General features: G+C 39.6%; 3 protein-coding genes across 15 annotated transcripts in view; all 3 read left to right on the top strand.

Moving 5' to 3' along the window:
• Positions 1-19,606, top strand: part of ABCA6 (ATP binding cassette subfamily A member 6) — an 80,174-nt gene extending 60,568 nt beyond the window's left edge. For 5 of the 7 annotated variants that reach the window (XM_064582445.1, XM_064582443.1, XM_064582444.1 and 2 more), the window contains exons 27-39: positions 776-853; positions 2,106-2,197; positions 2,909-3,029; positions 4,517-4,634; positions 5,747-5,838; positions 12,207-12,385; positions 13,042-13,117; positions 13,191-13,285; positions 14,760-14,879; positions 15,074-15,214; positions 16,921-17,000; positions 18,728-18,783; positions 19,125-19,606. In XM_064582445.1, coding sequence (XP_064438515.1) covers positions 776-853; positions 2,106-2,197; positions 2,909-3,029; positions 4,517-4,634; positions 5,747-5,838; positions 12,207-12,385; positions 13,042-13,117; positions 13,191-13,285; positions 14,760-14,879; positions 15,074-15,214; positions 16,921-17,000; positions 18,728-18,783; positions 19,125-19,226 — 1,350 coding nt within the window. In that variant the 3' untranslated portion in view covers positions 19,227-19,606. Of the gene's footprint in view, positions 1-775; positions 854-2,105; positions 2,198-2,908; positions 3,030-4,516; positions 4,635-5,746; positions 5,839-12,028; positions 12,122-12,206; positions 12,386-13,041; positions 13,118-13,190; positions 13,286-14,759; positions 14,880-15,073; positions 15,215-15,353; positions 15,586-16,920; positions 17,001-18,727; positions 18,784-19,124 lie in introns of those variants that run through there. The other 2 variants (XR_010408445.1, XM_064582446.1) reach the window with 2 other exon arrangements.
• A 10,612-nt stretch (positions 19,607-30,218) lies between these two features.
• On the top strand, positions 30,219-90,319 carry ABCA9 (ATP binding cassette subfamily A member 9). Of its 7 annotated transcripts, none has more exons than XR_006793215.3 (39): positions 30,224-31,292; positions 36,561-36,662; positions 38,619-38,826; positions 40,850-41,014; positions 41,616-41,719; positions 42,309-42,535; positions 50,693-50,834; positions 51,072-51,257; positions 52,118-52,265; positions 52,672-52,840; positions 53,619-53,680; positions 54,442-54,552; positions 55,187-55,362; positions 55,691-55,810; positions 56,027-56,165; positions 56,801-56,891; positions 59,200-59,339; positions 62,259-62,378; positions 63,541-63,739; positions 65,620-65,786; positions 66,450-66,583; positions 69,069-69,206; positions 70,981-71,088; positions 73,218-73,391; positions 73,579-73,692; positions 75,609-75,728; positions 78,264-78,332; positions 78,788-78,879; positions 80,068-80,188; positions 80,780-80,897; positions 81,615-81,706; positions 83,932-84,092; positions 84,867-84,942; positions 85,016-85,110; positions 85,817-85,936; positions 86,122-86,262; positions 87,126-87,205; positions 88,296-89,434; positions 89,564-89,657. XR_006793215.3 is itself a non-coding variant. In XM_045888569.3 (39 exons), the coding sequence occupies exons 2-39, from the start codon at positions 36,567-36,569 to the stop codon at positions 89,660-89,662; spliced, it is 4,878 nt and encodes a 1,625-aa protein (XP_045744525.1). In that variant the 5' UTR covers positions 30,249-31,292; positions 36,561-36,566; the 3' UTR covers positions 89,663-90,319. The 7 variants fall into 7 exon arrangements, 6 of the variants coding, with proteins under 6 accessions (XP_045744524.1, XP_054366701.1, XP_045744523.1 ...); XM_045888569.3 differs by having other exon boundaries at positions 30,249-31,292; positions 89,379-89,434; positions 89,564-90,319; XM_045888567.3 differs by having other exon boundaries at positions 88,296-90,319.
• Positions 90,320-108,907: 18,588 nt separating this feature from the next.
• Positions 108,908-139,173, top strand: LOC123853829 (ABC-type organic anion transporter ABCA8-like). Its single transcript, XM_064582447.1, is given in 19 exon segments — positions 108,908-109,009; positions 111,789-111,953; positions 122,925-122,984; positions 125,322-125,495; positions 125,674-125,787; positions 127,862-127,876; positions 128,631-128,696; positions 129,155-129,246; positions 130,452-130,572; positions 131,399-131,516; positions 132,163-132,254; positions 134,777-134,937; positions 135,565-135,640; positions 135,717-135,800; positions 135,802-135,812; positions 136,539-136,658; positions 136,903-137,043; positions 138,481-138,668; positions 138,798-139,173. Coding segments are annotated over 17 exon segments (1,524 nt in total). The 5' UTR covers positions 108,908-109,009; positions 111,789-111,947; the 3' UTR covers positions 138,554-138,668; positions 138,798-139,173.
• The last annotated feature ends 5,006 nt before the right edge of the window (positions 139,174-144,179 follow it).

Genomic DNA, 144,179 nt, shown 5'->3' with positions numbered 1-144,179 from the left:
GCATTAAAGAAGGTTGGATTCAAATGGAAAGACGTGTACGATGGGATGAGCCCAAGAGCTCAGCCAGGAACATACTCTTTAGAGCTCTGCATCATCCTGGATGATACTTCAAAGAAAGTAGAAAAAGCTGCCCTAATCATTTGTGTTCTTGGGAACCTGCGAAAGCCTTCTGTGTCTGCAAAAGCACTTTTCCATTAATTGAGCAACACTTAGAATTCTCAACTGGGAATTCATTCCTTTGCTTAAAGCATTTCTCTCCTAAGATATAAGCAGACCTACAAAGTGAACTACATTAACCTAGATCTGTCATACATTGTTTAGGAGAAATGAGCTACTTTCTGAATGCAATGATTGATGAAGAAAGAATAACATGATGGGACGAATTATTTTGGTGGGCAAGTCACCACCTGGGTAGGCAGGGGCCCTGAAGAGGCTCTTGAGGGGCATTTAGGACAAATATTGTCAACCCCTATTATTTGTCACAATGCAGGCTCCTCCCTCTGCTATGCTTTCAGTAGACTTGAGGCAAACCTTAACCAAAACATTAAAGAAAAAAATTGGAAAAGAAGAACAGACATAGGTTACCTGTTCACCAAGAGACAGCGTTGAGTGCGGGTCCCCTTTCTTTTCTGCAGGGAATTGCTTATCACCAGTGCACACAGGGGAATCACACTTAATGAAGGACATATGTAACATGTGGAATTCCATATTATCTAAATGCAAATCATAAAGCTGATGAACTTTCACTTAGCTGTTTTTCTTTTTGTCTTTGCAGAGAGCTTACGAGCACCACCTAAAATACTCAGAACACAGATATGACCCAAGCGGAGTTGATCTTCTAGTATGCCTAATAGTAAGAAGGCCTTTCTACCTCTCCACCTATTTTTTTTTTATAGTTAGCATTTATTATCATAACTATTTGGTTTGTCTGATGTGTGCCAACTTTGAAAGCACTTTTAATACAGTCTCAGAATAAGACAATTCAGACAGGATTCCAAATCACGAGTTACTTTTTACGAGCACGTGTGGACTGTGTAGGTCCGGAGTGTAACATAAAATTAATTTTTCACGTTTATTTATCCTGTTTATTGCCACCTCCAAATTTGAGAGAGCTTGTAAGAAATATAGGTGCAATATAACTGAAATCCTTTGAATTAAAGATAAAAAGGGCAAAGTTGAATAAATGAAAGGGAAAAATGATTATATTGGTATATTTAGGCTGAAGAAGGCTACTGGCTCTGAATACAATGTGTCTCTACTTTTCTAGGCATAGGAGCAAATATGGACAGAAGTGCCTGCCCCTGTGGCATTTATATTGTGGTGGAAGGAGACCCATAATAAACTAAATAAATAATATATATTGTGTGAGATGGGCAGCCAGGAAAAGCCTGATTGAGAAGTAAAGATCTGAGGGAGGCAAGGAGGCAAGCTACAGGGATAGCTTGGGGAAGAACATTCTAGGAGGAGGGGCACAGGTGATGCTGGCTTGTTCCAGGGTCAGCCAGGAGGCCAGTGGGGTGGTGGCCGAGGGACCAAGGGGAGAGCGGTACAAGAGGAGGTCATGGAAGTCACAGGGTCAAGTGCAGGGTGGACGGAGGGGGCTACACAGAGCAGTCTCGGCCACTATAAGGAGTTTAACTTTTCTTTGAGTAACCGAGGAGTCATTGGGGGGTTTTAAGCAAAGCAATATGATCAGACTTATTTTTTAAAAGAGTACTTCTAGTGACTGTATTGAGAATAGGTGTTTGGGGCACAGGGAGGAGAGGAAGGAGACCAGGTAACAAAGTGTTGCAATATTATAATGGGAAATTATGATGGCCTGGACCTGGGCAGGAGCAGCACAGGCAGGGACGAGAAGTTGGGTTCTGGGTAATTTTGAAGGTAGAGCAGATAGAATTTGTTGACAGATAGGATGTGGATTGTGAGAAGAAAGGAGAGAGGTGCCACTAAGATGGATTGTCGTTGTACAGCTGGATTTCTCCCCTGATTTGTAAAAATGTTTCCCATGTATTTTACTCGAAGACAAAGACCACCAATTTAATTCAGATGTTTAAGTAATATTTGTGAACTTATGCCTATATATAACTGTTTTTCTTTGCTCCTAGCCTTACTTGCAGGCTTTGATATTTGTTTTTATCCTAAGATGCATGGAAGCAAAATGTGGAAAGAAAATAATGCGAAAGGATCCTGTTTTCAGGTTGGGATAAAGCTTAATTTCGAACTTAATATCATATTGTAACATTCCTCCCTAGTGGGCTGCACTGCTGACCTGTTCATGTGGGTTGATATTTACGACGTAAGCAGCATGCTGATTTTCATGATGGTCCATGGATTGCTGCTGGCTGACTGCCTGGAAATAGAATAGAATTTATGTGAGATTTGTTCTACCACGAACCCGTGGAGAGAGGTTTTCAGTTCCACAGAAATTTAATGAATACCCAAATATGCCATTTTCCCACCTAAGATGCTCACACATCCTTGAACAGAGGAGATGGGTTGGAAGTGGTTGAGCAACGTACCATAGTTCAGAGTGTTCCATAAAGTGGACATTATACAGGGGCTGCCGGAGGGGCGAACAGTAAAAGATGCTGAGGGCAAATGTCTGTGTGATTAAGATGGGCTCAGAGTCAAGAGACAAAATGTAGGTGGCTTGATTTTTAAAGAAGCAGCAGTAGTTGCCAGGACATTTGTAAGGGTCAAAGAGTCTAACTGGAAGAATGACAATAATGAGCAGGGGATCCTGGCGACGGGGATGGGAATTCTTGGTAAAAGCAGAAGCAGTGTTCACAGGGCCATTATCATCACCAGCATATGGAGAGAAAGGATGGTAAAACCACAGAGAAGCTGATTTGGGGGACATCCTGACTAACGAAAAAACCCTATGTCCTACATTTCATTTTCTCCACAGAATTTCCCCCCAAAGCAGAGGTGCTCGACCTAATCCCGAAGACCCTGTTGATGAGGATGAAGATGTTAAAGCAGAAAGGCAAAGAGTAGCAGCCTCCCTGACCACTTCACACACAGACGAGGTAGGAAAGCAAGTGACAGGGGTACCGGGGGGCTCAGTCTGTTGGGCGTCTGCCTTCAGCTCAGGTCATGACCCTGGAGTCCTGGGGTCAAGCCCTGCGTCGGGCCCACTGCTCGGCGGAGAGCCTGCTTCTCCCTCTCCTGCTCCGCCTGCTTGTGCTCTCTCTCTCTTTCTCTCTCTCTCACTCACTCTCTCTCAAATGAATAAAAATACAAAAAGAAAGAAAAGCAAGTGACAAAGTGGATGTTAATGGACCTATATTCAAGAACTATCAAGAAGAGAGGTCGATACGCTGGTTTTCATTTCGAAAGTTTGGAGCTTGGTGTATTTTCATAATTCTTAAATATGGAGGCACTTCCGTGAAGTATCCCGGAAGCTCAAAGGAACACACTGAACTTAATGGTTTCATTGTTCTTTAGAGGAAAATGGGCTTTGATAAGTAGAGCTGTAATTTCAAAACCAAAAATTTCATGAGTTGGAGAATTTATGTGAGATTTGTTATAAAATGCTGAACAGGGATTAAGATTTGAAGGGTTATTCTTTTGTCTGACTTAGATGTTGTGATGTGCCCATGAGCCTAGACCCTTCTGGGAAGGCAAAGAGCTAGTTTCCATGAAGCTGCATTGTTTTATTTTTCTTTTTTAAAATTTTATATATTTATTTGCAAGAGAAAGAGAGAGTGAGTGAGCACAAGCAGGGAGTAGGGACAGAGGCAGAGGAGAAGCAGACTCCCCACTGAGCAGAGAGCCCGATGTCGGGCTCCATCCCAGGACCCCGGGATCATGACCTGAGCCGAAGGCAGATGCTTAACCGACTGAGCCACCAGGCTCCCCTATACTGTTTAATTTAATTTAATTAATTTATTTATTTGACAGACAGAGAGAGAGCACAAGGAGGCAGAGCAGCAGGCAGAGGGAGAGGGAGAAGTAGGTTCTCCACTGAGCAGGGAGCCTGATGCAGGGCTTGATCCCATGATCCTGGGATCAAGACCTGAACCGAAGGCAGCCACTTAACTGACTGAACCACGCAGGCGCCCCATACTGTTTTATTTTAGAAGATAGATTTAAGAGATTTAGAGATATTGTTGACATCAATGAATGCAGGTTACATTTGAAACAAGCAATATAGATTACTGTCAGTTTAACATATACTTCATTTGGGAGCACCTGGGTGGCTCAGTCCATTAAGCGTCTGACTCTTGATTTTGGCTCAGGTCATGATCTCAGGGTGGTGGGATCAAGCCCCGTGTTGGGCTCTAAGCTCAGCAGGGAGTCTACTTCAGATTCTCCCTCTCCCTCTGCCCCTCCCAGCGTGCTCTCTCTCTCTCTGTCTCAAAATAAATGAATAAATCTTCTCTAAAAATTTAAAAAATGAAAATAAAATATACTTCATTTTATGATACAGAGTAAGAAAATTTCCAGTAATGAGAACATAGGAACATAAAGTCCCTGAAGGTTAAGAGGAAAATCACACTGTCCTCTATTCCAGAAACCTGTCATAATCGCTAGCTGTCTACACAAGGAGTATGCAGGTCAGAAAAAAAGTTGCTTCTCAAAGAGGAAGAAGAAAATAGCAGCAAGAAATATCTCCTTCTGTGTTAAAAAAGGTTTGGAAGAATCACTTAATTTTATTCACCATTATTTCGGAAATACCCACTGAACATCTCTGAAACAGGCACCATTGTACTTGCTGAAGCATGCATGCATGGGACTGCTTTGTGTTCTGGAATATAATTCCATTGAGCATGCCAGGGACTGCTTTGTGTTCTGGAATATAATCATGAAAGAAATAGAAAAGTCCCTGTCCTCATGGATTTTACATCCTAAGGGTCAAAAACCAAAAATAACTTATCAAGAAAAGTGTCAGGTGTCACAGAAGCAAGTTCTGTGTGGGGCATTCAAATGTGTGGAATGACATGAGTGACTTGGGGCTGCATTCACTTAGGGTTTGGGAAAACCTTTCTGGAGCAGTAACATTTAAGACAAGACCCGAGTGATGAGAAAGATGTCCATCTGTGTGAGCACGCGGAGATAAGGACACCCAGAGAGAGAGAAGGAGGGCAGGAACTCAGAGCTGGGGCTGCCTTTGGAATGATCGATGCGTGAAGAAGCAGTGGATGCATCTACAGGTGGAAGGGAGGAAGTCCCAAGAGGGGAGCAGGGCCAGATTGGGTCCCACTTTGTGAAATACAGCAAAGGGCTTAGATTTTTATACCAAATTAGTGGAATGCCACCAGAGGGTTTTTAGCTAGCTTTTTGTTACCATTTAAGTTTTGAATAAATTGACACATTGGCTATTGTTTGTAAATTTGGGTGGCAGACAAGAGGCTAAGTTTATATCAGTTCAGATGAAAGATGATGGTGGCTTGGATGCAGGTGGGGGAATTTAGGATGGAGAAAATGTCCCTGACTTCCCAAGTCTAGGAATCACTTAAACATGTACTCAGCACATCAGCCACCTGCTACCAAAAAGAATCTGGCTCATTTTTAACTGAAAAAGTAATCTGGAAAACAAAGGATTTATTGACATCAAATCCATAAGCTTTTCACTAATATTTCATATAATTACGGGAGTTAGAGAACATGGTTTGGTGAAATGGATTACATATATGTTAAAAATTTCAAAATAGTACTGAGGGGTGTACATATCTCAAAAGGTTTGAAGAAACAGGTTTTGGTAATTCACTTCCCAGATTGATAATCAGTGATTCTCTTTCAGGTGAAATTTTGGGATTGCTAGGACCCAACGGTGCTGGTAAAAGCTCATCTATTAGAATGATTTCTGGGATCACGAAGCCAACAGCTGGAGAGGTAGTAAGAAATGACACAATGATTTTCATTCCCAAAATAGACATTTCATGATAAATATAGGTTATATCTTTGTAAGACTCTACTTTTAGTAATTTAAATAGTTTTCTTTTTTACTATTTATTTTTTTTAAATTTTATTATGTTATGTTAGTCACCATACAATACATCATTAGTTTTTGACACAATACATTGTTTTCATATAACACCCAGTGCTCCACGTAGTACGTGCCCTCCTTAATACCCATCACCAGGCTAACCAGTCTCCCCTCCCCCCTCCCCTGTAAAACCCTGCTTGTTTCTCAGAGTCCATAGTCTCTCATGGTTCATCTCTCCCTCCAATCCCCCCCACTCATTTTTCCCTTCCTTCTCCTAGTGTCCTCCATGCTATTCCTTATGTTCCACAAATAAGTGGAACCATATGATAATTGACTTTCTCTGCTTGACTTATTTCACTTAGCATAATCTCCTCCAGTCCCATCCATGTTGATGTAAAAGTTGGGTATTCATCCTTTCTGATGGCTGAGTAATATCCCCATTGTATATATGGACCACATCTTCTTTATCCATTCATCTGTTGAAGGGCATCTCAGCTCTTTCCAGTTTGGCTATTGCAGACATTGCTGCTATGAACATTGGGGTGCATATGGCCCTTCTTTTCACTACATCTGTGTCTTTGGGGTAAATACCCAGTAGTGCAATTGCTGGGTCATAGGGTAGCTCGATTTTTGTATTTTTGAGGAACCTCCACACTGTTTTCCAAAATGGCTGTACCAACTTGCATTCGCACCAACAGTGTAAGAGGGTTCCCCTTTCTCCACAACCTCTCCAACATTTGTTGTTTCTTTCCCTGTCCGTTTTTGCCATTCTAACTGGTGTAAGGTGGTATCTCAATGTGGTTTTGATTTGAATTTCCCTGATGGCTAATGATGATGAACATTTTTTCATGTGTCTGTTAGCCATTTGTATGTCTTCTTCAGAGAAGTGTCTTTTCAGATCTTCTGCCCACTTTTGACTTGATTATTTGTTTTTTGGGTGTTGAGTTTGAGAAGTTCTTTATAGATCTTGGATACCAGCCCTTTATCTGTAGTGTCATTTGCAAATATCTTCTCCCATTCTGTGGGTTGCCTCTTTGTTTTGTTGACAGTTTCCTTTGCTGTGCAGAAGCTTTTTATCTTGATGAAGTCCCAAAAGTTCATTTTTGCTTTTGTTTCACTAGTCTTTGGAGATGTATCTTGAAAGAAGTTGCTGTGGGTGATGTCAAAGAGGTTCCTGCCTATGTTCTCCTCTAGGATTTTGATGGATTCCTGACTCACATTGAGGTCTTTCATCCACTTTGAGTTTATCTTTGTGAATGGTGTTAGAGAATGGTCGAGTTTCAATCTTCTGCATGTGGCTGTCCAATTTTCCCAGCACCATTTATTTAAGAGACTGTCTTTTTTCCATTGCATGTTTTTTCCTGCTTTGTGAAAGATTATTTGACCATAGAGTTGAGGGTCCATATCTGGGTTCTCTATTCTGTTCCATTGGTCTATATGTCTGTTTTTGTGCCAGTACCATGCTGTCTTGGTGATCACAGCCTTGTAATATAGCTTGAAATTGGGCAACGTGATGCCCCCAGCTTTGTTTTTCTTTTTCAACATTTCCTTGGCGATTCGGGGTCTTTTCTGATTCCATACAAATTTTAGGATTGTTTGTTCCAGCACTTTGAAAAATGTCATTGGAATTTTGATTGGGATGGCGTTGAAGGTATAGATTGCTCTGGGTAGCATAGACATTTTAACAATGTTTATTCTTCCAATCCATGAGCATGGAATATTTTTCCATCTTTCTGTGTCTTCTTCAATTTCTTTCATGAGTGTTTTGTAGTTCCTAGAGTATAGATCCTTTACCTCTTTGGTTAGGCTTATTCCGAGGTACCTTATGGTTTTTGGTGCTATTGTAAATTGAATCGTTTCTCTAATTTCTCTTTCTATAGTTGCGTTGTTAGTGTATAAGAAAGCAACTGATTTCTGTGCATTGATTATGTATCCTGCCACATTACTGAATTGCTGTATGAGTTCTAGTAATTTGGGGGTGGAGTCTTTGGGTTTTCCACATAAAGTATCATGTCGTCTGTGAAAAGAGTTTGACTTCTTTGCCAATTTGAATACCTTTTATTTCTTTTTGTTGTCTAATTGCTGTGGCTAGGACTTCTAGTACTATGTTGAACAATAGTGGTAAGAGTGGGCATCCTTGACGTGTTCCTGATCTTAAGGGAAAGGCTCTCAGCTTTTCCCCATTGAGGATGATATTCGCTGTAGGTTTTTCATAGATAGATTTTATGAACTTGAGGAATGTTCCCTCTATACCTATACTCTGAAGAGTTTTAATCAGGAAAGGATGTTGTATTTTGTCAAATGCTTTTTCTGCAACAATTGAGAGGACCATATGGTTCTTCTCCTTCCTCTTATTAATGTGTTCTATCACATTGATTGATTTGCGAATGTTGAACCACCCTTGCATCCCAGGGATAAATCCCACTTGGTCGTGGTGGATGATCCTTTTAATGTATTGTTGGATCCTATTAGCTAGGATTTTGTTGAGGATTTTGGAATCCATATTCATCAGGGATATCGGTCTGAAATTCTCCTTTTTGACGGGATTTTTGCCTGGTTTGGGGATTAAGGTAATGCTGGCCTCATAGAATGAGTTTGGAAGTTTTCCTTCTGTTTCTGTTTTTTGAAACAGCTTCAGTAGAATAGGTATTATTTCTTCTTTGAATGTTTGGTAGAATTCCCCAGGGAATCCATCAGGCCCTGGATTCTTGTTTTTTGGGAGGTTTTTGATCACTGCTTCAATCTCGTTACTGGTTATTGGCCTATTCAGGTTGTCAATTTCTTCCTGTTTCAGTCTTGGCAGTTTATAGGTTTCCAGGAAGGCTTCCATTTCATCCAGATTGCTCAGTTTATTGGCATATAGTTGTTGATGATAATTTCTAATAATTGTTTCTATTTCCTTGGTGTTAGTCGTGATCTCTCCCCTTTCATTCATAATTTTATTAATTTGGGTCCTTTCTCTTTTCTTTGGATAAGTCTGGCCAGTGGTTTATCGATCTTATTAATTCTTTCAAGAACCAACTTCTAGTTTCGTTGATCTGATCTACTGTGTTTCTGGTTTCTAATTCATTGATCTCTGCTTTAATTTTAATTATTTCTCTTCTAATGCGTGGCTTAGGCACCGTTTGTTGCTTTTTCTCTAGTTCTTTAAGGTGTAGAGTTAGTTGGTGAATTCGGGATTTTTCTATTTTTTTGAGTGAGGCTTGGATGGCTATGTATTTCCCCCCTAGGACTGCCTTTGCAGTATCCCACAGGTTTTGGACCGATGTGTTTTCATTTTCATTGATTTCCATGAATTGTTTAAGTTCTTCTTTGATTTCCTGGTTGACCCAAACATTCTTGAGCAGAGTGGTCTTTAGCTTCCAAGTGTTTGAATTTCTGCTAAATTTTTTCTTGTGATTGAGTTCCAGTTTTAAAGCATTGTGGTCTGAGAATATGCAGGGAATAATCTCAGTCTTTTGGTATCGGTTGAGACCTGATTTGTGACCCAGTATGTGGTCTATTCTGGAGAAAGTTCCATGTGCGCTCGAGAAGAATGAGTATTCTGTTGTTTTAGGGTGGAATGTTCTGTAAATATCTATGAGGTCCATCTGGTCCAATGTATCATTCAAAGCTCTTGTTTCCTTGTTGGTTTTCTGCTTAGATGATCTGTCCATTGCTGAGAGTGGAGTATTGAGGTCTCCTACAATTAACGTATTGTTATCAATATGACTCTTTATTTTGGTTAACAGTTGGCTTATGTAGATGGCTGCTCCCATGTTGGGGGCATAGATATTTACAATTGTTAGATCTTCTTGTTGGATAGACCCTTTAAGAATGATATAGTATCCTTCTGTGTCTCTAATTACAGACCTTAGTTTAAAATCTAATTTGTCTGATATAAGAATTGCTACCCCAGCTTTCTTTTGAGGTCCACTGGCATGGAAGATGGATCTCCATCCCTTCACTTTCAGTCTGGATGTATCTTTAGGTTCAAAATGAGTCTCTTGTAGGCAGCATATGGATGGGTCCTGTCTTTTTATCCAATCTGCAACCCTGTGCCGTTTTATGGGAGCATTTAGGCCATTCATTTTGAGAGTGATTATTGAAAGATATGAATTAATTGTCATCATGTTGCCTGTGAAGGCGTTGTTTTTATAGATTGTCCCTGTAAATTTCTGTTGTATATCACTCTTGGGGTCTTTCTCCTTTTATAGAACCCCCGTAATATTTCTTGCAGGGCCGGCTTAGTGCTCACATATTCTTTCAGTTTCTGCCAGTCGTGGAAGCTCTGCATCTCTCCATGCATTCTAAATGAAAACCTTGCCGGATAAAGTATTCTTGGCTGCATGTTCTTCTCATTTAGTACCCTGAATATGTCTTGCCAAGCCTTTCTGGCTTGCCAGGTCTCTGTGGATAGGTCTGACGTTATTCTGATGTTCCTCCCTCTGTACGTAAGGAATCTCTTCCCCCTAACTGCCCTTAAGATGGTTTCCTTGGTTCTAAGATTTGCAAGTTTTACTATTACATGCCGGGGTGTTGGCCTGTTTTCCTTGATCTTAGGAGGGGTCCTCTCTGCCTCTAGGATGCCAATGTTTGTTTCATTCCCCAGATTAGGGAAGTTCTCAGCTACGATTTGCTCAAATACATCTTCTAGTCCTCTCTCTCTCTCTACTCCCTCCAGGATTCCAATTATTCTGACATTGGAACGCTTCATGGTGTCACTTATTTCTCTGATTCTATTTTCATGGATTCTGAGTTGTTTTTCCCTGGCCTTCTCTTTTCCCTTTTTATCTATTATATTGTCTTCCAGGTCACTTATTCGTTCTTCTGCCTCAGTTACCCTAGCTGTTAGATTATCTAAATTGGATTGGATCTCATTGATAGCATTTTTAAGTTCTGCCAATTCAGCTTTCATTTCTGCCCTTAGAGACTCTATGTTGCCATTAATTGATTTCTCCATTCTAGCCATTGTCTTCACAATTGCTAGCCTGAATTCCATCTCCGACATCTTGGTTATATCTGCATCCATTTGTAAATCTGCAGGATAAGTCATAATCTCTGAGTCTTTTCTATTTTGGGGGCTCCTCCTCCTAGTCATTCTGTTGATGGGTATTTGAGGGAATGTATGAGTCCAAATTATTGACCAGAACCCAAGCAAGATGCACCTGTTTTCTTGGGACCTTAGAGTTGCTGGCCTCTTGTTTTCCCAGCCTGTCTTCTGCGGGAGGGGCCTGCCATGCTGTTACTCAGGCAACCCTGTTTGGGCGGAGTTGCCCTGCCCCCCTGTGGCAGGGGATGGGCTCAGTGGGAATCAGTTTTTGGGGTTTTTGTTCTCTGGTGGCTTTCCCTGGCGGCTTTCCACGTCTCTTTCCGCGAGTCAGAGCAGAAGAGACTGTTTCCAACCCTCTGCCTCAGAGCAGAGAGACGGCAGTCTGTTCTTCAGTGAGCTCTCCAGGCCACACTGTCTCCGTTTCTGTCCGTACTGCTCTAAACTGCAGCATCCTGGGTTGTGCGCCCCTCCACAGGGCTCCCAGTCCTGCCTCCAGGTTGGAGCACGTCTCTGCCCTTTGTGCTTCTAAAACCGCCAGCTGCCCCCAGATTGCAGGCGCGACCCCGCCGCTCCAGGTTTCTGCCCCTGGGGCTGCCCTAAAGTTCTTTCCCCGCCGCTACTGTTCTGCGAGTCTGTGCCCCGTCCCCAGGCACCCTCCCGCTGTCGTTTATCCTCCGATATCTGCCCCCGGAATCACGGCTTCCCGCTTCGTACCTTGAAATCAACCGCCTGCGATATTCTGTTTGTAGAGATCCAGATCTTCTTACATCTCAGGCTGGTTTCGTGGGTGCTCAGAGTGGTCTGGTAGATATCCAGCTCAATTCCGGGGACCAGTTGAAATAGGGTCCCCTACTCCTCCGCCATCTTTCCTTCCCCCTTAAATAGTTTTCTATAATAAATATGAATTTCTATAATACTTACTGTTTTAGCTTTTTAATTTTTGTGTATTTATTTATCTTTTTAATTAAAAATTTTTATTGAAGTACAATTAATATACAGTGTTATATTACTTTCAGGTGTACAATATAATGATTTCAATATTTCTATCACTTGCAACAACGTAGATTATAAAGGGTATAATGCTAAGTGAAAGAAGTCAGAGCAAGACAAATACCGTAAGACTTCACTCATATTTCTGTGATGCTCAGAAAATTTAGGTATTTATTAGCTACATGTCAGTTTCTTGAGTGTGAGATTGGAGAAAAGGCTACATGTGTTTCTAAAACTGGTTTACTTTCTTAGGTAGAACTGAAAGGATGTGGTTCAGTTTGGGATGATCAGGCAGACAACACGGTCAACTTCCTGGGATATTGTCCTCAGGAGAACGTGCTCTGGCCCAACCTGACAGTGAGGGAACATCTGGAGGTCTTCGCCGCCATCAAAGGGCTGAGGAAAGGGGACGCCACCACTGCCATTGCACGGTAAAGAGAGGTCATGTGATTCCTTTTTGTCCAGAGACAGGGAGGCTATTCCACTGATGATAATTTCCCTGATAAAGAATGGAGAGCAGAGGGGCACCTGGGTGGCTCAGTCGTTAAGCGTCTGCCTTCGGCTCAGGTCATGATCCCAGGGTCCTGGGACCGGGTCCCGCATCGGGCTCCCTGCTCGGCGGGAGGCCTGCTTCTCCCTCTCCCACTCCTCCTGCTTGTGTTCCCTCTCTCGCTGTGTCTCTGTCACATAAATAAAATCTTAGAAAAAAATGGAGAGTAGAAATGATGTCTGCACCTTTTCAGAGAGTGTCCACGGTAGAGCAGGGATGGAGGGGCGGGCCCTGTTTCCTGCATCCTTGATTGAGGAATCTTTAAAAAAAATAATTGTATAAAATAATTGACAATGTTAAATGAGTGAATAATCATGAATAATCATCCATTTCAGTTCAAAATTCAAAATTCTAGTTATTCTTTAGAACTTTTTATGAGGTGGAAAATCTTTCCTGTTCTGAAACAAACTTTTTCTCTTTGATCATGAGTTTCAGAATAATAGTGCCCAGCTTCCCTCCAATGCTATTACTCTTCTGTGGGATTACAGTTCCAAAGATCCTCTTTGGAACTGACATTCTCCTCCTGTTTTCCATCAGATTGGTGGATACTTTCAAACTGCATGAACAGCTAAATGTTCCAGTGCAGAAATTACCGGCAGGAGCCACCAGAAAGGTATGTGGGATGTTTGATGTTATTCTGAGGGCTGACGTGGTGGCAGGGAATAAGGTGCTTCTCTGTCTTTCAGTTGTGTTTTGTGCTGAGCGTCCTGGGAAATTCGCCGATCCTGCTTCTGGATGAGCCATCGACAGGCATGGACCCAGCAGGGCAGAGGCAATTGTGGTGAGCATAACCCTCAGAGCTACGAGTATAAACCTCATGTCAAAGTTGTGTTTTTAAACTGATCTTAGATGGGGCATCTAGCTGACTCAGTCAATAGAGCATGCAATTCTTAATCTCAGGGTTGTGAGTTCAAGCCCCATGTTGGGTGTTTAGCTTACTTAAAAAAAAAATTCTTTTAATTAAAAAAAAACCTGATCTTGGAAAATCAAATCCACTCATTTCTAATTTAGTGGAGATAATCCATATCATTAGGAAAATAAATATTTCACAAATAGATTCTCTCATGTTGTATCATAATCATGTGGTATTAATGTTAAAAAAAAAACTCTTAAGCATTTTGTTGGAATTTTAGGTCTTGCAATTTGGAGTTCAATTTTTTTAATTATTGAGGTATATGTATTGAGGTGGTTTTTTTTTTAAGTCTATTAACTTACGTTCTTTGTCCATTTCCTTTTCTTCCCCCCTTTACCAAATCTGTCAAATTTGCTTATCCAGTTTTTCTTAGTTTTTAAATTGTTTTTGCTTTCCTTTCTAGGATGTACCATTTGAATTAATAAAATCATCCAATCTAATTTCATATTTGTGACTGTCCAATAGTTTCCCTACTTCTTTAAAGAACTTCACTGTGGAAATTTTGTACAAATGTAAAGAGAATCATTTATGAACCCAGTATACCCCTGACCTATTTCAACAGTTACCCATATAAGTCTCACCTTTTTTCATTTTACCTCCACCCATTCCCTTTTCTCCACTCCTATCAGTTTCAAGCACGTACTAGGCAGCCTATCCTTTATTTTAAATATTTCAATTAGTTCCTTCAAAGGATAGGAAGTTTTCTTTTTTAAAAACTTTAGCAGAATACCATTAGCATACCTAAAAATATTAAACACTTTTCTTTATATTATCAAAAAACCTAATCAGTATTCACATTTCTGGTTTTTAAAATTAGAAATATGACTTATAAATATGGTTCATAAACCATATTTTATCTACACAATTTTCCCTCCATTTCTCTTTTTTTCTACCCCTTTTTTTTTTTAAGATTTTATTTATTTATTTGAGAGAGAGAGAGCACATGAGAGGGGGGAAGGTCAGAAGAAGCAGACTCCCCGCCAAGCAGGGAGCCTGATGCGGGACTCGATCCCGGGACTCCAGGATCATGACCTGAGCCGAAGGCAGTCGCTTAACCAACTGAGCCACCCAGGCGCCCTACCCTTGTTTTTTTTTTTTTTTTTTTTTTTAAAGATTTTATTTATTTATTTGACAGAGAGAGAATGAGAGAGAGAACACATGAGAGGGGATAGGGTCAGAGGACAAAGCAGACTCCCCGCCGAGCAGGGAGTCCAACGCGGGACTCAATCCGAGGACTCCGGGATCATGACCTGAGCCGAAGGCAGTCGCTTAACCAACTGAGCCACCCAGGCGCCCCCGCCCTACCCTTTTTTTAACAGTGATTTTTTGGGGCTCATTTCAGGCAGATGATCCAGACAGCCATTAAAAACACAGAAAAAGTGGCACTCCTGAGCACCCATTACCTGGCCGAAGCCGAGGCCATATGTGACCGCATCGCTATCATGGTGTCTGGAAGGCTGAGGTGGGTGTCTTCCTGGAGGCTCTGCTTGACCCTCAAAATGAAATTCCCTGTGGAAAGAGCAGAATCACTGTGAGCACCTGGAGTTCTTCCCGTCAGCTTGCTCAGTGATGCCCTTTCCCTTACATTTGAAACTTAAGAATGTAAAAAACTTAAGGGGCAGTATATTTTCCAACATGTTTCCCTTCTTCCCATAGGTGCATCGGTTCCATTCAACACCTGAAAAACAAACTTGGCAAGGATTACGTTCTAGAACTGAGAGTGAAGGAAGCTGCCCAAGTGACTTGGGTCCACGCCGAGATTCTGAAGCTTTTCCAACAGGCTACACAGCAGGAAAGGTGAAGGAGCTTCTGATGATGGAGAAACTTGTTGGCTTTACCCACTCAGTGGTTTCTTTTCTGCTCTGTGAGGACTTCAGGGTGATTTGACTTCCTAATAAATTAGGGACCTCAAAAACTGATTTACTGATTCTTCCAGATTATAAGAGATTTGGGAGCCACCCAGGAAGCTGTGTCTCCCCCCACCCAGGAAGGCTTGGGGACACCTTACATGGGCCTCCTCAGCCACCCATGGCTGGGCTTAGAGCAGGACTTGGAAAAATTGGGGGAAAGGAACTTCTCATGCCTGGAACCCACATGGGACTACAGTTGGACCCATGGCGCCCTCCACAGACCTGCCTGAAAATATCTGAAAGATGTAACTATTTAAGGTGAATTCCCCTCTTGGAAACAAACAGCAATCGTGATAATCAAATAGTCTCCCTCTAATGAGTTTTAATGCCTCAAATAGAGAATAGAAAGGGGTGTGTGTGTGTGTGTGTGTGTGTGTACCTATATGTGTGTGTGTGTTTGTGTATGTCTGTGTGTCGGGGGAGAGGGGGCCAAGGAGGTGGAGCAAGAACTGAATTTGGAATTCCTTGGAGAGATAAGCACGCCAAAGAAGCAAGTGCTATTTCCATTTTAGCACAGTATAAATGTAATGGAATTATCGAAGTCTACGCAAGGGCAAGTAACTCAGTCCTGTTCCCAGACTCTTGGTGTAACTATGTAGTGGGAAGATCATGAGTGGCAAGGCTGAAGAAGCAGGGGCTGGGCTGGAGAGGGCCAGGCCTGAAGGTCTGGGGGCATCACACTGCTATCTGGGAATGAGCTGAGAATGGGCATGAGGTCATCCAGCTGGAAATGGCACATGGAAGCAAGACGCCACAGATCCCCTCTGGCTCTTCCTCTCTTCAGAGGTCAGGGAAGTTTATAGTTAAAGCCTTTTGAACCCTCCCCATCAGGTCCCTCTCTCTTAACCTCACATCTCCCTTTCCTTAGCTTTCTGGTGAGAAGGATGAAATATTAAATGAATTAATTAATTGCAACCTAATTTAAGCTAAGCAAAGGGATTAGTTCAGATGTCTGTGTTCAACAACAACAAAAGGTTTGCATACACTGAGCATAAATGCAATTATTCTGGATTCTTTCTAGAAGAATTATCTCCAACAGCCAGCCACGAAAGACATTTTAAGAATTTTCCATCAGTCATTTTACTTACTTTTTTTAAAAACTTTTTATTGTTATGTTAGTCACCATACATTACATCGTTAGTTTTTGATGTAGTGTTCCATGATTCATTGTTTGCATATAACACCCAGTGCTCCATGCAGAACGTGCCCTCTTTAATACCAATCACCAGGCTAACCTATCCTTCCCCCCCACTCCTCTCTAGAACCCTCAGTTTGTTTTTCAGAGTCCGTCGTCTCTCATGGTTCATCTCCCGCTCTGATTTCCCCCCCTTCATTCTTCCCCTCCTGCTATCTTCTTCTTTTTTTTTAAAAAAACATATATTATATTATTTGTTTCAGAGGTGCAGGTCTGTGATTCAACAGTCTGTGAATTGTGTAAGACTGTTACTTACTTACTTTTTATGTAAGCCATACATTTATTTGTATTACTTTTATTTTCATCAAAGGAAATTGATGTTAATATCAGTATTTATTTTGATGGTCATTTTCTCCCCTTGAAACTTAGGGTCAAATATGACATTTTCATATTCCCAGGTATTCCTCCTTCTTGGTCTATAAACTGCCTTTGGTGGATGTTTACCCTCTGTCTCAGACCTTTCGCAAATTGGAGGCAGGTAAGAGTTACCACTGTAAAATAAAACTTTTGAGGAATCAGTTCAGCATCAGGTAATAATTTCGTGGTAGGTAATTGTGTAATCCATTTTAAAAATATGCAAATTCTTAATGGTTTTAAGAATTCTAATGGTAGGTAGTGGTGGGATTTAACCCCAAAAGTGGTTAATCCAGTTGTCTGGAAAGAGGTTTATCTTCAGGGCAGGGACTGGAGCTACAGAAAACACACAGCTGAGCTTGGCTGGTTCTACCGTGAATTCATAACATTAACCTCACAAATTCACAACATTAACCTAGTGGGGGCTGCATTGCCTGTGTGCACAACCCATTTACACCAAGTGTCCTAAATTACTGCTTCACTCCTCTTTCCTTCCCTCCTGCTTTTCTCCCTCAGTTGATGCCCTTGCTTTATATTTCACTAATAAAATAAAAGCCACAGAAAACCTTCCACCCATGTACCCGCCTCCCTGCGTCTGGGTCGTGTGTTCTGCCTTCCTGTCACAGTGAACAAACTGTCTGTGTCTCCTGCTAAGTCTGTCCCCTCCATCGTGCGGACTCCTCTTGCCATTCAACACATTGTCTACTTTTTCCCTTCATCCTCATTTTTCTGCTTTCAGCTGGGTCAGTCCCAGCAGCAGACCGTCATGGAGTAATTCCTCACACAGGCTCCAAGTTCAGTGTCAGCTGGGAGACACTGGGTAAAGTTACTGAATCCCTGCATGTCTAGGTGATCTGTCTCTAAATGAGGGGTAATATCAGTGCCCACTTGGGCTGGGTCATTAGGAAGATTAAATGAATTCATTTGTGAAGTGTTTAGACTTGTACCAGGCTCATTGTGTTTGAGAGAATATGAATCCCCAGTTTACTCCCTCCACTCTGGACACCCTGACTTCCTAGCTCTTCCTAAATGCTACCAGACATGCATACTCCTGCCCCAGGACTTTGCACTCGCTGATCCTTCTTCCTGAAATTCTACTACTTCCAAATATCCAGCTTGTTTTCTCACTTCTTTCAAGTTTCTGCTCAATTCTTACCTTGTAACTATGGCCAACACCAACCATCCTGTTAAAAAAGAGTGCCTGACACTTCCTGTTTCCTCTACCTGATTTATTTTCCCTCAGTAGTAGCAATCAGCATTTCCTTTATCATATATTTAAGTCCTCATTTATTTAATGCCCATATTCCTGCCACTAGAATGCAGTTTTATACACAAAGGCAGTGTTTTGTTTTCATCACTACTCTGTCCCTGGTACCCAAGCGTGGCACACACACAGAAGAGTCTCAGTGTGTGAGTGGTGAGCTGTGAATATGTGAATATGTAAATGTGGTTTCCTGGCAGGGACGCCCAGCATCAAGCTGGGCACAGCAGATAAACTGGCTGAAGCCAGTTACACGGAAGCATTGGGTCCTTTCGAAGGGAAAGGAATGGATTGAAATCCTCCTTGTGTGTAAGGATGTGAACTTATGTTTCCCAGGACACATATACTATGTAATAAAATGTATCAAAATGTAATATGAGAAAATTCTCATATCAAGATTAATTTAATTTGTATTTATATTAACTCTATGACTTTTCATGATTCCCTTCTTTCACCAAGCATTTGCTTATTCAGCTGTATATTCTATTTATGTTAATAGTGTGTATTTTTATTTTGTATGACTTTGAAAAAATTCTTGGTAATAATTTGTAAGCATCTACTAGCAATCTTTTTTTTTTTTTTTTTCCCAGTGAAACATAACTTTAACCTGGAAGAGTACAGCCTCTCTCAGTGCACATTGGAAAAGGTGGGTCAGCTTTTATGGTTTGTATCATTCCTGTAAATTTCATGTGAAAGTAATTATACATATTTCCTATTTTTTTTTAAAGATTTTATTTATTTATTTGAGACAGAGAGAATGAGAGAGACAGAGAGCACATGAGAGGGGGAGGGTCAGAGGGAGAAGCAGGCTCCCTGCCGAGCAGGGAGCCGGATGTGGGACTCGATCCCGGGACTCCAGGATCATGACCTGAGCTGAAGGCAGTCGCTTAACCAACTGAGCCACCCAGGCGCCCCAATTTCCTATTTATTTTGAAGACAATAAACAACTTGATAATTCCTTTTCCTTCTGCATTGTCTCCTATTTAGGTATTTTTAGAGCTTTCTAAGGAGCAGGATCTAGAAAATTTCGAAGAAGAAATTGATACAACCATGAGATGGGAACTCCTCTCTCCTTCAGACGACTTTTAAAAGTTCAAACCTATTAATTCTTGTGTCATATAAGCCTCGGTTCTATGTAATAATTGGCAGTATGTATAATTTTAAAAATCATTAACATCAGTATCAGGGTATATTTTGTATATTTGGTCAACAAATGAATACATGTCAAAATTGTTCTTCCCCTTAAATTTAGGAATGATAGAAAATCTGTGATAAAGGCAATATAAAGTATTAATAAAGTTACCTGAAGACCAGATACCAGGTATTGTGGAAATCAAACCACAAGCTTGGAATTTTTTCTGAAGTATAACTTTAAACATGGTGTATCACTTTGAAATATGACATTTACTAAGAAATTCGTAGCGGAATTATGAAGGATCTCTTCAACAGCCAGAAGCTGCAGGATGGCTGCACGCGTTTGGGAGGCCTCAGGTTTATGAGTTTGCTTTAAAACACAAGTAAAACCCAAGAGTCTTCCTCTGAAACCTTTTCAGAAACTGTTTTGAAATTCACAGAGTGAGGAGTCCATTGGACTCACCCGTGAACAAGCACGTGCATCGGAAGAGCTTTCAAACTTACCTTCTGAAAATAAAGGGAGTCACAACAGCATTTGATCAGATTTTTAAGATTTTAAATGTTACTTCATGATTGTGGGGGTGCTGATTTCTCTCATCAGTAGTTGTCTGTGTGCAGTTGACCCTTGCACAACACAGGGGTTAGGGGTGACAAACTCCCTGTGCAGTCAAAAATCTGCATATAACTTTTGACTCCCCCCAGAACTTAACCACTAATAGCCTACTGTTGACCGGAAGCCTTCCCCAAACATAAATAGTCAATTAACACAGTTTTGTGTTATATGTATTATACGCTGTATTCTTACAATAAGTCAGCTACAGAAAAGATAAAGTTACTAAGAAAATCATAAGGAAAAAAATACATGTACTGTACTATATGGTAAAAAATCCGTATATAAGTGAACCTGTGAAGCTAAAATCCGTGTGGTCCAAGGGTCAACTGTATTTTACTGCTATTTTTAAATCACTTCTTTCTTATGTATGTACATGGACATGTGTTTTTATGTCTGTACACACACAGGCATAAATCATTTGTATTACTAAATTTAAAAAAACGTGTGTGAGCTTTACATGTAATTTTATTTTTTTCCTTAAGTAATAGTTATTTCATTTTAAATATCACAAGGAAATTTTTTGAAGACCAAGCAGTATTGTTGATGCCTTTTTTTTTTTTTTTTGGTGATGTTATATAATTTAAAGCACATTGTTATGCTCATTGAAGGATTTTGTATAATGGAGAAAAACATAGAAATTGAATAAAAGAATCACCACACTTCCTCCATACCAAAAAAAAATCAGTTTCTTTTTTCTTTTACAAAAGAATGGAATCACTATAGTATATATAATTTCTTAACTATATGTGCATATTTGCTGATATAACATTGAAATTGTTTTAGTTTACTTTTAAACTTATGGTGACATTCCAGTTTTATATGTTTGTATTTTATTTTGTGTTATTTGTATTTTTTTGTTCATTTATTTTTGTGTTTTAATCTTTTTCTAATCCATTTTTCACATAATTAAATATTTTATCTGCATATATTACATATCATAATTATATCTAGAATATTATGTTTCCAAATCCATGATAAATAATCAGTGGCTTACTGTTTATTCAGGATGCTTTAGTGCCCTGTAAAAGCAAATTCATATCATAATGAGAGTTGGGTTTAAATTATTTCTAAAATTCAAGCAATGACTTCTCCTGTCTTGCTCAAATGTATAAGATCACAACATGTATAACCATTTCACGTAGTAATATGATGAAATCTTTGCTTATATTCATTATAAGTTATAAATTTTCTTAACTGTTGTAGAAATATGTTTACAAAGTACTGAATAATGAATATCAGATGTATAAATATTTTTAAAAGATTAAATTGGACATGGTTTGCTAAATCCATCATAATATGGGTGTTTTTGAAGACTTGGGTTTTTATTAGGAATATATTCAAGAGCTGTCTATGACCATACCACCCTGAACGCGCCCAATCTCGTCTGATCTCAGAAGCTAAGCAGGGTCAGGCCTGGTTAGTACTTGGATGGGAGGAATATATTCAAGAGCAGATAAATGGGTATGAAAAGGGAAGGTGATCAGAATAAAATGAAGGAAAGGATTTTTTCAAAAGGAAAAATAGTTGCATCATCTCTAACTGTGTTGTAGACAGGTCCTGTGCTGGTTTTGTTCGTTATTTTCCTACTATACCCCTTCCAAGGGAGACTGACTGCTGAGGACTGCATCACCAATTCCGCACTTTCATGGTTGGCCTCATGGTTGGCTTCCAGTTGGTTGTCCAATCCAACAGGAAAAAGCAACAATAGATGCGAAGGTAGAAGAGGGGAGAGGTCAGAGGATCTCTTCCCTCCTGCCCTTACTTTAGTTCCAGATCTCAAGTAGATGTATCCTTCGAGGCCTATAACCTTTGCCTTCCTCCAGTTACATGCATCTGCTTCTGGCCCCTCTTACACTAAAATTGACCCCAGGAATGTCCTACTCTTACCTCATCCTTCTCACTCAGCCTCCAGCAAATCATCAGAATTACCATTTAAGGTGTTTGTTCCTAGTTTATGGCTCTCCTGACTTCTGCTCCAGGTAAGCTGGTCTTGGCTGCAATTCTCTGTATTCATTTGTATAAAAAAAGAAATATATATATACTGATCTCTGCCCCCAGTTCCTTCTAATACTTGGTTTTGGACTCCAGTTCCTAACACAGAGCTCCTAAGACCCTGGGGGTCTCTTGAGTGATAGAAGTAACTTTTGTTCTAATGAGATGACTCGTGGGCTCCAGGATCAGCACTGGCCACCAGAAAGACCAAGCCATGATTAGAAGCTTGGTACTTTCAGCCCCATCCCGATTCTCCAGAGGTGGGAGAAGCATCGGAAATTGAGAGTCAATCATACCTATCTGATGAAGCCTCCATAAAAATTCCAAAAGTATTGGATTCAGAGAGCATCCAAGCTGGTGAACACATCTATGTGCTGAGAAGGTGGTAGGTGCATCCCAATTCCAGGGTGACTGAGGCTCCTATGCTTGGAACCCTTCCAGACCTTATCCTATGTATCTCTTCATCTGGCTATTCATCTGAATCCTTATCATATTGTTTATTATATAATAAACCAGTCAACATAAGTAAGAGTTCCCCTGAGGTCTGTAAGCTGTTCTAGTAAAGTGTCAAACCCAAGGATGGGGTCATGGGAACCCCATTTATAGCCGGAAGATCAGAAGTAGAGGAGATAACAGGGGACTTGGTGATTGGCACCTGAAGCGGGGTCAGTCTTGTGAGACAGGGCTAGTAACTGGTGGGATCTGATGCTAACTCCAGACAGACAGTGTCAGAACTAAACCAAATTGTAGGACACCCAGCAGGTTTTGGAGAATTGGTATGTGGGGGGGGGGGAACCCACACATTTGGTGGCCAGAAGTGAAGTATGAGAGCAAAGGAAAACACAAAGGAAAAAACAGTTTTTTCTAGACATTTGGTGTCAGTGAAGTGGAATTTGCTAGAACAGCTCTGGCTCATGGAAACACATGGTTTGGGAACAGGAAAAATGGAGAGCAGAGATGAGGAGTTCTTGGTCCCTGGATGGCTACCTAGTCACACATAGTATAAAACTGCAGCTGCTCTTTGATCAGTTACTAGAAGTACAAGTTACCAGTGGAATTAGAGATGAGAGTAGACCCAACTCCTGAGGAGTTGGCTCATTGGATATGTAAGGAAATGCAAAATAATAAGCATGCTAAATATATAATCTCTTGGTTATTGTTATCTGTAATGGCTAAAATAAGAGAGAGTTCTGAGTTGGACCTTGATGCTGGAACATGTTCAAATTTGGGTCAGTCTGAGCTTTGGCCACTAGATTCAAAGCTGCTCAGAAAGGGAAAAATTATGCCAGGAAGGTGCCTCTAATCACCCTCTGATCACCAAAGAGGTAGTCAGTGTGGTGGATGCCAAAACCAAAAGACTACTAAAACCAGGGGGTATGGCATGAAGGAGAGGTCTCATTTTGTGGATCAAATTATCAGCTTCCTGAGGAATCTCTACCAAAATGGACTATGAGAGTAACTAATTTGGGGTCTATGTCTTTGGTTTTGAATGTTTCAGAGTGGAAGAGCATGTTTGGGTTGCTACAGGATCTGCAGCCCTCTATTGAACAATCACAGATGGTTATATGTGATCCAGACACACAAAAAGTTATTCCTGAGGGATTCCTGGTAGACTGGATAAAAACCACCATAAGGTGTGCTTACCTGAGAAGGAGGACTGCCCAACTCCCCCTATAATTGCCAAGTGGAACTCATCAGATGAAGCAGCTGATACGCTTTGCAGGCAAGCCATGTGGGATTGACTTTACAGTGACTAGGACATTCACCCACTGAATATACCCGTTACCAGGTTATGGTAAATGCTGTGATTAAGGGGGCCCCCTGTTACGTGGGCACCCCATGTGACATTACTCTTGCAAAATCGAACAGTCTGGGAAACTTTATCAGAGTTGCTGTCTTATCTTCCCCATCTGGATCTTACTGATACCGAGGTCACCAAAGTAATTAAAAAGAAAATGGGAGAGACAGAAAGGAGAGTCAAGGAACTCCACCCAGCAGTGAGGACGTCTTTAGATGGTTATTGAGAAAGGGATGAATGTGGTGGACACAGATGGTGTTGAAACAAAGGTGTCGATTCAGCATTATTGAAGTTTGTATGGACCAGTGAGACTCCCCGTGGGTCCCCCAACACTAGAAGGCCCCAAACAAGTTCTCTCCATTTACTCCACTTTGGAGGAATTTAAAAAGCCAGAGGGCAAAGATTATATGAGATGCCATCCAGAATTGCATGAGGTATAGGGTAAGCAACTTAAAGTTAATATTGAAGCAGAGGCCAGGGTCTTCTGGCCCAGCCTGGTAGGGACCCAAGGCCATAGGCACGTGTGTGGATAAAATGGCCCTGTAGAGGAAGGAAAGGAGGAGAAACTTTTTTGGGGACTCCTTAACACAAGAATCAATGCACTGTGATTTGAAACCTGTTGGTGACATCTTAATGGTGGCTTAATTTAGATAAAGGAAGATACGGAGATTAAAAGGTTGATGGGATTAAGGTGAAAAGTTTAGATGAAAATTGGGATTTTTGAGCAAACTTTATGTGAGGTGGTTGGTTTTCCTTTACCTGACTGTATTATTTGGGTGGATATTATATCCAACTAGCAATTACTTTCCCTACATAATATTGTAAATAGAAGGCATGACAGTCCGCCCTCAGGCCAGTCTTAATTAGACATGCTCAGTGGGAACCACTAGGAGTTTACAAAAAGGCTGAGTATCTGAGCTTCTGCAAATCTATCTATAGCTTGTAATGATGTACTTATAATTGGTGATAATGTTCAAAAAGGCCCGGGCTTAACAGGCTTATGTAAAGTAAAAAGAAGGGAGACACTTGTATAGACCCAATGACTTTATAAATTCAAAATTGGTGAATATAAGTAAATTACCTTTTGTAAAAAGAATAGCAAAAATGTTACAAAATTCAATGATACATTTACTTTTGATATTGCTGTTTTTTTTCACCAAGCTGCTAGTGCTGATGCTTATGTCCTAAGTTTAAGTAGCTCATCTTGTTTGTTAACTATGCTATTTCTTTCTTGCTCATTTTAAGCATTCTCAAGTCTTTAAGTAATTCATGACTTATCAGTTTCAGTAGCCATTGATCCTTTTATTGATACAATGATTTTATTATTTTTTTAAAAGATTTTATTTATTCATTTGAGACACAGAGATACAGAGAGAGAGCATGAGCAGGGGGAGAGGCAGAGGAGAGGGAGAAGCAGGCTCCCCGCTGAGCCAGGAGCCCAATGTGAGGCTCGATCCCAGGACCCTGGGATCATGACCTGAGCCAAAGGCTGACGCTTAACGACTGAGCCACCCAGGCTCCCCTCCACCAATGATTTTAATCAGCGATAAACGACTTTTGAAAATATGTTATATAGAGCAAACTTCACAAATTTTCCTTCTGTTTTAAGGAGTCCTACCAACCTCTGCAGGGCTCTCAGCATGACTTGAGAGTTACTAACATGTCTAAGGAAAACTTCCATTCTTCTATTCCAAGGCTCCTAACACCATCCTCAGTTGCCAAGCACATCTGTTGGTCCGTTCTTAGAATTTGCTTTCCATTTCACAGAAGAAAAAAAAAATCTAAACCCTCATGGGGTGAATTCTTTGTATTTAAAAATTCACTCAGCCCTCTCTTTTGCCTCCTTTTTTCTTGTGACAAAGAAACTCTCTCTTCTCCTGTGGAAGACTCTCCTCTCATCTGGTTCTGACCCAGTCCATTCTTCTCCTCTTCCCACCAAGAAAAATCAATGCTCCATCTGTTACTTGATTTCTTCTGGATTTTTGGCATTTCCTTTCTTACTTTCCCTTCTAAACATCATCTTTTAACAAAAAACCTACCCTTGACCCACCCAACCGATGGCCTCTCTTTCATAATCAGGCTTCTAGAAAGAAAACATCATAGTTTTGTTTTTGCTTCCCTATCTCACATCAACACTATACATCTAAAGCTTTAAATACATGTATTGAGCAACTTTTAGGCCCTAGGCTCTGTGGTATGAACCATAGTGAAGATTCTATGGTACTCCTCAGATGCTTACAGTCTATGGTGGGAGAGATGAGAATGATTAAAGTATGGTGAAGTACATACTACCATAACAGTCCATGGTGCCATGGGAGCACCTGAGAGGGGCATCTAACTCACATGGTATGAGGCCCAGGAAGGCTCCTCCGGGAGGAGAAGTCAGACCCAAGACCTGAAGGACAAGTAGGAATTAGGAGGATAGTTATTAATTATTACTTACAACTACTAGGTCTTCCAATGATCATTTATAAGGTCATTATGGGAAGGCTAGTTCAGAGGAAGGGTTAATTCCAGGAGAGCAAACAGAGGTAAATGAGAATATGATGCATTGGTTTAAAAAAAATTAGGGGTACCTGGGTGGCGTGGTTCGTTAAGCGTCCAACTCTTGGTTTCAGTTCAGGTCCTGATCTCAGGGTTGTGAGATCGAGCCCCGCATCGGGCTCCATGCTGGGTATGGAGACTGATTAAGATTCTCTCTCCCTCTCCCTCTACTTCTCCCCTCCACTTGCAAACTCGTGCGCTCCCTCTCTCTCTCTCAAAATAAAATAAAGTAAAATAATTTCAAAAATTATGTCTAAGTATGTCTGGAGTTGGAGGAAGGGTTAAGGCAAAGGCAGGCTGGAGAGGAGTGGTGACCAGATGATAAAAGCCTTGTGTACTTTTGGAAAGAAGCCAGGACAAGGTGAAGGCAGCAATCAGAGTGACATAATAAAAATTGTACATTGGAGAGATTTATGTGGTGAGAAAATGGATTACTTTCCAGTTTTAAGACAGTAGATAGGAAAAAGGTAAAACAAAGACAATCAGTCTCAAATATCTAATAAATTTCCAGGAAAAAAGAATAGAAAGACTAAAAGGGAAGCAGTATTGGACCAAAACATTAGCTGAGAATTTCCCGGGACTTCAAAACAAAACAAAACAAAAAAACACAAGTTCTTTGATTTTTGGTTTTTTGTGGTTTTTTTGAGGGGAGGGGGTAGGAGGATGGGTTGGCCTGGTGATGGGTATTAAAGAGGGCACGTTCTGAATGGAGCACTGGGTGTTATACGCAAATAATGAACATGGAACACTACATCAAAAACTAATGATGTAATGTATGGTGATTAACATAGCATAATAATTAAAAAACACACACACAATGTGTTTTTTTTTTATTCTTCAAAGAACTTCAAACAAGTTCTTTGATTGCAAGTGGCCACAGACTGCCATGCAGGACCAAAAACCAAAACCAAAACCAAAACCAAAACCAAAACCTACACCTAAGCACATTTTCATGAAATTTAATGCATTTGCGACTAATGAGAAAATCCTAAAATAACCTAGCAAGAACAGCGAAATACCTTAAGTTAATGAGAATCAGAGTTAGATAAGCAGGCTTATTAGCAAAACCAGATGTAAAAATAACATTATTTTTAAATAAATAAAGATATTTTCAGTCGTGGTCAAAAACAAAAGCAATAACAAAAAATCCAAAATGATAGAGTAGACAGAAATATAGGTCGAGAAGAAAGGACAGATTTATTAGCCAATTTACAAATGGTCAGAAATTATATTAAAATACGCTTGACATCACAAGTAACCTAAGAAATGTATGTTAAGTCATATTTTTTTTATCAGATTAGTAATTTTTTAAAATACCTATAATTTCTAGGTGGGTGGGTCGGATGGGTGAAATAGACAAAGGGGATTAAGAGTACATTTACTGTGATGAGCGCTGAGTATGGATATAACCATTGAATCATTATAGTGTACACCTGAAACTGATATTATACTGAATGTTAATTATACTTTAATTAAAAAAAACCTATAATTTTCAGTTTTGCCAAGGCTGCGGAGAGTGTAATCGCTACCACAGTACCATGCTAAATACTTTACGTGTGCTGTTTCCTTTAATCCTACCCCCAAATTCTAAATTTTCAAATCCTAAAAGACCCTGTTGCATAGTACTGTATCCTCGGTATCTTACAGGTGAGGAAACTGAGGCTCCCAGGTGAGTCACTTGCCCAGCATTGCATCACTAGTAAGGAGTAGAGCTCAGGCTTCGAGGCCAAATATGCTGGCAGACTTGTCCCATATAGGATGGGATATGGACTCGGAAATAAGCAGGTCATAGGGGAAAGAGACTTAGGCTGATTTTTTTCCCTTGCCAGAGTAAGGCAGGTTCAAGTATGTTTGTCAACATGTGAGGGTGATCACTAGTAAAATGAAAGACTAGAAAGTTCTCACCCATGGGCTTTCCACAGGAGAGGAGAAAAGGACAAGGGGAATCTAAATAAGGAACAGAGAAAAAAACATGATCAGTGTAGAAATGGAAAAATGGGGAAACCACAGGAAAGCTTAATTTGGATACTGTATAATGAGATGACCAGACAAAATGAGTTGGTTATTCCAGTGACTTAGATCTCTCACAGAAAGGAGAAGATTTATAGACTAGATGAAAAGAAAAATGAAGTTATACTTCTTCAAGAGACATCCTGTAGGCAGATGACAGAGGTAGGTAAAAATATATCTGAGAAATGCAAATGCAAATAAAAATCGAAGGCAGGAATATATCATATAAAGGATGTTTCAATGCAAGAAGACAGCGAGAAAGCACAAAACAGGACCAAGTAGAATTTGTTTCTTATATTTAAAGAAAAACAAATTTTGGGAGAGCATTTGCCAAAACCCAACTGTAGCCACACAGCTGGGTCTGAGGAAGGACAAAAAGCAAGAACAGCAAAGTTCTTGGGAAACAGCAGATGTTCTCAGTCTCTCTCTCTCTCTCTCTCTTGCTGCTGGGTGGCTCCACTCTTCTTTCGTTGCAAATCGGATGTCTTTCTGCTTTTGCAGACAACATTGAGGGTCTACAGAGCTAAGTACCCTGTACAAGCAGCCGGGAAAGAATTCAAAGGACTGTTTCACACCACATGAAATCTATAAGGCTTCCGGCCCTGGAGAACATTGTTGCAGAATATATGAAGACAAAGGCAAGGCAAATTTGTAAAATGTGTGTACCTAAAGCGAGAATCACTGAGTGAACAGAGACACACACAAATGAGACTCATAGCATTTGTTACTTAAGCCACAGACTGGAGAGGGTCTGAGTATTTTACCCAAGATCTGCTACTCACCAGCTGTGTGAATTTGGGCAAACTCTCCGGGCTTCATTTTTCTCATCTGTAAAGTGGGGGTGATTATAATAGCGCCTACCCAATCAGATTATTATGTGGATTAAATGTGCTAATATTTAAGCATGCCCTGCACATCATAAGTGCATTATCTGGTTGCTTAGTAATTATCCTCTGCATAAAATCAGTGCTATTCCATTTTTAAAATCCCAACAGGATGATTTTTTTTTTAATCGGCAAGCAGATTCTAAAGCTTATTTAGAAGAGTGAAGACATATGGCTTCATCGAAGAAATGTTGAAAAGAAGATTAATGAGAGTGCCGTCGCTCTATTACAGTGGTACAGAGATTACAACGTGGCACATGAGAAGGAAGAAACCGATGTTTTGAAGGAAAAGAATGGTGTCTAAAGGGGAGTGGGAGGGACAGGCTTCCAGTTATGGAATGAATAAGTTGTGCGGATGAAAGGCACAGCTTAGGGAAAAATAGTCAGTGGGATTGTAATAGCATTGTATGGACAGATGGTAGCTACCCTTATAGTGAGCATAGCCTAACACATAGACTTGTTGAATCAGCAGATTGTACACCTGAATCTGATGCAACATTGTGTGTCAACTCTACTTCAGTGATAAAAAAGAGAGAAAATAGGGTCCAAAAGCCAAGTAGCCCCAGAAGGTGTAAGCTCCATCCTTGATTCAAAATTCTTCTAGGAAAAAAGTTACTGAAAAGCATTTCCTCAATTACAGTCTCTGTTTACAAAATACTGGCGATGTTATTAAATGTGATAATTTTGTATCTTCTGCAGAAGACAGCAGATATGCAGAAACACTCAGAAGTTTTTTGTTTTGTTTTGTTTTTTTAAGATTTTATTTATTTATTTATTAGAGACAGAGAGAGAAAGGCAGAGGGAGAAGCAGGCTCCCAAGGAGCAGGGAGCCTGATGCGGGACTCGATCCCAGGACCCTGAGATCATGACCTGAGGCGAAGGCAGACGCTTAACCATCTGAGCCACCCAGGCGCCCTGTTTTTTTAAGTCTGACGGTCTCGGGCATTAATGCATTTGATCTGCCTCTGTTTTGCTTGCTGAGCAATTTCTGAACTCACAATTAGCAAAAGAGCACACATGATTGAATAAACGTGAGGGATGGGAAGTAGGTGAGGAAGATTTCATGTGATTATCATAGACAATGGGACACAGATGAGTCCGTTCGGTTTAAGAATTGCACGCACAGCACATAGTTTCTCCTTCAGTTGTGTATTCAGAAAGCAAATCACAGTGCAGAAGCACGGAGCGGACTTACTGACAGCGAGCAGAAAGAGAGTGGTCCTTTCTCACTTTTCTTCTTCAGCCAAAAACAAGCTCCATGAATTACAAGAAGTTTTAGAATTGCCTTGTCTTCAACTTAAACGAAATGCTCAAAGAAGATAGAATGGTAGCTCTTACCTCTTAAAAAATGTGTCTTGAAAAATATGGAAAACTGGACAGACTTAAAGACAGCAGTTGGTTATAGAGAAAGTGGTTTGTTTGCTGGGATTTGCTACAGAAAGAACAAGCCGGTAGATCTTGGGAATGCAGGTGACTTTACATGATGTTGCTCAAAGGATTCTCCTGCTTTGCACTCCAAGAGAAATGCTGCAGTTAGCTCGGATGCAATGCAACTGAAATGCAGATAAAAAGTCGGAGTTCATGGTTTTACCCTGAAAAAATTACATGGCTTCAGTGCCATATTTCTATACCTAGTTTTTAAGAACTCAATTGGAGGGTTTTGAGTTACTTTCTGACCTGATTTATATTTATAGCTATCATTTTTTGAGAAATATTTTCTTTTTCTACCTCTCTCCGCCCTGCTTTTCTCTGAACTGTCTCTTTACTTATGTTTCCTTAAAAAGACTGTCCCGGGGGCCAACTCTCCCATTAGGGACTTGTATGAAAAAGCTAATTGAGAAAGACTAGATTGTCTTTAGTTTGATAGCTCCTAATGTTTTGATATGTCCAGCCAGCCATCTGCAACTACAAACTCCCTGCTGAGTTGCTGGCAGGGAGACAAAGAAATGGAAAACAGCAAAGAAGTCACCATGTGGTATGAGCCGAGAGTTTTTGGCAGCCTGGCTGAATTAAGACCATAATCCTTTTCGGAAATCATTCTAAAACGGAACTATTCACAATAAACATGAAATTAAAAGCATGATGTAGTAGTGACCCAAAAGGAATGTGAATTCTTCTCCAGGACATGCAGAGACCTGTGGATGAACTGTTTCTAGATTCTTGCTCCAGCTTTCCTGAGAGTAAGTTGATCTCTAAAATTGTGGTTGTTTTGTATATAAAACTATAACTTATGACTTCAAATAGGGAATGCCAAACATTTGGATGGGAACTAGTAAATGCAGTAAATTATTAGTTGTTTTGATTTTCCAAATCATCTGAGTATTTTATATTGTATGGCTAAAAAACCAGTTGGAGAACTAAGTGGGTTTCTGTTTTTGTTTTTGTTTTTCATTTTCACCCCAGGACTAAAGTATGTTTGGACAAATAGCATATATTATCTAAAAGGGTATTGGGTGAATTGAAAAGAATATAACTTTATGTTGCCTCTTTGCAAGTATGATGGGCTGTTTCCCAAGTGAATAGAATTAGTTATTCTTTTTTGTTTGTTTTCACTTTTACTGCTAGAGGATTTGTAAGCACTGGGGGAGGGTGAGTGGGAGACACATGATTTTCTGAGTTTTGTATTGTTTTAACTGGCTTGAGAACATTTTCATCAAGAAAACTTAGGGCAATATTTTTATTGACCTTATTTATCATATTACATTTATAGGAATCTTGATCTAATTTGTTGTGCAATGTGTTTATTTTCTGAATACAAGGAATTCTATCTGGCGGGGAGTGACTGGCTTTTTATAGCCACATTTTTATTTCTAGATCACACGACTTCCTATTCAGAGCAATGTAAGCTAGTTAGATGTTTTGTGCTCCTCTGGTGAATAGTAATTTTTCTCCCTGACATTTACATCAGGATGTGTAGTGGGGGAAAAAAAAATCAGTCTTAACAGAAATAAATAACCACAATCGTGACAGATCATGTTAATTCTTCTGTAGTCATCAATAATACTTTCTAGCACATGCATTCCTCCACAGAAAGAAAGGAGAGTAGGCACGTAGGCGACATATTTAACTCTCTCAGATACCATGTTTTAGCAGGGCACTGATTTCTTAATTGGTAATGTCGTGGTTTTGTTTGAGGTGGGGTCTCCAGGCCATCACAGCCTGCTCAGATGGCACTATGGTCAGGAGCTCAGCCGCATAGCTTCTGAATCCCTTTGTTCAGTTCTGGACAATTTTTGTTCCACAAGTGGGTACCTCATAAAGGCAACTCTGTACATCCTAAAGCTCTCGTCCTTGTCTTATTCTCAGTCTTCATGCTTTCTTTTGTGCTCCTTGTGTTAATTTTCTGTTGCAGCTGTAACAGATGACTGTGAACTTCATGGCTGAAAACAAAACAGATTTATCATCTTACAGTTTGGGAGGTGAGAAGTGTGATGTGAGTCTCACTGGACGAAAATCAAGGTGCCAGCAGGGCACCTTGGATTCATTTCTGGAGGATGCGAGGGAGAATTCTGTTTTCTTGCCTTCTAGCATTTCCAGAGGCTGCCCACCTTCCTCGGCTTATGCCCACCTTCCTCCATCTTCAAAGCCAGCAACGGGTTGACCCTTTTAACAGCACCTTGCACTGACTGCCTTTTTTACTTCTCTTTTCCACTTTTTAGGACTCTTGTGATTACATTGGGTCCCCCTAGATAACCCAGGATTATCTCCCTGACTTAGAGTCGGTTGGGTAGCAAACTTACTCCCATCTGTTCCCTTAATTCTCCTTCGTCATGTAATATAATATATTCACAAGTTCCAGGCTTAGAACGGGACCATTCTTCTGTCTGCCTTATTCCTCTTCAATTATTCCTTGCTTTTCAGACTGAAATGGCAGATGCACAATATTCCCTGCAAGACACAATGATTAGGTTTTATCTCTGCCTTGAGTTGGTGACCTTCCCATTTGAGCTGCCTCCTGAATACCAGTAGGGACCAGCATATTCGTGGCTTTGCTCTCGCCCCATGGATAAGATCAGCATTAGGTCATGTATCTAGTAGCCAGAAACAACCTTATTAGTAATATGATGGAAGAGACAATAGCAATTCTATAGTTTGCAACCCTCTTCAAAATGGCACCAAAGGTAGACACAATGACCCTCAAAACCCAGGTCTTATTGACTTGTCCTCCAAGCTTTGTGCCAAAGCTTAAGCCATTACGCTCGGAACATTTCCTGGACCAATTCCCCTCCTACAATGTTGGCTTCTGTTCATTAAGATTACACCTTATGTTTTCCTTATCAACTAAGATAATTCACGGGCATTTATGTTTTACAAGTCTCAGAGTAATTTTGTTTTTCTTCCTGATGGGAAAATAATGAGATAGACTTCTTTTTTTTTTTTTTTTAATATTTTATTTATTTGACAGAGAGAAACACAGCAAGAGAGGGAACACAAGCAGGGGGAGTGGGAGAGGGAGAAGCAGGCTTCCCGCGGAGCAGGGAGCCCGATGTGGGGCTTGATCCCAGGACCTTGAGATCATGACCTGAGCTGAAGGCAGACGCTTCACAACTGAGCCACCCAGGCGCCCCATGAGATAGACTTCTTGCAATTCAATTATGAAACTCATTCTGGGAGATACACTAGTAATTCTTGGACTGCACTAAGATGACCATATAAATAATTACATCATGCTACCACTACCAGACTGAAGGTTATATCTGGAATCTGCTGCCTTCACTAGGTTTGAAAGAGACCATCTGATGGCTGTTAGACAGCTAAGTCCTGAATTGTTGTTGTTATATAGGTTCTCTCTATATAATGTCCTTTGCAAACAATTCTATAAAGAGTTGCTGATGACAGGGCCTACTTATTGGAAACTGACAGTATGGCTGACTGGTAGACCTGTGTGTAAGCCTAAAGGCTAGCACTCTCTCCCTGTGAGCTTAAGCCCTAACATGGATTACCCCCAAGGCCAAGGTTGAGCCCATAAGTAGGAGGCAATGGATGACTGTTCCACTGAGAACAGCAGAGCAACATGGTACCTGAAAATCAGGCCTAAATTGCCTCCAATAATATACTATTAGAATGAGGTTCCAGTTCAAGGAACTCCAAATGCAAATTTACCTGATTCATGAGTTCGTTCCCTTTCTCCCTATTTCTACCTCCCACCTATCCACTCATATGCATGCAGGAGTAACAGACATCATGAATCTGAAAATTATTTTAGGTGCTCTTTTCTACTGGCAATAAAATGGGGCCTGCGATTTGCAAGAATCAAATTTGTCTGTAATGACACCACACATACCTCTTTACCCAACAGACCTTATCACAATAACTATATTTTTCTGCTCATACTTTTCCAACAAAGAGCACCTTCACACCACTGGGTCCAACTCTGGCAAGATCTCAGAATCTAAATAGCTTGAGAAGGCACAGAACTTCAAAGGTTCTTTCTATTTTTTAGGACATTTTTCACCTCTTTCAGTTTTTGTGAGAAAATCAAACATGACTGTAGGGTGAAGAAAAAATTGGGTAGGCTGTTTTTTATTCTTGGCATTTTAGATTCTTTTCGATTCTACTTCTTGATCCCACCCATACATCACCTAAGGTTTGTTTTTTTCCCTCCTCATCTTTGCAAATACCCTTTCCAGTGGATGCACTTTGTCTCTCTGCCCACACCCAGAAGAGGTGCTTGCCCCAGATATGGAAGCTACAAGGGTGCTCTCTTTGCACCCATCATGGGCTTGTGTTTCTTGAGAATTCAGTTCATCAGGTCTCCTTGCATCTATTGCTTTTTGTTCATGCTATGGGAAATATGGTTTTAATTTTGTCTGGATTACTGTTGTTTCTTACCATTGGTGTAAAGATACTCCACATTCTTCTATATCTCATCTGTGGACTTGAACAAAACAACGATATTGTTTCATGCACATTCTCATCACCTCCCTGATATTCCATGAGGTGGAACTAGATGCCAAGCTTCTGCCATGACCATTAGCCCTGCAGGTCCTTTCAAGTGAGAGAATATTATGTGGTTTTCAGGGATTTCTTCATAATTTTAGATTCAGTTAATTTTCTCAGTCTTTGATTAATATGCACATTTTGGTCAGGAGAGTCAAACTTTTTTGTGTATATTCCTTAACTTGAGGCAAAATTTAATAATTTAACTGACATTTCGTGGGGGAGTATCTGTGGTTTGGGGTTAAATTATATTCTAGTTTTATTGCAAATAGATATTTCTTCAGTGTTCTTTGTATTTGTCCCTTTGGGTAGATTTTTCAAAGGAAAATGGACAAATCACTTTTTCACTTCCACTTTGAAGGTATCAGGCTGATTTTTGTTCCATTATAAACTGTTTTCTCTTTCCTTTCTGAACGACCCCACCTCTACCCTGACAACTTAATTCTAACTTTTCCCTCTATCCTTTAATTTTAAACATACCATTCTTTTTTGCCATTGTATTTGGTACTTGGAGAGCCTTTTGGGGAAATATACATGTCTTCCAACTACCTTGAAAAATTAATTTCCATTGGGCTTTTTACAATATACTTTCTTCAGTATATTTTTCTCCCAACTGTTTTTTCTTCTTTTGGGGTATCTCTTTACCAAATACTTTCCTTTTGATCCTACTTTTTTTCTTTCTACTTCATGTATTTTTTATTTCTCTCATCATTTTTAAATGAGTTTTGATTTTCTTTGAAAATTTGGCAAGATTATGAAATTTTTCTCCATATCATAGATCTTATGTTCTTTACTGACTTCAATGGGACTTTTAAGTATGTAATTTGCTTTTCATTTCTTCTTACCTTTCTTCTTGAATTTTATTATAGTCATTAAATGGAAGACTTGAAAACTTTTCTTCTGTTTATCGTAATAAAGTTTCTTTTGAAAGATCATATATTTTCTCTGCCTCTTGAGAGTAATCAATCTTTCCTTATGTTCCAGCATTTGGGGGCTCCTGATAATGACTGGACAGACCAAAGCCCATGGCTAAGTAGTCTGAGTGCATCCCTCCTTGAGCTCCTCACCCCCTGTCTGGATGTTGGTAGAATCTCTGATCTTGCACAAAGTGGAGGATTGATCTGCGCAATCCTTAGACAAATTTTGAAAACAGCATTGTCACAGTGGTTAAGAGTGAGGTCTCTAGAACTTGGTCATCTAAGTTAAAGCTCTGATTCTGCCACCATTAGCTGTGTTTGGCAAGTCACTCAGCCTCTGTGTGTCTCATATCTCTCATCTTTTAAATGGGGAGAATAATAGGATCTATTCCAAAGGTTTATTATGAGGATTAAACTAATTGATTTTGTTAGTTAACTTGAACTTCCCTTCATATGTTTTTAGCCTCTGGCTCCTTTTCCTACACGCGCAATTGGAAATAGCTGTTACAATGTTTCTTTTTGGTTTGATTGCACAATGTTTCCTATTTCAGACCTTCACATTTACTTCCTTCTTTATTTTAAAATAAACAGGTCAGAATGAGCAAGAGGCACGTAAGTGTGGGTCAGCAAACGTGGGCTCTCCTCTGCAAGAACTTTCTGAAGAAATGGAGGATGAAGAGAGAGACCTTGTTGGTATGGCTCAGAGCCTATGTCTTCTCATATTTAGAAGAGGAAAATGTTTTTTTGGGGACACTGCAAACAGTTTATCTTCATTATTTAATGTTTCATATATATGTTCTATTGTTAACTAACAGCCTGGAAAATTTTCCAAATTCTGGACTTTGCTACAACTTAAATGAAAGTCCTTTAAATATATTATTATTTTATGTCTGACTAGAGGCATTCTTTAAATAATTGATATTCAGAAGCTCTCTGAAAAATAAAGCCATGCTTTTTATTGCAGAGATAGTGATTCTTAAAATCTGAACTCATTTGAAACTCATGAAGGGGGGCACCTGGGTGGCTCAGCCGTTAAGCGTCTACCTTTGGCTCAGGTCATGATCCCGGGGTTCTGGGATCGAGCCCCGCATCGGGCTCCCTGCTCAGGGGGGAGCCTGCTTCTCCCTCCCCCACTCACCCTGCTTGTGTTCTCTCTCTCACTGTGTCTCTCTCTGTCAAATAAATAAATAAAATCTTTTTTTTTATATATAAAGAAACTCAGGAAGGAATAGATACAAAAGTTCAGGGTCAAAGTCAAAGAAAGAAGCAAATTTAACCCAGAATTAATCCAGCAAGTAATCAAAAATTAAAAAAAAAACTTCAAAAGACAAATTGTAGCACTTCTGCACACTTGTACTAAGGATACAATGTCAATTTGAAAAAAATAATGGGTATATAAACAGAAAAAGAAAATGGCATTTTGAATTTTTGCTTCTATTAAGACAATACTTAGTTTCTCCTGATAAGAATGAGCAGATGTACTTTGTGTAGAAAATTAAGTAAATTGAGAAAAATACGTTAAAAAAGTTAAAATCACATATAAAATACCCATCGTTCAAGGGTTAGTATATTAATATTTCATTTTATGAACACTGTGTGTGTGTGTCTGTGTTGTTTCAACAAATATGTATTGAATTCTTGGATTGACAGTAAATAAAGCATAGAAAAATCCCAGCATGGAGTAGAGATTATATAAGTATAAATATAAAAGTTGGATTCTACCCTACATAGACGTGTTACTTGCAACCTTTTAACTGTTTTTAATATAAGCATCACATCTGTCGATTGATCTATCTCGATATAGAGCAACACACATACTAAAACAAGATCAGATGGTAAATAAGATATGTACCTCTTTTAAAGACCCGGTGTTTAGAATCGAAAGTGTGTAATAGGGTCTCTTCTTAATACCAGATTTCAAATGCATTCTGTTGCATTTCCAATTTCGGAATGTTGTCACAATGACAAAGATTTTTTAAAATTCTTTTTATGAGCAGTATTTTGGGATGATCTTCTTCCTCATATACAGCAGCAGCAGATAAAAATAGGACCTTGCTCCTGTTGATGAGAGCTGGAAACCAATTTCATGACACCTAACATTTCTCTCTCATCGACACTCAGGCAAGCATGACTGTAAACCACTGGGCCATTCCTGAAGCAATCTAGCCTCTAACACTCACATTAAAGTACGATAAACTTAGACTCTCAGGGGCGCCTGGGTGGCTCAGTTGGTTGAGCGACTGCCTTCGGCTCAGGTCATGATCCTGGAGTCCCTGGATCGAGTCCCGCATCGGGCTCCCTGCTCGGCAGGGAGCCTGCTTCTGCCTCTGACCCTCCCCCCTCTCATGTGCTCTCTCTCTCATTCTCTCTGTCTCAAATAAATAAATAAAATCTTTAAAAAAAAAAAAAAACTTAGACTCTCAGTCATAATTGGAATCAATGCCACAACTCTCTCTTGATGGATGATGCATATATTTCAAAATATGCTAATCAAAAGACAAAAGAAAATGGAAACACTGGGAAACTGGGAGAGAGGAAAAAATGGTCCATGCTACATAAAAAAACTACATGTTTGAGGTTGTTTGTGGATGATTTATCTGTGGATGAGCAGCTATTGATCTGCTTCATTTTTCTCTCATTGCTGTGTAGGAATGGTTTTTCTCATTTCTTCTAGTATTGTTTGCATACCGACTTTCCTCCAATTTACATCAAGTTAATGACTTCCCTCAATTGCCTGCTATGAATCTGGGACGTGTAGATAATTTTAATGATTCTAATTATGTGATTGCATTTGCACCTGAATCCAAAACAACCCAGGAGATCATGAACAAAGTGGCTTCAGCCCCATTCATGAAAGGTATGTTCTCTGGCAGTTCTGGGTGTTTTCCTGATATGCAAAACATACAAATTTATTTTAGGATTTCCTATTATCTTCATTATAGTCCGTATCAAAATGAAACATTATTCAAATGTATGCTAGTGAGAAGATTCTGGAAATATTGCACAGTGCTGACAGTATGGTTTTTAAATCTCTTCAAATATATAAAAAATTGAGAGAGAAATTAGACAGTTAAGTCAAGAAATCATGGGCAATAATTACCAACAAAACTAGGTGGTAAGGTGTTTCCCCAAATCCCACAATATAAGTGGGTGGGGAAAAAGCACCAACAGCCACCAAGTCTACATGGCATCTCTCTCTGGGGTGTTGGGAGAGTGAAGGGGAGCAGTGGGGTATCTGATGGTCCTGAGAAGAACCCCTTTAGAGGAAGCCAGTACCCACTGCAAAGAAGAGTAGGCCAATCTGCAAGCAACTGAAACCATTTTCGGCTACTGTACTGGTAGGGTAGTGTTGGACTGTTATTCCAAAGCTGTTACATATGTAAAGTGGGATATACCAAATAAGTAATTATGGAATAGTCTTTTTCTCTCACCCCTGTGTCTTGGAAACCCAGGAGTCTCAGTCCTGGAGGAAAGGAGATGTAGAGGTCTGGGACAGGAAATTGACAGGGTAAAGAATATTGTCAGGGCACCTGGTTGGCACAGTTGGTTGAGCGTCCGACTCTTGGTTTTGGCTCAGGTAGTAATCTCAGGGCTGTGGGATCAAGCCCCGCATCAGGCTCCGTGCTCAGTGCAGAGTCTGCTTGACTCTCTCTCCCTCTTCCTCTGCCCCTCCCCCCATGCTTGCACGCTCTCTCTCTCAAATAAATAATCTTTTAAAAATATGTTGTCATTCCCGATAGCTAGGAAACCAGTGATAATGAATAGGTTCTGTCAAAGGGACTCAGCAGTCACCTTGAGGAGACTCCCACTGGTCTAAGTTGGCATACTTTGAGCTTCAACAAGAATAGTAAGTGTAATGATATGAAACTCATCTAATGCATACATAAAATCCAGGCTTTCATAATGTATTAAAAGAAAAAAATTGCTTTTGGAAGATGGTACAAAATCGTTCTTCTTATGAAAATTTGTATATAAAGGGAAGATACCCAGTATTTATCCTGTATGAACTGTACTATTGGATAATCAAAGAGATGCTGGAAAGTACTGTTTTATAAATGTTTTCTACTAATAAATAAAAAAACAAATGATGGCAATATAATATCACCATTTTGAAACTCCCATTGAGTTAATGGATCTAGGCACTAAGTGTCCATGGCTGCTAATAATATCTCCAAACACCAGATCATCAGAAATCCTGACACTCTGATGAAAGAAAACACCACCACATATAGTCTTGCCGAAGGGATTAGCCAGAGTCTGATTAAGCCTCTGGATGCCACTGCCAGATTGCAGGAAATGCAGGGATTAGGAACATGTCAAATTGCACTAGAAGCGTGCATCCATCAGAATCCAGGCTGCAGGGAATTACATGGTTTCAGTGGCCCGGGTTTGGTCAGTAACAGTCATTAATTGACATGATATTTTTTGGATATCTTGAGAAAAGATTCTCCAAATTTAACAATTTTATGCTGTCTTCGGAGGTTTGGCCACACTGACACCATTATCACATGAAAGTACATATTATAATTGTAGGATATAGTTCAAATTTGGATAGGTCTGTGTATTGCTAGGGGTATTGCTGGTATAATGGTGGTATTGCTATTATTCCAAATTCAATGCTTTAAATCATTGGTTTAAAAGCTTATTTGGAAAGGCATAATCTGTTTGTGATAAAAGTGATTGCCACATTAACTCTGATTTTATCTAGAATTTTAGACACTCCCCCATAGTATGAGTCTCTTATTTAGGACCAGCCCTGCCTTTAGTGAATAAAGAACTTTAACATAATTGAATATGGCCTGCCGTCATTGTACCACATAGAAATCTTACTTATTAGCTACTTTCTTCTTACTTATTAGCTACTTTCTTTCACGTGGCAGGAAGAACAATCGTGGGGTGGCCGGATGAGAAAAGTATGGACGATTTGGATTTAAACTACTCTATAGATGCAGTGAAAGTCATCTTTAATGATACCTTCTCATATCATTTGAAGTTTTTCTGGGGAGGGAGAATCCCCAAGATGAAGGAACACAGAGACCATTCAGGTAACTTTCCTACTAGAAGGGGGTTTTTTTTGGCTATTATGTCATTAGCCACTAGAGGGCACATGTGATTCCCTGAAGTCCACACAAACATACGCTGGGTGTACTCTTAATTCCTGAACATAAATGAGATTCATTCTTATTTAAAGAAAGTCTGTGTTCTTAAGTGTATTGTTTTATAAATAAAATCTTAAAAAAAAAAGAAACAACAACAACAAGAAATTGTATTTGCTATTATTCCTATGCTTCTCCTAAATATAACCTGAAGGAAAGATTCTTGCTCATTGATTCCCAAATGTTTAAAAAAATGTAGTGCTTTCTTGGCAAAAGCAGCAGAAGAACAAAGCTCAAAAAAACATTCTCGGCTAACTGAGAGAATAATAGATTGAATAAAAATTATTAATAACTGGTCTTAACAACATTAATAAAGCAATTCTGGTGTATTCTTCTGGGGTGTGCTCTTCAAGCCTCACCGGAGAAGTCCTACCGTACACTGTATTATTGTGGACTTGTACTGCATTTTGGAACGTTTGAAGTTTTGATTTTCCCTATACCAAGATCGTCCCATCCCATCATAAATGGTTATGTTCTTCTTTTATGAAAGCTCATTGTCAAGTGATGGATGAAAAAATCACATGTGAAGGTTCAGTGTTCTGGGAGAAAGGCTTTGTAGCTTTTCAAGCTGCCATTAACGCTGCTATCATAGAAGTGAGTATTAAGTTAAAGAAAACTAATTGCATTGTAAATTACATTTTGATGCATGGTGCTACAATGGATTGCCCTACCTTAGCATTTAATTAATTGAGTCACTTAATTTATTTGGCACAATCCACTGAGCAACTGCTGTATGTGAGCCATTACACTAAGCACTGAGGGTCAAGAAATAAGTAGAACACAGGTACTTTTCTCCAGGGATCCTGGATAATGAGGGGACAGAAATGTGGACATGAAGTCACAATAAAAGTTGAGGTTCTATCATGAAATTATACATGCTGTGCAAGGCAAACAATGAAGCAGAAGACACTCTGATGAGAAATATCAGGGAAGATGAGTAACTGAAGCAACATTTCAGTTGTGCCTTCCAGCATGAGTAAAATTTTGTCTAGTGAAGATGGTAAATAGGAATGTTCTAAAGAGTCAGGACAGAACTTGGAGTGTTTCAGGAACACAAGGAGCCAGATTATGATGAACATATATATTTAAATGTGGAATGCACATAATTTCTTATAACAGAGAAAACACACGAGGTTATAATTGGTGTGATGATAACAATGTGTTCATTGATACTTTCCCTTAGATCACAACAAATCATTCAGTGATGGAAGAGCTGATGTCAATTACTGGTATAAATATGAAGATATTACCTTTTGTTGCCCAAGCAGGAGTTGTGACTGATTTTTTCATATTCCTCTGCATTATTTCTTTTTCCGCATTCATTTACTATGTATCAGTTAATGTTACCCAAGAAAGACAATACATTAAGTCATTGATGATGATGATGGGCCTTCGAGAATCAGCATTCTGGTAAGTTACATGGCCACAGCCTATCATGCAACATAGATAAACACAACAAGCTAGCTGGTTGGACTCCCTAAGCCTATGAAGTATCATATTTAAACTTGATTCTTTCCTAAAGCAGAGCATTATAAAGGAATGGAATAGATTCAAGTAAGCATGGTAAATAAAACTTTTCATACTTCTTTAAAGAAAGCCTGATCCTATAGATGTCTGCTGATACCCAAGTCAGTAAGCAATAAAAATGACTCTCAGTCAGTAGTTGCAAGACACGAGTGCACCCAAATATGTAAGAACTTGAGGTTTCTAATGTTTGATGAAATATACATTTCAGATATTTTGTGAGATCAGGTGGTTGATACCGCCCTCACACTGAATGATTCATCACTCTGATGACACTGATGGGAAAAAAGCCCATTATGCCCTTTCAGCACAGAGCTTCCTTAGTGGAGGACTAACAGAGTGGTTAGAACACAGGCCTGGGAGGCAGGAAGCTATGGGTCTTCTCCATCTGTCCATTACCATCCCAAACAAGCTACTTAATTTCTTAAAACTCAGTTTCTTTTTCTGTGAAACATTGGTAATGGCATCTGTCTCTCATTGGCCATGACGATTAAAGAAGGGAATGTATTTAAAGTGCTTTGCATTGAGCATAACAAAAATTAAACACTCAATATTAGATGACAGTTGATAGAAATTTGGGAAGGGTCAGAGTCTGAGAGGACAGTAGTAATAAGTTAAGAAACCAAGGAGTGAGGGATGCCTGGGTGCCTCAGTCAGTTAAATGTCTGCCTTTGGCTCAGGTCATGATCTCAGTGTCTCAGGGTCCCTGCATTGGGCTCCCTACTCACCCAGGAAGCTGCTTCTCCCTCTCCTGCTCCCCCTGCTTGTGCTCTCTCTCTCTCTCTCTGTCAAATAAATAAAATCTTAAAAACAACAACAACAAAAAAAAACAAGGAGTGAATCTCCAACTAACAACAAAAAAAAATTTAATGGGTTTAGCCAAGGGATGTATTTGAGATATAGAATAGTAAAAGCATGAATTCTGGACTGAAAAAGTCATGGTTTGCATTTGGTTTCTTTATATACTGATGTTATTCTCAGTGTAAACAAGATTTGTAGAATCTACAGAATAGCTCTGGACATATGCCATGTAGTCTTTAAAAGGACATTAGGGGAGGACAAGATGGCAGAGGAGTAGGAGACCTTAGTTTCATCTGGTCCTAGGAATTCAGCTAAATAGCTATCAAACCATTCTGAACACCTGTGAACTCAACTAGAGATCTAAGAAAAGAATTGCTTCAAAACTACAAATAGAAAAGTGACCACTTTCTGCAAGACAGAATGACAAGACAGAAAAACTCACCTCAAAAAGAACAAGGGGCAGTACTGATGGCTAGAGACCTAATCAGTCTGGATATAAGTAAAATGTCGGAACTAGAGTTCAGAATAATGATTATAAAGATATTAGCTGGGCTTGAAAAAAGCATAGAAGACACTAGAGAATCCCTTTCTGAATAAATAAAAGAACTAAAATCTAATCAAGTCAAAATTAAAAAGGCTATTAATGAAATGCAATAAAAAATGGAGGCTCTAACTGCTAGGATAAATGAGTCAGAAGAGAGAATTAGTGATAAAGAAGACAAAATGATGGAGAATAAAGAAGCTGAGAAAAAGAGAGATAAACAACTACTGTATCATGAAGGGAGAATTCGAGAGATAAGTGATACCATAAAGCAAAACAATATTAGAATAACTGGGATCCCAGAAGAAGGGGGGGGGGCAGAAGGTATATTGGAGCAAATTATAGTGGAGAACTTCCCTAATCTGGGGAAGGAAACAGGCATTCAAGTCCAGGAGGCACAGAGAAACCCCCTCAAAAATCAATTAAAATAGGTCAACACCCCAACATATAACAGTGAAACTTGCAAATCTCAGAGACAAAGAGAAAATCCTAAAAGCAGCTCAGGACAAGAAGTCCTTAACCTACAAGGGTGGAAACATTACACTGGCAGCAGACCTATCCACAGAGACCTGGCAAGCCAGAAAGGAGTGGCATCATATATTCAGGGTGCTAAATGCGAAAAATATGCAACCAAGAATACTTTATTCAGTTAGGATGGCATTCAAAATGGGAGAGATAAAAAGCTTCCAGAACAAACAGAAACTAAAAGAATTTGTGATCACTAAACCAGTCCTGCAAGATATATTAAAAGGGATCCTTTAAGTGAAGAGAGAGCCCAAAAGTAACATAGACCAGAAAGGAACAGAGACAGTATACAGAAACAGTGACTTTACAGGTAATTTAATGGCACTAAATTAATATCTTTCAATAATTACTCTGAATGTAAATGGGCTAAATGCCCCTATCAAAAGACACAGGGTATCAGATTGGATAAAAAAGCAAGACCCATCAATATGCTGCCTGCAAGAGACTCATTTTAGAGCCAAAGACACCTCCAGATTGAAAGTGAGGAAGTGGAAAACCATTTATCATGCTAATGGACATCAAAAGAAAGCTGGGGTGGCAATCCTTATATCAGACAAATTAGATTTTAAACCAAAGACTGTAATAAGAGATGAGGAAGAACACTATATCAAAATTAAAGGGTCTATCCAACAAGATGATCTAACAATTGTAAATATTTATGCGCCTAACATGGAGGCAGCCAATTATATAAAGCAATTAATAACAAAATTAAAGAAACACATCAATAATAATACAAAAATAGTAGGGGACTTTAACACTCCACTCACTGCAATGGACAGATCATCTAAGCAGAAGATCAACCAGGAAACAATGGCTTTGAATGACACACTGGACCAAATGGACTTCACAGATATATTCAGAGCATTCCATCATTCCATCATATTCCAGCATTCCAAAGCAACAGAATACACATTCTCGAGTGCACATGGAACATTCTCCAGAATAGATCACATACTGGGTCACAAATCAGGTCTCAACTGGTACCAAAAGATTGGGATCACTCCCTGCATAATTTTGGACCACAATGTTTGGAAACTGGAACTCTATCACAAAAGGAAATTTGGAAAGAACTCAAATTCATGGAGGCTAAAGAGCATCCTACTGAAGAATGAATGGGTCAACCAGGAAATTAAAGAAGAATTTTAAAAATTCATGGAAACAAATGAAAATGAAACACAACAGTTCAAAACCTTTGGGATGCAGCAAAGGCAGTCCTAAGAGGGAAGTATATAGTAATACAAGGCTTTCTCAAGAAACAAGAAAGATCTCAAATACACAACCTAGCCTTACAACTAAAGGAGCTGGAGAAAGAACAGCAAATAAAACCTAAACCCAGCAGAAGAGAATTAATAAAGATTAGAGCAGAAATCAATAAAATAAAAACCAAAAGAACAGTAGAACAGGTCAACAAAACTAGGAGCTGGTTCTTTCAAAGAATTAATAAGATTGATAAACCCCTGGCCAGACTTATCAAAAAGAAAAGAGAAAGGACCCAAGTAAATAAAATCATGAATGAAAGAAGAGAGATCATAACCTACACTGAAGAAATACAATTATAAGAACATATTACAAGCAACTATATGCCAACAAATTAGGCAATGTGGAAGAAATGGATGCATTCCTAGAAATGTATAAACTACCAAAACTGAACCAGGAAGAAATAGAAAACCTGAACAGACCCATAACCAGCAAGGAAATTGAAGCAATAATAAAAAATCTCCCAACAAACAAGAGTCCAGGGCCGGATCACTTCCCAGGGGAATTCTATAAAACATTTAAAGAAGAATTAGTACCTATTCTTCTGAAGCTGTTTCAAAAAATAGAAATGGAAGGAAAACTTCCAAACTCTATGAGGCCAGCACTATCTTGATCCTAAAACCAGACAAAGACCCCACCAAAAAGGAGAATTATAGACTAATATCCCTGATGAACATGGATGCAGAAATTCTCACCAAGATACAAATCAATAGGATCCAACAGTACATTAAAAGGATTATTCACCATGACCAAGTGGGATTTATTCCTAGGCTGCAAGGCAGGTTGAACATCTGCAAATCAATCAGTGTGATACACTACATTAGTAAAAGAAAGGACAAGAACCATATGATCCTCTTGATAGATGCAGAAAAAGCACTTGACAAAGTACAGCATCCTTTCTTGATCAAAACTCTTCACAGTGTAGGAAAACAGGGAACATACCTCAATATCATAAAAGTCGTTGGGCATCTGCCTTTGGCTCGGGTCGTGATCCCAGGGTCCTGGGATTGAGCCCCACATTGGGCTCCCTGCTCCGCGGGAAGCCTGCTTCTCCCTCTCCCACTCCCCCTGCTTGTGTTCCCTCTCTCGCTGTGTCTCTCTCTGTCAAATAAATAAAATTTACAAAAAAAAAAAAAAAAAGGCCATATACAAAAAGCCCACAGTGAATATCAATGGGGAAAAACTGAGAGCTTTTCCCCTAAGGTCAAGAACATGACAGGGATGTCCACTCTCACCACTGTTGTTCAACATAATACTAGAAGTCCTAGCCTCAGCAATCAGACAATAAAAGGAAATAAAAGGCAACCCAATTGGCAAAGAAGAAGTCAAACTCTCACTCTTTGCAGATTACATGATACTCTATGTGGAAAACCCAAAAGACTCCACCCCAAAATTGCTACAACTCATACAGGAATTCAGCAAAGTGGCAGGATATGAAATCAATGCACAGAAATCAGTTGCATTTCTATACACTAACAATGAGACAGAAGAAAGAGAAATTAGGGAGTCGATCCCATTTATAATTGCACCAAAAACCATAAGATACCTAGGAATAAACCTAACCAAAGAGGCATAGGATCTGTACTCAGAAAACTATAGAACACTCATGAAAGAAACTGAGGAAGACACATAGAAATGGAAAAATGTTCCATGTTCATGGATTGGAAGAACAAATATTGTTAAAATGTCTATGCTACCTAGAGCAAACTATACATTTAATGCAATCATATCAAAATACCAACAACTTTTTTCACAGAGCTGGAACAAATAATCCTAAAATTTGTATGGAACCAGAAATGACCCCAAATAGCCAGAGGAATGTTGAAAAAGAAAACCAAAGCCAGTGGCATCACAATTCCGGACTACAAAGCTGTCATCATCAAGACAATATGGTACTGGCACAAAAACAGACACATAGAATGTCAATGGGACAGAATAGAGAGCCCAGAAATGGACCCTCAACTCTATGGTCAACTAATCTTTGACAAAGCAGGAAAGAATATCTGATGGAAAAAAGACAGTCTATTTAACAAATGGTGTTGGGAAAATTGGACAACCACATGCAGAATAATGAAACTGGAACATTTTCTTACACCACACACAAAAATAGACTCAAAATGGATGAAAAACCTAAATGTGAGACAGGAATCCATCAAAATCCTAGAGGAGAACACAGGCAGCAACCTCTTCGACCTCGGCCACAGCAGACTTCTTGGTAGACACGTCTCCAAAGGCAAGGGAAGCAAGGGCAAAAATGAACTATTTGGACTTCATCAAGATAAAAAGCTTTTGCACAGCAAAGGAAACAGTCAACAAAACCAAAAGACAACCGACAGAATGGGAGAAGATATTTGCAAATGACATATCAGATAAAGGGCTAGTATCCAAAATCTATAAAGAACTTATCAAACTCAACACCCAAAGAATAAATAATCCAATCAAGAAATGGGCAGAAGACATGAACAGACATTTCTGCAAAGAAGACATCCAAATGGCCAATAGACACATGAAAAAGTGCTCAACATCACTCGGCATCAGGGAAATCCAAATCAAAACCACAATGAGATACCACCTCCCATCAGTCAGAATGGCTAAAATTAATAAGTCAGGAAACAACAGATGTTGGCAGGGATGCGAAGAAAGGGGAACCCTCCTACACTGTTGGTGGGAATGCAAGCTGGTGTAGCCATTCTGGAAAACAGTATGGAGGTTCCTCAAAAAGTTGAAAATAGAGCTACCCTATGACCTAGTAATTGCACTCCTGGGTATTTACAAAAAGATACAAATGTAGTGATCCGAAGGGGCACCTGCACCCCAGTGTTTATAGCAGCAATGTCCACAATAGCCAAACTATGGAAAAAGCCCAGATGTCCATTGACAGATGAATGGATAAGGAAGATGTGGTGTATATATATATATACAGTGGGATACTACTCAGCCAGAAAGGATGGGAGGAAGGAAGGAAGGAAGGAAGGAAGGAAGGAAGGAAGGAAGGAAGGAAGGAAGGAAGGAAGGAAGGAAGGAAGAAAGGAAGGAAGGAAGAAAAAGAAATCTTGCCATTTGCAATGACATGGATGGAACTAGAGGGTATTGTGCTAAGTGAAATAAGTCAGAAAAAGACAATTATCATATGATCTCACTCATGTGGAATTTAAGATACAAAACAGAAGATCATAGGGGAAGAGAGGAAAATATAAAACAAGATGAAATCAGAGAGGGAGAAAAACCATAAGAGACTCTTGATCATAGGAAACAAACTGAGGCTTTCTGGAGGAGAGTTGGGTGGGGGGTTGGGGTAACTGGGTGATGGACATTAAGGAGGGCACATGATGTAATGAGCACTGGGTATTATATAAGACTGATGAATAACTGACCTCTACCTCTGAAACTAATAATACATTATATGTTAATTGAATTTAAATTTAAAAAAATAAATAATTTAAAAAGGAAAGGACGTTAGACACTATTCAGTTGGGTAGGAAGACCCCACATTTTTAATGCTGCCAATTTAAACCAAATTTATTTTTTTTCCTCCAGAAATGTTCCATTAACTGAGTGTAAAAGTGGAGAAAATGAATTGCTGGTTTGATCTAGAATGGGAATTTTTCTGGTGTCTCTTTTTTTTAAATTCTGGAGCCCAATACTGAAGAAAATTTTGCTCACTATATTTTTTTAAAAAAATAGAAATCTACAGAGTCAGAGAAAAGTAAACAATATGATAAAAAGAAGGGAGAAACCAAATGAATCCAATGAGAGAAGGTTAAAAAAAAACAGGACTTTTCCTGCATAAGAAAAGACTAACATTCCATTGATACTACATATGAATGAAATTAGAAGTTTATGGGACACGGAGAGATGAACAATTTCAGATGAACAGAAGTGATTGAGCAAAGGGCATTGTTACAATTAGGCAAGACATGATGGCATTTAAACTTTGAAGTAAAGAAATTTAAGTGTTCACGTGGACTTGTTATAAACCAGTTGCCACATTAAACACATAACATACAACATTTTGTTTAATTCTCTTATTATTTTTCAATAGACAGTAAGGAAATTTAAAGAGATTCTACCTCTCAGATCATATAGTTACAGTGCAGCACAGAAAACCTGAACCTACATCTGTATGATTAGAAAGCTTGTTCTCTTTCCCCTATAAAAAACTTTCTTCCTGTTTCTTTGGCATTGATAGCAAGAAAAACATATCTTTGCATCCATCTGTCTTTCTGTATCTCTGTATTCCTAAGCCTAATCTGATTGTCTATATCGGTGGTTGGCAAACTATGGCCCTTTTTTGAACAATCTGCAAGCTAGGAATGGCTTTTATGAAAACGCCTAAAAAAAATCAAAAGAACAATAATATTTTATGGCACACAAAAGCATATATGAAATTCAAACATCATTGTCTACAAATAAATTGTTGTTGAAGCAGAGCCCAGTCATTTGAATGTTGTCCGTGAACACAAAGGCAGACTTCCGTAGTTGCAAGAGACCATATGGTCCAAAAAGCCTGAAAGATTTACTATCTGGCTCATCAGAGAAAAAGTTTGCTGATCCCTGCTTCATCATCTGGTTTTTGTCCCTGGTGTTTATACTTTACTGAAAGAAGAAGTCCAGAACGGACATGTCGGTCATAGATGTGTTTTCCCAGAAAACTGTTCCCAGTTACCCTCATTATATGACTCAGTCTATTTCTTTATTTTGCAATTAGTCACCTATTTTACCTGTGTACTTATTGTCTACTTTCCCCGGTAGCATATGAACTTTGGGGACAGAGAAGTTTTCTAATCTCTTAGCTCTTGATATAGGGTACTCCCTTTACTCTTAATATAGAGTAAGCTTCCCAAATCATTTGCAGAGTAAGTGCATAAATACAGTGATAAAGTACCAGCCCTTGAACTGATGCTTCGTTTCTGTGCTAGGCTCTCCTGGGGTTTGATGTATGCTGGCTTCATCTTTATTGTGGCTACTTTGATGGCTCTTATTGTAACATCTGCCCAAGTTGTCGTCCTGACTGGCTTTGTGGTGGTCTTCACCCTCTTTCTCCTCTATGGCCTGTCTTTGGTGAGTTGATAAATTTAATCTCTCTCTCTCTCAGAGAAACCAGTCATTTCTCACCAATTCTGGTCACACCTCTTCTGTTTCTGTTTGCAGTATATGAGTATTTGCATGAGACAGTATCTGGGGGGTGGGGGTGGAGGATTGGATGTTATATATTTTTATATTATGAAATTCTTTTTATTATGCTACTGATGATTCTCAGAGAATTATATACTACCTGAAGTTTTTCTCTCCTCTCAGATAACTTTAGCTTTCCTGATGAGCGTGTTGATAAAGAAACCTTTCCTTACTGGATTGGTTGTCTTTCTCCTTACTGTCTTTTGGGGGAGTCTGGGATTCACTGCATTGTACAGACATCTTCCTGCATTTTTGGAATGGACCCTATGTCTTCTTAGCCCTTTTGCTTTCACTGCTGGAATGGCTGAGGTAAGAGTTAATATAACTATTTCATTTTTTACAGAACATTAAAAAATTCTCTCTGAGGAATTCATGCTCTGTGTTCTAAGAATCAAAATCCTCATCCGCTTTTGTAAAGATACACATCCAAGGTATCGGGGAGGTTTTCATTTTTCTCTCTCAGCGTAACTGGCTTTATTTTAAGTCATTAATATAGGTTGATACTCTATTATCGATGTGGGTCAGCTTTTATTTTCAATGGGTTGTCCCAATGAACAATTAACTAATTTAGTGCACAGGAAACATGACCCTTAATATTATCGCAAGTATTTGAAAACCAGGAATTCAATGGAAATAAATTTTTCTTTTTAATTGGCCAGTTGTACATGAAACTGAACCTCTTCTCAGAAAATTTAATTCTAGGTGTGACATCGTAACTGTAAAATGCTACATGAAAGGTTACGTTATGTATAAACTCATTGCATCTCACTATAATAAGAAATTATTCTTGTGACCACTGAAGTACTTTCAGCTTTTCATGTTTTTACTTTCAAATAGTATCCCCTTTCTAGAATGCCCCTTTGCCCCCCATCCTACACCTGATGAAATCCTTAGGCAACCCCTCCTTTGAGTTTTTACTTCCCAGAGGATTTGCCTACTTCTTCCCAGGGGTCTCTAAGTCCTTAGTACCTACCTCCACTAACTTCCCAAATTGCTTTGTAGCTAGATGGATTCACTGCTATGTCTTCCAATAGATTAGAGCTCTGTGAAGACAGAACTGTGTTTTATTTATCTTTTTCAATCCCAGGGTTCAGCAGAAATAAGACAATAATAATTCCTAATACTCTGTTTATCTTTTTAAAATTCAATGTATGCATCTTTTTTTCCAGCTTATACATTTGGACTATGATGTGAATTCTAACATCCATTTGGATTCTTTAGACAACCCATACCTAATAACAGCTACTCTTTTCGTGTTGGTTTTTGATGCTCTTCTGTATTTGGCTTTGACATTATATTTTGACAAAATTTTGCCCAGTAAGTAGTAACCTAATTGTCATTCAATGCAATTTCATTCAGTGCATTTCTATAAAATAACTGTCTACAACATATCGGGTATAAATTATCAAGCATTTTTTTCCCAAAATTTCTAAAATGAGCCCAATGGTATTCTGCACTTTGTTTATAGAATCGCTTTCTAAGATCTTGTTCTACCACAATACTTTAAATTGTTTCTTTTTAAAAAGAGATGCTTGCAAGAGATGAAGGATAATTATACTATTAGTGCTTATATTAGCGCTAGATGAAGAAAGCTAGTGCTTGGGACTGGATCTTAAGGGTGTCTAAATACTTCCCAAAGCAGTTGCCTTGACAAGCTGTCCTGAGGTCACTAATCCTTAAAGTGGTGACTGATGCAATGTTCAATTGCCTCCTGTTCGTGTAGCTGAATACGGACATCGATGTTCTCCTTGGTTTTTCCTGAAATCCTCTTTTTGGTTTCAACACCAAAGGGCTGGTCATTTGGCCCTTGAGAATGAAATAGATTCAGATTCTTCATCCAACGACTCTTTTGAACCAGTGTCTCCAGAATTCCACGGGAAAGAAGCCATCAGGTAATAAATAAATTATACAAAAGTGCAAAGGGAGAACAGGTCAGGGACCAGAGGTCTATCTGGCAAAATACAGGTGTGACGAAGATTTCCTGGGTGCCTCTTTGTACCCACCTACATCCAGGCCATCCCACTCGTGAAATGCCACCATTGTTGTTAAAAGCACTTTGCTTTCCCACATTGTCAGCATTTATATTTACGAATATCTTATTGCAGAACAACAAACATCAAGGAATAAATAATCTTCATATTTCCATTTCTCTCATTTTCTTTTTGCTCTCTTCTTGGTGCTGTTCTCTCTCTTTCTGTGACTGCTGTCTTTATGACAGACATTGTCATTGCATCCCTTGTCTTTCTTCTCCTTTTCTCTGTGATTTACCCTGTCTCCCACCTCTTTGCTTCCCAATGAAGAATAGGAGAGGGAAGAGGGAGGTGATGCAGAAAAGGGGAGATAGGCATCCAGAGAGATGGGAAGAAAACCTAAGTAGGGTACTCATGCCGTGCATATCTTCCCTCTGAGATGATAGATGTGTTTTATTCAATGCTGATTGCTTTGTTTCCAAACAACTAGAAATCCCTAACTTCCCTGGGTCTTTGCTCAACCTTTGTTCATCATTCAATTTGCCATTGTCTCCTCAGGAAAGCCTTTCCCATCACCTGGGCCCGCATGAGGGAAAGAGCCCCCAGAATTTTCTCACAACCCCAAAGACTTGATTTCTCAATCCTCTGTCTACTTCCACTATGTCCTTAAAACATTTTCCTCTTTTTCTTTTTTTTTCAGAATAAGAAATCTTAGGAAAGAATATGGAAAAGGAAATCATGAAAAAGTAGAAGCCTTGAAAGGTAATGAACTAACATATTTACACGGCTGTTTGATTTGGTGACTACGCCTCATTGTTGCACTGTCTTTGTGGGGATAAAGAACAGATATATTCCAGACACCACAATTTTCCTTCATTTCAACACATTGCGTTTCCTTCTGAGTGAATGTAAAACCATAGAACAATTTTAGAAAGTCAGGGTGTGCCATCGATACCTTATAGGTTTGAAAGATGTATGGCTGCATCATGAAGTTCTTTATTTTCAACTCGTCACACTCCCTAATCCTAATAAACGATTTTTATTATAGTCAACCTATTTTTAATGACAAAACTGCCCTTATCCAAAAAATTGTTAATTACATAATAATATATCATGACAATGCTATAGCTTTAAAATGTGTATCATAGGAGATACAATTTTAAACGGAAGAATTTGGGGATGGATTTTATTTTGAATATTTCTAGCCAAATACACATGCTATAAGAAATTATAAAAATTTTGGAGAATGTGGGGCATCTAAGTGGCTCAGTTGGTGAAGTGTCAGACTCTTGATTTCAGCTCAGGTCATGAACTCAGGGTCCTAAGATCGAGCCCCATGTCAGGCTCCACATGCTGCCCGGAGTCTGCTTGAGATTCTCTCTCTTCCTCTCCCTCTGCCCCTCCCCCTGCTGTGCTCTCACTCTCTAAATAAAAAAATAAAATCTTAAAAAAAATTTTTTTTTTGGAGAATGTAAAGTTAACATGTAGGCTCTGAGTGGGATTTCTTTTTGTAATAATGCCAGGTCTGGTATTTGACATATATGAAGGCCAGATCACTGCCCTCCTTGGTCACAGTGGAGCTGGGAAAACGACCCTGTTAAACATGCTCAGTGGACTGTCCAAACCAACATCAGGTGAGAAGATAATTACAGGCAAGAACATGGACAAATAAATTAACTCCACATTTTATTAATTAGTTTTATTGGTTAATTTCAGTACTTAGTAGCTTCATTAACTACTAGTCACCCTCAGGTACTTAAGAGACAAGTTTTACAAGTTTCTTCAAGTTACTCTTTTAATAGATGTATGTTCTGTTTATTTAGGAAAATCTTTGTGGTTTAAATATTTCAAGATAAGTAGCTTTATGAATAGTCACTCCAACTGGTTCAGATAAATTGTGAACATTACATTTTTAGTCAATAGTGTATTCCTTATAGATCCAGTATGCTTAAAAGACTCTAGTGTTTGGGGGCACCTGGGTGGCTCAGTTGTTAAGTGTCTGCCTTTGGCTCAGGTCATGATCCCAGGGTCCTGGGATCGAGCCCTGCATCAGGCTCCCTGCTCCGAGGGAAGCCTGCTTTTCCCTCTCCCAATCCCTCTGCTTGTGTTCCCTCTCTTGCTGTCTCTCTCTGTCAAAAAAATAAATAAAATCTTAAAAAAAAAAAAAAAGACTCTAGTGTTTGACACCCATTGTTTTTCACTTTAAAACATCTTAAATGAACCATGGCATGTTATCCTGTTGCTAACTGTCAACCTTTCTACTTCTAGGTTCGGTCACAATCTATAATCACACCCTTTCGGAAATGACTGACTCCAAAACCGTTAGCAAGCTCACTGGAGTCTGTCCACAATCCAATGTGCAATTTGGCTTCCTCACTGTGAAAGAAAATCTCAGGCTCTTCGCTAAAATAAAAGGGATTCAGCCACATGAAGTGGAACAAGAGGTAGAGGAACATATTAGATGTCACACAGCCATGAACATGAAATTGTTTATCTAGAAAGTTCTAAATGTATTTATGTTATTTCTACATGGTGCATCATCAAAAGGGCAAAAAGGCCCTTGGCAACAAACAGCAAAATGATTGTGTTTTTAAAACAAACATGCTGGGTTTTGGACTAAACATCCTTTTCTCTTCTCTTCTCTTCTCTTCTCTTCTCTTCTCTTCTCTTCTCTTCTCTTCTCTTCTCTTCTCTTCTCTTCTCTTCTCTCCTCTCCTCTCCTCTCCTCTCCTCTCCTCTCCTCTCCTCTTCTTTTCTTTCCTTTTTGGTTAGATGCAACAAGTTTTAAGGGACTTGGAGATGGAAAATATTCAAGATATTCTTGCTCAAAATTTAAGCGGTGGACAAAAAAGGAAACTAACTTTTGGGATTGCCATTTTAGGAGACCCTCAGGTAAGTCGAGCCCTAATTATTGGTGAATGAGCTTGAGGACTGTGGAACTAGTGTATTCCATCCAACTGAATTTGCAAATGGTAAATATAAAAGAATTGTTCAAGTGAAAAATTAAGTAGTAAGATATTTCTCCCAAGCACTTTTACACATATATTGTTTTTTTAAAAAAAATTTACCTGAAAGTGGAAAATGATTTTATGTTTCCCTACTGTGCAGGTTTTGCTATTGGACGAACCAACTGCTGGATCAGATCCTCTTTCAAGGCACTGTGTATGGAACCTCCTAAAAGAGAGGAAATCCGATAGAGTCATTCTCTTCAGTACCCAGTTCATGGATGAGGCTGACATCCTGGCTGGTGAATTTTTTTTTTTTTTTAGATTCCACATATAAGTGAGATCATACAGTATTTGTCTTTCTCTTTCTCTGATTTATCTCAGCCTAATGCCTTCAAGTTCCATCCATGTCCTTTCGTGGTGGTTCTCGGTTTTCTCTCATGTGTCTTAGTGAGAAATTAGGGACATGAGTGAAGATGTGTAGATAAGTAGATAAGTTCCAACACACCTGCTATGGGTGTATGTGTGACTGTCATGAAGACAGGAGATTCTTGCTGTCATCCATTTGAATGTCTGCATCTCCATGTACATTGTCCCACACATGTATTCTGATCCTATTGCAAAGCAACTCATTGGTTGTAAATATATAGCATACTCTCAAATATATACTATGTTTTATTCAGTAGGAATGTCAGTTGGCTTGAAACAGATCCTCCCATTGTATGATAATTTTTCTCAACATACTAGAGAATAAACTAACATATCATTTAGGTTATTGGATAACAAAGAAATTGGCTTATGTACGACCAGAATTAGAATGCAAATATTTTAGTGGGTCATGCTCCTAAAATGCATTATTTGGTAATGGATTTGTTCTTTTATAAACAGTGAGAGAATAACCTCTTGATACAATGCATTGTTTTTCTTTTCTGCTTAGATAGGAAGGTGTTTATATCCAATGGGAGGCTGAAGTGTGCGGGCTCTTCTCTATTCCTGAAGAAGAAATGGGGCATCGGCTACCATTTAAGGTACAACCTGTGTTGTTGGAGACATATTAGAACATGTTGCAGACAAGAGATCGTATTAGTATGTTAAAGTAGGCTACAAAATTATTAAGATCATTTCAAGAGCGCTGTGTTAGAACAACTGATCTCTTGCTTAGCTAGAACGAAGGGCAGGTGGGATTGTAGACATGGAGACTACAAGGATGATTAAGCTAAGTTTAAACAACATTTTTGGAAAATATTTTCACAACACATTGTTTGCAAAGAGAAATTTAATGGCATTCCAACCCTCTCTCAACATTTTTCCAATGCTTCTTTTTGTTCATTATGACAATTTCGAGTCTCCTCTCTGTTCTCCCTGACTTCATCTTCTCCCTCATTCTTTTCTATCTTCTTCTCTTCCTGATAGTAATTAATATCATTATTAATTATTATTATTATTGTTATTATTATTAAGTAATGTCTATCACTTATTCCATATTGGCTATGCTCTAGGTTCTTGCTAAGATATTTACATATGGAATACTCATATAATCATATTTAATCCTTCAGATAACTGTAAGAAGATGGTATTGTTAGCCTCTGACATGTCAGGGAGTTTTAGTAATATACCCAATCTCACATTACTTGAAGTGGTAGACTCTCTGGGCCAAGATTACAGGTGTGATATGAATCTCTCCCTATACTTCCTGCTAAAATATTAGTGTTTCTTTTTTTTTAAAGATTTTATTTATTTGAGAGAGAGAATAAGAGAGAGAGAGCATGAGGGGGGAGGGTCAGAGGGAGAAGCAGACTCCCTGCTGAGCAGGAAGCCCGATGCGGGACTTGATCCTGGGACTCCAGGATCATGACCTAGCTGAAGGCGGTTGCTTAACCAGCTGAGGCACCCAGGGGCCCAGTATTAGTATTTCTTAAAAAATAACTTAAGGCACTTTATCCTCAGAGGTTAAATGTATTATGTACATTATTTACTGAAGGTTTAATCTGATCAAATCTACCATTCCATCATGATTGCTTGGTACAATCTAATTGAATCAATACCTTCCAACTAAAATGGACCCCTCACTGTTTTCTAAGTATGTTCCGTGATTTAGTTGTCTTCTCTCTGCTCAAGGGAGGATGTCTGTTTGACATGTCCTCCTCCAACCCATTTTAGCCAAGTTCAAGTCTTATCCATTCTTGAAAGTCTTTTTTGAATATTTTCTCCTTAATAAGCATCCTCTTTTCTGGAACCTGGGCAGCACTATTTTGAACTGTTGCCTCAGTCAGCTTAATTAACTGGTCTTTGATCCTCAGTGATTTCATTTATATAATAGTGGTAATAATATCCACATTGCTTACTTGACTTAACTTCCCTCTTCCTCACTTCTTCTATAATATGCTGCTTTATTTGACTGCTATGTTCCAAGCTCCTCCAGGGAAAGTTCTGTATTCTTTCTGTTTGGGATCCTGGATCGTGTATTGCATTGGGCCTTGTAAACACAGAATAGTTTTACCTAAAATTGATTTTTTAGGTTTGTATCATCAAAGTGATGTCCTCATCATTTGATAGCCCCAGTAAATTTCAGTGGATGTGACTAATAATGGTGCTTCTAAAATCTGATGATTTCATGAAGAACTTTACATGTTCTCACCAAGAAGACAGATCAGCTTTGAGTCGAATAAATTTTGGACAATAAAAATGATAAAACCAGCTAACATATATTGAAGGTTTACTTGGTGCAAGGCTCTGTGTGATCACATGCATACTTTATATTAATCTGTCTTTTGAAATTCTTTGAGAACTGAGTATAAGAACACTGATTGGAATTTTGATGGAAATTTGATACTGGAAGACCTTAAGTCTGAGTTCTGGAATGTGGATCAGTGGGACATTAGGACCATGTTCTTAATGACTCTATCAAGTTACCCCTGTGTCTGTGTTCACCATGTTCAAGTCTTAGTTTTTGCAAAACCCATACTTTACTGCAAAGGGGAAATTCAAAGCTGAGCTTTTGGATAGATGGAGACAAAATCAGGCATTTCCTCCACCTCACTTCAGCCAACATCTAGCTGAATATATCTTTCCTCCAAATAATAATCCTTGAGTTATTATCCCTTATACTAGTGTCTCTAGATTATCTAGTTTGGACTATATTAATGTGGACTATCTTTGGACAATTTATTTTTAAGTCTTGCTTCTTCCATTAGATTATATATATATATGCATATATATATATAGTCTATATATATATAGTCTCATAAATATTAATGAAGTGACAAACATACTACAATTGTTTGTAGAGATGGTATTGGATAAAAATAGCATTAACATGCTCTTTTTAAATGTCAGTTTGCATCTGAATGAAATGTGTGATCCAGACAATATAACATCACTTGTTAAACAGCACATCCCTGATGCCAAATTAACAGCACAAAGTGAAGAAAAGCTCATATATATTTTGCCTTTGGAGAGGACAAACAAATTTCCAGGTAACAGAACATAGAGACCACAGAATGATTTATAGTGATGTTACTAATGATAACGGTGGCCCCAAGAATGATGGATGACATTTTTATTCTTGCTAAGTGCATGGCACTGTGCATAATCCTTTAATATTCCCCAAAGTTACTGCTAATATTAGCCCCTGATATTATCCCCAGATCACTTATGAGGAAACTGAGGCAAAAGATGCTAAATATGCTTCAAGCGGCAATCTGGGCAGTTAAGAGGTACAGGACCACATCAAGCTAAAATTAAGAATATTTGGGACATTTGTTTCAGGAATGAATGAGAGAACCTGGTCCGGCAAGGAGGGGTCTGTGAAAACAGCATAGAGTGTTAAATGGGAGCGAAGGGAATGGTACGCTGCCACATGTAGATGGTTTTATTATAAACACCGTGACATAATGTTATAATCTAAGTAACCGAATAGTAATTATGATCAATTCTAAACTCACAGCTTTGCCGCAAATACGGAAGCCTGGAGGCTCATTGCCATTCCCACTTTTCTACCTGGTCTCCCAATATGATTTCATTTGCCAAGAGTTTTGAGGTAGACTGCATTTAAAAAAAAAAAGTATAACCATAGAATGTGTTTATTTTGAGTTCAAGGAATTTGCCAGCTTTTAATGGAGGATAATGGCTCCGGGGCTGCCTGCTTGAATCAATAAGCCTGCCATAATCATGGTTCATAAAGAAATATAGTACTAGACAGTAGGGTGTGGTGATTGAAAGCTGGGATACTAGAGCCAGACTGGGTATGTTCAAATCCCAGCAGAGCTGTCAGGAGCTCCATTATTCTGGACAGGTTATATTACCTTTCTGTACTTCAATTTCCCTGTTTGTAACAAGGGAATAATGAGAGTACTAACTTTATAGGATTCTCATGAGGATTAAATTATTTAATATATTTAAATATATTCTTAAAATATTAAAAATAAGCACAGCACCTGGAATCATACCTGACATAGAAGCTATGGTTATTTCTCCAAGTCTAAGACAGCCTCAGCTCTAGGATGTGTTACCAAGAAAGAAACAGACAATGACATACCAGCATTTGTGATACATTCTCATTTCAAATATGGTAAAAGATGATGAAATGTATTATCTTAGAATCAGTGAGATCACAGCAGTCTTAGATGTGTATACCATGTCTTTGATATACGTAACCTATGGAAGCAGAAACCTTTATGAAACCCACAAAGCAAAGTGTTACCTGATTATTTGTTAAATGCATTTCAAAGGGGAATGCACAATTTAAAGAAAGACTGAAAAAGAACCAACACTTAGGAATCATGACTACATCTGTATTTTTATTTATCTAACATACCCTTAAGATAGATACCTTTAATTCCTCCCAATATTTGAATTAGTTTATCCTTTATTCTACTTCACATTTTCTTGAACTTCCCCCAAACTATTCCCAGTATCTTAAAAAAAAAAAACCTGCCAAATGACCTACTAATCCCTATAAAGACCTACCTTCTTTTTAAAATTTTTTTGCAGCACAATGTCCCTTTTTTTATTTAAATTCAATTAATTAACATATAGTGTATAATTAGTTTCAGAGGTAGAGTTCAGTGATTCATCAGTTGCATATAATACCTAGTGCTCATTCTATCATGTGCCCTCCTTAATGCCCATCACCCAGTTACCCCATCCCCCTACCCCCAGTCCCCTCCAGCAATCCTCAGTGTGTTTCCTATAGTTAAGAGTCTCTCTCTTTTTTTTAAAATGTTTTATTTATTTATTCATGAGAGTCAGAGAGAGAGAGAGAGAGAGAGGCAGAGGCAGAGGGAGAAGCAGACTCCCCGCCTAGCAGGGAGCCCGATGCGGGACTCGATCCCAGGACCCTGGGATCATGACCTGAGCGGAAGGCAGACGCTTAACCATCTGAGCCACTCAGGCGCCCTAGTTAAGAGTCTCTTTTGTTTTGTCTCTCAAGACCTACCTTCTTTGAAGGCTCTTGTGTAATCTTCATACCGTGGTCAGAAGCTGAAAAAGAGAGATAAAGTAAATGCAAAGTTACATACATACTTCATCCTTTCCTTTAACTTATATATTTCTCTAAACTAGGGAAGATTGTGCAGCACCTAATTATTTCTATAAACATTAGTTATTTTGCATTTGTTATTTTACTGCCTACTAGTTATTCCTAAGAGCATTCTTCTCTCAGTTTTTGGAATAATATTCCTGAATTAACAAGGTTTTAGAATTTAATATTTCCTACCTTAGTCAGTTGGGGGTGCTATAACACATACCATAGGCTGGGGGGCTTACAAACAGCATACTGATTTTTGATGGTTCTTTAGGCCGGGAAGTCCAAGATCTGGGTTCCAGCACCTTTGGGTTCTAGTGAATTACCTCTTTGGGGTTACAGAGTGCAGACTTCTTGTATTCCCATATGGCAAGAAGCAGGGAGAGGAAGCCAGCTTTCTTGTGATTCTTTCAAAGGTATTAATCCCATTAATCAAAGCTCCACCCTCAGAACTTCATCTAATCCTAATTACCTCCCAAAGCCCCCACCTCCTAATACCATCACACCTGGAGGGTAGGGTTTCAACATACGGATTTATGGGAGACCACAAGCATTCAGTTCATTTATTACACTCCCATTATCAAACAGAATTAATTTTTAAAAACAGAATAAATAAAACATAGTATTTCTTAAAGAACTCTGCATATGTAGCTTTCCAAGAATGAAACATAGATGATTACAATTTTATACTCAAGACATGGACACACACTATATAGGTTATTTTAGAAATAAGGAAATGTCTCTATCATAGCTTTGTTTCTTATGAATGCTTTTGGCCCATCACACATGTTCTCTATTGTTGAAAGATATAGTTACTATCAATCTCATTACAAATTATATTCTTCTAATGCATTTTTCTGACTACTTTTAGATCTTTACAGGGATCTTGACAGATGCTCTAACCAGGGCATTGAGAATTATGGTGTTTCCATGACAACTTTGAATGAAGTGTTCTTGAAATTAGAAGGAAAATCAGCTATTGATGAATCAGGTAAAAACAAAAGAAACTTCAATTTTATCTTTCTGTAGAATATTCTATTTTGAAAATATACTTTGAATGATGAGGTTGTATGCTTTTGGAGGTGCTCTGATTCAGTCTGGTCTTGGGAAAACTTAGAGCAGAGAAGAGATATATTTCTATCTCCTTCTTCCCTTTTCTCCCAGTACTGGTCCCCCCTCTTAAATTCCTTATTTTGTACTATGCATTTTACTAAGGGTGTGGGATATAGCAGTGTACAAGACTAGGTCCTCATGGAGTAGACAATAAATATATAATGTAAGTGCTGTAGAGAGAAAGAAATTAAAATTGTATCTTGACAGTTAACTTTTCTTGTAACATTTTGAGGCTACTGTTCCAATATCTTCAGGGTTACATTGTTGTTATTGGAAGGATTTGCTGTTGGTATAATTGCCATTCCTTGGAAAGTCCTCTACTTGATCTAAGATAATTCCTTGTTTCCAGTTTACTCTTTTCTATGTTCTTTTTTTTTTTTCCATTTTCTATTTTTTATTGATTGAGTGGGTTTTTAAAAATACCTCTTTCCCTCTTTTATCCACTTTTGAAGTTATATACTTGTGGTTATGCTTAACTTTTAATATACATATACTATAGCTTTCTCAAAGTCTAGAGCTGATCAGTTTCTCTAGGCTTGTCTTCCAAAACAGGTAACTTTTTTCTTGTTTTCAACCATGGCTACATGAAAAAATATTGTCTCTACCAATTTTATACCCTTGGAAGGGGATGGGGAGGGTTCTATATATATACCAACTCTTCCACCTTAGTCAGAAATACTGATAGTTTATTTTTTGCAATGAGTAGATTTTTCTAGGCTAAAAATGGGTTTCTTTTCATTGATTTCCCTAGAATAAATTAAGTCCTTAAAGCTATAGACATAAACCTTTTTAAAAAGAAAATACAAGATTTCTTTCATTATGTCATTAGTTTTTCTTCTTGTATTATGCCTTTTTTTTTTTTTTTGCTCTGTTTCCTTTTCTTTGGTAGTTACTCTCATAATGCCATGAATTCATTTATTAGCATCTTTGCCCAAGATTCTCTACTCCAACACCATTTGGTGAAAAGATGGTCATAGAAAAATCTAAGTAATGCACATCTAAAATGACACATTATAAATTATTAATTTTATGTTTTATAGATGTTGGAATTTGGGGAGAGTTACAAAGTAATAGGACAAAAGACACGGGAAGCCTTGTTGAGCTGGAACAAATTTTGTCTTCCTTTAAGGAAACAAAGAAATCAATCAGCGGCATGGCTCTCTGGAGACAGCAGCTCTGTGCAATAGCAAAAGTTCGCTTCCTCAAGTTAAAGAATGAAAAAAAAACTCTGTTGACCATGTGAGTACCCAAGTGTTTCAGATATGTTGGGTTAGTGCTCTCAAAATAAATTCAAGGGGAAAAAAAACCAAAAACAAACAAATAAACAAACAAACAAAACACAAAAAAACCCTCTGAGATAAATTCCAGCAATTGCATGTGGTCTTTTTTTAACACAGAAAACAATTTCCAATTGCTTTGGTGGGTATGTAATTAAACCCGGTAAAGTTTGGGCTTTTTCTCTTAATTTCACACAGAATCTGCTCTTATCCAAGGGTTGAAATCGTTTTTCTGAAGCATGGAATTTAGCACTTGGGTCCCATCCCCAGGACTTCCTCTTTGCCCAAATAGCCCTGTGCCAGGCTGGATCTGAGCCATCCACTCTCTGGAACCTGCTTCATGGTTCACACATTTCCCTATAGCTTCGGGCTGTTCATTGAGTAATACCTCCTTGCAAAAATCCTGCTCTCCAGCCAGGAATCATTCATTAAAAAATATTTGTTAGCACTTCTGCATAACACTCTATGTTAAATATCTGTAACACTTATCAAAATAAATCAGACATGAGATTTGGCTCTTGAAGGTAATTAGAAGTACACTCAAAACCATAGCATAAGATTAGACAATATTGTCAACCAGAACATTCAGTATGTGAAAGATTATGTTCCAATATGGGCATCAGAAAAATTGTTTTATATGAGGGAGAAATGGAGTCTGGTGTAGGAAAATGTAACAGTTAGCCAAGGAAAGAAAGGAGGATGGAAATTCAGGCAGAGGGGGCAATACCGAGTATGGAGATACATGAAAACTCAGAAGAGCTATTATCAGTTTGAGTTGATTACAACATAAAGGATCCAGAAAAGTAAAAAATAATTTTGATAACGTATTACATACAGCTGAAGAGTTTGGGCTTTATGACTAGTAAGGAAGTATTGAAGTTTTCTTTTTTGTTTGAAAAGATGATTGGCATAATTAGAACAGATTGCCAGGGAGGGGCACTGGGTGGCTTGTCTGTTGGGCATCCGACTCTAGATTTCAGCTCATGTCATGATCCCAGTGTCGTGAGATCCAGCCCTGTGTCAGATTCTGCACTCAGCAGGGAGTCTGCTTGGAGATTTCTCTTTCTCTCGCCCTCTGCCCCTCCCCCACTTGCACTCACTCTTACTCTCTCTGTAAAATATAAAATAAAATAAACAGATTGCCAAATTGCACTTAATTGGGCAACAGTGCAAAAATGGCTCAGAAATAGTAGACTCTGGAGACAAGGAAAACAGTCATTGAGGACAATACTGAAAGAGGTCAGGAGAGAGACAATTAAGGTCCAAACTTGAAAAGTGGAAGAGAAAAGTTTTTAGGCACCTAATAATGATATGATAGAAATTTTCAGCTGTTCAGAAAAGAGACTTAAAGGAGACAGATTAGTGGAAAATGATCCTTGGGAACTTGAGTGAATGAGAAAACGTTGTAATTTATACAAATTGGGAACAGAAAGGGAAAAAGTGTCAGAGTGTAGTACGTTTGAGTGTTGGTGGTATGCCTGTGTTCAGTGGTCTAGAAAAAGGAAGAAATGCAAGATGGAAACAGAGGAAAGAAGTAGGAATTGGAGAGATATTTAAGAGTCATACCTAGCCAACATCATGAGCTTGAGTGACATGTCCAAAATGGGGGGGTGGGCGGAGGAGAGGCATTTAGAGAGATAGAAAGACCAAGCATAGATACTTAGGAACCATTTCATTTTAGAAAAAAGAAATAAGGGGTGGGGGTGGGAGGGGAAGCATGATTCCTATATTTGATTAGTGCTTAGAATTTATTTCTATTTTAATATCCAGTATCTACTCAAACTTAAAAATCTACAAACGTTGCTATAGATTTTTTTTTCTTTTACATTTTCCTCCATGTAGATTATTGCTTTTTGGCATCAGCTTTTGCCCTCAGCTTTTGGAACATCTATTCTATGAGTTATATCAAAAAAGTTATTCTTGGGGACTGACTCCTAATATGTACTTCCTCTCTCCGGGACAACCACCTCAAGCTCCTCTGACCCACTTACTGGTAATCAATAAAACAGGTAAACATAGAGCTAAAATGTAACTTTTCAGTGTTGTTCTTCTTGAGAGATTCCCCAGACAACATAAACCATGAGGGGAAAAATAAATTCTGTATGTTTTAGAAAACACATATGAGGCCAAATAGGAAATTAATTTTAAAAAATGAAAAATTCAAGGTTGGGAAGTTTATTTTAGAAACACATCTTGCAAGGTTACTTAAATCCTAAAGTTGATTGCACCGAGCAACCAAAGGGGATTTAGTAAGATAAATCATTGACTGATCTTTGAGGCCTTTCCACAACATTTTTGAAGTACTGTGCATTCTTGGGCACTGGAAAAAAATCTGTTCCAAATTTCTAAGAAAATAGAAGATTAATATCTTTAAGGATTATGATGTTAACTTTAAATAGTATTTTTACACTAACAGAAATTTTATGTAAATGGCTAGGCTCTAGGGAAAGTAATCTTGTCCCATCTTTGATATCAGAATGGATTTTGGTATCATAGCATCATTTCTGCCTTCTAAGGAAATCCTTAGACAGTCTTTTATTATGGTATGCTTTGGGTGACATCATTTAGTTTACTTTAGGGGTTTTTTTGTTTTGTTTTGTTTTGTTTTTTATTATTACTTGCCTGTTGTTTTACTTCCCTCTTGCTTCTTTTGATTTTTACCTTCATGATAGGGTCAAGTATTGATAACTTTATACATTCACTGAGGCAACAGAACATAGCTTTGGAAGTGGATGCCTTTGGAACTAGAAGTGGCCCAAACGAGCTATCATACAATGGTGTTATCACTGTGTCAGGTGATGACAAGGTATGTTGGGTTCTGACTGTTGCATCTCACCAAAGATGGGGTATGGACGCCATTTGAATAATACCTAACAACGGACATAAAAGGCCAATTTAACACAAACAGATGGGATATCTCTCATTTGTAAGAGGAGAAGTTGTACTGCAAATATTTGCCCATAGCTTCCATTATAACAACACAGAATGAAATGCTGTTTGATTTTATTCCTCATTAAATTGTATGCACTATTATTAACAATGAATTTAAATCTTATTATAGATTGTATTCCATTCTAATAATGAACTTAAATCTTATTCTCAATTGGATTTCAACTCAAATGACACTTTGAGGAATCCTCTAATAAGAAGTCTGATTAATATCTATCGTGAACTGCAGCTCCATTACCAAAAAAAAAAAATTGTTCTTAATTTTTTTACAGTAGACTTTTGTTTATTTTTTATGGGAAAAAAGCTCAAGTCTTGGCTGCTAAACTTTATACAAATGGGTCAAATCTTTAGATAAATATTTATATTCAGCTATCTGATATTAAAAAATTTCTGTTTCCGGGGCACCTGGGTGGCTCAGTCAGTTAAGCAGCTGCCTTCGGCTCAGGTCATGGATCCTGGGGTCCTGGGATCGAGCCCCACGACAGGCTCCCTGCTCAGCGGAGAGCCTGCTTCTCCCTCTCCCTCTGCCTGCCACTCTGCCTACTTGTGCTCTCTATCTCTCTGTCAAATAAATAAATAAAATCTTTAAAAAAAAATTTCTGTTTCCTACAACTTGCAGTTCATGAATCAACAACAGTGGATCACCTAGGAGCTTGTTAGAAGTGCAGACTCTCAACTAATGAATCATTGAACACTACATCAAAAACTAATGATGTACTATATGTTGGCTAATTGAACATAATGATAATAATAAGTAAATAAATAAAAATTATGTGCCAGATGTTGAAAAAAAAGAAAAGAATTGCAGACTCTTAGCCCCCACTCCAGACCTACTGAGTATTTGCACTTTAATAAAATCTGCGGATTAGTACGCTCACTGAAGTTTGAGAAGGACTGCCTTATTTGGCAATATTTAAGATTGGTGTATTTCTTATAAAAATTTACATTTCTGCTTCCCTTGAAAAATCCCTCCATATGCTAATTCTGGCAGTCTGTGGTTGGAATTGAGAAACAGTTGCCCAGTTTAGACTTGGACTTTACTTGCCAAGTTGCTCTATCCCCATGCTGCTTCACGCATGTATATGACCTGCCTAGACCCTGTGGGAGTTTGGGGAGAAATCCCTGTGACAGACAAATGAAAAAAGATAACAAGAGAGTGTTATATGTGTAAGCCACAGCAGGTAAATGTTACAACGCTTGACCATTTGCAACTTGTCGGAGTTAATTTTCAGAAATAATTTGTGTGCCAATAATAAAATTAGAAATTACCTTTGATCAAACTGGTCTTTGGTATGTTTTAATCAGGCTAGTTTCCAGTGTGCTCAGAAAAATAGTTTAAAAAATGGCATTCTTAATATCAGTAAACATTACTTTAAGTAATTAGATTAGATACAATCCATGTGATTTATTTGTGATTGCAAAAATGAATGCCCAAATAATAACTTACTTACATTCTTTTTATTTGGGCAAGAAGTAATCATGTTATATATATGTATATACACGTCATATATTTTATATAATATATAGAGAGAGATGTAACATTTTTTACCATATGTCTCCCCCCCAGTTTTATTAAGATAAAAGTAATATACAGCACTGTATAAGTCTAAGGTGTACAGCATTATGACTTACATATACTGTGAAATGATTTTAAAATGTCATTTTAAAAGAGATTTTTTTTAAAGATTTTATTTATTTATTTGACAGAGAGCGAGACAGTGAGAGAGGGAACACAAGTAGGGGGAGTGGGAGAGGAAGAAGCAGGCTTCCTGCCAAGCAGGGAGCCTGATGAGGGGCTCAATCCCAGGACCCTGGGATCACGACCAGAGCCGAAGGCAGACGCTTAACGACTGAGCCACCCAGGTGCCCCTAAAAGAGATTTTTACATGCAGCATTGCTACTGCAAGCTCAGTATTTGTGAAAACCTATGCTTTCATTACAGTAGCTGCCTGCCTTCTGCTTCCAAGTATCCACGCATTCTTAATTTATAAAGTGCATGTGTCACATTTTGAAAGGAAGCCTACTGCCATGTCAAAGAGACATTGCTTTGTGGAGTTTTATGGTATTGCTGCTAAAAAGCATCTGAGGTATTTCATTTTGTGAGCATTTAGGCATAAATAGCCACACGGCTGATGCTATGGTCAGTAAGAGCAAAATACTGAATTATTCCTTGCGGTATATCGGGAATTAATCAAATAATATGGGTGATGGTGATATTAATCACATTTAGTGCTTTAGCCTTCCTGTTTTGTCAATAATTCGAACGATTTTCTACCATATTCTTTCATTAAATTTTGTATTTGCTTTCTGAGGACTCAGAATGCATATTTGTTACATTTTAGGATCACAGGTTCTCAATAGCATGTAACACAAAAAGGCTGAATTGCTTTCCTGTCCTCATGGATATCATCAGCAATGGGCTACTTAGAATTTTTAATTCTTCAGAACACATTCGGACTGACAGAAGCACATATTTTGAAGTAAGTATAATTTTTTAGAGGGGGGGGCAGAGGAAGAGAGAGAGAGAGAGAAAGAGAGAGTCCTAATCAGGTTCCACGCCCACCTTGGAGCCCGATGTGGGGCTCGATCCCACAACACTGAGATCATGACCTGAGCCGAAATCAAGAGTCGGATGCTTAACCGACTGCACCACCCAGGCGCCCCTGAAGTAAGTATAATATTATCTCACTTATCCTGAACTTTAAGGAGTTTTCAAGAAGACACTTGAAATGCTGAAATAACATCATGTTAATTTTTGTGAACTTGTTCTTGAATAAGTGTATGTCTTACATACATGTAGTTTACATTTACGGGTTTATACACACACCTATATACATACACACTATCTAGTAATGACTATGCAACATTATAACCCGAATTGGATGACTTGGGGTCAGTGGAACAGCAGAAAATACAATTAGTTGAGGAAAAGAACTGACAAATTTTCATCTCAGATCTGTCACCGTCTGTTGCGGTAGGTAATGGGACCTCGTTGAAACAGTCAGAGTCTTAAAGGCCAGACAGTGTGGCCATAACAACTTGACCTTCTGTAGCCCTTGGCTCAGCAATCCACAGGAAAAAACTACAGATAAAAACTTCATCTCAAAGTTTTCTTAAGAAGTAAATAAGGCAACGTGAGTAGGAGGTGCAGTTGACTGAGTTAAAGGCAATGAGTAAGGCACAAAAACATCGGAAACCACAGGCGCTCGATAAACTGCTCTTGTGATCACTATTGCTATTTGTATTATTTTTCTTTGGAGTGCATCGAGTTTCCATCAAAGAACGTTCAGCTTTGACTAGATCAGCAGACAGGCTGAACTGGAAGCAGTTTTTGCTTGAATTACAGTTTGCCAGGCCTGCTCAGATCTTGAGTCAGAATCTCCACAGAACCTCCACACGCCGCAGTGGGGGAGGGTGGGCAGCTCTATCATCTCGCCATTTTGAATCTCCCTTCGCCTTCTTGAAATGACACCATGGGCATACCCTACAGCTCCCTGGTCACTCTTCGTTATTGAGAATTATTCCAGTGCTGTCCAAAACTCCAATTTCCTATCCAATTCAAACACTGCAGGGTCAATTTGTGGCCTAATGGCGGTGGACTGGGTGGGTGGGCAGTGGTGGGCTTTGCCCTTTCCCCCCCTTTTCTAGTCTAACATCCTGGAGTAGAAAGGAGAGAGTGACCTTGCTCAGACTCCCCACCCCCTTTTTTCTCCACTGCTGGGGCTGGAAGCAGAGAGGAAAGATGGAGAGGTTAAGACAGGAAGAAATGCTGCTCTGGAGACATCCTGCTTTCTCTAGTTGTATCTACTACCTGTAGCTTCTGCGTATGTGGCCGCCACAGCCTAGGTGACCTGCCTGATTGTCTTGGGTAGTATTTAGCTTTGACTCCAGTCGCTTGTGTAGAGGAAGATGCACTCGATGATGCAGAGCAGAATTTCCCTTCGGCTGCTACAGAGATGCCCTCACTGTCAAGCTCTCTCTCCTTTCCCTTGTTCATTGCTTGATGTGGCCATATGCAGGTAGTTAACTTCCACCCCTGCGTTAACCTCTGTGCTTCTTCAGAAAGAGCTGTAAGAACTGTTGAGTGCCTCTTGCATGCTGTTGGAAAGCTATAGAGATTTGGGGGTGCGGGGGGGGGGCTGCCCCACATTCTTCATAACCCTAATTCACATATTTGAATGACTTAGTTAAGATTAAGCACAAATGAACCAGACGTCCAATTGCTAGCAGTTCACGTGTTCTGCATGATTTTAGGAGCACACGTCTTATGAGCATGGGTACCTGAGCAATGCCTTCTTCTGGATACCTGTGGCGGCCTGTTTTACTCCTTACATTGCGATGAGCAGCATCGGGGACTATAAAGTAAGAAGAGTTAACAAAGTCCTTGCATGTTCTTATTACTCAGAGACCCCTTCTCCACTCTATGACTGTACATTTCTATGGAGGTGGTGCACCTAATTTATATGCTTTTAATAAAAGGTTGGCAAGTATGAAGAAAATGTTATTTTTCTTAAACAACTGTGAGACCTCAGGAAGGACAGCTGAGGAGTATCATCAGCTAACAGGGAATGGCAGCTTTCATCTGGTTTATCACTTAGATTTTTATTGGTAGTCACGACCCTCTGACATTATCACAATGCCTCTCTCAGCGATGGTTTTGCTTTAAGATTGTGGTGAAGTTACTCAGTTAAACAGTCCTAACCAACTCACCACAGCATTTTGGCTTATTGTTGAAAAAGGCTGCCCCTTTCAAGATTCATTTTAGCTTCATTCGATTGGAACATACTTGTACTAAAATTTTTTTTATAGGATATTTATCTAAAGCCCAAATCGAATTGGCAACTCCGTGATATTGGTATCTCTCCTTAACCTCCATAGCCGGCTAATGGTGAAGTCATGGAATTTGCCTCTGAAATATGTCTAAATCTTTCCACATTCCTCCATCTCTCCTCAACACCCTAGTGAGATCCACTATCATGTCTCTCCTGGATGAGCACATCAGCCTCCTTAACTGCTCGCTGTGGATCCCCATTAGTCTTCTCCTTACCCATTCTCCACCCAGTGAGACAGAGCAATTACTTAAAAACGCGCACCTGACCATGTTGGTTACCTGCCTAAGTCCCTCCAGTGGTTTCTTGGCAAACCAAAGAGCAAGAATGAAATCCTTGCTGTAGCCTGAAAAGCCGTGCATGATCTGGACCTGGACGTCTTTCTCCACTTTGATCTGACACCACTATTACCTCAATAACTATGTCCAGCCATGCTGTCTTTCCAGTTTCCCGAGAGGGTCAACTCTCCCCACTGCTGGTCTTCTCTCCTATGCTCTCTGCCCACTGTGCTCCTTACCTGTCACCTGTATAATTCCTACTCACCACTTAGACCCTAACTCAGGCCCTTCATAAGGGAAACTCCTCTGACAAATCCCCTAATTACAATTCACCTCTCCTATGACCCTTATCTTAACACTTTTAATTTTACTTCCTAAATTTTAATTTTCACAATTTTAATTATGTAGCTCTCACTACACTTATTTGCATATCACCTTTATCTCTCTTGCCCCCTGCAACTTAAACTCCACAAGAGCCCATGACCAACACAAAGCACATGGTGGGCTCAGCAAACATATATTGAACACATCACTGAACAGAAAATGTCCAACTCTCTAACGCACCCTCGCTATCATTCTTTTTCCTGCTGTTTTTCCAGATACACTCCCTTTTTCAGAATATTTATCTCCATTCTAACTTTTTTCCTAAGGAATGTCTTTATATAGACTCAATTTTAGGTTTAAAATTTCCATTGCTTTTGTGCTTCTGTTAAAGTTCAAGTAATATTTTAAGCCTTGTGTTAAGGCAATCACCGCAACAATATAGCTTAGAGTGAGTCACAATATCAAAATCTACTTACTAGTTTTTATATGTAATAATGAAAAATGTGGTCTACTTCAAGACAATAAGTGTCTTATTTTTATCTTATTAGTTGTAACAGACATCTTCTTATGCCAACCTAAAGAGTTGGTAATGAAATTGACCTGTTAGAAGATCATTTCTTAGACCTAAAATAAAATGCCGATAATTAATGGACTCTTTACACCCAGCATAAATTTGAAGAATCTTACAGGAAATTTGCAGACCTACATCTTTTGAATCTTTGTACAATTTTCAAGTCTCCATTAGTGTCAAAAGGAAGAGTAGCTTTGTGAATACAAGAACAGGAATCTTACTGAGGCAATGTCCAGTCATTCTGTGATAGAATGTGAGCTGGTTATATTAGTGCATTTCTCCTTCAGATGATGAAGTCACCATGCAGTTTGGAGTATCATCGATCCCCCTGAAGGAGGAGTGTGGCCAGTAAAAGTCTCATTTACTAAATCAGCATAATATATGAAAGGGACACAGGAAAAAAAATGAATGATTTTGTGAGCACATATTTACAACTTCTCGAGCCTCGACTATTCAGCACTTTTGATGATTCTTCCTTTTCTTTCCCAGAGAAAAGCTCACTCCCAGCTACGGATTTCAGGGCTCTACCCTTCTGCGTACTGGTTTGGCCAGGCACTGGTAGATATTCCACTCTACTTCTTGATCCTCCTTCTGATGCAAATAATGGATTACGTTTTTAGCCCAGATGAAATTATATTTATAATTCAAAACCTTTTAGTTCAGGTAAGTGGCAAAAATTATGAGGTAGTTTTGTTAGACTATATTTCATGAATGCAATGACATTATTTATCTTCAACTAAAGAACTTCAAATTACCTTTGCTATCGCGTAGTTTGGAAAGTTGAGGTTTCAGTAGGAATGCTTTCCTAGGTAGTATTTACCTTATCCAACCTTAATATTTCTATTTTCAGATTCTGTGTAGTATTGGATATGTCTCATCTCTGGTTTTCTTGACATACGTGATTTCATTCATTTTTCGCAATGGGAGAAAAAATAGTGGTATTTGGTCATTTTTCTTCTTAATTGTAAGTATGCAGACAGTGCATATTATTTGATTTTTAAATCATTTTTAAATAATTTTAAGAATATGTATTTTAAAGGTACAGTCAACAAGAGGGACAATGTCGAACTAAAAAGCTTCTGCATAGCAAACAAAGCAATCAACAAAATGACAGGGCAACCTATGGAATGGGGAAAATATTTATAAACCATATATGTCAATTATATCTCAATAAAGCTGGGGGGGAAGGAGAATCATTTAAAGATGAAATTAATCTGACCAAGAAATAAATTAGAATAAAGAATTTAAAAAATTAAAAAAGGTTATAAAAGCACCGGTAGAGACCACTGAATTCTGTTAAGCGTGCGTGAAGATTGCAAAACTTTGGGAATCATGATTATAATATTTATATAAAAAAATCCACAAGGTGTAATAGTGCCTTTTATAAAGTGAGCATAACTTTAGTAACAAATCCTAAGAAAGATAGGGACACCTGGGTGGCTCAGTCAGTTAAGCATCTGCCTTCAGCTCAGATCATGATCTCAGGGTCCTGGGATTGAGTCCCACATTGGGCTCCTTGATCAGTGGGGAGCCTGCTGCTCCCCCTGCTTGTGCTCTCTCTTTCTCTCTCTGACAAATAAATAAATGAAATCTTAAAAAAAAGAAAGATAGAGTAAAAAAGAATATCATTGATAAATTAATTTGGAAAATCAAAGACAGTTGTCTAAATAAAAAGATGACAAAGCAAACCCAGAAATAAATTAAAACAAGAAGAAGAGGAATAGCCCAGTATGATTTATTTTAGATTGAGATGATGGTTCACTATGAGGAGCTTTCAAATTAAGAGAGGAAAACTGCATGAATTAAGAAAACACCATATAATTCCTTTAAAAATGCCCAGTAAAATGTATAAGCACAGGAAGGACATATTACTAAAAACCAATGGCAAATATTACAGTACATAGTAAACTTATGCAGCTATTCACCTAATATCAGCAATAAAACAAGGACACCTACAGTGATTAATTATAGCACCCAGTATCAGTGAGGTGGTGTAACATGCACACCCATTCATGTTCATAAGAGCATAGACTGTCACCATCATTTTGAAAAATAATCTGTTAGTAACTGTTGAAAATGTGAATCCACATAAATTTTAACCTGCATTTACATTTCTCAGAATCTTTCCTAAAAGACTAAGAGTGTTGGGGTACCTGGGTGGCCCAGTCAGTGAGGTGCCGGACTCTTGGTTTCAGCTCAGGTCATGACCTCAGGGTTGTGAGATGGAGCCCTGTGTCCGGCTCTATGCTCAGTGTGGAGTCTGCTTGAGATTTTCTCTCCCTGCCCCTCGGCTCCTCCCACTTGTGCTCAGTCTCTCTCTTTCTCTCTAAAATAAAATAAATAAATCTTTAAAAAATAAAGATTAAGAGTGTCAATAGATAAGGATTTATGTATGCCATTATTTATAGGAGCAGAGAAATTGAAACAACACATTTTCTAAAGGCAAAATTGTTGAATTCTTGCATATCCACTCAAAGAAATACTGTGCAGCTGTGAAAATGAATAACTGGTATGTTTAAACCCTAACAGATGTCTATGACCTCCTGTGAAATGAAAAAAAAGCAAAAGGCTGAGCAATGTATGATAAAGAGCCCCCTTGTCAGATTCTGAATTTCAGCAAGAACTCCAACTGATTTGCATGCACACTGAATTTGAGAAGACCTGGTGTGTCTTAAAAATGTCATAGTCAATCAAATACAGAATTCTGATACAATCTTGTGTCGCAAAGAAAAAAAACATGGTGGCAGTACTGCCTTGTGAGGGGAAGGTTGAAAATAAGAACATTTACAAGATGAATTCCCACCCTCTTGGAAAACATACTAAAATTCAGATTTTTTACACTTTAGTGAAATTAGGATGCATTTTTTTTTTTTTTTTAAGATCACCATCTTCTCAATAGTTGCTACGGATCTAAATGAATATGGATTTCTAGGGTTATTTCTCTGCACCATATTAATACCACCTTTCACACTGATTGGTTCTCTGTTCATTTTCTCTGAGGTAAGTAATTTCACACCTGTCCTCAGGTCATGAAGTGTGTGGCACTGGAGATAGCCTAGGATATTGTAGAAATGTAGGTAGAGTCCTTATCTACAAAATTTGAAATCTCTGTCTTGGAAAGGTCATTCTCTTACCACAGGCAAGAGTCATGTTATTCAGTAAGAAGCTCTGCTTTGGTTCATGAAGGTCAAGGGCGGTTCTGCAGTAGTGGAATTTTATAGTTCTCGTGGTAGCCCTCTCTCCTGGGACCAAATGACCCTACTGGGAGCCTAATGAGATGTACTTTTTCTGTTAATTTTGGACATATTGGGTTTAAGATTCCTAATAGGCACATAATGGGAAATGCCACATAGCCAGTAGGATGTATGAGTCTGAAATCCAGCATGTGGTTACTTGAGATCCATCAGCATATAAATGATATCTAAGTGATGGCACTAGATAATATAACCTACAGAGTAAGTATAGTTCGAATAAAAAGTGGGCCAAAGATTTGGCCTTGACTCCAAAATTTAAAGATTGGTAAGAAGAGTCAGCCAGTCAGGTTGAGGAGGAGCCCATGAGGTAGGAGAAAAAGTGGGGAACTGTTGAGCACCAGAATCTCTTCTCAGAAACTCTCCTTAAACACTTAAAGTATCCGTATAGAAGGATATGAGCCAGATGGCAGTAAAGAATATTTCAGGAAGGAGGGAGTGATTCAACCATCAAACAAGAGGTCTAGAAAGTTGATGACTGAGAAGAGACCACTGGATTTGACTACATGAAAGTCATTGGTGGTATTAACCAGACAGAATTCAAGGAAAGGGTGAACACCAAACCTAACAAGAGCGAGCTTAGTAGATATTGTAATATGAAGTAGTGCAATAAAGACACCTACTTCTAGTTTCACTGAAAAGAGTAACAGATGGGAAAGTAGATGGATGAGGAAACTACATTTTTGTTTAAGAAGGGAGATAACGTGCTTATAGGAGAGAAAATTTTGATGAAAAGAGAGACATGAACTACCTAAGAAGCCAACTTCTTGAACAGCTGAGAAAAAAAAAACATCATATAGCACCCAAGCAGAGATGTTGCTTTCCATCAAAGCAAGAACATCTCATCTATTTATGAAGATCATAGCCAGAGGCAGGTAATTTAGTGGCTTTGATGGTAGTAAACGCATGATTCTCTTCTGAGTGATCCTCCTTTCTTAGGGAAAGAGATGAAGTTATCAACTTAAAGTGAGGTGAACAGGGGTGTTGGGATGTTGAGGATAGAGGAAAAGATGTAAACAATTATTTCAGAAAGTAGATCACCATAGAATTGACAGGGAGTATTAAAAGACCCCTTGCCCTACTTTGCAAGTGCAGTCAGCAAAGCTGATAGTTTCTCTTATCATAGTCTCCTTCCCAGATGCAGTTCAGGGCAGGTGGAGTTGGGTTCAATCAGGATTAATGTTTTCCCAGTTGAGTCTGACAAAGAAAAGGATAAAGGTACAATCAATGTGGCAATGAGCAGTGGTTCTGTATAAGGAGGGATTGTAGCAATGGACCATGGAGATTCTAAGCTGGGGAATGATGAAGTTAAGGAGATGAGGGGGTTTATGGACAGTGGAACAGTGGTGGGGTTGGTGGGTTGGAGGGTCACCAACTCCAAATTATGGAGTAAGGGTAGTAGAGCAAGGAAGCTGAAAAAATAAAACATAGTAGACAGGACAAAGATTAGGGTGCCTGAAGTTGATTTTGGATGTGGTACAGGGTTTGGAAGCAGGTGACAGAGGCACATAGGAGAACAAGATTATTTGAAGTAATGTCAGGGTCCTGGAAAACCATTCAATGAGAAAAATATAATCATCTTTTCTAGATGATGGATGGCTGTGATAGAGATTTCCTATGTCAGCTTAACATTGCTCAGAAAAAAGTCCTGGGAAATACAGCTCAAGAAACAAAATTGGCTCTTTACTCTTTATTTACTAAGGGAGTCGGGGGATGTTTCAGAATGTATTGTGAATCTAATGAAAATCATGCACTTATGTGTTATGCATGTATATTCTGTATATTATGCATGTGTTGTAAATCTAATGAAAACCATGCCAAATTCCAGGTGAAGAGTTTTGTCTTTAGCATGAAGAGTTGTCATGATTATTCTTAAGAGTGGGTAGAGCAAGGGACAGAGCAATGTACTGGTTCCAGGGCTCTTAGGGAAGGAGCACAAATGTAGGGAGAAAGGCAGGTAAAAGTTAGGGAAGAGGGTTTGTCTTAAGACAGATCTTGCCCATGGCTTCAATGGTCCCCAGCACCACCCAGGATTCTCTTAGCACGGAGAATCATGCTGACTCACAGTGTTCTAAAAGCATCTGAGCCTGTAGGCCAGCACAGGAGAGGAAACTGAGTGACTTTGGAAGCAAGGAAGACACATAGCACAGTCGGAAATCGACTTTTACCTGATGCACGAGAGAATGCTGGCAAAGTCATTAAAAGGACATTAATGTATCTTACATGAGATGAGATTTGAGAACAGATAAATGTTCATCTAAACCTACTTTTCCTCATTTTACAGATTTCTCCTGACTCCATGGATTATTTAGGAGCTTCAGAATATCAAGTTGTGTTTCTGGCACTGCTAATAGTAAGAATACATTTCCATTTAAATGTTCTTGCATGAGGGGGACACATTTGTTTGCTTAGCATTAAGTTAAAAAGTTTAACTTTGGCACTTAAAAATGCAGTATTTTAGGCATCTGAAGCAAAACACACACACACACACACACACACACAGAGGCTTTAAAATTTGGACCGCTTTCTTTATAACAATCATCTGACATGGAGTGTGGAGCCCAAACTCTCAATGGCATGAATAGTCCGGGTACCAACTTACTACTATCTTGTCTATAACAGCTTCTCTGAAGAACAGTGAAGCTAGCTCTGAGAGTTTCATTGGGTATTAAATCGATTGTCTTTCAAACTTGTCAAAATGTTATCAGATCTATCTTTGTACATATGATCAAACTCCTTAAATAAATTCCAATATTGAACTTGTTTTTATGGTGATTTCTAATATTGATTGTCTTTTTCTCCCCTTAGCCTTACCTTCATTTTTGCATTTTTGTTTTTGTTCTCCGGTGTCTGGAAGTGAACTTTAGGAAGAAATCAATGAGAAAAGATCCCGTGTTCAGGTTGAGAAAATTCAAATACAATTTCATGTTTTATTTAATATTCATTGTTTAAAAACATTTTAATATGCTTAAGTTAATTGAGTAAAAATAACTACACAGGATTTTTTTTAGGAATTGTATAGTGTACAAAATTATTATAATTCACGATATTTTAATGAGCTTACAATCTAATGAGGGAAGCCACATCAGCACACGTGAGACACTGAAAAATTAAGGAATTTCATTGACATACTAAAAGAAAGTTTTATACGAAAGACAAAATCTTTAAAATAATTGGTAAGTATAGATAAACAATTGGTAAGTGTAGCCAGTCCAGGAAGGTAGGGTAGTCTGAGCAAAAGAACAGAAGTTGATATAAATGCCACCTTCCTGTAGATTTGAGTGGACAGCTGGAAAGAACTTGAAAGTTTGTATTGGAAGATAATGGAAAATTAAATTAAAGCTGAATTTTAGAGGGTGTTGGAATAGAGAAGTGTAGGAAAGATTTTGCAAATTACATAATGGGAAATCAAGACAGGTGTGTTTTGGAAACCTCACCTAACTCACAAAATATGAATCAAGTTCAACTGTAAAGTAGGTGGTAGGGCAGGAGCGTGGCAAGAATCAGCAGACAGCAGCAATTTGTGATGGCATGAAGGAGGGAGAAGATGAGAATCAGCAGTAATCAGTGGTGGGGGTGATGAAGGAAATAACTGGTTAGATAGCAGTCAGGAAGGAGTGATTCTCAAACATTCCTAAGAAGGGACAGTGCTCACATACTGGTGATTATGTGTCCTGGATTTCCTGGGATATGTCTCAAATTCCAAATGTTTCAATCCACAGTTCTCGCAAAGTCTTCAGAATTCCAAAATATCTGTGCCAAAAATACAGTTCCTAGATGCCTTTCTCACACAACTGTGCCCCAAAATCTTTCGCCAGAGGATGTGTCCTGTTTTATTATTATTATGTTTTTTAAAAGTCACAACCAACAAGGAAAAGTAAACCTAGGGAAAAAGCAAGAGTTGCATCACTTGACTCATCATGGCACCAGGTTGTTTGCAAGGCAGATGGCACAGAGCTGAAAAATGGGGGTTATGTTGTACTCATAGTGAACCCATTCACATAATTGAGAGCAGTCTACAGAAAGCTCATTTTTGCTACAAGTTTTTCAACCGGAAACCTGTTATTATCACACTGTTTTGATTTTAGAATTTCTCCAAGAAGCAGTGGCATTTTTCCAAACCCAGAAGAACCCGAAGGAGAGGATGAAGATGTTCAGATAGAAAGAAGAAGAACCACAAATGCTGGGACTGTTGAAGACTTTGATGAGGTAGAACGACTAAAAACATGCATCAATATTTTGAAAAACACTTTGTGGTTCTTTCGTCCTTACACACATAGCTCATCACTTGACTTCACTGAATATGCAATGTCCACAGAGATAGAACAAGGGAAATACACACATACACACAGGCACAGACTTGTTAATTCATTTTTTAGGGTTGTATTTTGGGTAAGAAAAGCTACACATTACAAAACCTAAGTAAGACATTGTGAGTCTTATGAACTGAGTAAAGCTTACTGCAAGAGGAGAGAGTCCATCTGAGGTATATGTGTGTTTGTGTGCATGTGTGCATGTGTGTGTGTGTGAATGTGTGTCTTAACAGTCCTATCGGTTTGGTGGATGTCTCTGTTCCTATTTTCTGAGAAAGAGAAGCACAGATCATGCGATACGGTGCAAATGTTATTTCCCTGCAGGAATATAGATTGGGAAATTTCACTTGAAAATGGCAGTTTCTGGGGGAGGGACTTATCTGATTCATGATTCTGTACAGGGAAAAATGTGGTTGGAAGGAATATGGCGCACTCACTCATTTCAAGGTAAGAATAAAGCCCGATTGTTATTTACTTGTCTCTACAGAAACCCGTCATCATTGCTAGCTGTCTACGGAAGGAATATGCAGGCAAAAAGAGAAACTGCTTTGCTAAGAGGAAGAAAAAAGTGGCCATAAGAAATGTCTCTTTCTGTGTTAAAAAAGGTTGGAGACAGTAGTTTTAACTGTTGGCAGAGCTATCTTGACCTCCCAAGATGAGGTCTTTGGGAGGAAATAATAGTACCCGAATCTGGGGCCATCTATTGATAGGCATGAAAGGCAGCCCACTCATCCACAGGCACACACAGATCCGTCCTGTTTAAAAGCCTCAGTTATAATAACAGTGTTTTTTCTTTGCCTAAGAAGACAGTTCTGTCTGTTCTGTTGAAACAGGCAAACAAACAAAAAAAGAACACCAAAAAAAAAAAAAAGAAAAGAAAAAAAGGAGGCAGTTAAGAAGGATGTTACAGCTTTCAAAGTACCATTCATTTCACAACAGGGAATATACGCAAGAGGGAACTCACTGGGACACAGCAGTGCAGTCTCCATTCTAACAAAGAGCACATTTTGTGAAAGTGTCTGTTAAATGCAACAGACTTTGGGACCAAAATTTGTTTCTGTTCCAGCTCAGCATCTCAGTGGCTGTATGACCATGGGCATGAGCAAGCTATACATCCTCCTTACCCCTCAGTTTCTTTGCCTATAAACTGAAGCCAGTAACAATGCTTAGGGATGTGTGTGTGTGTGTGTGTGTGTAGAACAGATGAATTAATGCATTCGTGCACTCAACACAGAGCCTGACACATAGTGAGCCCTCCAATAGTATTTGCTTTTAGATTTATTGTAATTATTTGAAGTTCTAAGCATACCTATTTCTTTCAGGTGAAGTTATAGGCCTCTTAGGACACAATGGAGCTGGTAAAAGTACAACTATTAAGATGATAATTGGACATACAAATCCAACCGCAGGGCAGGTAAGTAAACCACACAGAAATATGGTCATTAATGCTGCCTTGAACAAGCATTAACCCGTGAACATTGATGACAGTCTTAAAAATACGTAAATGATCCTTTCTTATGAATCCATTGAGTTATGCATGGAATGAAGAGGATTAATTAAAAACTTCTCTCCTTAATTCCAAAAATAGTGAGCTGCCAAAAAGGGCTCCATGTTATCTACACCATATGTTTTATTAAATGAAAAGTAGTGATATTAAAAGGAAGTGTTTTGGTAAAAGTAAAGCTGAACATTAGCTTTATTCAGGTCAGAGATCTTTGGGTTTTTTATTTTTTATTTTTTGTTGACTTATGTATCCTAAGAATTTGTTGAATTGAATTGCCAAGATCCAGGATTTATTCAGAAAAGAGAGGTCATAGATTAGAGAAAAAAAATAAGGATTGTCTAAATTCCCAATCAAAAGCTAGAATGGTATGTGAATGTCACTTGGCAGTACGTCTAGGCCAAGTTGGATAACATGATGGTCGGAGATCCACAGGGACCACAGCACTGAGGAGGACCTGCTGCTGACATTTGACAGAAGGTTGAGGGCAGAGGGAGTGGGACCATGAAGAGAGGTTGTGTAGGCGTGTGGATTGCAACATAAGTTTCCGAATTGTCTTTCCATTTCTCCTCTTGCCTCACACAGCAGCCAGAACAGTCCTTAAAAGATGCAGATGAGATCATGTCACTATCCTGCTTATCATCCTTCACTTAGAATTGATCCAAAATCGGTGTTATGCACAAACAATGAATCATGGAACACTACATCTAAAACTAATGATGTAATAATGTATGGTGATTAACATAACAACAAAAAATTTTTAAAAAATTGATCCAAAATCTTTAGCATGGCCAAAAAAGGCCCTGTAAGATCTGGGCTCTGCTCACCCCTTGCTCACATTGGCCTTTGGTCATCGTCCCTCTGTAGGACCTTTGGGTTTATTTTTCCATTGGCTAGAGTGCTCCTCCTTCAGTTTTGTACTTGGTTACCTCCTTCTCATCACTTTAAAATTTACCTCCGCAAAAGGATTTGCCCTGACTACACTCATGGCTACATTGGATCTTCCCTTTTTATTCTTTATCACGTTTATTGCCTTGAAAGCATTAAGCAGGGGCTATAATTCATCCCCATATGCGTCTACTTGTTTTTATTTTCCATTTCTCTGTCTAGATCGAAAGCTCTGTGAGCCCACATTAACTAGTTCTCTCCTCCTTTGTATTGGGGAAAGACAACATAGAGTTGGGGTTAAGGGCTTGGATTCTGAAGGCAGAGTCCAGCTTTAACTCCCAGGTTTCCCTTGTGTGACCTTCTGCAAGTTACTAAATCTATGCACATGTTACTTTTCTCCTATGTGAAACAGGGATGATAAAACTAATACCTGAGTCATATAGGATTTTTCCAAGGATAAAGTAATTCAAAACACATAAAATGCTTAGATTCTAGCACATAGTAAGCACTGGTACACATGACCTGTTAATATTGTCATATAACACAGTGATTGGCTCATAAAAATAATAAATGCTATTTATTAGTATTTACTGGTTCCTTTGTGCCAGACTAGTGCCAGGACTTTTCATTTATTATCTTAGTTCAGGATTTCTTAAGTTTGGCACTGGTAACATTTTGGTCTAGGTTTTTGTGTGTGTGTGTGTGTGTGTGTGTGAGGGACGGTCCTGTGCATCATCCCTGGTCTCTATCCACTCAATTCCAGCAGCACCCAAGTATAACAACCAAAAACATCTCCAGGCATTACCAAATGTTCTCTGGAAAGAAGATTGCCCCTGATTGAGAACCACTGCCATTTTTAATGCTCACAATAAACTTGCACAACAGATCCTATAATTATAGCTAGTTTAACATTGGGGAAATAGAATCCTCAACAAGTATCTACTCCTTTGAATGTTTGGATCAGTGAAGGAAGTCAAACAATGAACAACCAAGTAAGCCACCCTGAATCCAACCAAGGTAATGGACTTGGAAATAAAGTCTACAGAGAGATATGACAATGTAGAGTATGTTCCTTTTGATTTATTGAGTTTTTGCCATCTTTCGCCTACAGCTAAGTGATCACTTATTTACATTTGCACTCTTGGCAGCTGTGTGTGTACGAGGAGGACATCGCTGAATTATGCACTCATGTGCCCATATGCGTGTATACACAATTTTGGACTGAATGTGGGAATGAACTTTTTGTGCAGGTGATTTTGAAAGGGAGCAGTGAGGGGGACTCCCTCGGGTTCCTGGGATACTGTCCTCAGGAGAACGTGCTCTGGCCCAACCTGTCAGTAAGGGAACATCTAGAGGTGTTCGCTGCCATCAAAGGGCTGAAGAAAGGGGACGCCACAGTCACCATCTCACGGTACGTGGGGGGAGACACACTGGTTCTCTACTGGGGGGATGTGATAGGAAAGATGTTCCCACAGAATTAAGGAAGGGACATTCTTTTTTTTTTTTTAAGATTTTATTATTTATTCATGAGAGACAGAGAGAGAGAGAGGCAGAGGGAGAAGCAGGCTCCCAAGGAGCAGGGAGCCTGATGCGGGACTCGATCCCAGGACCCTGGGATCATGACCTGAGCCGAAGGCAGACGCTTAACCATCTGAGCCACCTAGGTGCCCCAAGGAAGGAAGATTCTAACCAATGACTCCACACCTGTGGGAGAAGACGTAGTTATCAAGAAGCCAGTGGAGTGTTGTATTAAGCCTGGAGAGAAAAATATTATTGATTATTCCTTAATATGGAAAGATGTCATTGAAAAATATGAATTTGACCACTATAAAAGGCTCATAAAGTATCCTAGGTAGTTTCAATTTTATGATCATTCTGAATACTCTTTTTAAAAATGTCTCTGGGCGCCTGGGTGGCTCAGTTGGTTGGGCGACTGCCTTCGGCTCAGGTCATGATCCTGGAGTCCCTGGATCGAGTCCCGCATCGGGCTTCCTGCTCGGCAGGGAGCCTGCTTCTCCCTCTGACCCTCCCCCCTCTCATGTGCTCTCTCTCATTCTCTCTCTCTCAAATAAATAAATTAAAAAAAAATGTCTCTAATATAGTGTTTGTTCTGATTTACCCATTCCCCACACACATTCCTCATAGTGTGGGGATAATGTGGATTGACTCACTCTGCTTCCTCCAGGTTGGTGGATGCGCTCAAGCTGCAGGACCAGCTGAAGCTGCCTGTGAAGGCCTTATCCGAGGGAATAAAGAGGAAGGTAGGAACAGGGCTCGGTGTTACTCTGCACACCCCATAGGTCGGCGCCAGACATGCTGTTCCTCTCGTTCCAGGTGTGCTTCGCGCTGAGCATCCTGGGAAACCCATCGGTGGTGCTTCTGGATGAGCCATCCACGGGCGTGGACCCTGAGGGGCAGCAGCAGATGTGGTGAGGAGATGTCATGAGTAATCCTAAGTGAACTGATTGGTCCTATAACAACTAGTCTTCAAACTCATTGTTTATAAGGCAAAAGACAACCCATTATCAGGAAATGCAATATTAAGGGCGAAAAATCTGATGCCCTATCACAGCCAGTTTTTATTAAGGAGAAAAAGATAATTCTAACACCCTAATACTCTTAAGAATCTTGTTTTCATGGTAGATCTTCGGAGTATGCATGGCCCATTTTTATACTCAACCACATCAGTCTATTATTCAGTTTCAATTTCTACAGCACACCTGATACACAGTTCTTGTGAGGAAAAAAAAATCCCAAGCTCTTAGGACAATTCTGAAATCTGCTGTTTTGTATTTTAGGGTTTATATCATTATTATCATGCTTTTAAATAAGTGCTCATTTTCTGTCTTTCTTCCCACTGCCCTCTCATACATATCCTTGGAATTCAGCATTTTTCTAAATAACCTTTTACCCAGTATCATCTTCTACCTTCAGCGCCAGCCATGTTCTGAATTATATTACCCCACCCGATAGTTTGGGTATTTACATGAATGCTGTCCCTCCAAAACTCCTTTTTTTGTCTAAACTGAATTCACTAATTATTTCATGTGTGCTGATAAAACATGTTTAAAAGATGAGAAGACATCTTACGTTGAGCATTGCCACCAGCTAACATTGCCCCTAACCTCCCTTTAGGCAGGCTATCCGGGCCACCTTTAGGAACACGGAGAGGGGCGCCCTCCTGACCACTCATTACATGGCAGAGGCAGAGGCCGTGTGTGACCGCGTGGCCATCATGGTGTCCGGAAGGCTGAGGTGGGTGCCCATCCAAACCCACCCTTGGCTCCCAGTGGGCCTTGAGCAAAGGACATTTTCCTGCACAGGGTTATCACTGTCAGGGGCTGGAGTGGCCTGGCCCTGGACTCCAGAGGCTGAAAGTCACTGGCAATCGATTTATCTTCTCCTTCTCTTCCTTGACTTCATCCTCCTCCTACCTCCAGATGTATCGGTTCCATACAACACCTGAAAAGCAAATTTGGTAAAGAGTATCTGCTAGAGATGAAGGTGAAGACCCCTGCCCAGGTGGAGCCCCTCCACTGTGAAATTCTGAGACTTTTCCCCCAGGCTGCTCGGCAGGAAAGGTAAACACAGGGGTTGGCTTGTTTCATCTTTTTTGTTTTTCTATTATGGCAAAGAGAAATAAAATCTTTACTTGATCATTCTTCTTCTTTTTTTTAACTCTATGGTAATTGTGACTTAATTAATTAGAGGTTAATCTCTAATTAATTAACTGTGATTTTATTTATTGATTAATTATTAGAGAAAGGCCCAATTCCAAGGGAATTTCCTTTTCACAGGAGGGATATAAGAGAGCAAAGTACTGATTGGGAAGCTGATTGTTGTAAGGGAATTCACATTCCTGGCGGCTCTATCATGTGCCAGGTCCTAATGTGTGCATGGACCTTGGTCATCTGGATCCTTTCTAGAGGGTAAAACCATCCCCATTAAATGTGACCACTTGTCTGAAGCTGGGACCTGGTGCCAGGCATCAGTCAAAGCTCAGTGAGTGGTGGCTCTTAGCATTTTTATTATTATCAGTAATGGCACTTGAGGTTGTTTTGATCATGCCAAATCCTAGTGGTGGAGCCAGGAGGTGAACTTAGTTCTTTGTACTTAAATGCTATTCTCTTCTCACTAAGGAAGAAGGATGATAAGTCATCCTGCCTCTCACCATCTTGGAGTGCAAGTGCTGCTGGTTTCCTCTGTCTCCCATTCCTCCCAAGAGTAAAAGGGAGCATACTGTGAGAGCCCCCTCCTGCTTCTGCTTGAATAAAGTGACTTCTTGTTGATTAAAGAACATCCCCACTATCACTGTATCATGGCTCTGCAGACACGTACATTGAGACAAATTGTTGGTGATGTTGTTGCTGCTTTTTAGACATGCATCCATTAATGGTTGTCTTCTTGAAACATGGAGCTCAGCCTCCCTCTCCATTCCTGGCAGGTACTCCTCCCTGATGGTCTATAAGTTGCCTGTTGAGGATGTGCACCCCTTATCGCAAGCTTTCTTCAAATTAGAGATAGGTAAGAGTGACTGTTTGGAGATAGGACTCCAGGAAACAGAGAAATTCAAATCTTGCATAAAACCAGTATAAGAAGTATTAAGACTTTTAATGATGGTTCTCAACCATGAGTGATTCAGTAATGTCTGTGGATACCTTTGGTTGTCACAACTGGGGCTGGTGTTGGGGGGTGCAACTGGTTTCTTGTAGGTCAAGGCCAGGGATGATGTTAAACATCCTACAATGCACACAGGTCCACTCCCTCCCACAGCAAAGAAGGATCAGACCAAAATGTCATCAGTGCCAAGGTTGAGAAGTCCTGTCCTAATTGAATAAGACTCTAGAGGGAAGAGATCATTGGCATTTAGGGCTGGAGTGTCCACAGAGACATCCCTAGAGTACAGTGAGACTTTTCTTCAGAGCCTTCTAATGTTTCTGCCTTTAAACATGTTCCCTCCCACCTCAGATTCCTTCTGCTGTGTTTCATTTGCTAAAACTAAAGTTCTGCTTTGGGGGGGAGGAACCTAACTTTTTATCACAGTTTTCCACCCCACTGTGTCATGGAAATGTAAGTTAGCAATTTTTTTCCCTCCAAATGTTAGGTGAGACACAGTTACCTTCTCAGCTGCAATACATTTATTGAATGATGTAGACCCCGTAGTGTGTGAGCACAACCCATGTCCTGTGACTATTCCTGTGTCCTGCTACAAAGACTCATTCCCCCATAGCATCAGATCGCTTTGGGGTGTTGCAAACTGCACAGAACTCCAGCCTCGCATGCCCACTCCAGGTCAGAGTTGCTTAGTTGCTTAATATTTGGAGACTTGAAGCTAGGGAGGTGGGAGGGTTGGTTTTATCTCCCTTCTAATCTTATTCCTCCTCTGCTCATCCGATCTTTTGAGCCTCTCTGGTGTGGAGTGTAAGGAGAGGGAAGAAAAGATATGACGGCAAAGCTTGATTTGCTCATTAGAGCCAGACTACGGCATGAGGGCCTCCTGTGCAGAGAGGAGTTCCTTGAAGACTCCCTCTCCCTCCCATTTGTAACCTCTGACTAAAGCTTCTACTCTGGGGTGGGTGATGCCTTCTCCTCTTGGTCTCTTGGTCTCTTGCAGCCTCTGGGCCACTTCTTGGAATTCCCTTCTCTTTCCAAGAGATCTCTTGGAGGACCTCCATTGGATGCAGCATCTTGGCCTCTCCAAACTCTGCAAGTACAGGGCCATCACTGTCCACAATTTTTTACATGTTCCCAGACTTGAGGCAAGGACCCAATCCCATGTCCCCAGATTACAGGTCAATCCCACCAGATCCTCTGTCCACGGAGGGGAGAAAGGAAATGCCACAGCAATCTGGACAACTGCCCACAAGAAACCTTTGCTTTCTAGTCTTACCTCTCAGTTCATTATTTTCTTCCTTTTATGTATCTGCACATTTGGGGGTCTTAATCACAGTCCACATTGATAACAGATGGTCAACTCAAAATTAGGATAATTTGACAAAGTTTGGTTTAGGCAGGGACCATTTGCCAAGGGGCAAGGCACAGTGCAATGACCCAAGGCTAGACTTAGCAGAAGTGTTGCCATTCTCAGGTCCAAAGGGACTAAGAGAGGAAGCAATGGCAGGAACCCGGGAGTAGAATCATGTAGAATTTGTGACCTCGTGAGAAGCAGTGACTTTCAATCAAGGGACAAAGTTGATATCAGGGAGGGAGTGAAGGAATAAAGACCTTGACCTCCCCTCTCCTCTGTCCCTCCTCATGAGCTACCACTGGTGGAAACCACCAGAAAAAGCCTAAGTCAGCCGGTAGAGCAAAGAGCAGAGTAGAGAGAGTGAAGGCAAACGTTAAGGGGCACATGGTAGTGTTCTAGCACAGGGGGGAACTGTCTCTCCACTCATCCGGCATAGGTGGTCTGGGACCTTGCACGTTGTTTTCCAGTCTGGTATGCCCCGGCCCAAACTCTAAGACAATGGGAGAGTATTTCCGTCCTGTTACAAGACCACAGGGTGAATTTGCCTTTCCATATTTAGCATATGTGCTGCCCAAGCGAGCACCTGTCTTTCCATATTTAGTCCGAGAATATTTATTACCTTATCCTTCATGTTTAAAATCTGTATGTATGTAGATTTTGGCATAACTTGGTAAAACTCTCCAAATAAAAAAATAGATGAACTCTTAACGTCCGTCCGTCCTTCTGCAGTTAAACAGAGCTTCGACCTGGAGGAGTACAGCCTCTCCCAGTCCACCCTGGAGCAGGTGGGTCAGTGTGCGTGACTCGGTTCATTCATGCACTATAAATGTACAACGTGAGCGGACGCTTTGCACTCACTTGGAGCTACGGAGGCAGCGTGGCCTCTCTCCCTCTTTATTTCTTGTCCGTCTCAGGTTTTCCTGGAGCTCTCCAAGGAACAGGAGCTGGATGACTTTGAGGAAGAACTTGACCCTTCAGTGAAGAGGAAACTCCTCCCACAGGAAGACCCTTAAAGCCCCAAATACCCTATGTTTCTTTTTAGTCTTATGCCTCTTTTTAAAGATAATATTTTATGTCATTAATACATCTTATCTCAGATAGGATACAAAATGCTTTTGAAACTCATGTCCCCATTTTTCTCAATAACATGATGGATAGTAGGACTAAGGAGAAAAGGCAGTGAGAGCCGTCTCAAAACCGGACCATGGGGCCTCTGTACTCGCAACTAAATCCCACATGTCATACGGAGGTAAATCGAAAATGCCTTTGTTGTAGAATGTTTGGATCTCTCAAGATGACACAGAGATTGCTTTATTTTCTTTGTTTCAACATCAAAATTTTGAATATTTTCTTATCCTTTTGAATAAAGTGCACAAGTACAAAGTAAGACCTAATCCTGATTTTAGGGGAAAGAGAGGTGGTGATTACAGAACAGCACAGTATTTGCTTTTTTAAAAGTTTTTGTTTAAATCCCAGTTAGTTAACGTGCAGTGTGATGTTGACTTCAGGTGGACAATACGGTGACACAGCACACTTCCTTATAAACACCTGGCGCTCATCCCAACAAGTATTTGTGTTTTGTAATTCAGAGTTTGTTTGTTGTTGTTGTTGTTGTTGTTCGCTTATTCATAATAAACGGATTTTCCTTTTCTGTCATTTTTCATATTTTATGTTGTGTAGTCTATGTTTTGTCTGTTGTGACTGTCAAGGAAATTTGAAACCTGTTAAAATAAGTAATTTCAGGGCGCCTGGCTGGCTCAGTTGGTTAAGCGACTGCCTTCGGCTCAGGTCATGATCCTGGAGTCCCAGGATCGAGTCCCACATCGGGCTCCCTGCTCAGTGGGAAGCCTGCTTCTCCCTCTGACCCTCCCCCCTCTCATGCTCTCTCTCTCTCTCATTCTCTCTCTCAAATAAATAAAATATTAAAAAAAAATAAGTAATTTCAGTAAGAATTTGAATAATCAAGTTGGGGAAAGTTTAAAAATGACATCTCTTACAATTCTGAAGCATATTTCTGATTTTATATGTTTTCTTATGATGCAAGGGTCTACTCTTATGCAGATCTTAATTTCTCATGTTTATGTATGTTATGACCTCTCCAACTGGTGACCCTGTAAACACCTTAAAATCCATGCAATATACTTGTATACTCTTATTCAGGTAAGTTTTTTTGTTGTTCTTGCTACTGTTGCTGTTGTTAGCTCTTATGGACTGACTTGTGTTCCCCTGAAATTCTCTGTGCACTCACATGAGGACACGGCAAGGTGGCTATCTGCAAGCCAGGAAGAGAGACGTCACCAGAAACCAAGTTTTCTGGCACCTAGCCTGGGAGTCACCATTTGGAGATGAGCTGCCTACAGAGCTCCCTGGACTGTGCAGGACCAAGGCATGAAACACACACACTCCAGTGCAAAACCAAAAAGTGAAACCCCTACAAAACACTTTGTGGCATTGAGCTACTGAGGTTACTGAGACTGTGGGGTTGTTTGTTAAAACAGATAGTCAACGTTACGTTAACTAACACAGATCATGCCAGGAAATGGGTGGGGACAAAACCCTGGAGTAAGTATTTCTTGATGCAATTGCCAAAGACCTTTGAACTATTCTAAGCTGCCTGTCCCCAGTCCTTGCCTGGATCAACTCTACGAGGGTGACCCTTCCTTCACTTTCAACCCATTTGTCCCACACCAGCCTCAAAGTATAGCCAAATAACAGTAACTTCCAACCCAAGACATGATGCCTTTGGGTGAGTCCACCCTTCATTGTATTGTAAAAAGCCAAGAAGGGATGACCTAACTTAGATCTACAAAGTTATACTGAGTGAATGTTTGGAGTATTTGAAGTAGAAAGTAAGAATAATTTATTCCAAGGGATTAATAAATGAAAACATTGCAGTGATTATGAATAAATCATTTTAATGATACTGGGTTTGTTTTTCTCATACTAGTTGTGCTTTTCTCAACAGTGACACTGTTAACACTTTGTGCCAGAGAATTCTTTGTTGGGGGAGGGAGAAAGGAGAGGTTGTCCTGTGTCTCGTAGAATATTCAATGGCAATCCTGATCTGTACTCACTAGATGCCAGTAGCAATCTCCACCTGAGTGTGACAATCAAAAACATTTCCAGACGTTGTCCAAATCACCCCACTGTATAACAATTATATGTCCTTAAGCCAACTGCTTGGAATTTTATCATCTTGGAGCGAAGTAAAAAATGAATTAAAGATAGTGGATCTTGTTCCTTTTGGGGGTTTTGGTGTTTTGCATTAAATACTCTGGATTAAACTACAAAAATTGTTCTTCTTGAAGAAATCTAGAAAATTAGCAATAAAAATGGTCAATAACACATTTTAAAATTTGTAGGCATTGGAGTAACTTCTGTTTGAAGTTCACGTCTCTTTGAACTTTTTAAAGAGAGCATAAGCCTCAGTAATGTGTTGTACAAGGGTCTGTAAATGATTTCGGTGAGGGAAAATGAAGAACCTCGCAAACTGGTGTGTCCCAAAGCAGTGGAACCTCTGAAAAAGCAAGTATGGCAAAGAGCATTGAAAGCTAAATGAGGCAGTTGGTTAAGTGACTGACTCTTGATTTTGGCTCAGATCATGATCTCAGGGTCGTGAGATCGAGCCCTGCGTCAGACTCTGTGCTGGGTGTGGAGCCTGCTTGGGATTCTCCTTCTGCCCCTCCCTGTCCCACCTGCATACGGTTTCTCCCTCTCAAAAAATAAAAAAGTACATGTCTCTTGTTTCCATAAATACATATTAACACATCTGAATTCTAATTGAGATTCTCCATAATATTTAGCCATGTTAATACACTGGTAAATACCAATCTTCAGAAACTGATTTATCTAACACAACTTAAGGGGTACTTTGTTAATTCTCCAAGGTTATTTTATTTACACTAAATTGATGGGAAACTCTCAGATTCTCTTTTCCCTGTGACGAAAACATAATCTTCACTTTGTTTGAAAATACTGCAGTGTTGAAATAGAAAACTTAACAGAATTTTGAACTTGGATGATTCTGTGCCCTTTGATGACATAAGGATTACACTAAGAATAACATAGATCTTTAATGCACATGTGGGAGAATATGTCTAGATGATGGACCTAGAAGAGAAATTGCAGAGTTGCTGGGCATGAATGTGTGTGTGTGTCCATATCCCCAGTGTTCTCTATTTTCCCACCTGACCTATGTGAGAATTTATTTTCCTAGATCCACTGCAGTGCTGAGTATTGCCCTTCTCTTTGCCCATCTGATAAGAGTATACAGTAATTCATTGCTCTCTGAGGCTGTATTCCCTTGCTTTCCAGAGAAGTCAAGTATCTTCTCAGTTAGCTTTCTTCTTTTGTGAATTGTCCTTTTGTATTACCTGTCCACCTTCCTATTTGACTTTTAAAACTAATGCATTTTTGTGGTGCCTGGGTGGCTCAGATGGTTAAGCATCTGCCTTCAGTTCAGGTCATGATCTCAGGGTCCTGGGATCGAGGCCTGCGTCAGGCTCCCCGCTCAGCAAGGAGTCTGCTTCTCTCTCTCCCTCTGCTTGCTATCCTCCTGCTTGTGTTCTCTGTCTCTCTCTCAAATGAATAAATAAAATCTCTAAAAATAAATAAAGAAAGAAAACTAATGTATTTTTAAGGGATCTTTATTCTGGATATTCCTTTTTCTGTTTTGTTTGTTTCAGACAACTTCTTTACACATCTGCCAGCTCTTCAACTTTCTTAATCTTGATTTTGTTTATCATTTCTTTTGTTGTATTGAGGTTTTAATTTTATTATGATTGAACATTATAATTTTTACTCTGTGATTGTGTGTCTGTGTGTGTCCTCTTTAGGAACTCTTTCCTTTTTGGAAATCAAAATATATTCTTCTGTATCTCCTTCCAACTGTTCTGAAGTTTTATTTGTTACATTTTCTCTTGACTCCACCTACACTTTGTTTTTTGTGTTAGGCACAATATGGGGATCTAACTTTTTTCTTTTACATTTGTCAAGCTAATTGTCACAACACCATTTACTTAAGTTCTTTCTTTCTTCATGGAATTTATGTGTTTCCCTCTCATTTTCAGGCTTTTTATTCCTATTATGAATCTGTTGTATCCCCTTCCACACTTTTTTAAAAAAGATTTACTTATTTTACAGAGAGAGTGCATGCATGTGAGTGGGGGGAGGGACAGAGGGAGCGGGAGAGAATCTCAAGCAGACTCTGCACAGAGCGTGGAGCTCAATCTCATGACCCTGAGACCATGACCTGAACCAAAATCAAGAGTCAGATTCTTAACCAACTGAGCCAGCCACATACTGAGACGTCTAATAATCTTTCTATTATCATCTTTCTATATATCAAAAAAATATTTTTTTTTCCAGGTGAGGTTTTAGGGTTATTAGGACTTAACGGAACCAGTAAAAGCACATCCATTAGGACGTTAACTGGAGACACAAAACCAAGTGCAGGACAGGTAGGTAGATGAGATGAATAATATGTAATCCAAAATACCCAGGATAAAGTCAATTTGAAGATCTAATTGGCTTTATTAAGCAATTGATGATTTGGGCAGCATCCCATCTAGCAAGACGAGAGACATTCTTCTCCCCTCTATTGATAGCATCTGTGGTCACTGTGACGCATCTTTCTCTTCTCCAACCTGAGTGTCCCAACTTTCCAGCCCGTGTGGTCATTCACAGTACGCCCCAGATTGGCACGGTGGCTGCTATTGGCCTGGGGCATGTGGTGGCCCATTTCCAATCCACTGGGCTCCAATAGGGACCCTAACTGTGCCTCCCAGGCTATTTTGTTGAACCAGAAGTATTTTCAACTCTATTAGGGGCAAACTGTAATGGCTTCTGAAAAAAAGCCCAAGAGGCTATCTGTTCCTTAGACAACCATAGACAACCATAGCTGTCTTCACTCTCATCTCCTGATGTCTGCCTTTTCCACAGGTTTCTTCTTCCCACAGCTTCCTGCCGCTGTGCCGAGTCTACTAAAGCTCACGTGCAGGGAAGGAAAACTTCTCAGGATGTCTCCTCCCTTAAACAGAGATCTCACAAAGTGGACAACAACCAAAGATAACACACGCTCTTCCCCCTGCAAACCTGAGCAAACACGTTTGTGTGTTTAGCTATAAGACGCTCTGTCCATCACTCCATTTAAGATTTGCCTATATTTTCTGTTTGTACCCTAAGGTGATGTCGTAAACCATCCAGATTGAAAAAAGATGAGCTCCTAATACCTGGCCGTCCTTCTGCAGTTAAATAGAGCTTCAACCTGGAGGAGTACAGCCTCTTGCCTCCCAGCCTAGAGCAGGTGGGTCAGTGTGAGTGATTTTATATTATCCGTAGACTATCAATATACAATACGTGCAAGACCTTACACTCACTTGGAGCTACAGGATGCAGGGTGACATCCCTCTCTCTATTCCTTGCCCCCCTTTCCTGGAGAGGTTTTCTTGCACCTCTCTGAGGAGCAGGAACTGGATGATTTTGATGAGGAACTTCACCCCTCAGTGAAGTCACGCTTCCACAGGTATTTTTAAGCTCTAAATGCCCTATGTTTCTACAAAAGAAATATAATGTTATAACTTACTAAAAATGTTTTAGAATGATAAAGTTGTAATATTATAACTTTATATAATATTATATATAATAATTATTTTATAATTATTATCATATAATTATTTTATATAATTATAGAATTAAAATTCTATAATTATACTTATATATCATATTATATAATATCATATATATTATATAATTATTATATGTTATTATATTATATTATATTATATATTGTTATATATTATTTTATTATATTATATATAATATAATAATATATATTATAACTTTATATTATAGCTATAATATTATAAAGTTGTATATTATAACTATAATGTTATACATTTCCTGAGAAACACAGCATGGTTCTTCCTGTGGTGGAGAGGAGGAGCAAGGGTTGGGCAGTTACAGCCACCGCATGAACAGAGGCACGTGATTGAGCCCACCTCCCAGTCACAGCCTCTGTGTCTCTACAGGTCATGTCTAGTTTTCTTTTTGTTAACTCAACATTATGTGTGAAATCCATCTACATGGCAACTGATCACTCTTATTTGTTTTTGTGTGGTATTTCACTGTATAAATCTACCATAATTGATTTATCCATTCAGGCTATTATGAATAAGCCTGCTGTGAACATCCACTTATAGGTCTTTTGGTAGAAATAAGCATTCATTTCTGTGTATCGATGTCCTAGTGTCCAATTGCTGCTGGTCATAGAGTAGGCACTTACTTACCCATAGTAGATACTACCAGTTATGAAAAGTAATCATACAAACTCACATGAGTCATATCAATAGTATGTAAGAATTCTGAGCCTTCCACATTGTTGCCTATCTGTTTAATAATAGACATTCTGGTGGGTGTACACAAGTATCTTATTACGATTTTAATTTACATTGCATTGATGGCTAATGATGTTAAATATCTTTTCACATTTATTGGCCATTTAGAAATATTTTTGCATTGAGATCGTTTGTCCTTAAAAAAAAATCAAGTTGTATGCCTTTTGTTTATTGACTTGTGTGGATCTACAGCAGATGCACACATGTTCTCTTATTTTATGATTTTTAGTTTCATGCTTATAATACTTCTTTTTAATGAACAGAATTTCATTTATGGCTAGTCCTGACTTAAAAATACTTTGTTTTCCCCAATGTTATGAAAATATTCCTCTGAATAAGTCTTTATTTTTCCTTTTTTTTTTCATTTTAAAATCTTTACTAAAAATATAGTAACAGTGTCTTCATTGTGTTTATGGGTAATTATGTGATATATTAACACAAAATATTTTTTGATAAATTGTTTTCTAGTCTAAGTTTTTTTTGTAATATATTAAAAATTATATCTTGATCTAAAGTTTTTTCCAAATGTCTTCCTTTATTCTCTAAGAAATATTTTAAAAATATTTTTAAATTTAATTTTATTATGTTATGTTAATCACCATACATCACATCATTAGTTATTGATGTAGTGTTCCACGATTCATTGTTTGCATATAACACCCAGTGCTCCATTCAATACGTGCCCTCTTTAATACCGATTTCCTTTCTAATTACGTCTTTTAGTTCATTTTTCTCCATTTTGGCACTGCTAAGACCTCCAATACAATGCTGAAAACACTCCACTGATTGTGGACATCCTTCTTTTTCCTACTCAAAGGGGCAAAACATTCCATACTTCTTCCATGAAGAGTAATATTAGCTGTGCCTTTATCATGTTGAAGAATTCCCTTCTTAGTCTGTTGATAGTTTTTATTATGACAGGTGTAGATTTTTACAAAATGATTTTCTCTTTTGGCAAAGTAACCATTAATTATTAGTGGTTAATATGATTAATTAAATCAATTGATTTTTGAATGCTGACCAGGCTTGCATTCTTGGACCAGTTGATGGCCAGTTAGGTCACGACTGTCTGTATTTGATTTGGCAACACTTGCTCAGGATTTTGTATCTATGCTTATGAGGCATGTTGTTCTATAATTTTCATTTCTTATAATACCCTTGTTTAATGTTGGTATGAAGGTAGTGCTGGCCTCCTAAAACACATTGGGAACTTGTGTGGATCACACAAGATCAGATGTCTGAAGGGACGCTCAGACTCCTCCTGTGAGCTTTTAAAGGTAAAGGATATGCTAGACCAGGGAAGAGCATAAGCAAGCAGTGGGCTCTGAGAATACTGCCCTAGGCTTCTTTCTTAGTCACACAGAATGTGCTTCTTGGACTTAGGATCTACCAAGATATGTGTAAGAAATTTGACATCAGGGAAGTCTGGGAAAAAGTTTTCAGCAAGATCTTCTATACCTCACTGCTCATGATGCCAACCTATCTTCAGGAGTTGGGCCAAGAGACCCTCGCCTTCCCGTCACTCAGGATCATAATTCTGGTCTTTGTCTCCCACCATTTCAATTGACACTGGTTTTGAATTGACTGTAGTTTCCTCTTTTGAGTGATCATCAAATATTTCAAAAGTCATTGATGCCGGCTTTGATGGCGTGCGTCTGCCATGGTCCTGTCGCAGCTCTAAGTGTTGGTGGAACATCTGGATCATCTAATCTCTTTAGTTTTCCATTCCAATTTTGGTAATTACTCTATCCATTTCTTCCATTTTTAATTAACCTCCTACATAGTCTACATGACTTAATTATTCCAAGGTTTTTGTTTTTTGTTTTTTTACATGTTTATTCTGATCTTCTTTCTTCCGAATGACGGACATTTCCTCCCCATTATTCAGGCACATTTGTGGTAGCTGGGTGAGGAGGTCTGCAACCACTTCCCTCCCCCCAGCTTATCCCCCTGACAATAAAGTCCTATGAGGGGCCAAACAGTGGGAGGCCCTTTTATGATGGCATCCCGCATGAACTCAGGTAAAGACAAAATAAAAAGAAATTGAAGACTCGCCAGTTACCAAGTCTAAAGTTGCTTGCATTCCCAAAATTTTGGCAGTCTCAGAAGGAGTATTCCACTTCATATGTATGACTGGAATTGCACAATTCCTGTCTCATTTACTTTATACAACCCTCATATTTACCCTGGTTAACAAATTGGGGATTGAGAATTTGTCCCTTTATACAAATTTCTACAAAAGCTGGTGCCACCTGATGGCCTGAGTAAGACAGCATTCCCTTGCACTTGGGCGTATCTGGTGCAAGAAGAAGAGTTCTTTGATATTCGTGTGTAAAATCCACTTCAATAGATGTTCAGGAGAGGGAGGGAGTTCCTTAAGCTTGCTCACAAAGCAGCCTAAGTCTTTGACCACATCTCCCCATGTTTAGGTAGTCTTGATTCTCCTCCCCCCCGCTACCTATATCATCTTGTTGGTGACCATTTATTGGACAGGGACCATATTCCCATCCAAAGAGTTTCCCCCCGACTCCTTTATGATGTTAAGTCCCTCCCTTACAGACTAAATCACTAGCCATAACTCAGGGGTTCGGGTGGTCTTGGGCTGTTACTTAGTTACTTTCATTCTTGGTGAAGGAACCCAAAGCAGCCAAGGTACCATTTTCTTGGCTGACCTCAGCTTGAATTTTCTTTTACAATGTACTTGTAATTCATCTTTGGCCCTAGATATACCAACCCCAAAGCCCCAGATAAGCTTTTCCTTTTGTCCACCACTGTGGTGCTTTAGCGACTTCACCCCAGGGATGGCCACAAAACCCAGTGGGCATCAGCGGTTCTTCTCCTTTGGCAACCTTTTCCATTTGTCTCTCTCCCGAACAAAGCTATGGCCATTATTAAAACTGCGGCACCAAGGATACTTTCTTGTACACAGTGCCCATTCCATAAATTGTATAGAAGCAGATAATTGAAAGAACACACAGGCTCTTTGGGTGTATTTCGGTAAGGTACAGCAGGGAAAACAAAGGGCAGGGAAAGTATCTGGGGCCTGAGGGAATTCCAGAAGTAAGTCCTCAACGGTCCTTTTTCAGTCACACGGGTTACTCTTTGTATTTTGATTACCAGCCACAAAATAGGTGCAAGGAATATTGGCTTCAGGAGAGCCCAGGTAAAAGTATATAGCCGCATGTTTATCCCTCACTGGTGATTTATCCAAACCAGGCTGTGTAACTGGTTAAATTAGATGTAAACTATCACCTCAACATCTCCATACAATGAAGACAGGATAGGCCCAGGTACTGGCAGGGGCATTTCACATTTTAAGCAAAGTACTAGCTGGCCCTTCTAGTCATCTCTTGGCTGAGGGTCAGTAGCCGACTTCCAAAGTCACTGGAGATAACATGGGCCCATCCAGTCTAGCAGTAAGGTAATTCTTTACATATGTATTCCTTCTGTTTTTTTAAAAGTTTCTGTAAGAGTGTACCAGTTCTTCCTTAAGTATTTAGAAACATTTTCCATCTAGACCTGGCTATTTCCCTCCTCCCCTCCAAGGAAAGGTTTGTGGTGATAAATTCAGTGACTTAAATTGATACAGAATTATTACATTTTTTTTATTGCTTCTTGTGTTACTTTTGGTAGGTTGCATTTTTAAGGATTTCTCATTTAATCTGAATTTTCAAATTTATTAAAACATAATAGTTTATAATACCCTCATTACTTTTTGATATTAGTGGGATTTATAAAGAAACTTTCCTTTTCATTCCTGATATAAGTAATTTGTTCTCTGTTTTCTTATTTTCTTACTCAGCCCTCCTAGTAGATTAACAATTTTTATTATTATTTTTTAAGAATCAAATTCTGGCTTTGTTGGTCTTTCTCTTTGGGGCAACTAGACTTCTCTATTGGGTTAAATTTGCTGTTCTATTTCTAGCTTCTTAAAGTGGAAGCTTCGGTCACTGATGTTCAACCTCTTTTCTAATATACGCCTTTAGAGCTATAAATTGCTCTCTAATCATTACTTTAGATATAATCCCAAGTTTGATATGTTGTACTTTCATTATCATTAAGAAATAATGTTTTCTAATTTTTCATTTTGATGTATTTTTTAAAATATCATTGTGGCATCTCTTCTGGGTCCCATTTCTTATTTAGAATTGCATTCCAAACATCTATGGAAACACACATGCATGTATGTATGTATATACATCTGCATGCATTATTATTCTGTTTTCAAAAATATTTCATTTTTTTAAAAGATTTTTTTTTATTCATTTGAGAGAGAGAGAACAAGAGCATAAGCAGGAAGGAGGAGCAGAGAGAGAGGGAGAAGCAGACTCCTGCTGAGCGGGAAGCCAGTGGTGGGGCTGGATTCCAGGCCCCAGGATCATGACCTTAGCCAAAGGCAGATGCTTAACTGACTGAGCCACCCAGGCACCCCCTAGAAAATGTATCATTTTAATCTATATTTCCTTTTGGGCACCCAAATAATTAAGTTAGCCAGTGGTTTACATATTTTTAAATGTTTATTTATTTAAAAGTTTCAGTTAGATCTGTTTTCCTTCTCCACTTACTAATCTTTACTTTTTTTTTTGCTGTCTCTTTGCTTTGGCTTTCTTTCTAGTTTATTTTGTTGTGATTTTACTAGCTTTCGGTGCTGGAAATGGACACTTTCTTTTTACTTTCTTTTTTCCAGTAGGAGTATGTGTTGGAGGAGGTCACAAGGAGGACAGGACTGCCCCAGGCCCCCAGGGCTGGCCCCAGCAATCCCAGGCTGCTCGCCTCCTCCCTGGTCCCTGGAATGTGTGACCCACCCGCCTCACCCATGCCAGAGCCATTTTGAAGATCTCAGCCTTCAGAAAGCAATGTGCTGTTGAGACCATATGGAGGGGGTACACGACTGAACCCCATTAAGGCCTTTGTGTAAACAATTAAGATTCTGGTGGCCAGTGTGGAGATCTCCCTGTCTGGCCGCGTGGGAAACAAGCCTCCTAAGTAAGTCCCCTTGCTTCTTAAACCCGCCACCTGCTATGGAGTGGTCTGCCTGTGTCTCCTGGCCCTCTGCCTTGGTGGGAGGTGTGTGGGGGGGGGGGGCGGGCGGGGGGCAAGTTTCAGATGTCACCCAGAGAACTCCTGAGGGTGTGAACCAACACTATTTCAGGCCATGAAAGTCTCCTTTAATCACTTACCTAAATATGTGCCCCTGATTCTGACCTGTAGTGTCATGAGCACTACTTTTTGTAAAATCAGGAACTTCCCGTTTTATGTTCCTTTCCACTCAAGAGGTGTTTAGAAGGTTGTGCTGTTTCCAGATGGACCACCTTTTACGTTCTGCTACTAATTCTTAGCCTTATTACATCATTTTCTCAGTATTCTCAGAATACTGTTTATAGTATTATAGTATTTCTTGGAGTATATACTTGTCAAGATGTTTTGGGTTCCTTCCTTCTGGCTACTTCTTCAGACAGAAGATTCTGGATCTGAAAATTAGCTCAGGACTGGGAACTACACAAGGAATAATAAGTTTTTATTGGAGTGATGGTGACTACCTCTTACTCTCCATTCTTGACTCGTTCTGGTTGTAGCTATTAAGCAGCATCCCGTTGGCTGCCTACCTGTTCTGCCCCCATATGGTGGTAAGGCTTCTACATTCTACTTCAAGTAGAATGTAGAAAAATATTGCTTCTAAATAGACTGTGTAAAGTTAAGTGTGTCTCTTGTAATCCCTAGAGCAACCGCTAAAATACCTACACAAATATATGTGGTTTAACATCACAGTGGATAAATTGGAATACTTAAATTTTTCAGATAAGACAAAAGAAGGTAGGAAATGAGAAACAGAAGAATGAAAATCAGAGAAAATACATAACAACATGGCAGAACTGAATCCTGAAATATCAGTAGTTAGGTTAAATGTAACTGGTCTACACATACCAATTAAAAGGCGTGTGTTATCAGATTGGATTTAAACAAACAAATGAACAAAAATGATGTCAATGTAGGCTGTCTAAAAGAAGCTCACTTCATATAGAGTTATATAGATAGTTGAAAATAAAAATATGGAAGAAATATACCATGGGAACCAATCAAAAGGAAGTGGGAATGGTTATATTAAAATCAGACAAAGTAGGGGCGCCTGGGTGGCTCAGTTGTTAAGTGTCTGCCTTCGGCTCAGGGCATAATCCCAGCGTCCTGGGATCAAGCCCCGCATCGGGCTCCCTGCTCAGCGGGAAGCCTGCTTCTCCCTTTCCCACTCCCCCTGTTTATGTTCCCTCTCTCGCTGTGTCTCTCTCTGTCAAATAAATAAATAAAATCTTAAAAAAAAAAATCAGACAAAGTAGACTTCCGAGCATAGAAAGTCACCAGGAATAGAGATGGGCATTATTACATAATGATAAAAAGGTCAATTCACCAAGAAGACATACCAGTTCTAACTATCTATGTACCTAACACCACAGTGTCAAAGCGGATTGGACAAGACTAGTGAGATCTGAAAGGAAAACAGAAAAATCCATAATTTTTGTTAACATCGTCAGTACTCCTCTCTCAGTAATCAGCAGACCTAGTAAACAGAAAACCAGCAAAAATATAGAAAAACTGAACAGCACCATCAACCAACTAGATCTAACGGATATCTATGTAATACTCCACGCACTCAACAGCAAAATGCACTTCTCCTCAAGTGCATGTGGAATATTCACCAAGACAGATCATATCCTGGATCACAAAACAAGTCCTAACAAATTTGACATACAAAATAAATTTTTTGACCATCATACAATTAAACTAGAAATCAATAACCAAAATATAACAGGAGCATCTCCAGACACTTGGAAATTGGCCCATATTTCAATAATTCACAGGTCAAAGACTAAGTCATGAGGGAGATTAGAAATATTCTGAGCTGAGTAAAAATGAAAAACAAATGAAAACCCTGATTATCCAAGTGATGATGTCAATCAGGCACTGGAGAGCCCTGTGTAGAGAGGAGCTTTTCTCTGATTCAACTGTTTACTTTCTCTTCAAAGGCACTGCTTTCAATGGTGATATTAGCCAACAGTTACATGGGAAAGAATAGACAAAAGCTTAGGAATACTGGAACTCCCTGATAAGATTGCTCCTTATGATATGATATGGACAGGCCACCAAGTGTAAATTCCACTGCGTTCTGCAGGATTTGGCCGAATGTCAATGAGAAGCCCAACGGTCCAAGAGGGATCACGTGAATGCAATGTTTGGCAGGGCCCACAGAGCCCAGGCTGTAACTTCTGAAGCTGGCCTTCACAGGAAATTTTCATAGAAGTCAGTTAAAGCAGATTCTAGAGATGTGGTAGAAACCAGGGAAAAATGTGCATTGTTTTCTTCTAAATAAGGAGATCAGTGGATAAACTGTGCTTCTCAGAGTCCTGGCCTCAAATGTCTCAAAAGTAAGTTCACCGTATTTTTTCCGTGTTGTGATTTGTGTTTGGAGGTTTTGTTTTTTCCTTTTTTTCCCCCTCGCAAAATTAGAAATAAGCCTTTAGGAATTGAATGCTGATCCTCTGTGGGAAAATCATTTTGAAAACTAATGGGCTATCTTGATGTTTTTGAACACTCAGTGTTTAATATTGTGTAAATGAAAGCACTGAATTAAAATATACTGTTTTATTAAACATTATGCAATTGTTAAATGATTTTTAACCAGAAACTGAGCTTGGAAATAAGCCGAAATTTGCTTTAAAAATTTAGGAAGAACTAAGTATCTTGAGAATTGATTTGTAAACCTGAGTTTTTTCCAAAGTGATAGATATTTACTTTTATTGCCCAATAATGTTAGGGCATTTTGGATAAACTGTTCTATGACTCTGAGACTGTTTACCAAAAGCATTTACAGAAATATTTGTCTTGTCTCTGGCTCTCACTCTGGGGCTCTGCAAATTTGGGAAATGTAAGATGCTTTCCAGGATCTTTTACTCTGTGCACAAGATGTACTGAGTCAGAATTGAAATATGCCACGTTTCCTTATCACAATATTATTTCAAATGCACTTTATTTCCGTAAACAGAGATTTCAAGCTCCTCAAATGTTAGCATTTTGCTCTGACTTTAACAAACATATAAGAGGAAAAAAATCAGAGTCCTCACAACTTGAAACTGCTGCATGCATAGTAAGGAATTCAGGTTGTTCGTCTTTTGATAAACTACAGAACACACATGAGTTGGGGGGAAATAAAGTAGGCGATACTAATTTCCAAAGGAAAACCGAAGGGACTGGAGCCAGGCAGAAGTTTCTTAATCTGGCTAAAGCCTATCCAAGCCTTTTCAGGTGGAGTTTCTACCTTCCATCGCAAGAACAAGCTCAAATATATCACAGCATCCCCAGAGTAACCTGGGTAATCCATTAGCAAGTTTAATTAACTATAGGTGGCTAAAATAAATTCACTTTGTGTATTCTTTAAAGATTGAACAAATTTCTGTATAATAATAACCAGAATGATCAGGTTTGAAATTCAGCAGAGAGATAATTTCTAGAAAGTCTTTGTCTATAAGAGGATAGGGATAGTAAATTATGTGGAGTTTCCATTTGAAAAAGAAAGATATTTTTCCAGGAAAGACCCCAAATTAAGAGTAGTCATTGAAGGAATATCTTTTATAAGTATCTTTGTATCTTTGGGACAGGAAGAAAACATGGTGAGGGATCCTTGATAAATTTCAATAGAAGGTAATATGGACAAAACTAGAAGCAGAGGAAAAACAGGCTTCAAGTGAGAATAAAACACAGTGAAAGATAATCCAAAATGAAAATTTATACATGACTAAATTCACTTCTTAAAAATATAGCATCTATCAGCTTGGATTTCTAAAAAGAAATTATGAATCTTTCTTACATTAATCACACATTAAAAAAATTTGCAAAAGGTTAAAAATAAAGAGATGGATAGGGGCACCTGGGTGGCTCAGTCGTTAGGCGTCTGCCCTCGGCTCGGGTCATGATCGCAGGGTCCTGGGATCGAGCCCCGCATCGGGCTCCCTGCTCAGCAGAGAGCCTGCTTCTCCCTCTCCCACTCCCCCTGCTTGTGTTCCCTCTCTTGCTGTGTCTCTCTCTGTCAAATAAATAAATAAATAACCTTTAAAAAAAAGTATACACAAGATAAAATGCAATTAAAAAAAAATAAAAAATAAAAAAGAGACGGATAAAGCTACATTAGGCAAATATTAAGCTAAAGTCTGCGCTATTATCAGAAGTAGAAGCGACCTACCCTTAAAATATGAATAGTAGAGCAATGTTTTATGCACCTAATCTCTTAGTCTTTAAATGCACACACTAAAAAGTAACAGAGATACAATAAGAAATTGGCAAACCTATTATCAGCCTGGAAAAATTTAATAGAATTCTATCATGAAATAATTGATTTAGTAAATGTAACATTAGAAAGGATACTGAAAATTCAAAGAACACAATTATAAAACAAACTAAAAGCTGACATATGTTTATTTCAAGCATCTATGGAATATTTCCAAATATTAATATATGCTGTGCCACCAAGGAAGTCTCAGGAAATTTCAAGGAAGCAATACCTTACAGAGTAGCAATTCCTCTGACCACAGCATGATCAAATGAGAAACCAAAAATAAAAAGCCACTAAAATCAAAGAAACACAATATTGTAGAAGCTAAATAGGGAATCCTAAGTAATATATCTGTGGTCTATAGCTGCATTTACATTGCACAGCAAAAGAGAAAGAAGCAACAAATAACACATAACAATAAACATTTATAGCTGGGATGCATGGGGTGATTTAGTTTTTTGGGGTTTTTTTTCATCTTTTTTTTTAAATTTAATTTTATTATGTTATGTTAGTCACCATACATTACATCATTAGTTTTTGATGTAGTGTTCCATGATTCATTGTTTGCATATAACACCCAGTGCTCCATGCAATACGTGCCCTCCTCAATACCCATCACCAGGCTAACCCATTCCCCCATGCCCCTCCCCTCTAAAACCCTCAGTTGGTTTCTCAGAGCTCATAGTCTCTCATGGTTTGTCTCCCCCTCCAATTTCCCCCCTTCATTTTTCCCTTTCTACTATCTTCTTTTTTTTTAACATATAATGTATTATTTGTTTCAGAGGTACAAATCTGTGATTCATCAGTCTTATGCAATTCACAGTGCTCACCATAGCACATACCCTCCCCAATGTCCATCACCCAGCCACCCCATCCCTCCCACCCCCCACCACTCCAGCAACCCTCAGTTTGTTTCCTGAGATTAAGAATTCCTCATATCAGTGAAACTGATATCGTATGATACTTGTCTTTCTCTGATTGACTTATTTTGCTTAGCATAATACCCTCTAGTTCCATCCGCGTTGTTGCAAATGGCAAGATTTGGGGGGGGGGGTTTGATGGCTGCATAATATTCCATTGTATATATATACCACATCTTCTTTATCCATTCATCTGTTGATGGACATCTTGGCTCTTTCCATAGTTTGGCTATTGTGGACATTACTGCTATAAACACTGGGGTGTGTGTACCCCTTCGAATCACTACATTTGTATCTCTGGGGTAAATACCCAGCAGTGCATTTGCTGGGTCGTAGGGTAGCTCTATTTTCAACTTTTTGAGGAACCTCCATACTGTTTTCCAGAGTGGCTGCACCAGCTTGCATTCCCACCAACAGTATAGAAGGGTTCCCCTTTCTCTGCATGCATGGGGTGGTTTTTAGGAGGTTCTGCTGATCTTGGATAGGCTTGGATCCCTAGAGTCTGGCTGGCCATAGTCTGATGTAGGCTACTCTATACTGGCATGACTGGGATGACTCAGCTCTGTTTCATATGCTTTTCAGGTCCCAGAGGCTGGCCCAGTATTCTCTTACAGCCATGACCAAGCCATAACAGCAAGCAGATACACCCAAGGCCTCATAAGGGCTAGGCTGAGAATTGACACATAGTCACTCCCACTCCTTTCTACAGTCAAAGTTATACTCTGCCTTTAAGGAAGGAACTCAAGAGTTACCAGACAAAAGGTGTTGACAAAAGTAGAGTGAGGAACTGGGGCTTCTGTGTTGGACAGGAGGGGTAAAAATGGGTGTCTTTGTCTTATTCCCAATCATAGAGGGAAAGCTGCCAACCTTTCACCCATGAGTATGATGTTAGCCATGGACTTATTGTATATAGGCTTTATTATGTTAAGATATATTCCTTCTATACGTACTTTGTTGAGGGTTTTTATCATGAAAGGATGTTGTCTTCTGTGAAATGTATTGTCTGCGTATTGAGATGATCATATGATTTTTACCTTTCATTCTATTCACGTGGTGTATAACATTTATTGATTTACATATGTTGCACCATCCTTGCATCCCAGGAGTGAATCCTACTTGGTCATGGTGTGTGATCCTTTTAATGTGTGGTTGCATTCAGTTTGCTAATGTTTTGTTGAGAATTTTTGCATCTAAATTCCCCAGGGATGTTGGTCTGTAATGTTCTCTTCTTTTAGTGTCATCTGTCATTGGCCTCGGGGTAATGCTGGCCTCACAGAGTGAGTTTGAAAGTATTCCCTCCCCTTCAATTTTTTGGAAAACTTTGGGAAGGACTGGCATTCATTCTTTTTTATTTTTTAATTTTTAAAAAAGATTTTATTTTATTTGAGAGTGAGAGAGCACAAGCAGGGGAGAGGGGGAGAGGGAGAAGCAGACTCCCCACTGAGCAGGCAGCCCGACTCGGGACTTAATCCCAGGACTTTGGGATCATGACCTGAGCTGAAGGCAGACGCTTAACCAACTGAGCCATCCAGGTGCCCTTCATTCTTTTTTAAATGTTTGGTAGAATTCACCAGAGAAGCCATCTGGTCCTGGCCCTGGGCTTTTCTCTGTTGGGAGGTCTTTGATCATGGATTCAATGTCCTTCCAGCTTTTCTTTTGTTTCTGATTTCTAGTTTCCTATCCTCATGGTCAGAAAAGATACTCAGTATAATCTCAATTTGCTAAGACTTGTTTTGTGGCCTGTTGTACAATCTGTTCTTGTATCTGTTGGGAGGTCTTGGATATGTGAGAGCTGCTTCACGCCTCTTTGGGTAACAGCCTGTCTCTGCTTTGTGTCAATGCTGGGTTGCCAAGCAAACCTCAGCAACAACTCACCTTTGCTTAGGAATGGGGGCAGGGAGGTTTCCCACCCCACCCGTGGTGGTAGATGGCCATTGCTTTTTACTCTATGCAAGGGTCATGTTACGTCAACTAAGGTGTGTTTAGATAGGTGTTGTTGCAGCCCACTGAAAGTCAAGCCATGGGCACAAGGAGTGCACTGACTTTGCAATAGGGGATCCAAAGGAAACAAAGCTCTGGGGGAAAGGCCCTAGCTGTCTGGGGCTCCCAGATATTACTGCTCTTGTGTCAAGAGCTATTGAAAACACACAGTGAAACCTTCACCATCCAGGCACTTTGCATTGGAGAAAATCATTTAGTCTGAGCAGCGGGGAAAAAAAAATACGGTCTCTAGGAATGGGGAAAATGAACCACTCTGACACCAGAAAGGAGGGCCTCTTCTTCCTGCAGTGTCTCTTCGATCTTCTCTGCTGACAAAGCTTTACATCGTGCCGGCTGGCAAAGAAAACGACTTAAAAGGCTGAGATCCATTTTCATAGAGCTGAGGCAAGACGTTGGTCACTGACACAATGCATGACCAAAAAAATAAGGGAGCAAAGAGTTTGGAAGTGGAAAGAAAAGAAAGCTAGGGGAGTCATAACACGCTAACTTTGGAACTCACAGAGTCCAAGCACTCATTTGTAGCACTGCAATTATCAGGCTGCTCTTTTTCTGTTTGCAGGGTATGTCTTCTCATGAAGAGCGTCACATTTACGTTATCTTCTCTTTTTCTTTCTTCTTAAACAGGGCAAAATGATTAAGAGAGAAATAAGTGTGTGTCAACAGACATGGGCATTATTATGCAAGAACCTTCTGAAGAAATGGAGAATGAAAAGAGAGTCCTTGATGGTATGATTCAGTATCTCTGTCACTTCTTATTTACAATATGGAAATGTATATTTCCTGGGAAGTAACCATACTTTATCTCCCCTTCCAAAAACCAAACCAAACCAGAAAACCTCTCTACAAGAGAAGGAGTTGTTCCTCGAACTGCAATCTGTCTGCAGACCTTTCAGTTGACACAGATCCCAAGTTGAGGTCTAAAGTCACTGACACTGGCCAGCAATAGAAAATCCAATAAATGTTTTAAAAGTCAGTGGTCACATGTTTGCTAGGGCTCCTACTCATGGATAGTCAGGTTTAGACACTGAGATTTTGAAGGCATGGTTAATTAAACCACGGAAGTAGGTAACTGGTATATTCTCTTTTGAATCTCTTTCTCTTTTTAAAAATAAGTCATTCTCTTCAAAAGAGTGGAAAACTTGGAAATGTTATTAGTACCAAGAAGAAAATTAGCATTAGCTCCTATCATTTTACCATATAACAAAAATCCTGGTTGAACTTCGATATCTTCTGAAAATCAGATAGATATAAATTAGTAGCATTTTTAACTAAATTAGAATTTTACTGTCTAATTGTGAATTTTTTCTATCATCATCCATTTAGGAAATAAAGTGATGTCTTATTGGAAGTTTGCAGGTGACCAACAATGATAACTAACAAAACAGTCTTTCTCCAGTTGCCTGAATTGTGCTGAGTTTCCAATACCAGGATCTTGGCATGTAGCCAGTATATTATTATTCAGTAAGCAGTGCCTTGGAACTGTCTCATGTAACACTAGGCTCTCAGTAGAACCAGATACAGCATGAGTAGGTCATACCAGCTGGTAATAATTTATAATAGCTTGCCTCTCATACTTTCATGATCGGTGCATGCTTTAGACTGGTGCTGTGGATCAATACACTTGAATACCTATTAAGACCTCATTGGAATTAGACTGCTGAATTTTGTACTGTACATATTTTAAACAGTTCATAATGTGGCGTATATTGAAAGCAGAAAAATGCACAAGACAAACTGTATGACCAAATGATTGTGGATAACTAATTCAAAATCATAATTTTCTTTATTCTTTCTCTTGGATTGTATAGGAATGGTTGACCCCATTGCTCCTCCTACTTTGTTTGTATCTATATCCTACTAATCATAAAGTTAATGATTTTTCTTCACTACCTGCTGTGAACCTGGGACCGGTAGACTCATTTAAAGATTCTACATTTTCTATTATATACACACCTGTCACCAATACAACCCAACAGATAATGAGTAAAGTAGCCTTAGCTTCCTTCATGAAAGGTGAGTTTTCTGGCAACCAAGAGGAATTTCTGATGTCAATTTTTGGTTCATTTGACTGCAGAGACATGCATTTAATTTGCATTTCAGTTGATAAACTGTGTTGTCAAAATTTATAGATTATGAGAAATTGAGTGCACAGTCTCTCAGCAAAGAAATCTTGATCTTGCATAGGGTTTGGGGAAGCATGGAATATAGTGTTTGGAGACTTTGAAAAGCAGGAGTGTTTAGGGAATTGTTGACATTTGGCTGTGGAAGCCTTATTACTAGAATGAAACTGTCACTCTAGTATTTGCTTATTATTAGAGACAAAAACAATGAGTCTTTTCTTGAATTTGATTATGGGAGTTCTATCTCCAGCTTTTTACTACCAAAAATTGTCTTACTATATTTGAAGATTCTATTGATGAGCATTCTGAGTTTCAAGTTTCCACCCTTCAGTGTTAAGATACTTACCAGTGAAAAATAAGGAGAGCATTATGACTGTCAAAGTCACTTTCCTTTAGAATAATTTTCTGAAATCAGAAGAGAAACAGCCTAGTGCAGAGGCAAGAGAACTAGTCTTAATATTCATTAAATGCTCTCATGCACTAGATTTTATAGAGCCTTTATTCTGTAGTAATAGAATATTATTCTGTGATAATATTATTCTGTATTATATTTTTCTGTACTCTGTAGTAATATTATGTACTAATAATAGATATTATTGTTTATTTTACAAATAATGGAAATTGAGTGATAAAGCTTACATGACTTGCTCAAGATCACATGGATTTAAGGAATAGATTCCAGAAAAAGAATAGTTCTATCAAAATACGTGCTGCCTTTTTCCTCCACTTGCATCTTCAACACTCCCACCCCAATCCAGGACTTTCTTTGCATTCCTTCTCATTCTTTCAGTCTTAGTGAGACCTCTGTATGGCATTGAACACAATATCTGCTGAAAAGAGGGATTATTTTAGTGATGTCAATATAATCAGGTAACTGGTATATTCTCTTTTGAATCTCTTTCTCTTTTTAAAAATAAATCATTCATGAGAAGACATATATAAGTATTTTCATAGCATACCAGTTAATACCATACTGTCAGGATTATTAAAGGAAAGTGAATTTTTATAATTATTTCCATCTGCTATAAGCCAGAGCCTAATTGTGATTTAAACACAATGACCTACCATTCGTGACCATTTTTTTACTACAATTGTAGATTTATTGCAATGCTAATTCTCCTGTGAATAGTTTAATTTGTATGGAATAATATTATATGTGATTGAAATTGGTTCAAGAACTACAAATGAAAATAAAATAACTAATTTTCATGTAGTTCTTCTGAAGAGCAATGTCTCTTCCCAAACTTTACTCTGCCTGACCTACTCAAAGTTGATATTTGATTTTATTTCCATAAAGAACTCTAGTAAAAGTAATTTATCATGACATCCTGAAGTTGATCTCCTAGTAATTTACTAACAAATATATTCCCTTCTTGTAATGGCAGGTATAAAAGTTTTGGGGCTGTCCAATGAAGAAAATATTAAAGAATTAATGCCAGATTATCCTGAGGAAGTAATACAAGTCATCTTTACTAATACATTCTCATATCATTTGAAATTCTTGCTGGGATACAGAATCCCGACAAAGAAGGAACACAGGGACCATGAAGGTAACTTTTCCAGCTATGTAATTCCATTGCTGTCCACTTCAATTATGTCATAAGTTATATATAGGAATGGATGTTAATACAGCAAATTTAAAAATCCCTATCTGCAATGTGATGTCAACAGGATAGTCAACACATTTTAAAAATGTACATTGGTTTTTGGGTTTATTAACATACTGTATTAGATAGTTGTTATATATGGTTTTATATATATATTTATATATTTCCATATATGCATGTGCACATATACATATATATTAAATGCAATATGTGGTTATAATATATATTGCTAAAGGAAAGTAAAATTGTTTATGGATAAAATAGAAGCTTCTCTTCAAATGTCTGAGTAAGCTTATTTTTGAGGGTCCAAAATGAAGAGGGCACCAAATCCAGAGTGATTGATTATTGTTAATGCTCTATGATTTTGCCAATCTCACCAACCAAGAGGTTTGGGTTTTAGCTACATGAGGACAGGTGAGAAGATCTTGGGTTTATATGAGATGGACATTTCTGTATTAATTTGAAAACTGGAGAGACTATATACTCAGTGAATGCATAGACAAGAAAAAAGGCCAAGATGGTTTTTAAAAAGAATTAAACAAGTAATTAAGAGAGTATGCTATTACCATAGTAAAAGACAGATAGACCAATGAAACAGAAGAAAGAAACCTGGAAAGCTCTCACATAAACATGAAAACTAACATATGACTGAGAAGACACTGTGATTGGTACTGGGAAAATCATCTCTCCGTAAAGAACAAAATGAAATTATCTCATACTAAACAACCAATTCCAGGTACAGAACTCAGTGAAAAAAAAAATCCTGTAAACTTTCTAGAAGTCAGTATAGGAGAATATCTTTATAACTGCCGGATAGAATAGAATTCTTAAAACAAAAAATACATAAACTATAAAAGAAAAATTTACTTAATTCAGCTAGATCAAAATTAAGGAATTATCTTCATCAAAAGACATCAGAAAGTGAAAAGTAAGGGCAAAACTTGTGATGAAATATTTATGCAAATGAAACTAACAAAAAGTTAATACCAGAATATATAAAGATTTTCTCTGAATAAATAAGAAAAAAAGCATAGAAATAGGAAAGAAGTGAAAGATATAAATAGGAACTTCATAGAAGGAGAAACACAGATCAAGAATGAACACTTGGACCTGCATTAGTAATCAGGGAAATGCATTTAGAAACCACATGTGATATCATTTTATATTTAACAAGATTGGCCAAAAACAGTAAATAGAACGATACAAAGTATTGACAAGGATATGTAGCAAAGAAAACCCAAAATTATAAAACTATTTTAAACATTTAATATTGAGAAATTTTATTTTTAAATTGAAGATGTGTATAACTTATAACCCAGCATCATAGAAATTTTATTAGTGAAAGTCTCATGCCTGTGTTAAAGATTTGCAGCCTATTCTCCTCTCCTTCTGAGGGCATAGAATAATTGTTTTGTAGCTATAATCAGATACCTAGATTCAAGGCATTGAAAAGCAGATGTGAGTTCTCTATACCCTTTCCTCACCTGCTTCTGCAAGCTAGATGGAAACTGTCACCTTGGGACCCCTGGTGTGAAACAGAGGACCTCGCTCCCCCCCCTTCCAAAGACCTGTGCTGAATCTATAGTCTGAGTGAGAAGTAAACTGTTGCTGTGAAAAGACATTAAGATGTTGAAGGTTGTTACTAGGCATATCATAATAGACTATCCTGATGATACACACATATTCATGAGAAGACGTATATAAGTATTTTCATAGCAGTGGCTTTTTTTTTTTTGTAATAGCAAAAAGAAAAAAGAAATTAACCAAATTGTCATCTATGAGAGAATGGATAAATACACTGAGTTGCATTCCTGCAATGTGGTTCTACACAATCATAAGAAGAAAAAATGGGGCCATCTATATAAATTTCAAAATCATAACATAGAACAAATGAAGCAAAATGCAGAATGATGACTGTAATGAGGTAGAAGATAGAAAGTTCAACAATTTTAAATTATGTGTGTAGTTTGGGGATACATTACAGAAGCTTAATGGCATATATAAACACAAAGTTCAGGAAAGCAGTTAGCCAGTTAGGAGCTTGCTGCTAGGAAAAGCAATGAGATCATAGACAATATACAGGGGATTCCAGTTGTATTTGTAATGATTTATTCATTTTTAAAATTTGGCCATGGTTACATATGTGTTCATTATATCATCATTTGTAGGCTTGAACTGTTTCCAAATGACTTTTAAATATTTAAAATGTTAATGAAACATGAAACATGCATTTAATTCTAATACTCAATTTTAATTTTTCATATTAAATATCACCATCTCTTTAATGCAGTGTAATACTCAATGGACTGGTAGGCTTTTTTTTTTTTTCCTTTTCTTTTTCCAGTTTCAATTATTTTTTTTTAATTTATTTTTTATTCTTATGTTAATCCCCATACATTACATCATTAGTTTTAGATGAAGTGTTCCATGATGCATTGTTTGTGCACAACACCCAGTGCTCCATGCAGAATGTGCCCTCCTCAATACCCACCACCAGGCTAAACCTATCCTCCCACCCCTCTCCCCTCTAGAACCCTGTTTGTTTTTCAGAGTCCATCGCCTCTCATGGTTCGTCTACCCCTCCGATTTCCCCCGCTTCATTCTTCCCCTCCCGCTACCTTCTTCTTCTTCTTTTTTTTCTTAACATATATTGCATTATTTGTTTCAGAGGTACAGATCTGAGATTCAACAGTCTTGCACAATTCACAGCGCTTACCAGAGCACATACCCTCCCCAGTGTCTATCACCCAGTCACCCCATCCCTCCCAGCCCACCCCCCACTCTAACAACCCTCAGTTTGATTCCTGCAATTAAGAATTCCTCATATCAGTGAGATCATATGATACATGTCTTTCTCTTTTTGACTTATTTCACTCAACATAATACCCTCCAGTTCCATCCACGTCGTTGCAAATGGCAAGATCTCATTCCTTTTGATGGCTGCATAATATTCCATTGTATATATATACCACATCTTCTTTATCCAGTCATCTGTCGATGCACATCTTGGCTCTTTCCACAGTTTGGCTATTGTGGACATTGCTGCTATAAACATCGGGGTGCGCGTACCCCTTCGGATCCCTACTTTTGTATCTTTGGTGTAAATACCCAGTAGTGCAATTGCTGGATCATATGGTAGCTCTATTTTCAACTTTTTGAGGAACCTCCATACAGTTTTCCAGAGTGGCTGCACCAGCTTACATTCCCACCAACAGTGTAGGAGGGTTCCCCTTTCTCCGCATCCCCGCCAACATCTGTCATTTCCTGACTTGTTAATTTTAGCCATTCTGACTGGTGTGAGGTGGTATCTCATTGAGGTTTTGATTTGGATTCCCTGATGCTGAGCGATATTGAGCACTTTTTCATGTGTCTGTTGGCCATTTGGATGTCTTCTTTGGAAAAATGTCTGTTCATGTCTTCTGCCCATTTGTTGATTGGATTCTTTGTTCTTTGGGTGTTGAGTTTGATGAGTTCTTTATAGATTTTGGATACTAGCCCTTTATCTGATATGTCATTTGCAAATATCTTCTCCCATTCTGTCGGTTGTCTTTTGGTTTTGTTGACTGTTTCCTTTGCTTTGCAAAAGCTTTTTATCTTGATGAAGTCCCAATAGTTCATTTTTGCCCTTGCTTCCCTTGCCTTTGGCGATGTTTCTAGGGAGAAGTTGCTTCGGCTGAGGTCAAAGAGGTTGCTGCCTGTGTTCTCCTTTAGGATTTTGATGGACTCCTGTCTCACATTGAGGTCTTTCAACCATTTGGAGTCTATTTTTGTGTGTGGTGTAAGGAAATGGTCCAGTTTCATTCTTCTGCATGTGGCTATCCAATTTTCCCAACACCATTTGTTGAAGAGACTGTCTTTGTTCCATTGGATATTCTTTCCTGCTTTGTCGAAGATTAGTTGACCATAGAGTTGAGGGTCCATTTCTGGGCTCTCTATTCTGTTCCTTTGATCTATGTGTCTGTTTTTGTGCCAATACCATGCCGTCTTGATGATGACAGCTTTGTAATAGAGCTTGAAGTCCGGAATTGTGATGCCGCCGGCTTTGCTTTTCTTTTTCAATATTCCTCTGGCTATGCGGGGTCTTTTCTGGTTCCATACAAATTTTAGGATTATTTGTTCCATTTCTTTGAAAAAAGTGGATGGTATTTTGATGGGGATTGCATTGAATGTGTAGATTGCTCTAGGTAGCATTGACATCTTCACAATATTTGTTCTTCCAATCCATGAGCATGGAATGTTTTTCCATTTCTTTGTGTCTTCCTCAATTTCTTTCATGAGTATTTTATAGTTTTCTGAGTATAGATCCTTTGTCTCTTTGGTTAGATTTATTCCTAGGTATCTTATGGTTTTGGGTGCAATTGTAAATGGGATGGACTCCTTAATTTCTCTTTCTTCTGTCTTGTTGTTGGTGTATAGGAATGCCACTGACTTCTGTGCATTGATTTTATATCCTGCCACTTGACTGAATTCCTGTATGAGTTCTAGCAGTTTTGGGGTGGAGTCTTTTGGGTTTTCCACATAAAGTATCATATCATCTGCAAAGAGTGAGAGTTTGACTTCTTCTTTGCCAATTTGGATGCCTTTGATTTCTTTTTGTTGTCTGATTGCTGTGGCTAGGACTTCCAATACTATGTTGAAGAGCAGTGGTGATAGTGGACATCCCTGCCGCGTTCCTGACCTTAGGGGGAAAGCTTTCAGTTTTTCCCCATTGAGAATAATATTTGCTGTAGGTTTTTCATAGATGGCTTTTATGATATTGAGGTATGTACCCTCGATCCCTATACTCTGAAGAGTTTTGATCAAGAAAGGATGCTGTACTTTGTCAAAAGCTTTTTCTGCATCTATTGAGAGGATCATATGATTCTTGTTCTTTCTTTTGTTAATGTATTGTATCACGTTGATTGATTTGCGGATGTTGAACCAACCTTGCAGCCCAGGGATAAATCCCACTTGGTCATGGTGAATAATCCTTTTAATGTACCGTTGGATCCTATTGGCTAGTATTTTGGTGAGAATTTTTGCATCCATGTTCATCAGGGATATTGGTCTGTAATTCTCCTTTTTGATGGGGTCTTTGTCTGGTTTTGGGATCAAGGTAATGCTGGCCTCATAAAATGAGTTTGGAAGTTTTCCTTCCATTTCTATTTTTTGGAACAGTTTCAGAAGAATAGGTATTAATTCTTCTTGAAATGTTTGGTAGAATTCCCCTGGGAAGCCATCTGGCCCTGGGCTTTTGTTTTTTGGGAGATTTTTGATGACTGCTTCAATTTCCTTAGTGGTTATAAGTCTGTTCAGGTTTTCTATTTCATCCTGGTTCAGTTTTGGTAGTTGATACATCTCTAGGAATGCATCCATCTCTTCCAGGTTATCGAATTTGCTGGCATAGAGTTGCTCATAATATGTTCTTATAATTGTTTGTATTTCTTTGGTGTTGGTTGTGATCTCTCCTCTTTCATTCATGATTTTGTTGATTTGGGTCATTTCTCTTCTCTTTTTGATAAGTCTGGCCAGGGGTTTATCAATCTTGTTAATTCTTTCAAAGAACCAGCTCCTAGTTTCGTTGATCTGTTCTACTGTTCTTTTAGTTTCTATTTCATTGATTTCTGCTCTGATCTTTATGATTTCTCTTCTCCTGCTGGGTTTAGGCTTTATTTGCTGTTCTTTCTCCAGCTCCTTTAGGTGGAGGGTTAGGTTGTGTACTTGAGACCTTTCTTGTTTCTTGAGAAAGGCTTGTATTGCTATATACTTTCCTCTTAGGACTGCCTTTGCTGCATCCCAAAGATTTTGAACAGTTGTGTTTTCATTTTCATTGGTTTCCATGTATTTTTTTAATTCTTCTTTAATTTCCTGGTTGACCCATTCATTCTTCAGTAGGATGCTCCTTAGCCTCCATGTATTTGAGTTCTTTCCGACTTTCCTCTTGTGATTGAGTTCCAGTTTCAAAGCATTGTGGTCTGAAAATAGGCAGGGAATGATCCCAATCTTTTGGTACCGGTTGAGACCTGATTTATGACCTAGGATGTGATCTATTCTGGAGAATGTTCCATGGGCACTAGAGAAGAATGTGTATTCCGTTGCTTTGGGGTGGAATGTTCTGAATATGTCTGTGAAGTCCATTTGGTCCAGTGTGTCATTTAAAGTCTTTATTTCCTTGTTGATCTTTTGCTTAGACGATCTGTCCATTTCAGTGAGGGGGATGTTAAAGTCCCCCACTATTATTGTATTGTTGTTGATGTGTTTCTTTGCTTTTGTTATTAATTGCCTTATATAATTGGCTGCTCCCATGTTAGGGGCATAGATATTTACAATTGTTAGATCTTCTTGTTGGATAGATCCTTTAAGTATGATATAGTGTCCTTCCTCATCTCTTATTACAGTCTTTGGTTTAAAATCTAATTTGTCTGATATAAGGATTGCCACCCCAGCTTTCTTTTGGTGTCCATTAGCATGGTAAATGGTTTTCCACCCCTTCACTTTCAATCTGGGGGTGTCTTTGGGTCTAAAATGAGTCTCTTGCAGACAGCATATCGATGGATCTTGTTTTTTAATCCAGTCTGTTAGCCTGTGTCTTTTGATTGGGGCGTTTAGCCCATTTACATTCAGGGTAACTATTGAAAGATAGGAATTTAGTGCCATTGTATTGCCTGTAAGGTGACTGTTACCATATATTGTCTGTGTTCCTTTCTGGTCTATGTTGCTTTTAGGGTCTCTCTTTGCTTAGAGGACCCCTTTCAAGATTTCTTGTAGGGCTGGTTTTGTGTTTGCAAATTCCTTTAGTTTTTGTTTGTCCTGGAAGCTTTTTATCTCTCCTTCAGTTTTCAATGACAGCCTAGCTGGATAGAGTATTCTTGGCTGCATATTTTTCTCATTTAGTGCTCTGAATATATCCTGCCAGTCCTTTCTGGCCTGCCAGGTCTCTGTGGATAGGTCTGTTGCCAATCTAATGTTTCTACCATTGTAGGTTACATATCTCTTCTCCCGAGCTGCTTTCAGGATTTTCTCTTTGTCTATGAGACTCGTAAGTTTTACTATTAGATGTCAGGGAGTTGACCTATTTTTATTGATTTTGAGAGGCGTTCTCTGTGCTTCCTGGATTTTCATGCCTGTTTCTTTCCCCAAATTAGGGAAGTTCTCTGCTATAATTTGCTCCATTATACCTTCTGGCCCTCTCTCTCTTTCTTCTTCTTCTGGGATCCCAATTATTCTAATGTTGTTTCGTCTTATGGTATCGCTTATCTCTCGAATTCTGCCCTCGTGATCCAGTAGTTGTTTATCTCTCTTTTTCTGAGCTTCTTTATTTTCCATCATTTCATCTTCTATATTACTGATTCTCTCTTCTGCCTCATTTATTCTAGCAGTTAGCGCCCCCATTTTTGATTGCACCTCATTAATAGCCTTTTTGATTTCTACTTGGTTGGATTTTAGCTCTTTTACTTCTCCAGAAAGGGTTTCTCTAATAACTTCCATATTTTTTTCAAGCCCAGCTAGTATCTTTAAAGTGATGATTCTGAACTCTAGATCTGACATCGTACTAATGTCCGTATTGAGTAGGTCCCTGGCAGTCGGTATTACCTCTTGTTCTTTTTGTTGAGGTGATTTTCTCCGTCTTGTCATTTTGTACAGAGGAGAATAGATTAATGAGAGAACAAAATGGTAGCACAGTAACCACGTCCCCAGAAAATATACTCTAAACAAATCAGAAAAGACCTGAAGCAGTGGGATAAGAAAGGGAAAGAGAGAAAAAAGAAAAAAAAAAAAAGATAAAGATAAAAACAAAAACAAACAAAACAAAACAACAACAAAAGGAAAACCAGAATATGATCAAATATGATCTATATGGTATATAGATCAGTGCCACACACTAGATTTGGGGTGTATTTTGGTCTTTTAGAAGAAAGTGCCTCCCAAAATTTTAAAGAAAGAAAAACTTATATATGTACAAAAATAAGGGTTGATATGATGAAGGGATGGAATATGACTGTAAAAATGGAAATTATAAAAAATTTTATAAAAGGAATTGATAAGAAGTTGTTTGAAAAAAGAAAGAAGAGGATTTAAAAAAAGAAGAAAAAAGGGAGAGGATGTGATCAGGCAGGGGAATAGAAAGCACCATATACTAGAGATTTAGGGTATATTTTAATCTGTTAGAAGAAACTATCTCAAAATTTTAAAGAGAGAACAACTTATATATATAAGCCAAAAATATGGGTAACTACTATGAAGGGATAGAATATGACTCTAAAAATGAAAAATAAAAATGTTTTTTAAAAAAGGGATTGATAAGATGTTGGTTGAAAAAGGGAAAAAGAAAAATTCAAAAAAAAAAAAAGACAGTTAAAAAAAATTAACTTTGAAAGAGTAAAGGATCATGGTAAAAAAGCCATGAATTCTATGTGCAGTAGTCCCCTAGCGCTGGAGTTCTGCCGTTCTCATTGATCGGTAAACTTGGTCTTGGCTGGCTGTTCTCGCTGGTCTTCTGGGGAGGGGCCTGTTGCCGTGGTTTCCAAATGTCTCTGCCGGAGGCGGAAGTGCCCCGCCCTTGCCCCCTCCCGGCGAAGTAATCCGCTCGGTTTGCTCTCCGGGGCTTTTGTTCCCTGCGAGCTTTCCGTCCAGCTTTGGAGGCGGAGAGTGAATATGGCGGCCTCCCAATCTCCGCCCCGGAGGAGCCGAGAACCCGGGGCCCGCTCCTCAGTGAGCCCCCAGAGAAAAGCCGCCAGTCACTCCCGTCTCCCCGCTCTCCGGCCGCACCCCGTGCTCGCCGGGCCTGTGACTGCGCGTTTCTATCTCTGGCACCCGACCCCGGGCGGAGTCTCCAAACCCAGCAGATCCCTGCGGTGCCCTCCCGCGCGGCTCCTCCCGGGGGAGGAAGGTGAGTCTCCCCGGATCTGCCGCTTGTTGGGTCCCGGCCGGAGGAGCGGGGCCCCGACTGTGCCGCGGATCACGGTCAATGGCCACCCCGAGCTGAGCGCCCGCGCCTGGGCTCCGCCTCTGCAGCCGGCTTCCCCGCTCTGATACCTGGGAGCTCTGCCGCCCTCAGGCACCCCCGGTCTTTCTGTGACTCTGAGGGTCCTGAGACCACACTGTCCCTAGGGTTCCACCCCCCGCTCAGCCACCGGAGTGACGTCCCTCGGCGGAGCAGACTTCGAAAAGTTCCGATTTTGTGCTCCGCGGCTCTATCACTTTCCAGAAGCGGCCGACGGAGGCCCCTCCCCCGCCGTCTATCCTCCCGAATATCGCCTCGGATTCACTTCTCCGCACGTCCTACCTTCCAGAAAGTGGTCGCTTTTCTGATGAGAGAGTTGTTGCTCTTCTTTTCTTCGATCTCTTGTTGGGTTTGTAGGTGTTCAGAATGGTTTGATCCCTATCCAGCTGAATTCCTGAGAGGAGACGAAATCCAGGTCTCCTACTCCTCCGCCATCTTGCTCCGCCCCCCAAAGATAGCCTAATTTTAAAGATGGGCAAATATTTGAACAAACACTTCACCAAAGAAGATATATAGAAGGAAAATGCTCCAATAAAAAGATGGCTGATATCATGAGTAATCAGGAAAATAGCCCCAATGAAGTCCCTCTGCTCATTAAATAAAATGAATAACATTAACATGACTGAAAATATCAAGTTTGTGAGGATATGGAGACACTGGAACTCTTATGCATTGTTGGCGGGAATGTAAAATGCACGAGCACTTTTGGCTCTGTCTTATAAAATTAAAAATATATTTATTGTATGGTCCGGAATTTTTCTCCTAAGTATTTACCTGGGAGAAAAGAAAACATCTTTCCACATACAGACTGGTACATTACTATTCTTGGTAACTTTATTCATAACAGCCTACAATCTGAAACAGCCCCAATTTCCATCAAGCTGTGAATTGATAAATAAATTCTTGTGAAGGAACAACTAAAACTGCATCAGCATTGGTACAACTCACAACCATTACACTGAGGGAACGAAGACAGAAAAGAGTAAATCCTGAATGATTTCATTTATAGGAAATTCTCAGAAAGGTAAAATAAATTCGTAGTGACAGAAAGCAGACCTGTGGTTTCTTTTTTTTTTTTTTGATTTTATTCTTATGTTAATCCCATACATTACATCATTAGTTTTAGATGAAGTGTTCCATGATTCATTGTTTGTGCACAACACCCAGTGCTCCATGCAGAACGTGCCCTCCTCAATACCCACCACCAGGCTAACCCATCCTCCCACCCCCCTCCCCTCTAGAACCCTCTTTGTTTTTCAGAGTCCATCGTCTCTCATGGTTCGTCTACCCCTCCGATTTCCCCCGCTTCATTCTTCCCCTCCCGCTACCTTCTTCTTCTTCTTTTTTTTCTTAACATATATTGCATTATTTGTTTCAGAGGTACAGATCTGAGATTCAACAGTCTTGCACAATTCACAGCGCTCACCAGAGCACATACCCTCCCCAGTGTCCACCACCCAGTCACCCCATCCCTCCCAGCCCACCCCCCACTCCAACAACCGTCAGTTTGTTTCCTGCGATTAAGAATTCCTCATATCAGTGAGATCATATGATACATGTCTTTCTCTGTTTGACTTATTTCACTCAACATAATACCCTCCAGTTCCATCCACGTGCAGACCTGTGGTTTCTTGCAACCAGTGCTAAAGGCCATTGACTACAAAGGAGCATGGGAAGTTGGGGGTTGGCGGGTAATGAAAATGCTCTATACTTTGTGAGTGTGAGACAAGAATACATGCCTTTGTCAAACCCCTTGCAACTCTATACTTAACGGGGATATTTTTTATTGTTTCAAAATTACATTTCAAAAAAGTTAATGAAAAAGAGATGACTGAAATAAAAGGAAATGGTATTTTGAAAATGTGAGAACTTAGATAAAAAACAAATTTCAATGTTTAACTGACAATCTGTTTATACATTTTCATTCACAGACACTCATTAATCCCAATGAATTTTTAATGTATCTACAAATATTTGGAGCATCTTGTAAGGTGATGATTCTGATTCCGGAGTTCTGGGTGGAGACAAATTTTGAGTGGCAGTCATAGGGTGGTGAATTTATGACTAATCAACCCAGGCCAACTCACGTTAGTTTTATTTACAGATCTTAATAGAATATCCTTCAATGGTTCCATTTTTGTAACTTATTACACAAAATGACCTTGCATAACCATCTTTATCTGTTTCAAACTTCCTCCCTCTCCCAAGTAATTCTGTTGTCCAAGGGAAGGGTGTGCTATCCGGATAAGGTCCTCTTCTCTTCCTGGTGTAGAACCTCCAGGAATCTTGGGGAATGCCATTTGCTGGCCTGATGTGACTGTCAGTCATCCTGGTGTTAACATAGTCCCAATTTAAAAATGTCTCCCATGGGAAACACAAACACTCTCTTTCTCTGGCCACAATCCTATCATGGTTCTCCCAACACCGTGACCACTGTCTGCCTGCCTCCGTTGGAACTGCTAATTCTTCCCCATTGTGCCTAAATTCTGGAACCCCTCAGAGCTGGTCTCGTAGCTCTCTCATCATGCTAGAGTCATTCTCTCCTTGGCAAGCTCATTGAACCCCCTTTACCTAACCCGTCACTCACAGCTTTGACCCCAGCCCAGATCTCTAATTTCTAACATTACCTCCAGGGCTGATGCAAACTCCCTTCTCAGGGTTGCTCCTGGGAGCAGCATCACAGACTCAAACTTCACGTCTCCAAAGCTGAATTTGTGATATTCTTGAATGTGTACCCCCTTCCGTATTTCCTGCCTCCATAGATGGCAGCACCATGTACTCAGGTGCTCTGTCAGCAACCTAAAACCACAATTCGTCCCTCTCATGGCTTCAACCACAGATCAGTCCAGCACCAGAACCTTGTCAGTCGTGTGAACCGAACAGGCCTATGCTGGGAGATTTTGATATGTATCCTTAGACCAGATTACATCTAAGATGGGAGCCTCATTTAGCTAATCAGAGACCACCAGCAAATGAATTTAACTATTTATAAGTAGTTAAGTAGTATTTTTAAATAGTTGATAAGTAGTTTATTTTTTTGTGTTTTTTTTTAAGATTTTATTTATTTATTTGACAGAGACAGAGAAAGCAAGAGCAGGAACACAAGCAGCGGGAGCAGGAGAGGGAGAAGCAGGCTTCCCCCCGAGGAGGGAGCCCGATGTGGGACTCGATCCCAGGACCCTGGGATCATGACCTGAGCCGAAGGCAGACGCTTAACGACTGAGCCACCCAGGCGCCCCGATAAGTAGTTTTAAAATATGTAATTTAGTATGTTTATTCAGAGAATGACAAGGAATGCAAAATACATAATATCTATGAATGTAATAATAATATATATATTTATTATATACAAAGATACAGCACAAGTCTCTCCCCAAAGATGATGTATTTTATAGATATAAAATACTATATCTTATTTATGATTATATTCTCCATAAATATATAAAATAATATGTATTCTTATATACATATAAAATTGGTTTATTCTTTTAATTATAAGTAAATGATGCATTAGGGTCATTTTGGCATAGCACACATTCAAATATTTATTACCCATCCAAATATTTATGCATACATACATCAATATTATTACATTCATAAATATCATGTATTTTGTATTCCTTGTCATTCTGTGAATAAACATACCAAATCCATATTTTAAAATTACTTATCAAGTGATGTGGGGTTTGGCACAAATTAAACAATTATAATAAACAATTAAACAAGTTTGAATATATTTTTTCTTTCAAAAATAATTAAATTCAGGGCGCCTGGGTGGCTCAGTCGGTTAAGGGTCTGCTGCCTTCAGCTCAGGTCATGATGTTCGGGTCCGGGGATCGAGCCCCATGTCGGGCTCCCTGCTCAGTGGAGAGTCTGCTTCTCCTTCTGTCCCTCCCCCACTCATACTCTCTCTCTCTCTCTCTCTTTTGGTCTCTCAAATAAATAAAATCTTTAAAAAAAATAGTTAATTTGCTGATAGTCTCTGATTAGCCAAATGAGGCTCCTGTCTGAGATGTAATTTGATTTACGCTCCCATACATCATTAATCTCTATATTGTTTACTGCAGCGCTAATGCCTTGATTACACTTAGTTCTTCCCTTCACATATTTCTACCAGGTGTGTGATGAACATCAGTGTTGTTAATCAAAGCAGCAAACTGATCACTCATGTTTGGAATTATCCGTATCCCTTGGTCCAGATGATGCATATAGCATGACACAGAACTATTACAAATGAAAATTTTGTTTGAATATTTCCTTACATAAGCCATATTTTCTTAAGCCTCAAGTTGAAATGCCACTTTGTATCTTTGCTGTTTTTTAATCAGAGCAAAGCTCAGTCCCAGCTATGGATTTCGGGCCTCTTCCCTTCTGCCTACTGGTGTGGGCAGGCGCTGGTGGATGTTCCGATGTACTGCTTGATCTTCCTTCTTATGTATTTGATGGACTACGGTTTAAATGCCCAAGACACTCTATTTACAGTTGTAAATCAGATTATACAAGTAAGTGACCATCTTCACAGAACAAATACCTGTATGATTTAATGGAAACATGTTTGCGGTGATACCTACATTGTCATAAATGAAATAACTGTAGAACCCTGTGCTCTAACAATCTTTTGGACCCCAACGTTTTCTTGGAGTGCATTTGTCTTTAACTAAACATTCCTGTTGATTTCAGATCCTGTGTGCGGTTGGCTATGCCGCCTCCCTTATCTTCTTGACATATGTGATTTCATTCATTTTTCGCAAGGGGAAAAGAAATAGTGGCATTTGGTCTTTTTGCTTCTGTATGGTAAGTATATTTCTTGTGAACATTCACTTTATGCATTTATATACACAATTCTGAGCCAGTACTTTAAAATGTGCCCTCAGTAGAATGAAAAATTAGTATTACAGTCTAAAGTATTTTGTTTTCCTTAGGTAGGATCCTTTTCAAAATCTGCATCTTTTTCCTCTTCCTAATTTCTACCCTTGTCTCTTTTAAAAGTCGCTAAATTGTTTCTAGAACCATAAAGTATTTGCTAGAAGGAAACCTGGAAGCCATTTGTGTCTTCTTTTTACTGAAAAAGAAATAAGCACAAAGACCTCCACAAAGATAATACAGGATAACAAATATTGTTGCTAACATAGTTAAAACTAGAAACTACTTCTCCATACTCTACTAGAATTAATTCCATAAAAGCAACACTTATTTTATCTAAATGAGGAAGGAAAAATATGTGTTATCTCCTAGTATCTATTCTGATTCCCTGTCATTTCAACTGCCAAAGGGTAAATTATCATTTCAACAAATATTAGTTGGCTTCCAACAATGTGTCACAAACGAAGATCGATAATGCAGAAAAAATAAGACCATTTCAACCCTGAGAGGGCATTCAGAGGGTAAACAGAGAAGTAAATAGCCACTTACTAAAGCAAAGTGATAAGGAAAAGATTATCTCCTCTTAAAAGATTGTTTCTATGACAACCAGAGAAGGGAAAGATTAACTCATGAAAATGAGAGCACAGATTTCCTTGAGGAACTGAAACCTGAAGAGTAAGATTTTAGTAGCTGGAGAAGACTGATGAGTCAGAGAATGAACAGAAACTCAGGCGAGAAAGTCCAGGCTTATCCTGGGAACTGGTAATAATCTGGCATGGATAAGGGAAGAGAACAAAGTGCAGCGTGGGCGTGGCCCTAGTTATAAAAATATTGGTTGCAACTACATTGGCCTTTAATCATGCACTCAAGAATTTATTCTACAGGCTGTGGGAAGCCGTGGAAGCTTAGAGGGCAGAACAGAAATTCGATCAGAAATATACTTTTAGGGGCGCCTGGGTGGCTCAGTTGATTAAGCAGCGGACTCTTTGATTGTAGCTCAGGTCATGATCTCAGAGTCTTGAGATCAAGCCCCACATCGGGCTCCATGCTCAGTGGGGAGGCTGCTTGAGATTCTCCTTCTCTCTATGCCCCACCCCCTGCTCGCTTGCTCTCTCTCTCTCTCTCAAATAAATAAATAAATCTTTAAAAAAAAAGAAAGAAATATACTTTTAGGGAGAATATGCTGAATGCCATAAAAATGGTAATTTGTAACAGAAAGAAGTACAAAAACTGTTAGGAAGCTTTTATCATTGCAGTGTTTTAGAAGAAAAAGCCGAGAAAAAGGGGATACCAATACCCTTGTCCCTGTAACTATCTCTTATTCCTGAATTTTGAATTTGAGTACTTCCACTGAAGCCACTCCGGGTTGCTCCATGCTTCTCTTTCCCCACTGGTGTCCCTAACAGAAGTCTTCTCTGTTGCCGTTGCATGATTTCCAGGAGATATCAATTTGTGTTCCCTCTGATTATTGCTTATCTACTAATTTTACCTCTAAAGCCAATATAATGCCAACTTTCTTCCCTTTCTGTAATGAAAGTAAGTTATCTGTTAGATCCTAGATTTGTCCAGTCATGTCTCATTCATGACACTCCCAGTTAAAGGAATCTGGCTAAGTCCCTGAGAGAACATGTCGATGGAGATACACTGAATCCCTTGCGTTTCTGAGGTGGGAGTTGAAATTAGGAATATCCTCAAGATGAGCCATAACCACTCTGGAAATGCAGAGTGGTTAACGTGCATGTTCATATCTTCTTTAGACCACCATCTTCTCTGTGTTTATATTGCTGTTTGAGCGCTATGGACATGTCACGCTGTACTGTGTCACCTTTTTAGTACCACATGCCACGTTAATTGGCTGTATGTTCTTATATTTTCAGGTAAGTAATGCTGCTGTCTGCCCCAGTGTCCTGGGAACTCTTAACCAGTTGCGGAAGCGATGCCTGGGGGGCTCTCCTCCGTGCTGAATATACATGGCATTTAAAGATCTCTACCTCATGGATTCCAGCTGAATTCCTTCCAGGTAGGGCAGTGTGCTACAGCTGAATCATGTTAGAAAACCTGGCCCTGGTCCATGTGTGGGGAGACAGGGTAATAGGTGGTGAGAAATAGAGCAGCAAATAGGCAAATGAAATACCCCTAATCTTTGGGATCTCAAGATTCTAGAGAGGCATTCAATAGGAATAAAATCTCCACCCCCCCCTTTTTTTTCTAGATAGAAAAGCATCAACTTCTACAACTATATAGATATAGATGTAGAAGTATCAACTTCTACAAATGTATAGATATAGATGTAGAAGTATCAACTTCTACAAATATATAGATATAGATGTAGAAGTATGGACTTCTACGAAAGGAACAAAGATAGAGTACGTGAGTGAAGATGGGGAAAGGGAGGGGAAAAAAAGGAAGGGGTCTTCTGAAGGATCAATGGGCATAGGAAGGTATATGAAGCTCTGGGGGATAAGGAGAAAACACTGTTTCTCTCTCATTATTTGGGGAGGCTAACACAGATACCCAAGATTGTATCACCAGGTAAGGAGTAACGGCTAAACCTTTTATTTGTGCCTCAAATAAAAGCACAGTGCCTCATAGACCTTGGGAGGAAGGAATACCACCTCTTGCTACACATTTTGGAATAGACATCTACCAATACCCATGGTGAAATCAGGGCATGTGTTAGTAGGACCGTTCAGTGGGTCGGTTCACAATTATAGAGATAAAATCCATGAAACCAAAAAACTTCCTATTTAACCATTGTTCTTTTCCTTTTGCAGGTGTTCATATTTTATTTCCAGAATGAAGAATCAGGAAGTATAGAGCTATTTCTGGTATTCTTAATTGTAAGAACACACTTGTCTTTAACAATCTTCGTGTCTTTTACTATACTGAAACTTTTTAATTCCTGTACACACAGTGAAACTTTTTTTTTATTAAGGTAAGCATATGGATATTTGTAGCCCATGGAGATAAAGTATTTGTAAAATACAGAACAAATTTTTCTCTAAAGATTGACTGACCAGATAATATGCTTCCCAAATTTTGAAAACACTGTACCAGTATTAGCACAAGTGACATAAAGTAATGGTATTCCATAATTATATTTGTTTCCAATGCTCTGTAAACAAGGTTGAAAGTGAATTTGATAGTTTCACAAATTTAAAATAGATCATTGGAAAGTCGTAATGGTTTTTCCAACTGTATCTTTGGAGAAGTCCAACTACTTCTAATTCACTTCTGATGTGAAACATTTTTCTTGGAGTGTTTCTAATCACGCATCTCTCTCTCTCTCTCTTCCTAGCCTTTCCTTCATTTTATCATCTTCCTTTTTATTCTTCGATGTCTGGAATGGAAGTTTGGAAAGAAACCAATGAGGAAGGATCCCTTCTTTAGGTTGGGAGAGATCAAATTGGCTTCTTTTATTTCAGTCATTAACACTTAAAATTTTTTTCCTGCATAAATTAACAGTCAGTAAAGAACTGCCAAGTCTGAGGTAACAACCATATGCCAATACAAAAAATAGAGATCTAGGTACCTAAATCAAAGAGGATTTTAAGTAGAGAGGGAAACAGACCTGAAACATTGATTATTAAGGGCTCTGACACCATGTGCAGTAAAAGGGTGGGAAAAGCTACATGCCGCTACTTCAATTTAAATAGCAATCCATTTAAATAGATTCGTAGTTGAAGGAATGCTGCCAATCCAGGAAGGAAGGATGGAATGATCAATAGGCCAAAGACAGCAGTAATTGTCCCCTTTTTTCTGTGGTAGTAAGAAGCCCAACTGGTGGATCACAGATTGGTCCAGTTATTAATGGGACTTAAAAGCTCAGACTGTCTTTTTACACCGTGCAAGGACACGGCCATAAGCATCTTATTCCCTCTGTGTCTCCCATTGGTTTCATCTTTACCTATTACAGACAGTTGAGTGGGCAACTTGCAAGATGACCTTTACCTATTTATCTATTCATCTTTAACTATTATAGACAGTTGAGGGGGCAAGGAGAAAGATGACCTTTAAGAAATCTAAGATCAATATGGGGGATTAGATTGAGTAAGAGAGAACAGAATGACCTATATATGGGTATGAAGGACCAGACTTAAAGTGGAGGAGAAAGTGAATCTGACACACATTCCCAAGAAATGGCCAGGTTTCCGAGGAGATCAAGCATCTAACTTGTATTTTCTGAGACCATCCTGACTTCAAATGCTCTGACTCATTATCCCCATGGGAATGTAATACTGCCAACATGGCAGTGGTATTAAAGCTAAGGTTTCCCGAAAGATTACATCATTAAACTATGCTATTAAAATCTTCTGTTAGATAATAGATACTAAGCTGCCCAGTGATAATGGAAAAAGAATCTTCCACAGATAAGTAGGATGAAAGGTATGTACGAAGCAAGGGTCACTAAATATAGCAGTACCCTTGATAGGAACTAGGTTGGGAAGGGAGGAAGAGTCACCTCACTGAAAGGAGGTTATGATAGTTTATTAATTACCCAACCTACTCAAAGCATAAGATTTAAAGAATGCACTATTCTTAATACAAGGATGAAAACCCCGTATCAACGATTCATGGATGGCTCTTGACTCTAGAATTTCTCCAAGAAGCAACGATGTTTATCAAAATCCAGAAGCACCAGAAGGGGAGGATGAAGATGTTCAACTGGAAAGAATGAGAACAGCAGATGCCTTGAATTCCACAAACTTTGATGAGGTAACACCTATGCAGTACTCACTTCATCAAATAACACAAACGTTGGTCAGTTAACGTAGTCAGTCTATGAGTCTGAGCCTCAAATAATCCTGTCCATACAAGCACAGATCATGACTTCCTTTTAGTAAGTAATCATCTTGTTGACATTGAAACAAACAGATTAAAAGTCACGTCAGCTCAGTTTGTTGTCCTTGGAGTAAAAACCAAAAAATGGAGTACAACTGAAGTTGCAAAAGCCAAGAAAGAACTTTATTTTATTTTTTAAAGATTTTATTTATTTATTAGACAGAGAGAGAGCACGAGCAGAGGGAGCGGCAGAGGGAGAGGGAGAAGCAGGCTCCCCGTGGAGCAAGGAACCCGATGCGGGACTCAATCCCAGGACCCTGAGATCATGACCTGAGCTGAAGGCAGACGCTTCACTGACTGAGCCAGCCAGGCGCCCCAGAACTTGTGAATTTTAGAATGGGAAAAAAGCGACACATTAGCACTACTCCTTGGAGAATGGCACTGTACGGACTGCAGGGAAAAGTCTGGTCGCAGCCCGTTGTCTTGTCCTTAGAGCAGGACTCAGTACTTCTCCAAGTCTCTTTGCTCCTGTTCTGCAGAGAATAATGTGCTTCTGAGTAACTGCCTTGGTAGGAGGGGGAAACGACCATCTCTTCTCTCCAAGACTGAGGACCAGGATTGGAGAATGGCCAGGAAAGGTGTCCCCTCATGGAAGGTCTCCTGTGATGGCATGGCTTGTGTTGTGAGGGGCCACACCAATGGGAGGACAGAGGTTCAAAGTTCATGGAGAGAATTAAGGTCTGATGTGATTTACCTACAGAGACCGGTCATTATCTCCAGCTGCCTGCGCAAAGAGTATGCAGGGAAAAGGAAATGCTGCTTTTCCAAGAGGAAGAAGAAAATCGCCACAAGAAATGTCTCTTTCTGTGTTAGAAAAGGTTTGACCCCTATGGCCCTTCCCCTGGTGGCCTGGGGCCCTCGTAAGCTTTATTATGTCTTGATGAGAATCGTTCTGTACATCGCCTCTTGGTTTCCTACACAGACACATCAGCAGGTGACCTTGACAGCACCTTCGACATGTCCCATTTCTAAGTTGAATTAATCAACATCTACATGGAAACCATAAGCACTCTATTAAAACAAACCACTGAAGCCATGACGTATCTATTTCGTGAGCATGATTGATTTCCTAGTGTTTGTTCTATTTCATAAGAGAACGAACTGGGGTTGTGCCCAGTGCAGTCTGAAGGCTTGACCAGCAGCTGTTGAGATGACCTCATTTTGTGTACTGACCACAGTACTTAGGGTCACAGGAGACAGAGTCTGACACACTGGCTTCCAAGAGGGGCTTTACCCCTTCCCATAGGTGTGACCGTGGGCAGCTAACCTCATCTCTGAGAGCCGTCCCCAAATATGTACACAGGGATTATGACAACAACCTCTCAGGCTTGACGAGTAGATGAGACACCGTATATAAAGCACAGAGCACAACACTTGTCACATAGCAAGACTTCAGACTATGTTTTATTCTTAATTTTACTATTAAAGTCAATTCATATTAAGTGCAACCAATTTTTTTTTCAGGTGAGGTTTTAGGATTATTAGGACACAATGGAGCTGGGAAAAGCACATCCATTAAGGTGGTAACTGGAGACACGAAACTGACTGCCAGACAGGTAGATGAATTGTGCGGAGAATGTGCTATCTCGTGGTGCTCAGAATAAACTTGTAAGATGTGAAAGCTTTGTAAAGAGCAAATCTCATTTAGTCATTAGATGACAGAAGTAGTTAAAGTTGCAGACTAACATCTTCACAAAGTTAACATGTTCATACATGGAAAAATTAATCACTGGCAGGGAATAATTACTTATGCCTTCAATGACATCTAGAGGGAATATCCAGTATCTGATCAGAAATCAACATCAGAATCTATACAGGCCTTAGTTATCATACCATAAAACACATGGAGTTGCACTTTTTTTTTCTTGGCAACCATCTGTTTCCATGTATTAACAGTGAGTGCAGTGTAACACATTACATTTTTGGTTTTGATTTTTTTTTTGAAGATTTTATTTATTTATTTGAGAGAGAGAGACAGAGCACAAGCAGGGAGAGGGGCAGATGGAGAAAGAGAAGCAGACTCCCCACTGAGCAGGGAGCCCGACGCGGGACTCGATCCCAGGACCCTGGGATCATGACCTGAGCCGAAGGCAGACGCTTAACCAACTGAGCCACCCAGGTGTCCCCTTGATTTTTTTTTTAATGGAAGTATAGTTGACATACAGGATTTGTACTTTCAATGGGCATTGTCTTCCCAGTATGTAATGCTTTAATCTTGAATTAAAATTAAAAAAAAAAAAACCTTTATTAAGCCATTATATTCATTGTCCTCCACAAAGTGCTTGGATCCTGAGACATATATTTTTGTAGAAATACACTATTTCTTGGGAGTGTTTTCAAAGAATGATTCAAAATTGAGCAACAGGGATACGAAGTGAACTTGAGTCCTACATGCAGTTGAACCATATAAGATGGTCAGACACCAGAAAAAGAGCTGAGATTTAGTAAAGAGGGAGACAACACAATATAGAGAACATATTTCCCCCCAAATTCTATGGCAGAAAATAGACCGCTTTAAGAGCTCCTTTGGAAAGGATGTCCAGGGATTTTAGAGAACAGAATATAAGGCAGAGAGAGGTCTGTGGCACCACACCAGGGGAGAGGGGGTGGTGCTCAAGCCCAGAAGGGAAAAGACCTCCAGGAATGTGATTGATAAATATGCCACCAAAGACGGAGGAGAAAATAAATATTCATAATCCCTCCAAAGCCGAGAGGAGAGCACGTGATGGTGAACGGGGCTGCTCAGGGATGTTGGTGGCTCGCTCAACCCTAACTGGACTCCTTAGCTTAGTGGGGACTACACTCCAATTGAGTCACCATCTGGACCCTAAATCATTATTTCATTTCTCATTAAGCATGGGCAAAAAAGGAGGTAGTAACTGTTCACAGATATATGATAATGAACTATTTAAAAGGTAAGTAAGATCTGAGTTAACAAAGCGAACTCTTTGGGTGTCATGAAATTAGCTTTAATCAGATCAGCCAGTGTGATCTTTATAAACAATACCATCGTCCTACTTCAATATTTTCAACAACCTCTTACTGCACTAAGGCTGAAGGACCCCCCCTCCCCACATCCCTCTGGCTCGTCTGGAGGGGCCGATTATCATATCCCTTCCTCACTCTGCACAAGGCCCCCAGCTTTGCCTCGGGTCTAAAAACAGATCGAGCTTCATCAGGGCACAGCGCTTTGCTCTGTTCCAAATTCCTTTCGTCTGGGCTTTTCCATGGCAGGTGCCCTGTCCCTCTTCTGCCCCAGTGGTCCCTCAGCAGACAGGGCCCTCTCTAATCATCCTACCTAGTGATGTTAGTTAGTCCCCGCCCCCAGCATCCTGACTACTTCCATTACAACACCACTTAGGAGCTGTCTGTATTCCAGCCGCTCATTTTTCTACTTGTTTATTGCCCAATTTGCTCAGCAGAATGAAAACGCAAGTAACAAGGGTGCTGGCTATTCCATTCCCCACTGTATCCAAAGCAGATAGCACAACATTTGTTATGTGCTCAAAAGAAACGCGCTCACTGGGTGTGTTCAATAGTGAGGAATTCCGTTCATAAATTCATATACTTGTTTCCTGATTGTGATAAAAAAAAAAATGGATATAACCGGTTGGCCATGATGGCAAGACATATTTGCGAGATATTTGATTTTTCAGCTTAGATTAGGGGGTGCACACACTTGTTTTCATGTGTTTACTCTCTGACAACCTCTCTCCAACACAGAATGATTATAGATTATTCAGCCCAATTAGGACTTAGAGAGTTTCTAGTTTTTCTAGGTTTGTAAGGAGAAAGAGGCCATTGTGGGGTGCCTGGGTGGCTCAGTCGTTAAGTGTCTGCCTTCAGCTCAGGTCATGATCCCGGGGTCCTGGGATCGAGCCCCACATCGGGCTCACTGCTCCGTGGGAAGCTTGCTTCTCTCTCTCCCACTCCCCCTGCTTGTGTTCCCTCTCTCGCTGTGTCTCTCTCTGTCAAATAAATAAAATCTTAAAAAAAAAAAAAAGAAGAAGAAGCCATTGAGAAATGCAGGAAAGACAAACCCAGAAGGTAGGCTCTGAGAGTGAACTTTTCTCTGCAGGTCCTACTTAAAGGGAGCAGCGGGGAGGGCTCCTTGGGCTTCCTAGGGCACTGTCCCCAGGAGAACGTGCTGTGGCCCAATCTGACCATGAAGGAGCACCTGGAGGTGTTTGCTGCCATTAAAGGGCTGAGGAAAGCGGACGCAGCCATCACCATCTTGAGGTGGGTGGGAGCCACACCTGTTCTATACCTGTGGGGGCAGGAGACGGTTGGGAGTGAGGAGCTTCACTGTCAGTTCAGGACAGGAGACTGAACCCTGACCCAGATCACACTGGGTAGATTCCCCTCTAGAAACTGGTTTCCCAGATTTCAAAGTGTTAATTTTCTTCTCATAGTAAATTTAAAAATAGTAACCATTGGTGAAAGTTATCAAAAATACTAAAATTTAAGTATAAAGTCTTTCTCATAGACCAACTATTTAAAAATCATGAAATGGGCTTATATTCTTTTAAAAGGGAAAACTATCTGGAGGAATCAAACCAGCCAGTTTAAGATTGCCTGGCCTGAGGCCCCTAGGTGGCTCAGTCAGTTAAGCGTCTGCCTTCAGCTTAGGTCATGATCTGGGGTCCTGAGATCAAGCCCCGGGTTGGGCTCCCTGCTCAGTGGGCAGTCAGCTTTTCCCTCTCTCTCTGCCCCTCCCCCCCAATAAATAAATAAACTCTTTTAAAAAAAATTGCCTGGCATCTATTTTCTGAACTGCATTTCTGAGCTCTGCTCCCCATTCCTGTGCTGGGTGGCCCATCCTCCTACCAACTTCCTTACTGCGATGCTCCATTGTGTTTGCTCCAGATTGGTGGATGCGCTCAAGCTGCAGGACCAGCTGAAGCTGCCCGTGAAGGCCTTATCCGAGGGAATAAAGAGGAAGGTAAGGGGGGGGGGCGCTCAGTGTTACTCTGCGCACCCCACACGTCGGTGCCAGACATGCTGTTCTCCCGTTCCAGGTGTGCTTCGCGCTGAGCATCCTGGGAAACCCATCGGTGGTGCTTCTGGACGAGCCGTCCACGGGGGTGGACCCCGAGGGGCAGGCAGCAGATGTGGTGAGGGACGCTACCCAGTCACGGACGGCCCCAAAGCCTTGCAGGAAATTTGTGAATTGTTTTACTTGTGTAAAAATGGTCCCTTAAACTGTTTCTTAATGGGGGGGGGGACACCTCTCAATATCATTAGTAACACCAAAATTTTGCGAAACAAACACCAACCCTCTCCCTGATAATATTTCATCATTGAAGAAAAAATAAGCATTGGCAGGACCCAGACACACTCACTGTAAGTAGTACCATTGGCCCAGTGATCTTTTAGGTAGGGGTGGTGCATCCCTGGGCCACGGGGACCGTGGCCAGTGCTGGGGGAGGGGGGAATGGTAATTCCCATTAGGTTGTAAAGGTGGGGGCGGGTTCCGGATGTTATCTTGAATATTTATTCTGCATTTATTTTCTCCTGCTAGGTTGTGACCCCCCCTCTTGTTGAATTCTGTCTCTGGCACAGCCCTTTCATGAACAATCTCTTGCTCAGCATTTCTCTCTCGACACAAGCTCGGGATAAACTCTGTGTTCCCGGACAGCTCCTCTTCTAGTGCCTGCCTCCGCCTCACGCCCTCACCTGGCTCGCCCTTCCTCCTCCCACCTGCCCTCTCAAGGGTCCTCCCTTGCTTGAGCTCCTTTTGCTAATTACTCACAGGCATGCCGGTTAAAAACTCTTTTCCCCGCCCATCTATGATTAATTCGAAATCTTTCTTCACTGCAAATGGTCTTTTGACGATTTAGGCAGGTGATCCGGGCCACCTTCAAAGACACAGAGAGGGGCGCCCTCCTGACGACCCACTACATGGCAGAGGCTGAGGCCGTGTGTGATCGCGTGGCCATCATGGTGTCCGGGAAGCTGAGGTGGGTGCCCGTCCCCGCCCACACTCCCCCCCCGCCGGCAACAGGTGCATGGCTGGAGGAGTTTGTCCGCGCACAGCACGACTATAGCTACTGCATCTGGGTCTAACAGTGACACCCTGGAGACAACTGGCATCTATTTTCTGTAACTGTAAACATGCATCAGCAGCAAATCAGGAGTCTCAAACATTGTGTGCCCGGTCTCTTTCCCCTTTCTGTGACGACCTCATCCTCCTCTGACCTCCAGATGTATCGGTTCCATCCAACACCTGAAGAGTAAATTTGGTAAGAATTATCTGCTGGAGATGAAGGTGAAGACCCCGGAGCAGAGGGAAAGCCTCCATCGTGAAATTCTGAGGGTTTTCCCCCAGGCTGCCCTGCAGGAAAGGTAAAGTTGGCTGCTGAGTTTGATCTGATACCAAATGTCAGCTTTTCCTTGCTGGTCTCATTCATTTGTTGTCATTAGAGTCCACATTTAGCCCAAAAGGAAACCTAAAAGAAAGTATCTGTTGGACAGTGCAGAAACTAAATTAGAGAAGAGGAGAGCTGGATGGAAAATCGGAGGTAGCATGTGTTGCAGTCTTACTAGCTGCAAGATACCGTCCTGGTCTCGTGCTGTCGTATTTAATCCGCACTGAAACTTTCCAAGGTAGACACTGTTTCTCCAGTGAAAAATGAGATGATTTCAAAAAAGCATTGTGAGCGTCTGGCCACTACAAGGACCTTAATAAATGGAATTGATTGTTATCTTTAAGCATAGGAAACTGAGAAGTTAAGTCACACGACAGCTAAAAGGGGGCATAGGTAGAATAGAAAGCTAATTATTTTCTTTCAAATCTATTAACACTTCCAATTTTATGCACAGTCTGGTCATGGAACAGTTCTCAGGAAAATCATACAGTAGAAATCAAAGATTAATGTTAGAGTCATTTTTAACACCTCAAATTTACTGCAGAAGACAGATGATTTAGGAGTTAGGGGGGAAAACAGATAGAAAAGAGTAATAATAAGTCATAACAATATGGTGGGAAAATATATTTCTACACTGGAGTATAAATGTCAAAGCAAATGCTGTACCTCAATGTGCAGCCCACGACCAAATGGAAATAGGTCATAAAGGCACAGGGAATGAGCAGAATAGATGAGAATGATCACCCCATAAATAGAGGAAACAGTATCTTATGAAATGAAATCAAAATCTTCCTGATTTTCAAATGATGAAAAGACAAACGTTAATCTGGGAAACAAATTATTAAAAAAAAAAAAAAAACTGTTCCCGAACATTATTTGGTGCTGAATTCCTGGCGATTTCCAGTCTCCTCATCAGAGACTCAATGATAACCTAAATTAGAAAAGTAGTTTGGCAATGAATCATGGAACACTGCATCAAAAACTAATGATGTAATGGATGGTGATTAACATAACATAATAAAAAGAAAAAAGTAGTTTGGGTAACATGGGGCAAGGTTGGAGAGATAAGAGTTCTCTAGAGAAAAGACCTAGACCCCCACCTGAGTTGAGTGACTTTAAGAAACTATGTAGCATCAGTCCCTGGTGGAAGATGAAGCTCGAGAAGCAAGTGTTCAGCTGAAAAGATAAGGTGGCAGGCAACTTTGGAAATGTCCACGTTTCAACTGCCCCATACCCGCTCCTCTCCATCCCGAGCCTCTCCCCTCACCGGGTTCTCCTTGTGAACAGCCTCACCCTAGGCATTTCGCCTGCCCCACACTGACTCTTATTTATCAGGGTAACGACCAGAGACAGGGTCGCAGCCAGCTTGCCCCTGCAAGTGATATCAGCCTCAGCCCCGCCTCTGTCCCTGCAGGTACTCTTCTGTGATGGTCTATAAACTGCCAGTGGAAAATGTGCGACCTTTAGCGCGGTATGCTGACTTCTGAGACTGTCTGGGTATAAAAATAGATGAACTCCTAACGTCCATCCGTCCGTCCTTCTGCAGTTAAACAGAGCTTCGACCTGGAGGAGTACAGCCTCTCCCAGTCCACCCTGGAGCAGGTGGGTCAGTGTGCGTGACTCGGTTCATTCATGCACTATAAATGTACAACGTGAGCGGACGCTTTGCACTCACTTGGAGCTACGGAGGCAGCGTGGCCTCTCTCCCTCTTTATTTCTTGTCCGTCTCAGGTTTTCCTGGAGCTCTCCAAGGAACAGGAGCTGGATGACTTTGAGGAAGAACTTGACCCTTCAGTGAGGAGGAAACTCCTCCCACAGGAAGACCCTTAAAGCCCAAATACCCTATGTTTCCATTCAAGCATGTGGTTATTTTTTAAGACATTGATTTTTATAGCATCAATGTCATATTTTTAGCAACTGTATTATAAACACCGACATGGTTCTTCCTGTGGTGGAGAGGAGCGGGGAGCAATGCCTGAGCAGTCCCAGCTACCGCGTGGACAGAGGCCCGTGGCTGAGCCCTCCTCCCAGTCACTGCCTCTGTGTCTCTGCAGGTCACCCTGATTCCACTTTTCTGTACAATACTGAATAAATAAATTTACTTTTATGAGGTCGTTTCATTTTTTTTTTTGAGTACCATAAGCACATTTTGTCTAATTTATCAAAACCTTAAAAAATACTTTTTTCTAACCTAGGCTGGGAAGTCCGTACATTTATTCTTCTACAAGTTTGATACTTTGTGAAGATGGTATTTTAGTAAGAACTTTAAGTGATCATGTCAAAAGCATCATACTTTTTAAAATAGATTTTCGTGTATATTCTTACGGCTTAAAAATATTAAACCATCATTGGCCATAATATCTGATATCAATATATTTGAAAACGTATCTGCTGGTAACAATCAATAGTATAGACATAGTCTGATACTTGCTATTAGGAATTTATTGTACTTTTTGAATTTCTGTGAATCAGTGAAGTCCCACTTTCATTATATTTTAAAATCAAGGCTTTAGAGTTGCCTGTTTTTGTAACCGACCTTTTGTGGATATTTGCCACTTGGTCTAAGAATATTGATCCATGTAGGAAGAAGTCAAATGACCAAGTTGGTGGGAAATACAAATCTTGTATGTGCAGTTTTGAAATACATTCTCTATTTCAAGTATTTTCACATGTCTTTTTCTCGACTAAGTGGCCTCCCTATTTACAAATTCATTGAAATCAAATTGAAAAAAGTTCTGATATAAGAGCTAGTTTACTGCTTTCATCAACATGTTACCAAATGTAAAGAAAGAAAAAACACCACACCATGATTAAGGAAGTTAAAGGTGGTGGCAAACAGAGACTTTTCCTAGAATAGTGTTGTTGTTGTTGTTGTTTTAAATACTGGCTGTGATTACCTTGCATAAAATGTAGTTAAACAAGATTTTCTGAGTTGTGAAGATGATTCTCTGAGCAGATTTTGCCTCCAGTTCTGACTTTGCATGTCCTTTCTTCCCTTTGGAATCCCTGACCCTCTCAGACTCAGATAATTTTGAGCAGCTCAGAAAATTCTGTTCTGGAGAGCACGCCTCCCACGCTCTCTTCCCAAGGTCCATTTGCTCATCTTGCGCTGGTGTGTGGTATGTGCCGGCAGGCTGGTTTGTGCAAGCGCACCCTGATTGCCCCTTTAATCTCTCTTGAGAAGGTAGGGATCCTGTCCTCCCTCTGTATTCCTACCAAGCAGAATATGCCAAAGGACATGCTGTTCAGTGTTCAAGGTCAGGGCTCCAGGGGTGGCCAACCTGGAGGGGCTCCTTTGTAACGAAGACTATCCAGATAGCAGGCTTTGCTCTCCTGGGAGCGCTGCTCGGGCAAGAAGGGGAGAAGCTACGAGTGAGCAGTTGCGAAGCGAGTTACCATGCTATGCAACCTCACTGCAGATGGGTCCCCGCAGCGGATGCTTTGTCCCAGTCGCCGCTCCTGGACACCCAGTGCATAAGGTCCCCCCAGTAAACCTACATCTCCATCGCCATCTTGGGTCATCTCTTCAGTCTTTCTGGGCCATCACCCACCCTCGGCTTAGAGTCTGCGTGGTTGGGGGACACAGCTAAGGACGAAAACATGAGCAAAACTCAGTTCCTGCCTTCAGCAACTGATGCTATGTGGCACAGTGGTTTAGAGGTCGACCTAAATTCAGTCTGGGGTCTACCATTTACTACTTGTGCACCCCTAGTTTACTGTCTTCAGCACGGAGCCTACTAGTACCCACCTTGGAGGGTTACCGCGGCCACCCAAAGCGACAAATGCAGTAACAGCGTCAGCTGCTGTTCAGCTGTTAACCAGCGTCCAGTGACTCCAAGAAGTGCTCCCCTGCCCCAGATGGCTCCCTCTCTCTCCCATAGGCCCTCAGTTCTCAAGGATGCATCGACATGGACCTGTTTCACCACATTTCCTAAGGGCCAGCCAAGGTATCTGTAAATAACAACACCAAACAGACTTATTTTCAGACACAAGCCATGTCTCCTTGACGTCCTACAGCTGGTTGAAAAATAAAGATCTGGGGGTGCCTGGGTGGCTCAGTTGTTGGGTGACTGCCTTCGGCTCAGGTCATGATCCTGGAGTCCTGGGATCGAGTCCTACATGGGGCTCCCTGCTCGGTGGGGAGTCTGCTTCTCCCTCTCCCGCTCCTCCCTCTTGTGCTCTCTCTCTCTCTCACTCTCTCTCTCAAATAAATAAAATCTTTAAATAAATAAATAAATAAATAAATAAATAAATAAATAAATAAATAAATAAATAAATGAAGGGCACCTGGGTGGCTCAGTCGGTTAAGCGACTGCCTTCGGCTCAGGTCATGATCCTGGAGTCCCTGGATCGAGTCCCGTGTCGGGCTCCCTGCTCGGCGGGGAGTCTGCTTCTCCCTCTGACCCTCCCCCCTCTCATGTGCTCTCTCTCTCATTCTCTCTCTCTCAAATAAATAAATAAAATCTTAAAGAAAAAGAAAGATCTGGATCCATTAGCAGAGGTATTGTTTCTACCAAGCCAATCAATTTGCTTTAATTGAATGTTTCCCTTGAATACTATTTTGTCCATCTCTACACAACCAAAGGAAAGACAAAACAAACAAGCAAGCTAAGTCATAGAAGACTTCACATCACAACCCAAAGAAATAATACAAACTAGCTCTGTTTTCTTCTTTGAAGTTATCTGGGGGGTCAGTGGGAGAGACATCCCGATGGGAGCAGAATTTCAGCGCTAAGCGGCTTTTTACTCGGCCTGTGGATCGAACCAGCCTTAACATTACAGACAACCAGGTCTGTGGACAAATGAAAGTGACAGTGCCTGAGCTTACGTTTTGTACTTTCTCTTTTGCAAGGAAAAGCCTGCCAGCCCTCCACATGGCTTCATGTGGGACCAGCATCTGGGGTTGGCTTCATCCGATACACCTGCAGAGGTCATCTGCTGTATCACAGACTCAGTGCCACACAGAGCATGGTGAACTATGAAATGTTTGGTGACCCCATGGCAGATGTTGACATTTCTGAAGTCGGTGGGGAAACTGGAAACTAAAAGCACAGACTAGCTCTGCAGGTTTTACCCCCAACCTGGAGCAGCCCATTATATCTGCAGGCCACAGAAGACAGGGAACATTGCTGTGCTAAAAATCATTCCTTGCTCCTTGTGGTCAATCTTACTCTATCCATCCTTTTCCTCCTCATCTCGCTTGTAGCCTATAATATTCTTCTAACTTCCTTTGTTTTTTTGTTTGTTTGTTTTGCCTTTCCTTTGGTTGTGTAAAGATCCAACAAAATAGTATTCAAGGGAAACATTCAATTAAAGTAAATTGATTGGCTTAGTAGAAACAATACCCCAGCTAATGGACCAATATCTTTAGTTTTCAACCAGGTGTAGGACGTCAAGGAGACATGGCTTGTGTCTCCCTGTCCCCAACTCCGTCTTATTCCGATCTCCATGCTTGATTCCATTCCAGCTCACTTGTTGGTTTCCCCTCCTTCTATCCAGATTGACACCACTTACAGAGCCTTTCCAAAAATGTTGAAGTAAAACTGTGGGGGAGAGATTTTCCCACAATTAAAAAAAAAAAGCAGTTTTCCAAGATCCCGAGAGTACAAGTAATACATTATGTTGAATAACAAATGCTAAAGGCGTCAGGAAAATTATGCAATGACTTTAAGATGGTGGGAACCAAGTGTCTCAGGAGACATCCTTTATCTACTGCATCCAAGAAGAATATGCACAGATGTGCAAGAATTGAAGGGCTAACTAAAACAGTAGCAACAATGTCACACAGAGGGAATGCAACATTTTGAAGGAGGGAGGCTTAATATTCTTTCTATAAATTCCAAAATGTCCTTACGTTCTTCTGTTGATTTGAAACTTGTGTCTTCTTCCTGCTCTTGATGTCCAAGAAAAAAAATACACCACATCTAAATTAAGTAGAGATTCTAGAGTTGAGGTCTTAACTCCTGGAAGACTGAGTGATCTAAGTCTCGCTTTGGGGATTGGGAGGTAGCCTGTACCCAGATTCTAGACAGGCCAAGGCTGCTCGGCTGCCACCAGTCAGAGCACTCATGAGGACAGACCATAAAAAATGACAAGAATTCTTATTATCCTGGTGAGTTGAAATCTGACTCCCTGGACTGGTTGGGGTGGCCCTGAAATGAAGGAGAGGAGAAATTTCCAGCCTCTACAATATAGGAAAGTGTCCTGGAAGGAGGATGGAATAGATTTTGGAGTCTAATTTATCAAATGCAATGAAACTCTCCAATAAAGCAGGGCAAATAGTGAGTGAGAGTGACTGGGAGCTACTTCAGATTGGGTGGTCAGGGTGATATTTTAGAAGAGGAGGCATCTGAGCTGAGGCCTGAAGGATAGTCAGGAGCCAAGCATATGAATGTCTGAGGGAAGGAAGTTTTGGCAGAGGGAAAAGTAGTTGCAAAGGTCCTGATGTGGGAACAATTGTTGGGGAGCAAGAGTTCCCGTCCCTTCAAAGATCCTTCTAGCTGGACTAAGAATCAAATTGACATAAGACAGAGTAATAGGAGAAAATCAAATTTAATAGGTGTACATATGGCAATCCACATAGACATGGAAATTCCAAAGACAGGCAAAATGAGGTCTATATGTCATTCTGAACTAAGGAAAAGGGGGAACGGATCTGGGATTTCAGAGGACAAGAATGCACTTCACAGGGTGGCAAGAAGAGCAGATGTTTGACAATTAAATGTTTGCCCCACCATGCAGATGGGTCACTCAGGTAAAACTTATTTCTGTTAATAATCCTTATTCTGGCAAAGACCCCTCCCCACTGCTGCCAGTTTAGATTCTTCTGTGTAGTTAAGGGAAACAAAAGTTTCTCTTCTGCCCCCAGGGTTTCAAGTGCCTTCAGCTCAAAATAATCCACATGCCAAAATGGCCCATTTGGGGAAGGGGGGGTCCTGTCCCGAACCCCCTCACAATCTTGATGTGTTTAAGGAACAGAAAGATTCCATGTTGCTGGGGTCTCAGAGTGGTGGGCAGAGGCCACATCATATGAGGATCCGTAAGCCTGAACAGGGAGCTTGAATTTTATTTTAGTGCAGTGGTGGATTTAAAAAAGAGAGAGAGAGAGAGATA

This window comes from Mirounga angustirostris, unplaced genomic scaffold, assembly GCF_029215605.1.
Source record: "Mirounga angustirostris isolate CCGP_5_RB_7025 unplaced genomic scaffold, mMirAng1.0.hap1 SCAF_17, whole genome shotgun sequence".
Classification (NCBI taxonomy): Eukaryota; Metazoa; Chordata; class Mammalia; order Carnivora; family Phocidae; genus Mirounga; species Mirounga angustirostris.
This window is presented reverse-complemented; position numbering and strand designations above follow the sequence as displayed.

Bases quoted from the DNA above. Each gene is read 5' to 3' on its own strand.
- ABCA9 (XM_045888567.3), top strand. From the start codon at position 36,567: ATGAGCAAGAGGCACGTAAGTGTGGGTCAGCAAACGTGGGCTCTCCTC. The intron at 41,720-42,308 runs GTGAGTATTAAG...ACTTTCCCTTAG, and splicing joins TTAACGCTGCTATCATAGAA to ATCACAACAAATCATTCAGT. The intron at 69,207-70,980 runs GTAAGTATAATT...GCATGATTTTAG, and splicing joins ACAGAAGCACATATTTTGAA to GAGCACACGTCTTATGAGCA.